Source organism: Trifolium pratense, linkage group LG4 (genome assembly GCF_020283565.1).
Source record: "Trifolium pratense cultivar HEN17-A07 linkage group LG4, ARS_RC_1.1, whole genome shotgun sequence".
Lineage (NCBI taxonomy): Eukaryota > Viridiplantae > Streptophyta > Magnoliopsida > Fabales > Fabaceae > Trifolium > Trifolium pratense.
Window position 1 is genome coordinate 29,878,680 of NC_060062.1, and position 123,700 is coordinate 30,002,379.

At 34.4% G+C, this 123,700-nt stretch overlaps 7 protein-coding genes, 4 long non-coding RNA genes and 1 pseudogene across 18 annotated transcripts; 4 read left to right on the forward strand and 8 right to left on the reverse strand.

The window, feature by feature from the left end:
* Window positions 1-661: 661 nt before the first annotated feature.
* Window positions 662-14,745, reverse strand: LOC123881817 (cleavage stimulation factor subunit 50-like). Of its 4 annotated transcripts, XM_045930559.1 has the most exons (10): window positions 13,173-13,314; window positions 13,010-13,096; window positions 12,293-12,363; window positions 12,140-12,207; window positions 11,981-12,048; window positions 11,396-11,496; window positions 11,150-11,304; window positions 1,706-1,814; window positions 1,126-1,182; window positions 662-1,046 (listed from the first exon to the last, which is right to left on the reverse strand). In XM_045930559.1, the coding sequence occupies exons 4-10, from the start codon at window positions 12,181-12,183 to the stop codon at window positions 921-923; spliced, it is 660 nt and encodes a 219-aa protein (XP_045786515.1). In that variant the 5' UTR covers window positions 12,184-12,207; window positions 12,293-12,363; window positions 13,010-13,096; window positions 13,173-13,314; the 3' UTR covers window positions 662-920. The 4 variants fall into 4 exon arrangements, 2 of the variants coding, with proteins under 2 accessions (XP_045786515.1, XP_045786514.1); XM_045930558.1 differs by lacking the exons at window positions 13,010-13,096; window positions 13,173-13,314 and having other exon boundaries at window positions 12,140-12,363; XR_006799617.1 differs by lacking the exons at window positions 662-1,046; window positions 1,126-1,182; window positions 1,706-1,814; ... (3 more) ...; window positions 12,140-12,207; window positions 12,293-12,363 and adding an exon at window positions 12,397-12,886 and having other exon boundaries at window positions 13,173-14,745.
* A 457-nt stretch (window positions 14,746-15,202) lies between these two features.
* Window positions 15,203-23,901, forward strand: LOC123881816 (potassium transporter 7-like). Of its 2 annotated transcripts, XM_045930557.1 has the most exons (10): window positions 15,203-15,690; window positions 16,780-17,008; window positions 17,114-17,362; window positions 17,577-17,627; window positions 18,429-18,689; window positions 20,133-20,185; window positions 20,297-20,411; window positions 20,508-20,762; window positions 22,063-22,585; window positions 22,888-23,901. In XM_045930557.1, the coding sequence occupies exons 1-10, from the start codon at window positions 15,415-15,417 to the stop codon at window positions 23,420-23,422; spliced, it is 2,547 nt and encodes an 848-aa protein (XP_045786513.1). In that variant the 5' UTR covers window positions 15,203-15,414; the 3' UTR covers window positions 23,423-23,901. The 2 variants fall into 2 exon arrangements, with proteins under 2 accessions (XP_045786513.1, XP_045786512.1); XM_045930556.1 differs by having other exon boundaries at window positions 20,133-20,411.
* A 323-nt stretch (window positions 23,902-24,224) lies between these two features.
* LOC123881818 (alternative oxidase 3, mitochondrial-like) lies at window positions 24,225-27,214 on the reverse strand. Its single transcript, XM_045930560.1, has 4 exons — window positions 26,668-27,214; window positions 26,017-26,145; window positions 25,046-25,534; window positions 24,225-24,640 (listed from the first exon to the last, which is right to left on the reverse strand). The coding sequence occupies exons 1-4, from the start codon at window positions 26,956-26,958 to the stop codon at window positions 24,581-24,583; spliced, it is 969 nt and encodes a 322-aa protein (XP_045786516.1). The 5' UTR covers window positions 26,959-27,214; the 3' UTR covers window positions 24,225-24,580.
* A 3,205-nt stretch (window positions 27,215-30,419) lies between these two features.
* Window positions 30,420-33,288, reverse strand: LOC123881820. Its single transcript, XR_006799618.1, has 2 exons — window positions 33,159-33,288; window positions 30,420-30,591 (listed from the first exon to the last, which is right to left on the reverse strand). It is a non-coding gene; the product is annotated as an uncharacterized LOC123881820 (long non-coding RNA).
* Window positions 33,289-36,197: 2,909 nt separating this feature from the next.
* LOC123881821 lies at window positions 36,198-38,392 on the reverse strand. The gene is made up of 2 exons (XR_006799619.1): window positions 38,257-38,392; window positions 36,198-36,380 (listed from the first exon to the last, which is right to left on the reverse strand). It is a non-coding gene; the product is annotated as an uncharacterized LOC123881821 (long non-coding RNA).
* A 1,403-nt stretch (window positions 38,393-39,795) lies between these two features.
* LOC123881822 (elongator complex protein 5) lies at window positions 39,796-45,578 on the forward strand. Of its 3 annotated transcripts, none has more exons than XM_045930562.1 (10): window positions 39,796-39,868; window positions 40,033-40,201; window positions 40,302-40,394; window positions 41,224-41,390; window positions 41,536-41,582; window positions 43,467-43,536; window positions 43,737-43,939; window positions 44,026-44,115; window positions 45,054-45,129; window positions 45,213-45,578. In XM_045930562.1, the coding sequence occupies exons 2-10, from the start codon at window positions 40,047-40,049 to the stop codon at window positions 45,395-45,397; spliced, it is 1,086 nt and encodes a 361-aa protein (XP_045786518.1). In that variant the 5' UTR covers window positions 39,796-39,868; window positions 40,033-40,046; the 3' UTR covers window positions 45,398-45,578. The 3 variants fall into 3 exon arrangements, with proteins under 3 accessions (XP_045786518.1, XP_045786520.1, XP_045786517.1); XM_045930564.1 differs by having other exon boundaries at window positions 39,812-39,871; window positions 40,035-40,201; XM_045930561.1 differs by having other exon boundaries at window positions 39,829-40,201.
* Window positions 45,579-51,859: 6,281 nt separating this feature from the next.
* LOC123881823 (cytochrome P450 CYP736A12-like) lies at window positions 51,860-59,800 on the forward strand. The gene is made up of 4 exons (XM_045930565.1): window positions 51,860-52,579; window positions 53,824-54,649; window positions 58,135-58,718; window positions 58,917-59,800. Exons 1-4 carry the CDS (start codon window positions 51,899-51,901, stop codon window positions 59,757-59,759), a joined length of 2,934 nt encoding a protein of 977 aa, XP_045786521.1. The 5' UTR covers window positions 51,860-51,898; the 3' UTR covers window positions 59,760-59,800.
* Window positions 59,801-64,012: 4,212 nt separating this feature from the next.
* LOC123881825 lies at window positions 64,013-67,181 on the reverse strand (annotated as a pseudogene).
* LOC123881824 (cytochrome P450 CYP736A12-like) lies at window positions 64,013-79,755 on the reverse strand. 2 transcript variants are annotated; one of them, XM_045930567.1, is made up of 3 exons: window positions 78,983-79,755; window positions 77,110-77,906; window positions 64,013-64,289 (listed from the first exon to the last, which is right to left on the reverse strand). In XM_045930567.1, the coding sequence occupies exons 1-3, from the start codon at window positions 79,730-79,732 to the stop codon at window positions 64,247-64,249; spliced, it is 1,590 nt and encodes a 529-aa protein (XP_045786523.1). In that variant the 5' UTR covers window positions 79,733-79,755; the 3' UTR covers window positions 64,013-64,246. The 2 variants fall into 2 exon arrangements, with proteins under 2 accessions (XP_045786523.1, XP_045786522.1); XM_045930566.1 differs by lacking the exon at window positions 64,013-64,289 and having other exon boundaries at window positions 76,916-77,906; window positions 78,983-79,754.
* An 11,786-nt stretch (window positions 79,756-91,541) lies between these two features.
* LOC123881826 lies at window positions 91,542-96,462 on the reverse strand. Its single transcript, XR_006799620.1, has 3 exons — window positions 94,144-96,462; window positions 93,360-93,450; window positions 91,542-91,867 (listed from the first exon to the last, which is right to left on the reverse strand). It is a non-coding gene; the product is annotated as an uncharacterized LOC123881826 (long non-coding RNA).
* A 1,963-nt stretch (window positions 96,463-98,425) lies between these two features.
* Window positions 98,426-99,799, forward strand: LOC123922446 (cytochrome P450 705A5-like). The gene is made up of 2 exons (XM_045975159.1): window positions 98,426-99,049; window positions 99,520-99,799. The coding sequence occupies exons 1-2, from the start codon at window positions 98,478-98,480 to the stop codon at window positions 99,797-99,799; spliced, it is 852 nt and encodes a 283-aa protein (XP_045831115.1). The 5' UTR covers window positions 98,426-98,477.
* A 16,743-nt stretch (window positions 99,800-116,542) lies between these two features.
* LOC123881828 lies at window positions 116,543-117,218 on the reverse strand. Its single transcript, XR_006799621.1, has 3 exons — window positions 117,182-117,218; window positions 116,994-117,086; window positions 116,543-116,601 (listed from the first exon to the last, which is right to left on the reverse strand). It is a non-coding gene; the product is annotated as an uncharacterized LOC123881828 (long non-coding RNA).
* Window positions 117,219-123,700: the final 6,482 nt, after the last annotated feature.

Genomic DNA, 123,700 nt, shown 5'->3' on the forward strand with positions numbered 1-123,700 from the left:
TGATTGACATTTACTGCCAATCATGACTCTTCAGCCATTATTCCGACAACCAACAATAAGGCCGCAACACCTGCCTTCACATTGATAGTCTTGGTCCTGCACCGAGGGCTATATATACCCTTCTCATGTAGAAGGGACAAGTATTCATTCTTATTCTCTTAACCTCTCACTTGACGCAATACTTACATCCTCTCCCCTTTCACAACCATCGTGCAAAGAGGTGTTCACCAGCCACGATCCTTCTAATCAGGTAAGATCAGAAATCATTCCCTTTTTCTGTATATACTTATAGCTCTTTTTTACTTACATTTGCTCCTTTTTACTGATTTTGCTCGGTCGCACTTTGAACCTTTTGTTTTCTTCCGAAGCCATCCAAATAATAATCAGTGTCTTAAGTTTATTGTAACGGTTTCCAAATAGAGATGCGCTAGAAAATGAATTGCATGTTAACATTGAACAATTATCTACCTAATTGAATCCTCTCCTTATCTTATTTTCTCTTTGATTTTTAACATGCGGAAACATCGAACTCATTTTCCACAATTTTATTCGAGCTTACTACGCAGTTTAAACAAGTTCATGTCAAAATTGCCTTCCTGTAGCTCAAGTCGATTCTTGTTCATTTATAAATTTAGTTTAAGGAACTTCAAATAGAAGTATGTGAAAATAAACGACATAAAATTCATATAATCATATCAAAATTAAGCTAAGTTGGTTCAAACAGAGACTGTGAAACAAACAGTTATTAAGAAGTACTTGAAAACTAAGCACCACATCAGCACAAACATAATCCTCCAATTTTATGCGGCAAATGCATTTACTGATTTTGCAGGGAAAAATAGTACCACAAATTGGGCGAGAGAGATTTTAATTAAGGACTGCATGTATATTAAACCTCCTTCCAGAACCGAATTGATCTATCAGTTCCACATGAAATAAAAAGCAGACTCTACTGGTGGTGAGGGTTCAAGCCAGCGTGGTGCACCAACATGATTAGAAGGCCATTTTGCTACTATATCCGTTGTCATCGCATCCCAGATAACAACCTGCAAAGTACACAAGATTCTTCATATAAAATCCGTTGTATAAAGCTAACATCACCAAACAGTAGGCAACTAAATAAACCTCGTTGTTCAGCTCATCTATGGATAGAATAAATTCTTCTGTCGCATTAAAAATAGCCTGCATAGAGAGTACACAGAATGGTAACTATGAGAACATGGATGGAAAATGTGATAACTACTTATTGTTCCCAAAAAGACGAATGCACGGGAATGGAAAGTTTTCACTAAAACTTTTTATTTCCAATTACATTGATTGTTATAGGAATTAAGTAGTTTATTTTAAATAATAGTTATCTTATGTCATTTTACTATTTTAGCCTTGATCATTGTATTTAAAGGCCTTGTGCCTCTTTTGGAATTCAATCAATCAAATATTTTATCAAACACCTGCTCTTGAGATTTGGATTTTATTGGTTCGTCCCTGGAATCTATTTTCCCGTTATATTGACAGACAATAACTGCTTGTGATTGTATAAAGTAGATCAAACAAACAATTTTTAAAACTAATGGTAGGTCAAATTAACTAAGAAAATATGACAAGCACAAACATCTCTCTCATTGCAAGTTAAAGTTCTATGCATCTGCCTCACTAAGACCAAAAGGTTGCCTTATCAATATATAAATTGACCAAATCAAAGTACCTGGCATCTTAGTTGTGTATGTACGGCACCGAGATATTGTTTGACTGATCTTCCAGAACCAGCCTCCCAAAGTTTTATGGTAGAGTCCTTACCACAGGAGAGGACAAACCTAGAAAACTAACAGTTATATTGATACACTGATCTAAGCTTATTTGAAAAATTTAAAGTGTAAATAGTCGGGGCCAAACCAGCATTGGCCATTACATCAAAAGCAATTAACTAATAAAGAATCCAATAACTTTTCTCCTCTTTTTTTTTTTATGCAGGAGAGGGAGAGTTGGTGATTTTGCTAAGCTAGAGCAAAAATTGCATTGATCAAATAAACTACAAGATCTTAATGTGTATTGTAGTAGGGAGTCGACTCAGTTATGAGAGTTAGAGAGAGAGGGAGGAGCGCCGTCCCTAGGGCTCATCTAGGGCGTCCGTTTCGGTCACCGCCTTCACCGGAAGCAAGGCATATACGGGGGGGAGAGTCAGCAGATAGTGGGGAGTGGACTGAGGCGAGTTATCAACGTCGGAAAGGGCTCCGAAAGGCAGATAGAGGGAACAGAAGATTGCAGCAGAACACGTACAATCAAAACAGATCAACCTCCTTGTCTGGTTTCCATTCTTTTCACGATGACAAATCATGTTACAACCACCATGCGTGCGATCATGTTTCTGGTAGGAGAGTCCAATCGCGATGCAACAGAGATCAACGTCATACTCGCCAGCGATCAAGGAGTACCCATCGGCGGCGATCGTGCTCAAGTTTCTCAATTCGCGACCGACGTACAGCGGCGGGCTTGCACTTAGGACAGAGGCAGATCAAGGGCGAACGGAGCAGGAATAAATCTATAGATCAATGGCAGAGGAAGGTCTTAGAGCGCAGGAATGGTGAAAACCAGTTTCGGCATAGCGAGAGGGAGCAGGATGATCGAAATTGGGCTTGTTTAGAGAAGCAGGCTGCTTTCGGCCGTGACAGTGGGAAGGAGCTGGTTGCTTTAGGCCGTGACAGTGGGAAGGAGCAGGTTGCTGCAGGTTGTAAAAGTGGGAAGGAGAAGTATGGGAGAGGAGGTTCCGATAATTTGGGAACGGAGCTCAAACGGTATGTTTCGTTTTATTTCACTAATTTCCCTTACCAATTACCAAACTTTTATCTTCGGAAGGGCTTCGAAGTTTGTGGTATTTTGGAGGATGTTTTTGTCCCTAAAAAGAGAAATAAACGTGGCCAACCGTTCGGCTTTGTTAAATTCTCTAACGTGAGGGACGTCTCTAAGCTGTTAAGTGCTCTTAATAATGTACATTTCGGCCATTTTTGCGTTCGCGCTAGAGTAGCTAGTTTTGACCGTAATGTTAGGACGGTGGGCCAGAGATTGGAGAAGAAGAGGTCTGCTTTGACGAAGGGTAATGATAAGTCAGCCATGTTAAAAAGCACCGTTATTGACCCGCGAACAGCGGCTTCATATGGAAGTGGTGGCAGCCATGAACCAGGAGTTGTTAAGGATAATGTTCTTGTTAAGGGAGGTCCTGGAGACCCGAGAGCTGTTAGGGTGGGTAATATCGAGGTCCCTCTAGGCGCACGTAAGGAAAAGGACCAGCCGAAGGAGGGAGGGCCTAATACTAGCGTTTTGAATATGCCGGAAGCAGCAAGTAAGGAAAAGGACAGTCAATTTTGGTTGCGGAGTTATAGGACTGAGGCTGACGACGTGTTATGGGTGCAAAATGGAATAGTGGCGACTATAATCGATGGTGAGGCGGTCCCAGTTGTGCAGAGTAGAATTATGGACGCAGGTTTTAATGATGTGGTCCTCATTCCTATGGGGGCCGACAAGGTTTTTGTTCGAAGTGTGACAGGAGTTGACGCTATGGTTGTTGTCAACAATGCTAAAGAGTTTTTCCAGCTTATTTTTTCGCACTGGACGAGGTGGGACAATCTTGCACAGCCTTACAGACGAGGTGCTTGGGTTAGATTGTATGGCATCCCGCTGCAAGCCTGGAATGTGAATTTCTTCAAGTTATGCGTCGTTGAATGCGGTAGGTTCTTACGCTTGGACAACTGCTCTGTAGAAAAGGACCGACTTGATTTTGCCCGTATTTTGATAGCTACGCCTGAACTGGAGAGTGTCAATAAAGTTGAGACTGTTTTGGTGGATGGTACTCAAGTCGAAGTTAGAATTGTGGAGGAATGGGGTTATACTCTTGGGGAGGATTCATGCCTGTTCAAGGACGATGGCGAATCGGAGACGTCCCAAACAGATCATGAAGAGCGACAGGATGACCTGGAAGTTCGACACCATGTAGACACTATGGTCGAGAATTTCGCGAAAGGTATGGAGGAAGAAGATGATTCCGGGTCCCACGAGAATTTTAAACTATCCAATATCCGTGTAGATGTGGAGAGTGAGAATAAGGATGTTGGAGTGACAGGTGATAATCCACCTGCTTTGGGTGAGGAGTACCTGGATTGGAATACCGGTCGCGCCTCTAAGATAGGAGTTTCTCCTCTTTCAACGGATAGACAAGGGAGCGTATCTATTTGTTCGCCAGCAGACGGAGGTGTAAGCCATGTTGATGTAGAAGGGCGTGTTAAGCCACCTTTTACTCAAAATCGTGGTAAACGAGGAAATTCCTGCCCACCAGGTGCGAAGGGTTCTATGTTATCGGGGCCTTGGAGTCTGGAATGGTTGAATGATATTAATCAAGGGGATGCCGGGGTGGTTTTCTCTGCTAGGAAGCGATCCCATAAGGGAGATCGTAATGGTGGGAGTCTTAAGAAGAGAGGTCAGGAGGAATCCAGAAGGATAAAAGGAGGAGGTGTCTTTCGGCACACACTTTCTAGCATTAAAAAAGTAGCAAGAATGCCGAGTAATGAACGCACTGAAGTTTTAAAGGTTCTGAAAAAGAATGAGCGACACCATAGAAACGGAGTAGGGACACCCCGAGTTTGCGGTGTGAGTCATCAAGCTTCCTCTACTGTGTCGTCATCGACAGCTTCTGCCAATAATGACTGGAAACATTGGGTGGTTATGCAAGGCAGTGAGAAGGTGGCTGTGGACGATGTCAGAGAGGTAGGGGAAACTATAGGAGTGCAGCTCAAAGGTGCTTCTGAGAACATGTTTAGTGTGCTCGCTCGGAATGGTACAACAAAGCAGGCGGCGTCGGGGCAGACGCAGGGAGGGGGGAGTGTTCGATGAAGGTTGTTTCTTGGAATATTAGGGGTTTGGGGGGGCTAGCTAAGAGGCAGGAGGTTCGTAAGTTGGTGGGGCATCAGCATCCCCTCTTGTTGTGTCTACAGGAGACCAAGTTGCAATCTTGTGACGATATTATTTGCTCGACTCTTTGGGGTAACTCTCCTCACGCGTTTTCCTTCTGTCTCTCGGTGGGCGCGTCGGGGGGTCTGTTAACTTTGTGGGATTCTTCTGAGGTGGAGGTGTGGTCGTCTGAGAGCTATGAGAATGTGTTATGGTGTCATGGCCGGTTTGTTAGGTCTGGTGAGGAGTTTTATTTGGCAAATGTGTATGCGCCTTGCGACTCCGGGGCGAAATAGGTTTTATGGAACTCGATTTCGGTAAAAATTCAGGCGTTGGGGAGGTCTAGGGTGTGCGTTTGTGGGGATTTTAATGCTGTTCGGAGCGTTGATGAACGTCGTTCGGTTAGAGACGGGTATCGCTCCTCGGATCATATTCACTTTAATCGCTTTATTGATGAGAATTCTTTGATTGATTTACCGCTGTGTGGCCGAAAGTTCACTTGGTTCAAAGGGGATGGGCGTTCTATGAGTCGTTTGGATAGATTCTTGTTGTCTGGAGAGTGGAGCTTGACTTGGCCTAATTGTACACAAGTAGCTCGGATGAGAGGGTTATCTGATCATTGCCCCTTAGTTCTGGCAGCGGATGAGGAGGATTGGGGACCCCGTCCCTCGAGGATGCTGAAGTGTTGGAAAGACGTTCCTGGGTACAACCTGTTTGTGCGTGAAAAGTGGAATTCTTTTCAATTTGATGGTTGGGGAGGTTTTGTGCTTAAAGAAAAGCTTAAATGGATTAAGACGGCATTAAAGGAGTGGCATACGGCTCATACTCAGAATTTACCTAGTCGGATTGAGTCTCTTAAGGACCGACTTGCTGTGCTTGATGAAAAAGGGGGAGAGGAGGTTTTAACTGAGTCTGAGCTAGCGGAGTTTTATGGGGTTTCATCGGATATTCATCCGCTTTCCCGGTTGAATGCTAGTATTTGTTGGCAGCAGTCTCGCTCGCGGTGGCTCAAAGAAGGGGATGCCAACACCAAGTATTTTCACTCAGTCCTTGCGAGTAGACGGAGGGGCAACGCTATTTCGACTTTGCAAGTGGACAGTACAGTTGTGGAGGGTGTGGCTCCTATTAGGCACGCGGTTGTTTCTCACTTTGCGTCTCACTTTAAGGCAGTCAATGTGGACCGGCCTGGGTTGGATAATCTTATTTTTAAGCGGTTGCAAGCGACAGAGCCGTGTAGTTTGGTCAAACCTTTCTCTTTGGACGAGGTTAAGGCGGCTGTGTGGGATTGTGATAGTTATAAAAGCCCTGGCCCGGATGGAATTAATTTTGGCTTCATTAAGGATTTTTGGGCCGAAATGCAAGATGACGTTATGCGCTTTATTTTGGAGTTTCACCGTAATGGTAGGCTGACTAAGGGTCTAAATGCCACGTTTATTGCTCTGATTCCTAAAGTTGATAGTCCTCAAAGGTTGAATGACTTCCGGCCTATATCGCTTGTGGGCAGCCTTTATAAAATTTTGGCAAAGGTGTTAGCGAACCGGTTGCGTCTCGTGATGGGCAGTGTGATTTCTGCTTCCCAGACAGCGTTTGTTAAGGGCCGGCAGATTCTTGACGGCATCCTTATTGCGAATGAGGTTGTGGATGAGGCCCGCAAGTCTAAGAAGGAGTTGCTTCTCTTTAAAGTTGATTTTGAGAAGGCTTATGATTCTGTTGATTGGGGTTATTTGGACGCTGTTATGGGGAGAATGGGCTTCCCGACCCTTTGGAGGAAGTGGATAAAAGAGTGTGTGTGTACAGCTACTGCTTCTGTCCTAGTCAATGGTAGTCCAACTGATGAGTTTCCTCTAGAGAGGGGCTTAAGACAAGGGGATCCGTTGTCCCCTTTTCTTTTCCTGATGGCTGCGGAGGGTTTACATGTGTTGATGGAGGCCATGGTGGAGCGTGATTTGTTTACGGGGTATAGTTTCGGTGTCACATCTTCAGTTCGCCGACGATACGTTATTGATGGGGACAAAGTGTTGGGCGAATGTTCGTTCTTTGCGGGCTGTCCTTGTGCTATTCGAATCTATGTCGGGTTTGCGTGTTAACTTTCACAAAAGCCTGCTGGTTGGGGTTAATATCCCTGATTCTTGGTTAGGTGAGGCGGCGTCAGCTCTATGTTGTAAAGTGGGAAAAATTCCTTTCCTTTATTTAGGCCTTCCTATTGGGGGTGATCCGAGGCGCTTAGGTTTTTGGGAACCTGTTTTGGATCGTTTAAGGAATCGTTTAGCGGGATGGATGAGTCGTTTTCTCTCTTTTGGTGGTCGTCTAGTTCTGCTTAAATCTGTGTTGACCTCTCTGCCTGTCTATGCTCTTTCCTTCTTTAAGGCTCCCTCAGGTACTATCTCTTCTATTGAAGCTATTTTGATTAAATTTTTTGGGGGGGGGGGGGGGGGGGGGAAGTGAGGACTTTAGGAAAATACCTTGGATTAGCTGGAAAACTATATGCTTACGTAAGGAGTATGGGGGTTTGGGGGTGAGGCAGCTGAGAGAGTTTAATCTTGCCTTGTTAGGCAAATGGTGTTGGAGGATGCTAGTGGATCGAGAGGGTTTGTGGTTTCGAGTGCTGGCAGGCCGTTATGGAGTTGAGCGAGGCAGGCTGTGTGAGGGTGGAGCGCGTGGGTCTACATGGTGGAGGGAGATGGCGCGTATTCGGGATGGCGGAGGAGAGCTAGGGGGAGGGTGGTTCAGAGAGCATGTTTCGAGAAAGGTGGGGGATGGGTTCGACACTTTTTTCTGGACCGATCCCTGGGTGGATGGAATCTCGTTGCGGGAGCGGTTTGGGCGGTTGTTTGACTTGGCAGAAAACAAATCGGCTTTAGTGGCTGAGATGTTTATGCAGGGTTGGGGGATTGGAGGAGCGGCGTGGGTGTGGCGGCGTCAGTTGAGGGCGTGGGAAGAGGAGTTGCTGGGGGAGTGTCAGTCTTTACTTCTTACCCTCTTTTTGCAGGACCATGTTCCAGATAGGTGGCTGTGGCAGTCTGACCTGGATGACGTTTATACTGTTCGGGGTGCATATCAGCTGTTGACGACACAGGATGCAGTTATTTTGGATGATGCGTCAGGTCTTATTTGGCATCGTCAGGTTCCTTTGAAGGTTTCCATCTGCGCCTGGCGACTCTTGCGGGACAGGCTACCTACCAAAGCAAACCTGGTTACTCGAGGGATTTTATCTGAGGCGGCCCATCATTGTGTTTCTGGATGCGGAGAGGTTGAGACGGCTCAGCACCTGTTCCTTTCTTGCAGTACCTTTGGTGTTCTTTGGTCTCTTGTTAGATCTTGGATTGGCTCTTCTTTGGTGACAGCTCAGACTATTCCCGATCATTTTGTTCAGTTTACATACTCAGCAGGTGGTCTTCGAGCACGACGTTCTTTCATGCAGCTTATATGGCTGGCTTGTGTGTGGGTTATGTGGACCGAAAGAAATTACAGTTTATTCAGAGGCTCAGCAAACACAGTGCATCATATGTTGGACAAGATCAAGACTTTTTCTTTTAGGTGGTTGAAAGCGACGAGTAGTACTTTAGCTTTAAACTGTCATAGTTGGTGGTCTAGTCCTATGCTTTGTTTGGGCTTTGTATAGTTTCTTTTGGTCCTTGTATTTTGACTTTTTTGTAACCTTACTTAGTCTTCCTTGGTACGTGTTGTGCTGAGTAGACTTTTGTTTATATAAAGATCTCATTTTGGCTTGTTCAAAAAAAAAAAAGTGTATTGTAGTAGTAATTAGTAAACATGGTGTTCATTGCAAAAGTGGGGCTCAGAACTCCAAAAGTAGGGCTTTGGCATGAGAGTCCGGGGTGGGTCGAGCTGCATTGCATATATTTTTCTGGCTCACTAAAAAAGTTGAGTCGACTCACTTGTCAGTCAAACTATGTGAACCAAGTTGGCTCATATGCACAGTTAAACCCCATCTGGGGTTGTATCAGTAGCCGTCGGCTCAACCACGGACTACTCTTTTCTTTTACCCGTTTGGGTTCTTCTCTCAACGTTCGTTTTTCGGCATCCGTTGGTTCTACGGTGTTCTGGTTCGTTCGTTTTCTGTCTAGCTTTGGTTATGGTCGCTCTTTAACCTTCATCCCAACAAATCCAGTTTGCAAGCTTTTTGGTTCGGTTAGCCATGGTTTGGTGTTGCTGGATCTGTTGTCTTATGGCTTTTTGGCCGGATCGATTTACACAAGGGCGTTGATTTTTTTTAAACCTATGGTTCGTTCTTCTTCACATGGGTCAGTTGGTTTGATTTCAAGCTTCTGAATCTATTTTTCTCTCTCAGACCTGTGTTAGTACTGCACGTCTTCCTTCCGACGACCGCTTGAGCTACATCACGATTAACTCTCCTCCACCGTCTCTTGTTGGGTCTCGGTTTGCAAGAGTCGTGGTGGGTGGTGGTGGTTCTCTGTTCTTTGGTTAGCGGTGTGTGTGCTGATTCGTTTGGACAGGTTGAAAAGGTCGATTTGGATGGGATCTATGCTATCCCCGTCTTTCTGTTTGACGCGGGTTCCTTTTGGCTCGAAAGGGCCTTTTATGCCTGCTGTGTTATGTCAAAGGGGGTTGTGGTACGTGAATTTGTCCGTGTTGGCGGTCAGTTCATTCGCTGTTTCATACCTCAACTAATGCTCACACATCATTTTTTTGCTATTTGGTTTCGCGCTCGTACGCGGGTTTGCTGGATAGTGCTCGATGTTTCTGTGTTTGTTTTGGTTTTTACCCGTTAGGGTTGGTTTTAAAACCACTTGTAGTTGGAATTAATTGTATTACCTTTAACTACTACATTTTTGTGTGGTTAACTGGGTCAGCTTGATGTCCCCCAAGTTGGTTGTAATATCTTTATTTTATGTTTAATCTATTTGTGATAGGGTAGAGGGTTTCCTCTACTCTCCTTTTGCTTTAAAAAAACAAAAAATCAGCAGTTTAACACCACTTCATTATGTTCAAAATCAAAGGGAGTTACGTTTGTAAAGTGATTTTATAATTGGTATATGGATTATAGTACCCTTCATACTCTATATTAATGTTAATAAACTTTGCTTTATAAAAAAGTCAGTGATGAAGTTTTACATCGGTTAATAATGGGTTGAAAGATTAGTTATGGTGCGGTCTGTCACTTAAGCCCATGGAAAGAGGTCTCCCCTCTTTTGGGTTCTCCCTCATCACTAGGGATGGAACCAGGAATAATTATTATAAGGCGAAGGCTAGCATGGGAAAGGGACCTAGGTCTCCCACCGTGGAAAAGTTCCCTGAACCGTTGGATGAAGAATGATATCATGCACCATCTGTACTTTATATTTTTTTTCTGTCTCTCTCTCTTCCCATCATCTCTCATGTCTCTGCCTTTCTTGTTCTTCTTGTGTATGCTTTCCTTTCTTCTACCTCAAAATCACACCATCTTTATTTTCTTTAAATCAATAAAATAATACACAAACCTCCCAATTTAAACTCTTATTAACTTTATTCAAATTTCAAACCAAGGTATATATAGAGTCCATTATTATATCTATACATCATAAAATACTCATAAGGGAATATAGAAAAATCCAATCAAGCAATTGAAGAACAAAATCAATTTAAGGCCTATTGAATCCAACACAAAATCAACATAAGAACCAAACAGTTTTCCTTGTTTATGAGTTTTTGGTGTGTTGCTTTAAAGACTTATGTTTTGTGTTTGGCATGTTCTTTTGATTTTTTGGTGTTGGCCTTCCTGTTAGCTTTGGAACTAGCTACAGTTCCTGTATTTATTTCCTGTATTTGTCTTAGCATTGATTGGAGATTGAGTCTTGATGCTACTTTTGAAGAATGTGTTTCCCGGTCCCAAGCACACCCTTTTTTTTTTGTTGGAAAAATTGGTCTTAGTATTCATTGCTGAAGGTTGAAGTTTTCATAAGAAATAGCAAATTATAGAAGTAGTAGTTGTGTGGAATTTGTGTTTAATTAAACTATGAACAAAAAGAAATTGAATGGAAAGATGAAGAGATGAAAGAAAATAGAGCCAGAGAGCCTGCAGATGATGGAAAGAGAGAGAGAGAGAGAGAAATGATAGGATAAGAATGGTGCATGATATCATTCTTCATCCAACGGTTCAGGAAACTTTCCCACGATGGGAGACCTAGGTCCCTTTCCCATACTAGCCTCCGCCTTATTATAATGGTCTTTTCTGCTCCAAAATGTAATATACCTTTGATCTCTTGTAAAAATTGCACTCGTAGCCTCTGTTGTTCCATGTGCTGCAGTAATTGAGCGCACACAATCGGTAGTGATGCCATCCCACAACCGAATAGCACCATCCTTCGATGCTGTAACATACATGGCACATGTACAAGAATATCTAACCTACAAACCTGACAAGGAAACAATTTGATCACTGTAGCACCGATGAAAGTAAAATAGTTAATAGTGTGTGAGCAAGAGAAGATTGACATGCCTGGTTTATGGCTCCATTAGGGCTATTATCTGGGACATTTGCGGACAGATAGGACTGAAAGGTATTTATATCATACAAATGCGGAATCGCATGATCAGTGCCTGTTAGAAATTGATATTTATCATCTTTGATGTTTTGAGAAAATCAAGGAAGAAAGCAAAGATGCTGATTAGATGGTAATCTAGAAACAAAGACAGGATCTCCCAGTTGCAGTCGATATCATAAATTTTATAAAGAGGAAATTATTAAAATTGCTGAGTTATTGCCTTAACTCAGAAATATGAGTGGAGTCATTGAAATATAAACCTAAAAGTATTGGCGTATTGATACCAACCAAAAGTAATTCACTGGACCACATGACTTCCTAAGCTCGGTTTCATACAAATAATACTGAATGGTGAAGATGACATGATACAATGAATATAGATCCATGGCCTATATCGGAGCATGATGTTTGTAATTGAAAATTTGCATACTATTAAGAAACACGACAAGAACACATAAATGAAGGCTGAATCCATTTTAGTAATGAAAAAAACATTAGTAGCATATTATTATGCAGAAAGATGTGAAAAACATAAATACCTGCCAACAGAAAGTCCCCGGAGGGGTGAAAAGATACAGTGTGTAACAGAGCGAACATTGTGTGTGTCATGCAAGACAATTGAACACAACTGAAAGTTTATGCTTAAATTCTTAATATTTCTCATTTGTTGCTAGTATATAAATGTCGAATAGCACTACCTGGATAACCCTGTAAGATCTCTTGGCGTTGGTTTTTGAAACATCAAAAAACTTAAATGATATTACACCTGCATGTCAAATTCTAAGAGCAATTCCTAAATATAAAGGACAGACAAGAAACAAATCAAATAATTATACCACAAGAGATCATACTTTATTGTCTGATCTTTGGCTCCAGAGACCAGGATAGTACCTTGTGGTTGAAAATCTAAATCATTTACTGGCTGCACTGCAGTTTTGTTATATATATATATATATATATATATATATATATATATATATATATATATAAGAAAAGCCCGATATATGAGGAAAGTTTCTCTGAATCATTTTATAAGCTTTACATTTCACCACAGAAAAGCATAATAGGATATGTAAAAACACAAACCTGCCAAACCTCGCCAATATTAGAGCAAGTGATACATGTAAAAACAAACTCCACAACAGCACAGACAAATATTATATTTGTGCAATGTAAATTTATCACCACAACGATAATTTTGAACTATGAGCTTCCACAGGTCTGGTGAAATATAGATGAAGAATAAAGCCCACAAAAATTTAGTCATTTGTAAACTGACGCTCCGCTTTTCAGTATGCTAACTAAAAGTCTCTGAATCCAGTAACCATAAAACTTCCGATATTATTAGATTTTAAATGAATACTAACAATATGTAATATTTTCGAACTCAGGAAAATTATCTATTTGACACCTTAGAAATTCAAAGCTATCGTGAAGCCAGGTCACTGTCAACAATAATTGCAGAAGACAATTTTTGGTTAAAAATCATACAGGAACATCAAACTATGCAATAGAGGAAACAATTTCACATGATAAACTCAATAGAACTTGGAAAAGTGCAAATATACTTGTATATGGTCATGATATGTTTTTACAACAGACCGCACAGGACCATCCTTTGCATCTGGGAGCAACATTTGCTTGATTTTTGAAACCTGCCAAATAAATTGAAGCATAAGTTTGAAAGTTGTGTCAAGAAAGAGCAATACATTTATTCTAAATAATAAACACCTCAAATAGCTTTATTGATGTATCTGCACTTCCAGTGGCAACAAACCTTCCATCAGGACTAAACCTACCGCAACAGAATTCTTAACCGTTTTGGATGAACACGCACGCGACAACCTAAATAATTGAAACTGTTTCCCCAATTAACGACATTGCGCAACATGGAACAGAACTACAACAAGTGAAACGCAGCATTTCATTTCTTTTTCCAGCAATGTTTTCGAAATGGAACCCTCTGAAAACACAAAGTCCAGCAGGATGCTTTCTTTTAACCCATGAAAGTCTTCATGTTCTTCACATCTTCATCGGTTTGAGTAAACTTTTGTGGTTTGAACAGCTTCCAAAGTCCAGCAGGATGCTTTCTTTTAATTTCAACCTTACCTGAAAATCTGCCATATATTTTTTCACATTCAGGGTAAGGCTTGACATAAAGGTTATAAAATCTAAGCCTAGTTGGTTTGATAAGGTCCTTCAATCCAACTTCAAACCCAATTGCACCCTTTCCATTCAAATACTCGATCACATTGTATCTAGGAACAATCTGCTTTTCAAAATTCACACCCAAGTATTCAGGAACTTCATGCAAACAATCAATACCATATTGCATTCTATGAACTAAAAACTCAATCTTCTTCTCAATATCCTCCAAATCATAAGTCATCAACCTTGGTTCCTTCCACAATACCTTCAAAGCATCCCTACGAATCAAACCGTGACTGCATAAACAATTGACTCTCAGCTTCACTTCAAAACAAGCCCTAACCAAACCCTCTCCAAAAATCCTCTCTTTAATTGCCTCCCTGCATTTCAAACTCTGCAACAACTTCAAACACCGCGAAAATTCCCCAATTTCCATTCCCAAAATCCTCGGATCCCTAACAACCTCTGCCCTAACTTCACGTCGCAAAAAGCCCAAATCCCTCAACTCATGAATCAATGGCTTCAACCTATTTTCAACTCCAAATCCCAAAACCCTAGGATACAATCTAACAACTCTATCAATTTCATCTCTAGAAACACCAAATTCCACAAGAAAATCAATCACACCAACAATTTCACTTTCGCTCATTACAACCGCACTGGGAAATTCTTCCAAAACCCTAACCACAACATCATCAGAAAACCCTAAACCCCTAAAAACCACAACTTTTTCAGAAATTTCAACAGGATTTAATTGGAACCTTCTAGAGCATCGCAACAAATTGGCAATCATCAACGGAGAAGGATTACAAACTTTGGATTTCAATTGGGGAAAACCTAATTCCCAATTATGTAGAAATTGAGGTTCCAACACAGAAGGGCAATCTTGAACAAGAGAAATTAGGGTTTTCTGCGGAATTTGGAAGGAAAAGAGGGTGGTTAACGATTTGCGAAGCTGGGATGGATCGGAATTGAAGAGGAAGTGGTTTTTGGAGAGGAAATTGTGAAGGGTTGAAGAAGGGAAACCGTAGGTTTGGAAGAGATTAGCAAGTGAAATTTGTTTTCTGTAATGAGATGTGGTGTGATTAGAAATAGTGCTGAAATGAGTTGAACAAGTTCTTAGAATCAAAAACATTCTTCTTCTTATCACTGCCATTGGTGAATATGTCTTATTCAAGAGTGAGATTGAAACATAATCTATACATCTCTAGAGCATAAACCAGATATTCAAATTTGAACTAACCCTCAATTAAGCAACACAAAAAAAAATTATAATAAAAAAACCCAATCTTCACAGTGAATAGACAAACATAAACAACTCTAATCAAAACTAATTCAAGAGCTAATCAAAACTAATTCAAGAGCTAATCAAAATTACAGATGCTTCAACGGCGGCACGAGGACGGCGGAGAGCGACGCTGGGGTGGCCGAAGAGGGGTGACTGAGGCGATCGGCGATGAGAGCAGGAGCATGAACACTGTTGGTTGTATACTGCAACTCTGCAAGGAAATGTTTCTTATATTTTATTTCACTTCTTTTTCAATTTAAAATCTGAACCATTAATTGATTTTGTTTGCCACATGTCATACATCTAAGAAATAAACTGGACAAAGAGTAGCATAAGAAAATGGAGGTGATCTCAACTGAAACAAAAGAGAAAATCAAGTTTATATTTCAGTTGTTGAATTCAGACAGAGAAAAATTCCATTGACAACAATTTCAGTTACAACTACTCAAAACACCATTTTCTTCTAATCCTTTCTATACAACCACAACCAATCATCATCTTCTTCTTCTTCTTCTGCGCTGTTCTCTTGAATTTCCAATGGAAAACCCTAGAAACGGTCATTTAACTTATGACTATGATGATCCAGGGAGTGCATTATCCGCTGACTCAACCGAATCAAGATGGGTTTTCGAGGAAGATGAAGATCTTTCTGAGATCGAGGATTACGATGCTTCTGATATGCGACATCAATCTATGATTGATTCAGAAGAAGAAGATAATGTTGACCAGAAGCTTATTCGTACTGGTCCGCGTGTTGATTCGTTTGATGTTGAAGCTCTTGAGGTTCATGGTGCTCATACACATCACTATGAGGTGATGATTTTTTTTTTAGTAGTTTTTTTAATGCTTGCTTTTTATTTTCATTGATTGATATTGGTTGTTTTTTTAGTAATTGTTAGTGATTTAATTAAATTGTTTCTGTAATAGCATTTGTACCATGTTTGGTTCCATTTTTGGAGGAGACAAACTTGAATCGATTCGGTGTAGAATTGATTTTGACATGTTTTGTTGCTCTTGGGTAGAATTGATTTTAACTTGAAGCTAGAATTTGTAGCTTTTGCCTTCTACAATTGATTTTGTCTCTAGAATTGATTCTAACTTGATGCTACAATTTGTAGCTTTTGGCTTCTACAATTGATTTTGTCTCTAGAATTGATTCTAACTTGATGCTAGAATTTGTAGTTTTTGGCTTCTACAATTGATTCTGCCTCCATAATTGATTCTAACTTGATGCTAGAATTTGTAGCTTTTGGCTTTTACAAGAATGTATCCAAACATAAATCGCTTTGCATTGAATTCACTTTTAGCTGCGATGTGGATTCCATTAGAGTGTATATGGTTTTACTATAGTAGAGAGAGAACCAAAAGTGAATCCAAACACAAGATTGATTTTGACAATATTTGGGTGATGTCGATTGAGATTGATTTTAGCTCTAGAATTGATTCTAACTTGAAGTTATGATATACTCCCTCTGTAACACTATATATGCAAAAATCATTTTTTTAGGTTCATTGTATAATAATGTATTTGGTCTATAATATAGACCAAATACATTTGTTATGCAATGAACCTAGAAAAGTGATTTTTGCTTATATAGTGTTACAGAGGGAGTATATGTTTGGTTTCATGGTGAGTTTGCCAAAATCACAACGAGTCACCGTGAATTTGCAAAGGCTACAAAGTGTACTTTTTGTAAAATAAGATTGGCTACAAAGTGATTTCGGCAAAGCTACTATGATACCAAACATGCACACTTTTGAATCAAAACGTGAATGTATACACGCCAAAACCACTTCACATTCAACTCACTTTTAAATGAAATCAATTATTGTAAATCATTTTTTTTGTCAATTTTAGTATGTTTTTGCATCTGTTTTTTTTATTGTGTTCTGATGTTGTAGGATATGAGCACGGGAAAGAAAATTGTGTTGGCTTTTCAAACTCTCGGTGTTGTCTTTGGTGATGTTGGAACAAGTCCATTATATACCTTTAGTGTTATGTTTAGAAAGGCTCCTATTAATGGCAATGAAGACATTCTTGGGGCATTATCACTTGTCTTGTACACTTTAATCTTGATTCCTTTGCTCAAGTATGTTCTTGTCGTTCTCTGGGCCAATGACGACGGTGAAGGTATGGGGGTGAATTAGAACATTCACTGTTATTTAGCTTATTCTCCATTCTTCCTCTTATATGCTGTCCTCTGGTTTATTTATAGTTGTTTTGGAACCACTGCAGGTGGCACATTTGCATTGTATTCCTTGATTTGTCGTAATGCTAAGGTGAATCTTCTTCCCAATCAATTGCCGTCAGATGCCCGTATATCAGGCTTTAGGCTAAAGGTGCCGTCCCCTGAGCTTGAGAGGTCTTTAAAAATCAAGGAAAGGCTAGAGACTTCACTCACTCTCAAGAAGATTCTACTATTATTAGTTCTCGCTGGTACTTCTATGGTGATAGCTAATGGGGTTGTTACACCAGCAATGTCAGGTTATTTACTGCTCTAGCATAATGTATTTTGTAACTTCTACAGAATTGCTGTTGTCATAATATGTTTGAAATTTGGATTGATACTAATATCATGCTTGTAAATTTTAAATTGTAATGACATCTTGCTGCTTGTGTTCATGGCCAGCTGTTGTGTTCAATAAGCTCTTGTTTACTTCATATTAATTCTTACCTTATAATTTTTTTCTGTTTGCAGTACTATCATCTGTTAATGGCTTGAAAGTTGGGGTAGATGCAATTGAGCAAGGTAATGTGTTAACTTATTAACAAACTCTTGTGCGTTATAGTTATTAATACCTCTTCATTTGATATTACCCACAGACAAACTCTCAGGGGGTGTTTGTTTCAAGGTTAAGAATAATATTCCTGGGAATATATGGGTTGGAATAAATATACCCATGTTTGTTACAAGGTTGACATGAAATTATTCCTGGATATGAAGTTTCCTTGGAATAAAATAACTTCCAATAACTTCTCTTATTCCCATGATTTTATTCCCAAGGAAATGAGTGGGAAAGAAAAGTTCCCATGAAAATGGGAATACATTTTAAATAACTTCCAATAACTTCTCTTTTACCCACTTTTATCAATAATTCCTAGGAATGTAGTTAATATGAACCAAACATGCTTTTTTTAAAATACCTGGGAATAAAGTTCCCATTATTATTTCCTGGGAATATGATTCCTGGGAGTAAAATTAACAACCTTGAAACAAACGCCCCCTCAAAGCATAGCTTCTATCTTTCTCCTTTGAAATAAATAATTTTTGCTTCTCCATTAATTACTAGCTTTCGAGGTATTCTTTTGGTATGTAAAGTTGTCTGAATGAACTATGCTTTGGTCTTATCATTGAGCAAATTTAGTTATGTGGTAGTAGGATGCTTATGCTGTGTATATTAATTTAACCTAACTGGTTACGGTCTGCCGTTCCTATAGTTTAGGCAACTCTGGTGGACACTGGAAAAAATTGGCTAAATATTTCAACTTTGGAATCACTTATGTAGTTGGATTAATTTTTTTTCTTTCTAATTTTTCCTTGATTATGCAGATGAAGTGGTGATGATTTCTGTTGCTTGCCTTGTCGTTTTGTTCAGTGTACAGAAGTATGGAACAAGTAAAGTTGGGCTTCTCGTAGGACCTGCATTGTTTATATGGTTTTGTTCTCTTGCCGGCATGGGTGTATACAATCTTGTCAAATATGACAGCAGTGTCTGGAGGGCTTTTAATCCTATTCACATCTATTATTTCTTTGCAAGGAATTCAACAAAAGCATGGTATTCTCTTGGCGGCTGTCTTCTGTGTGCAACTGGTAAACACATGCAAGATCATTGATATAGTAGAGTAGATGTGATAATGTATCTGTTTTTTTTAGATATAGGTAAATGTTAGTTGTTAGTATATTGTTAGAGGGGAAGGAGAAATGTTAGTAGCTAGGGTTGAAACCCTGGACCTCCTTCTTAAACTCCTTCAACGTCCCAACACCACTGGGCTATACCTTCGGGGACAATTACAATGGCTAATATTGGTTTTTCCATCTACTACCTGAAGTTTAATGATATGCCTACTGGCATCTATCATGATTTTGAGGTTCATCGGAGTTTTGGACCCAAGTCTTTCCTTTCTGTGGTGCATGAGAAAAAGATTCAGGGTTTAAGTGCTTAAGGATTGATAGTACTACTGGTCAACTTGGTTACATGTCTTGCATGGATGATCTAGGAATTAGGTTTTCAAACCATATATTGTCTTTGAAGCAAAACACACACAAGAAATCACCAAACCATACAAAAAAATGTTTGAAAGCTAAAACATCAGCGTGGTTTTTAGCCAGTTTACTTTTTCTTTGAATAAAAAATGTTCATATAGTTAGTATTTATGTTGAGGGTGGGGGCTGGTTTACTATATATAGACTGCATTTTTCTACCGTTGCAGTCATGAGAATGGGAACACCAACTGCTACCCAAAGATGCAATGCAAATGAGAACCATAGTGATGCAATGTGTAGCTACTATAGTGTTGCTATTTTGTGTCATTGATGATTCATAATTCTGAATAAAATGACCTGTGTTGAAGGAATATCGGTGACACGCATCTGGTATAAAAAAGTAGGAGTATTAATTTGTGGGTTGGTTAGATGTTTCTTTGATTATCCGCATGAGAGTTGGCTGACATAGTAGGATTAGATAATGTTGACAAAATGGTAGTTTTGATTCTAGCCAGTGGTGTTCCGTTGATATGGAATTGGGCTTATGGCATGCAGACCTTGTAGCCAGACAAACTCCCCCTAAGGCTGTGTTTTGGATTGTTTGAAATAGGATGAAATATAATGAAATGTTATGGGACATATTGTATTTTATTTCATCCCCTACCTCTATCTTTCTCTGCTCTTCTTGGGCAATGTGTAATTGCAAAAGTGTTATTCATTAAATTTGTTGACACCCTGTCCACTTTTTAAACAATATAATGAAAACTTTACTGCGTTTATCATAAAAAATATCCAGAAAATTGTATGAAAATTTATTTTATTCCACTCCACTCACTCTAATCCATCCTATTCTACCCCATCATTAAAATAAATATCCAAACATAGTCTAAACTTTTGTACACCAAACAAAAAATAATAATTTCTATTACATTATCCTCGCCATTATCTTTATGTTGTGATGCTGTAGATATACAATTTACATTTAACTGTTGTTGGCATGTAGAAATCTCTTCCACTATTAACTAACATTGTTATTGGATCATGTTACAGGCTCTGAAGCCATGTTTGCAGATCTTTGCTACTTCTCTGTTCGATCAGTTCAGGTAATGGATCACGGCTATGTTCTATCTATCATGGCTTCATGTTGGATTTCTTTTACTTCTTTTGTCATTTCCACTTATATATTGATGGTACTAATGGTGGTTTGTTTACAGCTTACATTTGCATTTCTTGTTTTGCCGTGCCTACTACTGGGTTATTTGGGTCAAGCTGCATACCTTATGGAACACCATGCTGATGCTGGTGAAGCCTTTTTTACTTCTGTTCCAAGTAGGTGTCAGTATATTTATAGTGTTTTGCATTCTTTTAATGGCATGTCTTTGTACTTCACATAAACTTTGGTGTAAGACTATTCTTTGTCTGTAGGTGGTGTATTCTGGCCAACTTTTCTCATCGCTAACGTTGCTGCACTAATTGCAAGTCGGACCATGACAACAGCTACATTTTCCTGCATAAAACAGTCAACTGCTCTTGGTTGTTTCCCTCGTCTTAAAATAATCCATACCTCTCGGAAATTTATGGGTCAAATCTATATCCCTGTCATAAACTGGTTCCTGTTGGCTGTTTCTCTGGTGTTTGTCTGCACTATATCCAGCATGGATGAGATTGGAAATGCATATGGTAATTATTTTATTTCAAAATCTTTATTTTATCTCCATGGATTTTCAAAATTTTCAGCCACATATGCATTAAATACTTGTCAATTGTAAGTAATGCCACAAGTTTAGTGTGATTTACTATGTAGAAATAGTTTGCTTCAGAAGCTTATGGTGCTGCAATTAATTGGAAAGGCACCAAACTTTTCTCTTAATATTTCTGTATGGATATTCTTGACCATAGTATAAGAATAGTAATAGTGGTGGTGGAGCCTTGTTTAAGAGGACTCAATTAGAAACAATGAATGAGAAAGCCTTCATTTAGCAGTTTATCAAACACTGGCTGTATGCTCAGAAGACATTGGTGTAAATATAGGTATACAAAGTAGAGATCTTCTCATCTCTTAAAACAAATAGACAACTCCATTATTATGGTTTTGGTATATAAATGTCTAATTAATGTCACTATTTTTAAAATACCAAAATAACATTTTGTCCACCAAACATTGTACAAAACAAGTTATTCAATACCTTAATTGTTTACGTTGTTCTGTCCAGTACTTACTTTCTGCAAATCAAACGGAGTCGTAGTAATGGATGTCTCCTTTTTGGGAAATAGAGAGGATCCTTACTCCTCAAGTATACATGGTTTCATCCCACAATTCTATTCCAAATGGATATGATCAAGCATTGCTCCCTCCCCAATACATGCTTCAGAAAGTGTTATGCACTGATACAAATCAAAACCTATGCATCTCCAATGGTGGGTACCTATTTTTTTAAGAACTGGTACCTAATAGGTGTCCCTATTGGAGCAAAACACAATTGAGTACGTAATAGGTACTGTTACTTAAATAAGCATTGATACCTATAACTTGTGGGACGCATTTATAATGATGTAGAGTTATTGGGGAGATGTAGTGTTGTTGGTGAGACCCATTTAGAACTTTCTAAGAGGTGTTGAGTTGGAGGAATTGCGTGCTTATTAAGTACCGTTATTACAAAATAATAAATAAATGATGTTGTGTACGTGTGGGACCCACTTAAGTACCAAAAATTGGGGAGCTTCATTGCGGATGCTCTGACCTTTTATGTGGATCGGTTCTACTGGTTTAACCAATCCTCATTGGCAAAACATGTTTTATTCAGGCAAAAGCTTTAACCTTGAGGTTTGATCTTGTAAAGTTATTATATAAGTGGATTCTGCAAGCTTAGATAGGTGAAGGGAGTTCTTTCTTTGGTTCTAAGGAACTGAATTTACTTCAATATATTATATAATGTAAAAAGTGTATTTGTTTTCAGCCTGTTCCTTTGTCGTCTTTCAGGCATTGCTGAGCTGGGGGTGATGATGATGACCACCATTTTAGTGACTCTTGTTATGCTTCTTATATGGCAGTTGCATATCCTCATAGTGGCAAGTTTCCTGGTAGTCTTCTTGGGTTTGGAGTTGGTTTTCTTTTCATCGGTTTTGTGGGGCATAACAGATGGAAGTTGGATTATATTGGTCTTTGCTGCAATACTGTTTTTTATAATGTTCGTATGGAACTACGGAAGCAAGCTTAAGTATGAAGCTGAAGTCAAACAAAGGTTGTCACCGGATTTAATGCGAGACTTGGGCTGCAATCTTGGGACAATACGAGCTCCTGGAATTGGTCTACTTTATAATGAGTTGGTCAAAGGAATTCCAGGAATTTTGGGGCATTTTCTAACCACACTTCCAGCAATACACTCAATGATTATACTTGTGAGTATCAAGTATGTTCCAGTTGCTATGGTGCCTCAAAGTGAAAGGTTTCTATTTCGGCGAGTCTGCCAGAGAAGCTATCATTTATTTCGTTGTATTGCCAGGTAACAAGTGCTATAAGTGGAGGCTTGAAATAAATCCTCCAATATAGTTGCATATTACTTTTTAGAAGCATGTTAATAGTGCTATAGCTTCAAATAAATATTTCAAGGGCATAGGTTAGTGATGTGATATAATATTGGGAAAAATATACAAAGATATTAACCACTCTTGAGTTTTGAGTAGTCTTTTAGTTCATGATGAGGCGATATTTTTATTTGAGACTATGTTTTGTGATTTTCCCAATACTAAAATTAAAATGTTTCGTTATCTTACATGTCTGATACTAAAATTTATATCTCAACAGGTATGGTTACAAAGATGTTCGGAAAGAAAATCACCAGACTTTTGAGCAGCTTTTAATGGAGAGCTTAGAGAAGTTTATACGTCGTGAGGCACAGGAGAGATCACTTGAAAGTGATGGGGATGAAGATACTGATTTAGAGGACGAGTACTCTAATTCTAGAGTTCTCATAGCTCCCAATGGCAGTGTTTACCAACTTGGTGTTCCTCTTTTGGCTGATTTTAGTGAAAACTTCATTCCCAGTTTTGAAGCTAGCACATCAGTTAATGCACCACCTGCCTCGCCCAAACCCCCTGTGCTGGATGCAGAGCAGCTTCTGGAAAGAGAGTTGGCTTTTATACGCACGGCTAAAGAATCTGGATTGGTTTATCTTCTCGGTCATGGAGATATAAGGGCAAGGAAAGATTCCTGGTTTGCTAAGAAGCTAGTTATAAACTATTTTTATGCTTTTCTTAGAAAGAACTGCAGAAGGGGGGTCACAAATTTAAGCGTACCGCAATCACATCTGATGCAGGTTGGAATGACTTACATGGTTTGATACTTATACCATCAATTTTGCAACCCCAATAAAACAAGTGTCAGGTTAATCGGAATATTCACATGTTGGAAAGTCTCATTTTCGAACGCGCTTAACTTGATCATCATTACTTGGATCCGCACATTGAACATCTTTCCAGGTCTACCTTTGGAAATTGTTTCAACTTTCCTTATGAGTGCGAGCATGTGCCGCAGATATATGAAATTGGGATAGACTGAGAACAGAAATAGACAGATATATGTAGAATTTGGACAAAAGAAATATATATGTAAAATTATATTATCAAATTAAAGAAAAAATAACCTGCAAATGGCTATGTACACATTTTGTTGGAAGTAGACACCAGTGAAGCGCTAGGCCTAGTTCTGGCCATGAGATGAGTTCAAGATTTACAACTTTATTTTTACTCTCATTTTCGAAACTTTCATGCTGAGTTTGTTAGCAGACAAGTCAATGAGATTGCTCATATTTTTGCAAAAGTTGTCACATCTCTTGCTAGTTTCTATATTTTTATTGATGCTAGTTTCTATGTTTTTCTTGATATTTCGACATGTATTCAATCAATTATTATGAATGAAATGTTATAAGCCTCCTTTAGCAATTAATTTTCTTCTATATTTAGAAACAAACATTAGTAAGTATTTTACAGACTATTCTTTAGAGTTGCAAAACTTTTCTTTCTGCAAAATTATGTATTTTAATGTTTATTAGTAGATATTAAACTAAAACTTTGACAAATGAAAGCAGTAGAAAATGACATTGTAAAATTTTCTCATGTAACCAAATAAATAAATAAATGGCATTGTAAAACAAACTGATATTGAATGTTTATATTTTTAATTAGACACAAGATGTGCCATATCAGTACATCAACACAAATTGATATCTCAACACCAAAACATACCACTTCCCCTATTTCCTTCCATTAATCTATGTCCAAGCCAAACTATTATAAATTCCTGTTAACTCCATTCTACTAAGTATCAACCCTGTTGAGTATTGAATCTATTGATAAACTTTCAGGTTACAAAATGCCCACTGAAAATACATTATTTATCAAACAATTCAGGCACAAATTGAATGTTTAGACAACAAAGGCTAGAAAAAAGAAAAATACTACTATTTGATCAATAAATTTGACAAAAAACAATGCCTCCATCAATGATAACCAACAGGAGCTGGAGCCTCTTTCAATTCTTTTCCTTGATGGTGAATATCCTACAAAAAGAACATAACATTCAGAACAAATGAAGAGGGAAGAAATTAAAATCAAGTGTGTTTGAAACAAATTATAATGACTTAAAAATATTTTTCGCCTTTATAAATATACTAACTTCCGTTTTTAATCCCTATAAAAAATTTCATCAAATTTTCGTCCCATGTGTTTTTAATTACCAATTTTATTCGTCACTTTTTAACAAAACCGATACATATCTAACAGAAGTCCCTATGACTGACATGTATGTACAACCACGCGTCTCAACATATAAAATTTCTGTACAGCCTTTTATTCTCTGAGTGGTACTTACATGACAAAAATTTTATAGAGATTAAAAACGATATTTATAGAGACGAAAAAACATATTTAACACAATTATATATAATTGACAATTTGACACTTACCGAAGCGAAGTGATTGACATCCCTATGATGAGCCTCATCAGCACGAATAACAGTAACAACATCCTTAAGAGTTGCATCCTTAGGAAGTCTCCAATAATCAATTGCAATAGCAGGAGCAGGTACATTTTCAACTTTACCACTTTCAATTGCATTTAAATATTGTGTATATGAAATCACAGCTTCTTCTTCCAAATAACCAACAAACCTGTGTGCTGTTTTTGGTGACAGAATGTAAAAAACAAAGAATGCATTGAAGAAAACACCTTGTGCTGTAATAACTAAAAGCCTCTCATGCCAACTTGGTTTCACAAGCTCAACCATTGTCATCAAATGCATTCTCTCATTCTCTGCTTCTTCAAGTAATGCTTTGATCCAACCACCAGTGTGTTGAAATTTTCTTAGAGATTTTAAGTGTAAAAGCATCCCTCCTACCATTCCTGGGACGGCTGCTATTGTTTCTAGCATCATTGCATGGCATCCATACCGTTCCTGCAATTAGAATTCAAATTATATTACGAAACACCGAAACATACACTAAACACGACATTAATTAACACCGACATATATTCATGAACCCCATGATTAATTTTTCGGGAAATTTCCAACTGACATATATTCATGCCCGCTTTTTACACGGAATACGGCACTGACACTTCAAAAGCACCTTTGTTGAGAAAATGAAATAAATTAATTGAATGTAACGATGTGTGTCAATATTATGCTGGTGTCAAACATTGACACGTGTCAGACACTGAACACGTCTTCAATTAGAAGTGTCGGTCCTACTATCAGTCAACTTTTTTCATATATAATTATAAGCAATACAGACAATTATTAGCAACACATTAGATTTTCATAACTATGAAAACAGTTTTGAAATGTTGGGATTCTAATTGTTACACACTGAACTTAGCTTAATGAAATATGATAACTAATATTTTTCATTATGTAGCAGTAGATAGGCCACAAACCTTGAAATATAGATCAGAGAGAACCCTTAGAAACTTGACAGATCTGAAAGCAAACTTGTCTCCAGATGATTGTGGTACATGATGCTTGGTCACATCTATTGACACGTCTGAGTTATAACTTTCCCATGGCTGCAACAAACATCATATATAGAAAACATGTCATATGAGAGACATCGTCGAAATACAACACCATGCTCAATCAAGTTAATTCCGACTAAATTAATCCGTTTTTTTTTTTTTTGAAGAAGTTAAATTAGCCCACCCAAATTGGCACCAGAGAGAATCGAACCTCAGACCTCAAGAGGAGCACACTCCCAAGTCCCAAGCCAATACCAATGCACCAACCCAAGTGGGTTCTAAATTAATCCGCTTAATAACTCATTATAAATATTAAATCTTATCAATCCAACTCTTATATTATTGCATAATTTTTTAAAATTATTTCAATACTTTATTAAATAAATTCAAATGAACGTATAATATATTTTTTAAATATAAGTATACATGATTACTTTGTTACGAATTTTAAATTTATATGAAATTTGTATATTTGATCAAAAGTTGAATTTGCAAAATTTAATATTTATGACGAGTTATTAAGTAGAATAACTAAATTAGAATAAGTTAACTTAGATACATAAGTATTCTTACCATGAAACAGTTCCATGGCCACTCAGTTCCATCCTCCTTAAGAACCTTGGGCCTAGCAATCCCCCAGTAACTGGAAACGGCTGCGTTGTTGTTCTCGTTCTTGTTCTCCTCTGGCTGGTGATCTTTTTTCTCGGGCAGAGTGGACATCCTCTGCCCGTGGAAGCTTCCATACGCACCGCCACCATGCTGGTGACTCAGCTGAGCGATTGCTGCAGTTGAGAAGTTACGGTGATAGTTCCGGCTACTCCGGAAGAGAGCTTGTGCTGTTGACTTGACTAAAAAATGGTTCATGTTGAATGTTTGCAAATGTCTTTGGATGAAAAAAGTGGCTCAGAATTAGAGACTTATTTATACATACAACTATACAAGTTACAACAACAAGGAGTGCAGTGTGAACTAATAACTTAGTAGCATATTAATAATTAGATTCGTATTCAATTTTGTATTTGTTACAAGGAGTATAAAAGAAGAAAGGTCGTGGAAGGTGTTAGTAACGTGGTTTGTTGGTTTTAGATTATTAGATAGATAGATGCTTAAATTACTTGCCACAAATTTGGAATTGAAAATGTTGTTTAGTCAGCGCTGACGGTCTCTCGTGGGCAGTGGCAGCCACGGAAGCTTTTTGGACTTTTCTCCACCCTTGATTATTAGTATTGTGACTATTTTATTTTTTGACTGGATTTTTACAATTATTATTATGAGTTTGTGGCAACGGCTAACAAACATAAATTATAAGTAATAGTCTATTTTTTTATAATTATTCAATTAATTTGATATATAATATAGATCAAATATATTAGTTATTCAATGATGATGAGATTGCCTTTAATGGAAAGACTATGTATTAGATTAAGATTTCAAATAATTTTAAAAGACTTTTTTATGATAAAAAAAATCTTGTGGTATTCAATCAAGACTTTTACAAAAGTCAGATAAAATACAATACAGAAAAGGAATTTTTCACTACCAAAGCATCAATCAATCAAGAACCAACCTAATTAAAACTAACAACATATTCTTATGAAAATTTGCAATTCAAACATAATTGAAAAAACTTTAATAGCCTTGATGTTCACCCAACTTTTCTCACCCACCAACCAAGAACCCTTTTAAATAAATCTATATAATATAAGAAATTTGATTGTTCCGGTAAACTCTAAATTGCTTTTACTTAAGATGCTGTCATGTGTTCAATCTAAGGGCAATTGATGTCAAAAAATTTGGCAACTAAATTGAAACTACACAAGTACATAATTGATGTCCTTTATTTTGCAAGTTGTCATGACTTATCTTTTAGAGGCAAACTATGATATTCAAATTTCAAATGAAACATATTTTTATATTACTCAATCTCTCACCCAACATCATCACTTACTTCTTATTTCCTCTTCTCTCCTCTTTTACACGGGGTAGATTCTAACTGATATATAAATTTTAACTATCATATACGGGATAAATTATCACTGATAAATTATCACTGATAAATTATCACTGATAAAAATTCAAAATAATTATTTCTATAAAATCTCTAAAATCTAATCTCTAAATTATTTTAGATCAAAATCACTATTTTTTTAATCCGTAACAAATGAATAAGCTAGCTAGTTGAATTTGTAGTGTTTAAAATTGATTTTTTTAAAGTAAGAATCACTAAAATAATCTTTAGATAAAAAAAATCATTTGAAAAAACATTTCTTAAAACTTTAATATTTCTTTTTACGGCCAAAAAAAATTAAAAATATTTTTTTAAAAAAAAAAATTCTTAAAACTTTATTACTCTTTTTTTAATAAATTTTTTTAAGAATTTTTAAAAATAATAAAAAATAATTTTAACAAATAAATTTTAAAAATAATAAACTTATTTTTAAAAATTTATTTTCTATTATTTTTGCAAATTTATAAAACTTAAGTATTAAATTTTTTACAGTAAAAAAAATTATTAAAGAAAACATAAAAATAAAGTTTTAAGAGTTTTTTATAAAAGAAAAATTATTATTTTTTTGAGAGTAAGAAGAGTTATTAAAAAAACATAATAATAAAGTTTTAAGAGTTTTTTTATAAAAAAATTATTACTGTTTTTGACAGTAAAAAAATATATTATAAAATAATAATAATAAATTTTTAAGAATTTTTTAAAAAAATAATAATAATTTTTTTCAATTTTTTTTAGTGATTCTTACATTAAAAAATTCAACTATCATATAGAGGATTAATTGATTATTTTAGTGATTCCTAGTTTTAAGATTATTTTAACTATCATATAAGGATAAATTATCACTGATAAAAAATTCAAAATAATTATCATATGTGAGACAAACACAAAACAAATTATACTTTTCTATAAAATCTCTAAAATTTAATCTCTAAATTATTTTAGATCAAAATCACTATTTTTTTTAATCCGTAACAAACGAATAAGTTAGCCAGTTGAATTTGGGGATTGGTTATTATACATAAGCTATCCTTATGCACCATGCATAAGTTACTTAGTGCACCCCCCAAATTACTTGTGCACCCCCCAAATTACTAGCACACCCCCAAATTTCTCATGCACCCCCAAATTACTTGTGCACCCCCAAATTTCTCATGCACCCCCAAATTTCTCATGCACCCCCAAAATTTCTCGCACACCCCCAATATGACTTTTGCCCCCCAATTTTATTTTTTTGGTCCCCTCCACATTTCTAGCCTAAACCATTTTGTTGTGGGAATGGTTTCAGAGATATGCACTCCAAAACCATTAAGTGTATAAGATGGTTTTAGAGTACAACCCTATAATTAGAATACAAACAATAATTGTGATTTGAAACCATTTAATCAACATAATGGTTTCCAGAATTTTTAAAACCATATAAACACACATAAAACCATTTTACAATACAAATGGTTTCAGTGTATAACTATCTGAAACCATTTAACCAACATAATGGTTTCCAGAATTTTTAAAACCATAAAAACACACATAAAACCATTTTACAATACAAATGGTTTCAGTGTATAACTATATGAAACCATTTAACCAGCATAATGGTTTCCAGAATTTTTGAAACCATAAAAACACACATAAAACCATTTTACAATACAAATGGTTTTAGTGTATAACTATCTGAAACCATTTAACTGGTTTTAAATAATGATTATAATTGTACAAAAAAAAAATAATTATGATTCTAATTATAGGTTGTACTTCAAAACCATCTTATGCACTTAATGGTTTTGGAGTGTATATTTTTGAAACCATTCCCACAGCAAAATGGTTTAGGCTTGAAATATGGGGGGTTAAAAAAAATTGGGCGCACAAGTCATCTGGGGGTGGGTGAAAAATTTTGGGGGGTGCATGAGAAATTTGGGGGTGCGCGAGAAATTGGGGGTGCATGAGAAATTTGGGGGGGTGCACGAGAAATTTGGGGGTTCGCAAGTAATTTGGGGGGTACGTGAGAAATTTGGGGGGTGTGAGATTAGGTGTGAGTGTGTGAGTTGAGATTGGCTAGGATTATTACATGTGGATGCTCAATCTAATGGATGTTATTGACTTATGTACCATGCATAAGGATTACACTTATGTATAATAACTTCCCCCGTTGAATTTGTAGTGTTTAAAATTGAAAATAATGTAACACCCTTAATTTACCCCTTTATTTTATTTTCGAAAAAGTTAATTTCATTTATTTAATAAGGATGTCACACTTACTCCAATTAACTAATTCCTCAAATGATTAAAAATCATGCAGCGGAAAATACAAAAAATAATATAAGTTTCAAAGTCCGAATTGAAAATACTGAATCAAGTGACATAGCTCAATTGTTATAAAAATTTAACAACATAATTAAATAAAAGTTTCTCCCAACAACATCCTAACAGAGCGACTCCAAATAAATAGCTATCCGAACACACAATCTATGATTCGTCTCATACCTGAAAATCTACGGTTGCACACCGTAGGGCCAAGCCAGAATGGGGAATGTAAAGGTGAGTCAAAATACATCAAGAAAGTAACTGAATTAAAACAACACAATAACTAACAACATCATAAACAACAACAAGACCACCTAAGCGGATGGTAGGGGTGCTCAAATCCAAACCCATCCAAATAAAAACCGAAAACCGATCCAAAAAAACCGAAAACCGCAAAAAACCGAAGTTTTTTGGATGTGTTTGGATGTTCTTTTGTGAAAACCGCTGGATCGGATCGGATTTCGGATTGATTTCGTAAAACCGATCCAAACCAAACCAAACCGCATACATATATTTTAATATTTATTTATCTTTTTATTAGTATAAATATATATATTGCATTAACTTTTTTTCATTTTAAATTTTGTTAATACTATAGGTTAGTTTAATTTAATCTATTTTAAATTTTGTTAATACTATATGTTAGTTTAATTTAATCTATTTTTTTTTTTTACTTTTTGTATGTTTCGAATATAATTGGTAATTGTCATTCCAAAATATTAATTTTCAATATATTATATGTTATATTTTACATCAAACTTAATATTTATTTTGTCAAAAATGTCAAACTATTATTTTGTAGCGTTTTTTATAATATTTATATTTATTAAAAAAATTATAATTTATAATTTGGATATCCAAAAACCGATCCAAATTAAACCGCATAATATTGGATCGGATTGAATCAGATTTTTTTTATTTGTCATCCAAAACCAAACCAAACCGCAAATGAATTTATTTTTGGATCGGATGAGTTTTTGCCTCAAAACCGATCCAAACCGACCCGCGAGCACCCCTAGCGGATGGCCACGCACATTCATCAGTCAACCACAATCATCAATCATTAGTTAAATAAAGAGAAATAACAACAAGATTTAAATAAAGAAATATAATTAAAATGCATACAATGCGCCTAGACTCGCTACATGCATGTGGTACCAATAGCAACGTCATTTCTAGTTTTACATCATAGAGAGAGGATCAACATCATTATAAGCAACGTCATTTTCAACTTTATTAGGCAACGTCATTTTCAACATCATTTATACAACTTCAATAAGCAACGTCATTAGACATATGAATGAATGCATGTCATGTTATAATAAGCAACATCAATAGGCAACATCATTTAACAACTTCAATAGACAACTTCATCATCATTATAACAACATCAGTAAACAACGTCGATAAACAACTACAACAACAACGACAATTACAACATCATAATTTCGGCACAACTCCAACATCATTAAACTAGATAATTCAACATCGTTATAACCACGTAGCTCAACATCATTATTCAACAAACCAACAAGTCGACAACACAATTACTATAAACGAACAACGGTTTAAAACAACATCGATACACAACAATTAGTAATAACTCGATTACAACGCCAACTAATAACTCAATTAGTTATCCACTCCTCTCAGGACAACAACTTATTACTCGTCTTAACAGAACCTTTAACCCAATTTAACTCGGTTTAGTTTATCAACGAAAGGTATGAATTTTAAATCAATTTAATTAATAACAATTGTGAAATAAATTCAAATCCTTAATATTATATATAACCAGGGAGAGTGAGATACACCAGAGGGTTCCAAAATATTCAAAATACCGTACATAAAATTTTGGGAAATTTTCACGAAATTATAATATTTTTAATCACCTTTTTACTCCAAATAATTAATTAAAAATAGCTACGAGTGTCCAAAAATTACCAAAGAGGTACCAAAATTTCAAGAAAATTATTTACTATTTTTCCATATAACAAGTTTTAAAAACGGATCATCCCTTCCCTCTCACGCGCCCCCACGCGCCACTACTGCGAGTGGGCATAGCCGGCGCGTTCATCTTCTTCACCCGTTTGACTGCAAAACGGGTTGCTCGACCTGGTTCCTCGACCCGACTCGTTCTCTCTCATTTCTCAACGAAAATTGACGTTCTTTATACCGTTTTGATCGTCATTGAATTTATGAAAGATACCCGATCATATTTCTTAAAATCGGCAACTTAATCGCTTAAATCCGACAAGGTTTATATGTTTCTTTTTTTTTAAATAAAACACCATTAAAGGTTGTTCAAAAGCTTTGATTGTTATTGTTCTTCTACTAAAGAAAATCCCATAAACGTTCCTAAATTGTTTAGGACTCTTAAAGGATCATAAAAACTCAACTTGTGATTAGTTAGACTCAAAAACATCATTTTTAATAAATCTTAGTTTTTCTCAAACTCTTGAACTCACCCCCTCGTTGAACTCATAAGTTCATCTAAAACCAACCTCAATTACGAATTAATTCAGCAACATCACAGACAATACAACATCATTGATCATAAGGATAAAAATCACAACAACACCAACACATCATCATCATCATAGTAAAATCCAAAATTCAAATTCAATTAAATTCAAACAACAACAACAACAACAACATCATATGCATAAGAGCAACAACTTAAGCACACATATATAATAAATACATCAAGTATTCATATTGAATTCAGAATTTCAAGAGTATAAAGCTCCCTTACTTGGATTGCAGTGAAATCTCTAGATTGATGTTAAGCTTTTCCTTCCCTTGCTTCCTTTCACTCTCCTACGAGCTCTCTCTCTTCTCTCACTCACTAGCACTATTTTTTGTGTGTTTGTTTTTGTTATGGATCATCATACTTCTTCTATTAACTAATGTCAATAAACAACTACATTATTATTATTATTAAAATATGACATTATTATTATTATTGAAATGTTTTAATGAGAATTAAAATTATGTTTCTTCTCATTTATCCCTTTCTCTACCATTTTCATATCTACACCCCCTCTAAGCTTCCAACACCTTTTTATTTAACTTTCTACTTCTTTTTCTTCTTTTAATTTTTATTTAGCAATTATTTAATTATTCGCCACAAAATAATTAAATAAACATCGTCAATCAACACTACATAAACATCGTCAATCAACACCACAACAAGAAAATCAACACCACAACAACTAAATAATTAAAATGAATCCTAATTTTTGGGGCGTTACAACTCTCCCCCACTTATAGGATTTTTCGTCCTCGAAAATTGCGTGAAGGAAACAACGCTGGATAGGATTCTTTCATCCGACTCTCTCAACTCCCATGTCGCATTCCACACTGGTAGGTCCTCCCAGTCTACCTTCACTGTAACGATTTTTTTGTTCTTTAGGTGTTTCACCGCTCTATCTTCGACTTTCAACTACACGAATCCCACTGTCAGATACCCTCTCACTTGCACATCTTCAGATTGAATCACGTGCAACAAATCGAAAATACATTCCTTCGGCTGCAACTCTTGAAAAACACCATGAAGATTTGATGGTGGTGGCAATGCAATCTGATAGGCCACGTCCCCTATCCTCTTAAATATATAGTACGATCCAATAAACCGCGGAGCGAGCTTTTTGGACTTCAAAGTTCGTCCAACACATGTCATCACAGTCACTCTCATAAACACATGATGTCCCTCTCGAAACTCTACTGCTATCTTCTTTTGATTGTAATAACTCTTTTGTCGATCCTGGGATGCCTTCATTTTCTACTGAATCCTTTTCATCTTTTCAGTAGTCTGCCTAATCATTTCAGGCCCCAACACTACTCGCTCACTGGATTCGTTCCAACACAAAGGTGTCCTACACCTTCTCCCATACAAGGCTTCAAACGGTTCCATTCCGATGCTAGAAAGGTAGCTATCATTGTAAGTAAACTCTATCAATGGCAAGCAACTATCCCAACTTCCTCTCTGGAATATTCAGCGGCTTCAACAATCCTATTGGCTTCTATTATTCAACTCTGTTCTTGAATCTCATGACCCCATTCTCGGCAAATTCGTGACTCACTTCTTTTACCCAAGTTAATTAATTCTAAACAGGTCGACTAACCTCAAGTCTCACTTCTGACCTTCTCTGGTTTCTTCCAACATAGCACTGGTTAACCCCCACATTCCTAGTTTCACATTTCTTGGCTTCCGTACACATACTAGACTATGGTCTCTAAATCCCTCGATTAGTCTTATCTCTCTTGCCACGAGTGCTAACATATGCAACGTCTTCCTAATCAACGCATCTGCCACTACATTTGCTTCACCAGGGTGGTAGTTCAACTCAGAATCAAAACCTTTAGAAATTTCAACCACCTCATCTGCTTCATGTTCAACTCCTTCTAATCAAATGAGTACTCCAAAATTTTGTGGTCGTTGAATACTTCAAACTTGAGCCATACAGGTAACGTCTCCGAACTTTCAACACGACCGCAGCGGCTGCCAACTCTAATTCGTCAGTCGGGTAGTTCCTCTTGTTAATTTTCAACTTCCTCGAGCATGCACAACTACTTAACCCTTCTGCATCAGAACTCCTCCTAAGATCATCTTTGATGCATCGCAATACACTTCAATGATTCATTTGCATCAGGTAAAATTAACATTGGCGTTGATGTCAATCTTTGCTCACACTCATGAAACTTTCCTCACACGTCCTGTAACGAATGAAGGCTCGTCATATCTGGGTAAACTGCGTCAGGGGTAAAGCTATTCTCGAAAAAAACTCCAAAGAATCTCCGATAGTAACCAGCCAATCCCAATAAGCTTCACATCTCGCTTAATGACTTAGGGGCTTCCCACTGCAACACTGCACTCTCTCTAGACGGGTCAACTGCTATTCCACCACGCTTCTGCTGCGCCTCTCTAATATGAGAATATCCCGATCTCAAGTCATTTTCACATGCTCCAACTAATAGGTCCATCAGATCATCAATTCACGCAAGGGAATATTTGTCCTCGGTGACAACCTTGTTCAACGGACGATAGTCAACACAAAGTCTCTTACTCCCATCTTTCTCCTTCACCAACAACATTGGAGCTTCGCACGATGATACATTTGGTCAAACGAACTTCTTCTCCAACAACTCTTCTAACTGCTTCTTCAATTATCTCAACTCTGCCGCAACATTCTTTAGGGCACCACCGATACTGGTCGAATATCAGGTAGGCCATTGGTAAACTCTGCTTCTCGTTTGGCGTTATATCGCTGATATCCTTTAAGAAATTCCACATCATTGGTAAGTCGATGATTCCAATTCCTCCTTCCACTTCCATTGTAGTGAACGTCGTAAACATCTGAGTGTTCTCCTTCCTTAACTTTTCCACTTGTCGAGTAAACGTCATCTCCAATCTTGCATTCGCTCCAGATTCGGGAAACAACAGTTTTATCCAAAATAATTGGTTGTCTCCCCCACTTATTTTGAACCCATACGAAGCCCTCTGCTGAGAGGTCAGACTTCCTATACTAACCTCCAACTATTTCCTTGGCTCGCAAAGGTACGAAACATCGACAGTGTTTACACACATGTCACCTGCAAAATAAAAGATCGTCATCTTGGTCTGACTGGACCGACCTGCTCTGATACCACTTTGTAACACCCTTAATTTACCCCTTTATTTTATTTTCGAAAAAGTTAATTTCATTTATTTAATAAGGATGTCACACTTACTCCAATTAACTAATTCCTCAAATGATTAAAAATCATGCAGCGGAAAATACAAAAAATAATATAAGTTTCAAAGTCCGAATTGAAAATACTGAATCAAGTGACATAGCTCAATTGTTATAAAAATTTAACAACATAATTAAATAAAAGTTTCTCCCAACAACATCCTAACAGAGCGACTCCAAATAAATAGCAAAGCAATAGCTATCCGAACACACCATCTATGATTCGCCTCCTACCTGAAAATCTACGGTTGCACACCGTATGGCCAAGCCAGAAGGGGGAATGTAAAGGTGAGTCAAAATACATCAAGAAAGTAACTGAATTAAAACAACACAATAATTAACAACATCATAAACAACAACAAGACCACCTAAGCGGATGGCCACGCACAGTCATCAGTCAACCACAATCATCAATCATTAGTTAAATAAAGAGAAATAACAACAAGATTTAAATAAAGAAATATAATTAAAATGCATGCAATGCGCCTAGACTCGCTACATGCATGTGGTACCAATAGCAACGTCATTTCTAGTTTTACATCATAGAGGATCAACATCATTATAAGCAACGTCATTTTCAACTTTATTAGGCAATGTCATTTTCAACATCATTTATACAACTTCAATAAGCAACGTCATTAGACATATGAATGAATGCATGTCATGTTATAATAAGCAACGTCAATAGGCAACATCATTTAACAACTTCAATAGACAACTTCATCATCATTATAACAACATCAGTAAACAACGTCGATAAACAACTACAACAACAACGACAATTACAACATCATAATTTCGGCACAACTCCAACATCATTAAACTAGATAATTCAACATCATTATAACCACGTAGCTCAACATCATTATTCAACAAACCAACAAGTCGACAACACAATTACTATAAACGAACAACGGTTTAAAACAACATCGATACACAACAATTAGTAATAACTCGATTACAACGCCAACTAAAATTTAATAACTCAATTAGTTATCCACTCCTCTCAGGACAACAACTTATTACTCGTTTTAACAGAACCTTTAACCCAATTTAACTCGGTTTAATTTATCAACGAAAGGTGTGAATTTTAAATCAATTTAATTAATAACAATTGTGAAATAAATTCAAATCCTTAATATTATATATAACCAGGGAGAGTGAGATACACCAGAGGGTTCCAAAATATTCAAAATACCGTACATAAATTTTTGGGAAATTTTCACGAAATTATAATATTTTTAATCACATTTTTACTCCAAATAATTAATTAAAAATAGCTACGAGTGTCCAAAAATTACCAAAGAGGTACCACAATTTCAAGAAAATTATTTACTATTTTTCCATATAACAAGTTTTAAAAACAGATCATCCCTTCCCTCTTACACGCCCCCACGCGCCACTACTGCGAGTGGGCATAGCCGGCGCGTCACTGTTCATCTTCTTCACCCGTTTGACTGCAAAACGGGTCGCTCGACCCGGTTCCTCGACCCGACTCGTTCTCTCTCATTTCTCAACGAAAATTGACGTTCTTTATACCGTTTTGATCGTCATTGAATTTATGAAAGATACCTGATCATATTTCTTAAAATCGGCAACTTAATCGCTTAAATCCGACAAGGTTTATATGTTTCTTTTTTTTAAAATAAAACACCATTAAAGGTTGTTCAAAAGCTTTGATTGTTATTGTTCTTCTACTAAAGAAAATCCCATAAATGTTCCTAAATTGTTTAGGACTCTTAAAGGATCATAAAAACTCAACTTGTGATTAGTTAGACTCAAAAACATCATTTTTAATAAATCTTAGTTTTTCTCAAACTCTTGAACTCACCCCCTCGTTGAACTCATAAGTTCATCTAAAACCAACCTCAATTACGAATTAATTCAGCAACATCACAGACAATACAACATCATTGATCATAAGGATAAAAATCACAACAACACCAACACATCATCATCATCATAGTAAAATCCAAAATTCAAATTCAATTAAATTCAAACAACAACAACAACTACAACATCATATGCATAAGAGCAACAACTTAAGCACACATATATAATAAATACATCAAGTATTCATATTGAATTCAGAATTTCAAGAGTATAAAGCTCCCTTACTTGGATTGCAGTGAACTCTCTAGATTGATGTTAAGCTTTTCCTTCCCTTGCTTCCTTTCACTCTCCTACGAGCTCTCTCTCTTCTCTCACTCACTAGCACTATTTTTTGTGTGTTTGTTTTTGTTATGGATCATCATACTTCTTCTATTAACTAATGTCAATAAACAACTACATTATTATTATTATTAAAATATGACATTATTATTATTATTGAAATGTTTTAATGAGAATTAAAATTATGTTTCTTCTCATTTATCCCTTTCTCTACCATTTTCATATCTACACCCCCTCTAAGCTTCCAACACCTTTTTATTTAACTTTCTACTTCTTTTTCTTCTTTTAATTTTTATTTAGCAATTATTTAATTATTCGCCACAAAATAATTAAATAAACATCGTCAATCAACACTACATAAACATCGTCAATCAACACCACAACAAGAAAATCAACACCACAACAACTAAATAATTAAAATGAATCCTAATTTTTGGGGCGTTACAAATAACACAACTGTAGAGATCCATTTAAGGAGTTGACATCTCGTAACTAATGCTTCTCCATACGCATCGAGCGGGAATTGGACTCAGAACCAAATAATTAAGGACCCAAATATTTACCACTTGTGTCACACTATTTTGATAAAATTACATATTTTTTTTTATATATGGGATAAATGTTCCACTCCTCTAAAAAATTATATCGATTTTGTTTAATAAAAAATTTCTTTCAATCATAAAAAGAAAAATTCCTCGGTATAAAAAAGTTAATATATTTTTTTAAAAAAATAATAATAATTTTTTTTTGAAAAAACATTTCTTAAAACTTTAATATTTCTTTTTACTGCCAAAAAAAATTTAATTTTTTTTTTTTTTTAAAAAAAAATTCTTAAAACTTTATTATTCTTTTTTTAATAAATTTTTTTAAGAATTTTTAAAAATAATAAAAAATAATTTTAACAAATAAATTTTAAAAATAATAAACTTATTTTTAAAAATTTATTTTCTATTATTTTTGCAAATTTATAAAACTTAAGTATTAAATTTTTTTACAGTAAAAAAATTATTAAAGAAAACATAATAATAAAGTTTTAAGAGTTTTTTTATAAATGAAAAATTATTATTTTTTTGTTAGTAAGAAGAGTTATTAAAAAAAAGCATAATAATAAAGTTTTAAGAGTTTTTTTATAAAAAAAATTACTACTGTTTTTGACAGTCAAAAAAATTATTATAAAATAATAATAATAAATTTTTAAGAATTTTTTTAAAAAATAATAATAATTTTTTTCAAATTATATTTTTTAAAAAATATTAACTGACTTGGATTTTTAAAAATAAATCTAAATTTAATGTATTACGTGTGCATGTCACGTCAAAAAAATTTCATCTAGGGGGCAAAATGAAAAAATCTTGATATTGCATGAGCGTAAATAGAAAAATATCCGTACAAGAGGATAAACGAAAAAGTCCTGATTTTGTTGGGATTTACCCAAAAATAAAATTTCATTTATAAAAAAAAACTCTTAAATTCATAAAGAAAAAATATAAAGTAAAAAAAATTAAAGAGCAAAAAGGAAAGGGAGGAAGTCTTTTTCATCTCCAAAACAAACGCCCCCCAACTTCAAAAATCAAAACCCAGCCGGCAACCGGCAAAGCAGAGCAGTGAGAAACTATACAAACAAATGCTTTTCTAACATACAATTAATTTCATCGAATCAAATCCTCACTCTTCCTCATTTCTTATACAATTAATTTCTCCAAAATTCCTCAAGATTCTAGAAGCTTCCAATTGTTATGGCGGAATCAATTTGTAGATCTTTAAGAGACGGCGCGTTAGAAGGAGAACTTGCACCTACTCTCACTATCAAAGATTCTCTCGCTTCACCTTTTTCCTTTAACGTTTTCTCTCACATTCTTCTTCAACTCTCTTCGCAAAAATCGCAATCACAGTGAGTTCACTCTTTCTTCCTTCATCATCATCATTAATTAACACTTTACATTATTCTGATTATTATTGTTATTATTCATCAATGTTTCTCTGTTATGCAGTGGTATTGTAATTGTTGCGCTTTCTCGGAGTCCATCGTTTTATGCTGATTTGTTAAAGAATAAAGGAGTGGAACTTTCTTCTTCCAACAAATGGTGATTATTTTGAATTTTGCTTTTTAAATTGTGGTTTTATTTGTTTAGTATGTAAATTGAAAAATTAGGACATGTTTTACTTTCTAATAACATTTTCATGTTTTTGTTTTCAATGTGGAGATTGAAATTATGACATTTAGGCTGTGTTTCTCAAGGCCAATTTTTGAGCTTATAGGAGAGAGAGATAGCTTATAGGTAGTTTATTAAAAAACAACTTATAAAAATACAATTTTTGTAGGTAAAAACTTATGAATTAACATAAGACTTTATTTATTTATTTACATAAGCTATTTTCATAAGCTCAAAAATAAGTCAAATCCACACGGCCCCCATTTTGGTAACAATATTTGAGCTTATACCTGCTTCAAGTTTTTGAGCTTATAAGTTTATATAACTAAAATAGACCTGTTTGTCTAGGCCAATATTTAATAGCTACTTCTTTCAATTTTACCTTTATTATCTTAATTGAAAAAAATTAAATACAGTATTATTTAAAAATAATTTTTTTATGTCATTTCATATTTATTAGATAGTTCAATTGCAAAGTTTATCAAAAACTACAAATTCAATTTGCTAGCTTATCTGCCATCAGCTATAAGTTAGCTTATCCACTATCTGCTATAAGCTTATCAGCTATCTGCTATGTTTTACCAAATAGAGCCTTAATTATGAATTTTCCTTTTTAATTGTGATAGACATAATGCATTTTTTGGAAACGGTAAAAACAATGTTTTGAAATTTTTTCAGAATTTTTAAAAATAATTAGTATGATTTTGAAATTCATTTTCAAAACCTTGTATAATGCCTTCTCTAATGTATTACGTTGCAGGATTCATATTTTGGATTGTTATACAGATCCTCTTGGTTGGAAGGATAAGGCAAGAAAGTCTGGAAATGTTAATGTTGTTTCTGACCAAATTTCACTTGCCACTAGTTCTTATAAATCAGTCAAAGATATGGATAAGTTGTTTTTGGCGATTACTGATCTGGGAAGAGGTATTGTTTTCTGTTAGGTTGTGAATTGTGATATTTTTCGCTCAAGAAACATTTTTGTGTCGCATAATGGTTTTCATGTTTTAAAAATAATTGTTTTTTTTTTTCTCCTTTCTTTTAAATGATTTTTCTCTTCATATACTTTCAGGTCTAGTTGGAGAAAATAAAGTCCGGTTCTGTGTTGCCATAGACTCGGTAAGTAATACCATTGATTTGACACAGCTTTGAATGAAATTGAATTTACTGCGTTGGTCTGTTGTAGTCAATGTTCTTCGTGGCTTTGTAATTTTTTTTTTGACGCTAAAAATACTTCGTGGCTTTGTAATTAAAGATGGTGATTAGTGACTGTATATGCATTTAGCTCAGAATTTTATGGTTATGAAATTTGTAAGAAGAGTTATTTTTTCTTTTATTTTCCAAGCTAATGCAAATAACCTTGATACAATAATCTTTAGGATTTTGCTTTCCTTTCTGAGAATTTTATCTTATCTATGATTAGTAATAGTACAGCCACACAAACTTTAATAGCAGACTCTTTCTCATCATAAGAGTGTATTTTGTGGAGTCTGGGTTTACATTCTAAGATTCATACCGCTTCTATAGTTATGTATTACTCCCTCCGGTCCTATATATAAGAAAACTTCTACTTTTTAGATTCATTGTGAAATGGATGTATCTAGATCTTATTATAGTCTAGATACATCCATTTTACAATGAATCTAAAAAGTAAAAGTTTTCTTATATATAGGACCGGAGGGAGTATATAATATAACATTCGCTTCATGCAAATGTGGTAGAGACATTTGAGTTCTTTGTTGTTGTTCTTTGTTTATTCTTTTCAGTTCACTTCTGATAAGTAATACCACCCTGTTAGTTCTTTACTTAGTTGGAAATGGTTTGGTTGAGTTAGACAGTTAGGATGGGATGCATATAAATAAGAGGGTGTACGGTATGATATCTTGTCTTTGTCAGAGAGTTGAGGCCTTTGGCTAGGGAGGTGCAGATTCTCTAAGTTCTGCAATATCTTTGTAACTGGGGGCCTTTGTCTAAGGAGGTGCAAATCCTCAAAGTTTTGCAATATCTTTGCAACTGGGGAGTTTATCTCTATTTCTTTCTAATAAGAATTCCAATTCCTAAAAACTTAGCATGGTGATAGAAACTCAAGAATGATAAAACCATTGATTTCATCCTTCATTGAGAAAATATTCATATGAAAAACAGAGTGCTGGTGATTCCTTTTTATGTTCTTATTGTCCATAGTAAGAGTTCCAGGTATACAAATGACTTCAAGACTTCAAATGAGCTCAAGTATGTGATCATAGAGAAAATATTTATGCGTTGCATAATAATTACACCCTCTTTTTTGTAATTTCTCACATGTTCACAACCAACTTGAGTACCCTCATCTTCACCAGAGGATTTCATAAATGAAATATCAAGCCATCTTTCCAATATGGCCTTAGGTGTCAGTGGCAGAAACAATACTTTAGTTGATGAAATATCACGGTCATGATCATCCTTGGCAACTTTAAAAAAAGAACAACCCTTGGCCATTAGACTAGAACTAGTGAGTCCTTCCTCTGCCGCTTCTCTTTTTCTTCTCAATATTAGAGGTTCTTCTGATGGATAAGAGCCCACTCCCTAATTTTTTGATGAAAGAAAAAAACCCATTTACACTCACGTGCTTCAAGCGCTTCACCCCGATACCTATATTCATTTTATCACTTAGCAAATCAGTAACCCTGTCTTTTACAATTGGAATAGTGAAGTGAGTCCCTCTGATGCCCACACCATCCGATCTGCTCGCTTCTAGAAATAAATGAGACATGAAGCAGTTATATAGACATCATGTTACAAGTTAATGTTGGGTACTGTTTTTTTGTGTATATCTGTATCTGACTATCTAATCTTTTTGTGCTTGCAAGCTTCTGACTTTCCCTAGAATTCCTGAGCACGAAGATACACAATAACTTTCAATATCATTAATATTGTAATTAAAACTGTTCGGTTTTTTTGTTTCTCTTGTATTATCTGTTTATGTATATATAATCCTAATGGATTCTTTTTGGATATTATCAGCTGAGTAAGCTGTTGAGACATGCATCGTTGCAGTCAGTTGCAGGCCTTTTAAGCAATCTGCGTAGCCATGGTATTTTCTCTTTTACTATTTTGAATAAGGTTTCTTGCATGGTATGTCTAGTTTGTTGTTATTTAACTGAGTATGTATTTTAGAGTACTAGCCCAGAATGTGTGAGATATCATTATTTCAGTAGTTAGTATTTATGGTAAGGGTTGACTTGACGCGCTAACAATATCTTCTATTAATTCATTGCTGTTATATGATTGCAGATCAAATTTCAAGTATATTTGGATTATTGCATTCTGATCTTCATGAGGAGAGGGCTACAGCTGCTCTTGAGTACATGTCCTCCATGGTGGCCAGTGTAGAACCAGATCATCATTCTTCAGAGAACTGCTTATCAGAGAAAAACTTCACCCAAGGAAAATTTAGTGTCAGGTCCAAACGCAGAAATGGACGAGTTAGAGAGACGGTAATCTCTTTATTCTTGAATGTGAACATATTTGGAATTACCAATCTTAAGAACTGGTGCACTGATGTAATATCTCTTGTATTCAGAGTGAAAAGTTTAAAGTTGAAGCTGAAGGAATCAGCTTTGCTTCTATTTCAGCAGAAGATGGAACAACTGTTGCAGGCTTACTGCCAAAGGTCAGTTTCCTGTGAAGTCATGTCTCTTTCCCTAAAAGCAAAGGCCGAAGTCCTAACAGGCTTGTTATTATTAGACATTTGTTAGCTTTCAGATGAAAAGGATCTATAAAAGAGATATTATTTTTGTTAAATACCCCTTTCTAACTGATATCATATCATTCACAAGGTATTTTCTTTTAAGGAAATATATATTTATATGTTAAGTGTGGCTATTTGATGCTTTGGTTGAACTGCCAAGTGCTTCTAACATTAAATTTAGGATTTTAAATTGTGGGCCAATTTGTCTCATCTCACAATCCAATGTTGATGGGAACCCGAAATTCAGAAACAGAAATTAAGTAATGAAAGAGACAAAACAGTAGAAAATAGAATGTGTAACTAACTGATGAAGAAAGGAAATCTGTAAAAGGGAGTGAATCCCAATCTACCCCAGAGCCAAGCTCCTCGGAGATAGTGAAAACCCTCTCTGCCTAACCATAATGGTTCACTCAATATTCTTCCATAACCATCACAATTCACCCACCTCACTATTGATACTACTAAGGCATAACATACCTGCCAACTAAGCAGCCTTCTCCATTTTTTATTTACCATATATCCTTACCACTCTTTATTATAATATATCCATTTTTCCTTATCAGCCCTCACTCGGGTCTCTATCAGATGCAGTTGCATAGAGTGCCACAACCTTGATGATTCTATTTTAGAGTTTTTATGATGAAATCGTTTAATGTCTTGGAGAAACATCTCATGTGCTGATGCCATGCCTACACATGCTAAGCACTTAATATCTAGTCGTATACGCACATGAAGATACTTAGCAGAATTTATATGTATATATATGCACACACACAATCACAAACAGTTGTACAGAGAATGACAGAGACCAAACAAGAAATGGTGCGATACGAAGTTGATTTACTTTATGTTTTTAACAGGTACAATTCAATCTCCAGCTGTCAGAGAAGGAGCAAATTGATAGGGCAAAGGTTGTGCTTCCTTTTGAACACCAAGGTATGAAATAGATTTGCATTTGCCCTAATTGTTAGTGTTTCAATCATATATTTACTCTTAATGCTTAAGCACTTTTCTTTTAGGAAATGGTAAACCGATCCAAATTTATGATGGTAGAAGATCCCTTGAAGAGAGCAGTGGTGAGGGGGCACCTATATCAAGATGTAAAAACGAGGATTCAGCCCTAGGTGAGATTATATATTTTCGCGATTCAGATGATGAGATGCCAGATTCTGATGAAGACCCAGATGATGATTTAGATATATGAAAGTGCACTAGTTAGTGTCTTCTGCATCTCTAGGTTACTTAGATTAGGTTTGTGATCACACAAAATATTATATTAAAAAAAGCAGCCCGATATTGTTTAATTGATGATAAGCGAATATTGTATCACATTCCATCATATTGTATTGTGCAGCTTAAATAGAAATCAGAATTGGTTTCTCCAACTCTTACAACATTTTTGCCTAGTGCCTAGTCTATACAAACCTGTATTATTGCTTGTGACGAAGTTGTTAAAATTTGCGAGTTAATTACAATTCCACAAGTCTATATCAATTATGAGTTGAGTCTGCTTCAAAAAAACGATCCTTGAAATATAAAATGTTATTAAGTTTTTATGTTATCTTAACACTTGAAAATGGGTGCAAATATTCTTCTTCCTACTAACTGATTTAGAAATAGAATGACTTGAAAAAAGATAGTTTGTGGATTCTTTTGTAAATTTTTACCCCAAAGACTAGGGCTAAACATGGACTCGGTAGTCCAGTTTTTTTTTTATTTTTTTTTATTTATAAAAGAGAGTTGAAGCTCAAAAGAAACGAAACTACAAAGTTAGACGGACATTCCTAGGCATGCAAGTCTCGAAAACATCGTCAAAAAGAAGACTTTGGAGCTCCCTAAATGGGGACTCGACAAAATGAACATTGTATTATATATTTGAACTAATCTTCACAACAAGTTATGCTGTTGCAATCTAACATGGTCTGGTCTATACCCTTAAAAATAAAACAAAACTCAAATACAAAAAAAAAAAAAAAGCTCCAAAACGAGGACATGACTTTCACATAATAACTCCAACCCACTCACTAATAAACCAACGAAAAAGACTCAAATACTAAAAATACAATCTATTTTCATTTTCAGAGCAAACAATGCGCAGTAAAAATGGCATTCCTTGCTACTAGGTAAGGGACCTAACAACTAATTGTGGAACCAAAATAAAACCAATAATTAAGTCAAGAGAATAAATATCTAATTTAGCTTATTTTCTTTCGTAAAAAAAAATTAACCTATTTTGTTTAAGTTTAAATTTATGAGTCACATATATAGTAATTTCCATACATGTCAAGTTATCATTTTTTCTTTAGGCTTGTCTAAACTACTCCTATATTGCATGTGAAATAAAAGATGGTTACAAGTTAAAAAATATAATAAAAAAATGACTTAATTGTACATTTGCTTCTTTATCTTTATTTTAGGTTTCAAGTTGGTCCCTTGTCTTTTAAAAGTTTCAAATTGGTCCCTTATATTTTAAGAAATTAAAATAAAATCAAGGGATATTAATGAGTGTAACTTTAAGAAAACTACACTAGTGTAATTTGATCTCTCCCCTATATATATGGTTTTGGTAACGTATATATGCGTCAGGATCAAATGACACCAACTAGTTTGACACTAAATGTTACACCTCTCAATCAATAGCGGAGCTAGGGGTGGCATGGCTGGGCTATGGCCCACCCCAAAAATAGGAAATTACTATAGTACCCATAGTATTTTCATAAAATTACAAGTATATGATATTTATATTTGTGTGCGTATCTATATATATAAATCCTAGATAGTTATGGAATTGTCTATCTAAACCCTAATCCACAAACCAATGAAAATTTTTCATTTAGCCACATCATCCACTTACATCCATTTAATGTGGGGTACTAATTGTAATTATTATTATTATTATTATTATTATTATTATTATTATTATTATTATTGTTGTTGTTGTTGTTTTGAGTTATTATTCATTTTTATTTTTTGTGTTCATTTTATTATTTTGTGTATTTTATTGTTTTTTTTTTTCAAAATAGTTAATGTTTTTGTTAATAATCTTTTGTCCAAATTTTTTGTAAATATAAGGAGTTTGTCAAAATTAGATAAAATAAAATTTACTAATGATTGTTATGCCCTGTATGATTTTTATCATATTTGATATTTGAGTATGAGTTAAGTTGGTTTATCTTTGCTCCAATAAGTTTCAAATTAATATAAATATCAAATTCAATAATGCAGTAATTTTTTGGAAAGTGATAATGAAGACTCCAATAAGTTTTAAATTAATATCTTTGCTCCTATTGTTTCAATTTTAAATTTACTATTTATACAAATAATTTTTTGATGTTATAGTATAAAATAGCGCATAAGACCCGTGCATCGCACGGGTAAGTGTGTAGTATATATATAAATCCTAGATAGTTCTCCTACCACTAATCCTAACCCTAATTGTATCAATCAATCATAGCCTTTAGATCATTTCTTTTTGTGGATAAATCAAGAGTTTGATAATAAGTGAAACAATCACATCTTTTAATGTTTTTTTAGTGCCAAACCTTTTGATTGACATTCTCACTATAATAAAAACGGTTTTGTGAATTAATTATTTTATAATATATATGTCTTATATTCCTCCTCATACATATATGGGCATGTGAAATTTCTATTTGGAAGGGTTATTAGTGTTGTAGAAGAATGATATGTTTCTGAAATCTTATGATTTTATTGTATCTTTCTTTTTCTTTGTATTTAACGAGTGAGACTATATTGTTGATTTTGCAAGTATATATAGATTTTGATGCTCTTTATTCTATTTTAATTTTAACACTTTATCATAGTCATTGTATAACCCTTCTACCCAACCCTCTTTCTCATCCTTATCACAACTATTAATTTTTAATCCGACGGTTATATATTAATAAATTAAAATTTAGCGTTAATTTTTTTTTAGAGTTAATAAATTTTTTGGTTAAAGCTATTTTGAGGGGGGTCTCAAAATTTTGACGCTATTGAGTTAATAAAAATTAATAAATTTGAGGCCCTACGATACTAGTTATATATTTGTAATGTTCATAAAATATGAAATCTTTATCATTAGTTTAGTGGTAACCTCTAATGTTTTTGAGTGTAAGGTCTTTGGTTCAAATCTCTACTATACTCCATCCGTTTTCTTAAAAGTGTCAAGTTATATCATAATTAGCGTTTCTAATGAACTGTCTAGTTTGTGTTTTAAGGATACCATTTGTCAATTATTGTTATACACATGTTGATGGAGGCCATGGTGGAACGTAATTTGTTCATGGGGTACAATGTTGGTAGCATAGTCCCAGTGTCTGTTTTGCACCTCCAGTTTGCTGATGACACGCTCTTGATGGGAACTAAAAGCTGGGCGAATGTTCGTGCTCTGCGGGATGTCCTTGTGCTGTTTGAGACTATGTCGGGTCTCTGCGGCTTGTCCTTGTGCTGTTTGAGACTATGTCGGGTCTGAAAGTTAATTTCAACAAGAGTATGCTGGTTGGGATTAATATACCTGCTACTTGGCTAGGTGAGGCGGCGTCAACTTTGAGCTGTAGAGTGAGAAAAATTCATTTCCTTTATCTGGGTCTTCCTAACAGGGGTGATCCGAGGCGTTTAGGTTTTTGGGAACCAGTTTTGGATCGTTTAAAAAATTGTTCATTTGGATGGAAAAGTCGCTTCCTTTCTTTTGGTGGTCGTCTGGTTCTTCTTAAGTTCGTTTTGACCTCTTTGCCTGTCTATGCTCTTTCCTTCTTCAAAGCTCCCTCGAGTACTATTTCCTCTATTGAATCTATTTTAATTAAATTTTTTTGGGGAGGGAGTGAGGACTTTAGGAAGATTTCTTGGATTAATTGGAAAACTATTTGTTTACGAAAGGAGTATGTGGGTTTGGGGGTTAGGAGGTTGAGGGAGTTTAACTTGGCTTTGTTAGGAAAGTGGTGTTGGAGGATGCTGGTGGATAGAGGTGGTCTGTGGTTTCGAGTGTTGGCAGCTAGATATGGGGTAGAGAGAGGGAGATTGCGAGGGGGTGGGTTGAGAGGGTCCGCATGGTGGAGGGAATTAGAGCGTATCCGGGATGGTGGCGGTGATGGTGGGGGAGGGTGGTTCAAGGAGCAGGTTACGAAGGTGGGGGATGAGTTTGATAATTTCTTTTGGACTGATCCCTGGGTGGTTGAGACCCCTTTGTGTGAGCGTTTTGGGAGGCTGTTTGACTTGTCAAAAAACAAATCGACATCAGAAGCTGAGATGTACTCTTTAGGGTGGGGGGAGGTGGTGAGGCGTGGGTGTGGCGGCGTTAGTTGAGAGTGTGGGAGGAGGAGATGCTAGGGGAGTGTCAGACTTTACTTTTTCATATCTCCTTGCAGGATCATACTCCAGATAGATGGCAGTGACAGTCAGACCTGGATACAGGCTATATAGTCCGTGGTGCTTACCAGTTATTGACGGCTCAGGATGCGGTTACTTTGGATGTTGTGGTAGGTCTTATTTGGCACTCTCAGGTTCCTTTGAAGGTCTCTATTCTCGTGTGGCATCTCTTGCGGGATAGGTTACATACCAAAGCAAACCTGGTATCTCGTGGCATTTTATCTCAGGAGGCTCATTATTGTGTTTCTAGATGTGGAGGGATCGAGACGGCTCAACATGTGTTTCTATCTTGCAGCACTTTTGGTTCTCTTTGGTCTCTTGTCAGCTCGTGGATTGGCTCCCCTTTGGTGTCTGCTCAAGCTATTTCACATCACTTTGTTCAGTTTTCTAGTTCAGCTAAGGGTTCTCGTGCACGGCGCTCTTTATATGGCTTACTTGCGTGTGGGTTGTGTGGACTGAACGAAACCATAGATTGTTTAGAGGCTCGGCAAATTAGATTTTGGACAAGATCAAGTCTTTATCTTATAGGTGGTTGAAAGCGACGAGTATCACTTTAACTTTGAACTGTCATATGTGGTGGTCTAGTCCTATGCTTTGTTTGGGTCTTATATAGATTTATGGTTTTGTTTATTTGTATTTTGCACTCTCTTGGAACTTTCTAGTCTCCCTTGGCACGCCTTGTGCCGAGGAGATTATTTTTTCTATATATGCATATCTCATTTTGGTTTGTTCAAATTTTTATTTTTTTTATATATATTTGAAAAACTAAAGTTTTTTTTTTTTAAAACAAAAAGAAAGTTTGTTCTTTTTTTTTTTTTTTTACGATAGGAAAGTTTATTGCTTCCTTGTTATATTCAGATTTAAACAGAATTTGTTACCTATAATAATGGTTTATTGAAGATTTAAATAAGATGAGTACTAGATGCAAAAAAGTAGGAATTTATTGGTAAATTAAGATGAGCGTATAATAAGAATATAATTAAGATGCAAAAATTCACTTTCTTAATGTAGTGTTATCATTCTAACCGGACACTTTTAAGAAAACGGATGGAGTATCTTTTAGGGCACGATTGGTTCGAGGTAGATGGAGGGGAGGGGGTAATCTTGACAAATTTTTTTTTTTTTTTATTAAATCATTTTTTCAAAAAAAAAAAAACATTTTTTATTCTTGAAAAAAAGAAACAAATAAAACCATCGAGCGGGTGGTCTTCGAGCACGGCATTCTTTTATGCAACTCATCTGGCTTGCTTGTGTGTGGGTTGTGTGGACCGAAAGAAACCATCGTTTATTTAGAGGCTCGGCGAATTCTTTACTTCATATGTTGGACAAGATCAAGACTTTTTCATTCAGGTGGTTGAAAGCAACGAGTAGTACTTTAGCTTTAAACTGTCATAGTTGGTGGTCTAGTCCTATGCTTTGTTTGGGCCTTGTATAGTTTCTTTTGGTTTTACTTTTGATTTTGGTTGTAACTTACTTTAGTCTCTCTTGGTACGTCTTGTGCTGAGAAGACTTTTTGGTATATATATATATATCTCATTTTGATCTTTTCAAAAAAAAAAAAAAAAAGAAAAAAATAAACAAAATTTAAAAACAAATTTTCTTAAAATGTTCCCTCACAATTTAAAATGTTCTATGAATTTAAAATATTTCTTTTGCCAATTTTAAAAGTTTTTTTAACCAATCAAATCTCTCTAATAATTGAGATTTTTTGTTTTTAATTTTTTTTTTTCATGAATTAAAAACGTTTTTTTTTTAAAAAAATTTAATAAACATAATTTTTTTTTGTCAAGATTACCCCTTTCACCTCCCCTCCCCTCCCCTACATCTACATCGAACCAATCGGGCCCTTATCTGCATGATTTTAGTTCTAGTTATTTTAATAATTTTAAATTTTTTAATTTTATTGCGATTTTTATTAATGGTCATTTTTAATATTCGATCAAGACTTTCAAATAGTCAAAACTCCTTGCTTCAGGTAATGTCACGATTGGCAGTTATTGCAACACGTTACTTTTGAAGTAACGTTACAATTTGGTCTTAGCATTTTAGTCTGATTTGTACATAGCACTCATATTAGAAAAGAGATGAAATTTTTCAGTCATAATTCATGTGGCTTTGACCCCCATCCTACACGAGAAACCAACCACAATTGAATAAGAATAGCTTAATTTGGACAAACAAGAATAACTTAATTTGGACAAACAAAGAGGAATACAAATTTGCTTGTCACTACTCACTAATAAACATCTCACCATCCACAAAATGGAGTTATATATTTATATATTCTTTAGCCCTAGTACGATCAAAATTCAAAACCAAACCCTTATTCATTGTAGACATGTCTTCTACATCAATACCAATACTTGTTTTCCTTCTCTTCACTTTAACATATCTTTTATTCAAACACTTCTTACATCCAAAACCAAAAACAAAGCCACCAGGTCCACCGGCGCTACCAATAATCGGAAACCTCCACCTATTAGGTACCCTTCCACATAGAACACTTCAATCACTCTCCAAGAAATATGGTCCAATTATGTCCTTACAATTGGGTCAAGTCCCAGCTATTGTCATTTCATCTTCAAAAGCAGCAGAATCATTCCTCAAAACTCACGACATCAATTTCGCAAGCCGACCAAAAATTCAAGGATCTGAACTCTTATCATATGGCTCTAAAGGGATGGCTTTTTCTGAGTATAGTCCTTATTGGCGGAATGTGAGAAAACTTTGCACCGTAAAACTTCTTAGTGCTTCAAAAGTTGAGATGTTTGGTCCAATTAGGAAGGAGGAGTTGGATGTTTTGGTTAAATCTTTGGAGAAAGCTTCTTTGGTGGGTGAGGTTGTGAATGTTAGTAATGTTGTAGAGAATCTTATTGAAGATATTATGTATAAGATGATATTGGGTAGGAGTAAGTATGAACAATTTGACTTGATGAAGTTGGTTCAAGAAGCAACGATTTTGATTGGAGCTTTTAATCTTGCTGATTATGTTCCTTGGCTAGGTGCATTAGATATTCAGGTATGTGTACAAAATGAAAATATATAAAGGATTAAATATATGGTCTTAATTTCATTTTCGAGTCAAATAATAGTATGAAACCGTTCACACATCATCGTTTAATTGACAAAAAAAATATGAAAATTATTGGGTCGGACGCGGTGATCGGAATTTAAACCACAACTTGAAAAATGACTAAATAAATAAAAAAAAACTCAAAATTTACAAATTTCTTTTGTTGAAATTTAAAAAGAGTGCTCCTTATGTGTGAATTTTCAATTGCGACTGCCATATTGTCTTTATACGTGCGGTAAAAAACATGAAACTATATATTTTGTACCCAAAACGTTTGTGAAATGGCACAATGTTTGTAAAACTTTTTTATATCCATTATGAAAACGGTTTCATGAATTATTATGATTGGTTTTCATTTTTAACTTTTTATCCATTATGATTGGTTGTTTTTTAATTTACTTTAAACCTAAAACGTTTGTGAAATGGCACAATAATTTTTTTGTTTCCAATGGAGCAGATGGTCGAAACTAGAATCTCATGCATTCTACCCAAACTTCTCACCACTAGAGCAAACTCAATTCATAATTTACTATAAAGGACTTATCTCGATCAATCCATATATTTATAATAATATCGTAGATACATGCTAGAACATCAATAAAAATTAAAAACAACAATCTTAATCTTATTGTTTCTAGCATTCACGTATAACATAGTTTATGTTTAGTCCTTGTAATAGTATTATTATAGTTCTAAGTCACTATGTTTGGTCTAGTGGTGAGGAGTTTGGGTAGTACGTTATATGTCCTGGGTTCGATCCCCAGCTCATTGTAAACAAAAAAAAAAGTTCGGATCAATTTTTATATGGCATCAATTGTGGAGAGTAAAATCAATATGATTCACATATGACAAGAGTAAATTCATATTATGAAGATTAACCAAAACAACAAGAACAAAAGTTTACTTAAAAAAGAAAACAAGAACAGAAAAAAATTGTCTTGGAGGAACAAGAAACAAACAAATTTTTTGACATGCATGAATATGAAAGCGACAATTGATATGATTGAATTGCTAAAATAATATTTAACCCAAAAATAAACTCATAATTCCGTGTATGTTTTCAATTTTTGAATGCTTTCATTGTTCTGTTAAATTATAGGTAAATATTCTATTATTTTTCCATTACTAAAAAAAAAATTATATGTAAATATTCTATTAGCAATTGACATTATTAAATTTAACTATGTTAGGGGTTAACACGGTCGTGCAAGAAAACGAGTAAATCACTTGATGAGGTGTTGGAATTGATAATAACAGAGCATGAACAAACTACTAATGTACACAAAACTGATCATGAAGACTTCGTCGACATACTTCTTTCGGTTACGAGTGAAGCCATCAATCCAGAAAATGAACAAAATCTTGTTATTGATCGAACTAACATTAAGGCAATTTTACTAGACATGATTGTGGCAGCAGTTGATACATCCTCTACCGTGATTGAATGGACTTTATCTGAACTTCTAAGCCATCCAAGAGTAATGAAAATTCTTCAAGATGAAATACAAAATGAAGTAGGGAATAATAGAATGGTTGAAGAGAAGGATTTGAAGAAGTTTAATTACTTAGATATGGTGATTGATGAAGCGTTAAGACTATATCCTGTTGCACCTTTATTAGTCCCTCGTGAATGTAGAGAGAGTATTACAATTGATGGTTATTTTATTAAGGAAAAGACACGAGTTATAGTAAATGCATGGGCTATAGGGAGAGATTTGAATGTTTGGTCGGAAAATGCCGAAGAATTTTATCCAGAAAGATTTATTAACAAGAAAATGAATTATCAAGGACAAGATTTTGAATCTATACCATTTGGTTCTGGTCGTAGACGTTGTCCTGGAATTCAATTGGGTTTAGTTACAGTTAAATTGGTTATAGCTCAATTGGTACATTCTTTTAATTGGGAACTTCCCTATAATACCAACCTGTCTGATTTGAACATGGAGGAGAAATTTGGACTCTCTATACCAAGAGCTCAACACTTGCATGCAATTCCGAGTTATCGTTTGTCAAGTGATATCAAGCATGAATAAGTCCAAGAAGAGCAGTGCTATATGTTTTTATTTTCTAAGATGAATAAGTGGAAATGTTTTGGATTCAAAACTCAACTTCTGCATATAAAATGTGATGTCCCTTATACTCATGGAGACGGACAATAATGTGTTTTTATTCGACATATGTTTCTTGATGTTAACTATATTTTGTTTATGAAGAAATGAAATGATGTTAAGTATATTAAGTCCAGAGCTGTCAAAATGGGGTAGCCGAATGGGCCGGCCCGCCAAACCTGATTTTTTCCGGGCTTGGGTCTTGAAAAGATGTTTTCTCTCCCCACCCCCGTGAATCTTTTATACCCCAAATATTCCAATTTTGTCTTTGCAGAAAAATTCTGTTCGCAGAAACTGAATTTTTACTAGTGCAAATTCAGAGTAAATTTCGGTTTTTAAAACCGAAATTTGTTTTCAAGGCAAAAAAAAAACTTCGGTTTCTACAAACCGAAGTTGTTTTCAAGGGCAAAATTGGAAATTCAGGAGGATAAAAGATTCACGGGAGGTGGGGAGAGAAAAATCCCTTGAAAATCCTAGCCCGAATTGTTTTTGGGCTTTCTAGCCCGGCCCGATAAAAGCCTGATTAAAATATTGGCTAGCCTGAATGGGCCACGGGCGGCCCGCAAACCCGAATAAATTATAATAATAAAAATTTAAAATTAAAATAAATAATTTGTTTTCGATAATTTGAATTTAATTGGTATTATAAGAGTTTCTTTTGTCGTCCTATGAGTTTCTCAAATAGCATCCGCTGCTTAAGTAGCGGACAATGTTTTTCTCCTCAAATTTCTCATTTTTACTACTTAAGTAGTGGATGAGTAAAAATAGGGCATCCGAGAAACTCGTAGGTAGCGGATAAGTAAAAATAGGGCGCGCGAAAAACTCATAAGTAGCAGATGAGTAAAAATAGGACGCACGAGAAACTCGTAGGTAGCGGATGAGTAAAAATAGGACACGCGAGAAACTCGTAGGTAGCGGATGAATAAGAATATGGCGCGCAAGAAACTCTTAAGTAGCGGATGAGTAAAAATATGGTGTGCGAGAAACTCTTATATAGCGGATGAGTAAAAATAGGACGCGCGAGAAAGTCGTAGTAGCGGATGAGTAAAAATACGACGGGCGAGAAACTCGTAAGTATAGCGGATGAGTAAAAATAGGGCGTGAGAAACTCGTAGGTAGCAGATGAGTAAAAATAGGGCTTGCGAGAATTATTGATCATATTTATAATGTTGAGTTTGAGCACTAAAAAAAATAAATAAACCGGGCCGACCCGAAAGCCCGACAATCCGTATCAGGCCGGGCTTGAGCACTAATTTTGATAGCCAATTTTTTATCTGGGCTTTTTAGCCCGATCTGACAAAATCCGAAGCTCGATCGGGCCAGACCGAAATGAGAAGGGCCGCCCGTTTTGATAGCTCTAATTAAGTCTAATATGTTTGTATAAAAGTGAGTTAAAAGAAACACCGCCCCTAGTTGGACTGGGATTTGTCCTGATTTCTTTCCATAATTCTACCCCTAACTGATCACTTTACGTCTTTACCCAGTAATTAGCTCTGTAATTGATTTTTTATCGTTAGCATTCTGTCCATGTAATTCTTTGACAGTTAGTTATTATTGTATATGTTGATGCAATATATGAATCACGGACTTCGACGCGAACACCACGACACGGACACCTTTAATGTAAAAAATATAGGATACCAACACTACTATATATTTATAAATTGAGAATCAAAATATATATGTAAATCTAACTTGAGCAAATTATTTCTTAAAAAAAGTTTTAAAACAAGATATGATAGTATTTACCTTATTTATCAATTTACTATCGAAAAACTAAATATATTGTAATCAAATTGTAATGTCTTCAATCTCTCATTGATAAATATTGTTGTTTCGACACATTTTTAATTCTAGTAGATACGTCTGATATGTGCCTAAGGAGAATATAAGAAAAACAAAGTTTTTTAGGACACTTGTTTGACATGTGTCGTACGAGTGTCTTACATGTGTCGGACACCGATCAAAAGAGTGTCAAAGTGAAGAAAAAATTGAGTTTTTTTGAACACCGATCTCAGCTATTCAACACGTGTCGTACGAGTGTCATATGAATGTCGGACACCAATATGTATTGAACACCGTGACGCCTAATCATAAGGTATCCGTGCGATGCAATCATGTTTGCCCATCACTTACGTACCGTGCAATAAATCATACCACTAATAATTGTTTTTTTTTAGCATTTTTCTAATCAAACCACGAATAATTGTTATAATTTATTTTTTCACGAAAGTTAATTTTGTTACAGCACCGCTATTTCACACGACAACCAATTTAACGAAAACAGAGAAATTATACTTGTGCTATATTTTTCTTCATTGGTGTGTAAATATGGCACACATATAATATCTTTGTTTTCGTTAAATTGGTTGTCGTGTAAAATAGCGGTGCTGATATTTATATATCTTAACTTATGTCTTAAGATCATATTTATCTTGATAGATTGTTCAATTAATGTTACAATCGGCACTTATTGCAACAAGCTACATATCGGTTTACAATGTTACTTCTTCCGTACCAAAATATAAGTTATTTTTGGGCTATATTACACAAATTAAGAAATGTATTTAATGTTGTATGAAAAAGAGAAATTACGAGTTAGTTTATAAAATTGTGTCTTCCATTAATATAATATTAGTAAAATAAATTGAAGAATTGAAAAAAGATAAGGTAATAAATAGTCAATAGCATAATAGAAAATAACATTAAATATTTCATTGATATCGTAAAGTGACTTATAATTTGATACAATTATATTTTTAAAGTGAGTTATATTTTGATAGGGTTTTCTTAAAAATTTACCCCCGTATAATTGGGGGGTAATTACCAATGATTGAATATGAACAAGTTATAGCAAGTGAAATAAAAGTCGATTATAAATTATTCGTGAATACTACAAACAAATCTATTTATGTAACTTGTTCTCGTTAGACAAATAATTTCAAATTATTAAGGGGTACAGTAGATGTCACCTCTTAAAATACATATATATATATATATATATATATATATATATATATATATATATATATATATATATATATATATATATATATATATAATGAATTTTTTAGTCGGGCATTGATCCCCACCCACATGAGAAACCAACCACAATTGACAATTCTAGATGAATAATAATGTCATTTGGACAACCAAAGAGAAATACAAATCTCTAAGAGATAGCAGCAGACCAACGTACTAGAGATAATGTTACCAAGTTGGAATTAATTATTTATATTCCTCAGCTTTAATACTTGATCCAAAACAAACATTTCATTGTAGACATGTCTTCTGCATCAATAGCAATACTTGCTTTCCTTCTTTTCATATTCACATATCTTTTATTCAAACTTTTTGTACATCCAAAACAAAAAACCATAAACCATAAAAAACCACCAGGTCCCCAACCATTACCAATAATTGGAAACCTCCATCTATTAGGCACACTTCCACATAGAACACTTCAATCACTCTCCAAAAAATATGGTCCAATCATGTCCTTACAACTTGGTCAAGTTCCAGCTATTATCATTTCATCTTCAAAAGCAGCTGAATCATTCCTCAAAACTCATGACATCAATTTTGCAAGCCGACCAAAGATTAAAGCATCTGAACTCTTGTCTTATGGATCCAAAGGGGTGGCTTTTTCTGAGTATAGTCCTTATTGGCGTAGTGTGAGAAAACTTTGCACTTTGAAACTTCTTAGTACTTCAAAAGTTGAGATGCTTGGTCCTATTAGGAAGGAGGAGTTGGATGTTTTGGTTAAATCTTTGGAGAAATCTGCTTTGGTGGGTGAGGTTGTGAATGTTAGTGAGGTTGTAGAGAATCTTATTGAAGATATTACGTATAAGATGATGTTGGGTAGGAGCAAGTATGAAAAATTTGACTTAAAGAAGTTGGTTCGAGAATCAACAATTTTGGTTGGAGCTTTTAATCTTGCTGATTATGTTCCTTGGCTAGGTGCATTTGATATTCAGGTATGTGGATAAAATAAAATAAATGATTTAATATCGACTTAATTTCATGTTTTAGTCAAATAATTTCATTGTTCGTTTGTAAAAATCAACTAAATTTTTAGCCACCAAGCTACTTGACAATATTTTTTCATGGTTTTCTTAAATTATTAAAAAATATTCAATTAGCAATTGACATTTGTTAATTTAACTCTTTGTTAGGGGTTAACACGATCGTGCAAGAAAACGAGTAAATCACTTGATGAGGTTCTGGAAGTAATAATAAAAGAGCATGAACAAAGATCTAATGTAGATAAAACTCATCATGAAGACTTCGTCGACATACTTCTTATGAACCAAACCATCGATCCAGAAAATGAAAATGAACAAAATCATGTTATTGATCGAAGTAACATTAAGGCAATATTACTAGACATGATTGTGGCAGCAGTTGATACATCTGCTACCGCAATTGAATGGGCCTTATCCGAACTTCTAAGGCATCCAAGAGTGATGAAAAAACTTCAAGATGAGATACAAAATGAAGTTGGAACTAAAAGAATGGTTGAAGAAAAGGATTTGAAGAAGTTGAATTACTTAGATATGGTGATTGATGAAACATTAAGACTATATCCTGTTGCACCCTTACTAGTTCCTCGTGAATGTAGAGAGAGCGTAACAATTGATGGTTATTTTATAAAGAAAAAGACACGAGTTATAGTAAATGCATGGGCTATTGGGAGAGATTCGAATGTTTGGTCAGAAAACGTTGAAGAATTTTATCCAGAGCGATTTGCTAACAAGAAAATGAATTATCAAGGACACGATTTTGAATCTATACCATTTGGTTCTGGTCGAAGACGTTGTCCTGCAATTCAATTGGGTTTAGTTAGTATTAATTTGGTTATAGCTCAATTGGTGCATTGTTTTGATTGGGAACTTCCCTATAATACCAATCCTTCCAATTTAAATATGGAGGAGAAATTTGGACTCTCTATACCAAGAGCTCAACAATTGCATGCAATTCCGAGTTATCGTTTGTCAAGTGATGTCAAGCATGAATGAATAGGTCCAAGAAGACAATACATAACTATGTTTTTATTCAATACTAGTCCCACACCCGTGCGATGCACAAGTATTATGTTGTATTTTATATTATAATGTTGAAAAATTATTCGTATAAATTGTAACAATAAGTGTTGTGAAAATGAAAATAATAATAATAATAATAATAATAATAATAATAATAATAATAAAGTGATGTACTTATCACTTCCTCCAACCAATATATTTTCAACCTTATATGTTGATCCTTCTTCAACCAATTTTTTTATCTTTGAAACCAAATTATTTCCCAAAGTAGCAAGAATCTTATCACACTGGATGATCAAAGTAAAAAAAGGGAAAAAGTCAATAATAAAAAAAAAACATCAATAGAGATTTTGTGAAAATGTGAGAAGTATATCAAGATAGTACATCACCTTTTCATCAACAAACAACATATTCATAGACGTAACCTCAGTTTGGTTTGTATTTGTCTGTTACATTCCACACATGAACAATTCGAACTTTCAACTTTAGATTTGTTTTTCCAGCTACTATAACAGACACGTGAGGGTAGATAGGAGCTATGGTTTGAAAGAGTAATTTTTTTTTTAACTAAAAACTAAACTCAATAGAAATGTAATTAAGTCAATAATGTATACACTCTTCGTATTTTTTTGTGTGACTAAATTATAAACTCTTTGTTGTTTCTATGAAAACGGTTGACATTTAAATGGGATAAATGTTGAAAGAGAATCCAACTATGCTCATCTTCATTGTTACTAAGGAATGTTATAATAATGTAGAAAAGTGTAACATCTTGTGACATCAATTGTCGGATAATTTGAGAGGTATAATTCAATAATAATGTAGAAAACTGTAACATCTTGTGACATCAATTTTTGGATAATTGGAGAAGCATAATTCTTTATTATTTATTATGAGATTGATATAATATAAAAAAAAATAGAGATGAGAATGATATAATATAAGGAAGTGATATGACATTATTATGTGATTTAATTGGATGTAAGTGGGTGATGTGGATTAGGGTTAAGATGGATAGTAGGAGAACTATCTAAGAATTATATATATAGATATGTTTATTAGCAGTAATGATGTTAAGTATATTAATTAAGTCTAGTCATGTCTCTGTATAAAAATAATTAAAATAAGTCAAGTCTAGTAATGATTTTAAAATAAGATCTAGCGGTTTTGTATTGTATTCTGCTACACTATGCACCGGATACAGAATATCCTGATTTATCACTAGCATATATATATTTGGTTAACTGTACTTTTACACTTAATTCATCACTTTACATAATTAATTAGGCCTGCAATTGATATTTGCATAGTTAACACTGTATTCTCTATTTTTCAAGATTTAAGGTGTGTAAATTTTGCCATTAAACTCTTTAGAACAAAAAATATCTTATGCAATTGTTGGAAGGTGGCATACCAATTCAACCTTATCAAAATGTTTGATGGGTTCACTCTCCAAGTGGAACCCACACCAATTAATAAAAGGAAAAAAAAATGTAAAAAAGAAACAAGGTGTGTGTTTGTTTGTTAGTTTTGAGCTCTCACCCATTGCTCATGTCCTTGTCTGCGTGACACAAGAAAGGAAAGGGGTTTCTTAATAGCTAAGAGCATCCATTGAAGAATTGACAATGATTTGAGTTAAAATTTATTGTTTGGGTAATGATTTAAGGGATTTGTTAAATTTCAAGTATTTTGAAAAAGATTTGTTCCTTCCAAAAATGAAGAATTGACAATTCTCTTGTGTTTCAATTTGATTTAAATATAATATATTAAAATTTTGGAAAACATATTGAATTTATAAATGATTTAATAAAATAAAAAAACTTTTAAATGATTTAATAAAATAAAATAAAAAATTGTATTTTAGAAAGAGCCAATGCCGGACCACCACAGTCAATGTCGGAGCTCCAAAATTGGCCAAAAATTCTAAAATCGGTCGAAAAATCAAAAAATCGGCCGAAAAACCTAAAATCGGCTAAAAACCCTAAAATCGACTATAAACCCTAAAATTGGCCGAAAACACAAAAAAACGAACGAATTTTTTTTTTTTTTTGAACAAGCCAAAATGAAATATATTAACATAAAACAGTCCCCTGGCACAAGACGTACTGAGGTAGACTACACAAGTTTACAAAGAGTCAAGTAATCCAAATATAAACAAATTATACAAGGCCTAAACTAAGCAAAGGAGTAGATCACCAACTATGGTAGTTTGAAGCTAACGTAATACTCGTCGACTTCAACCACCTAAAGAGAATAGCTTAATCTTGTCCAACAAAAGATGGGGCGTGTCTGTTGAGCCGTTGTACAATCGATGATTTCTCTCCGTCCAAACAACCCAAACGCACACAAGCCAAATAAGCTGCAAAAAAGATCGGCGCGCTCGAGATCCACTTGCTAAAGATGTAAACTGAACAAAATGATCACGCAATGTAGTGAACTCCACCAAAGGAATATCAATCCACGAACGCACTAAATCCCAAAGAGGAAAAACAAAGCTGCATGAGATGAATAGATGATGAGCCGACTTGGCCTCTCCACATCCAAAAACACAACTGTGAGCTGTAGAAGATAAAGCGCCTCGAGTAACCAGGTTTACTTTTATGGGCAACCTATCACGCAATATAACGCCACGCGAAGATGAAAACCTTCAAAGGAACCTGAGAGTGCCAAATAAGAATTTCTGCAGCATCCATAGTAACCAAAGCGGGAGAAGTCAGTAGCAGATATGCTCCCCTAACAGTATAGCCTGTGTTAGGGTCAGGATACCACTGCCATCTATTAGAAGAATGAACCTGCAAGGAAATGGTAAGAAGCAAAGACTAACACTCCCCAACATCTCCTCCTCCCACGCCCTCAACTGTCTCCGCCACTCCCACACCTCCACATCCACACCCCACCCTAAAGCAAACATCTCTGCCACTGTACGCCATTTGGTCTTCGCCAACTAAAATGGGCGTCCAAACCGCTCACACAAAGAAATCTCATCCACCCAATGATCAGTCTAGAAAAAGGTATCAGACTCATCCCCCACCCTCCTCAAAACATGCTCCCCAAACCAACTGCCTCCAGGCTCACCACCTCTCTCCCTAATACGCGTTATCTCCCTCCACCACGATGACCCTCTCTGACCTCCCTCCCGAAGTCGACCTCCCTCAACCCCATACTGAGCTGCCAACACTAAATCATAACCCCTCTCTGTCCACCAGCGTCCTCCAACACCACTTATCCAAAAGGGCCTGGTTAAACTCCCTTAAACTCCTGACCCGCAAACCTCCACTCTCCTTACGTAAGCAAATAATTTTTCAATTAACCCAAGAAATTTTCCTAGAGTCCTCACAACCCCCCCAAAAAAATTTAATGGAAAGAGATTCAATAGAGGAAATGGTACCTGAGGGAGATTCGAAGAAGGAAAGAGCATAGACAGGTAGAGAGGTCAAGACAGACTGAAACCATACATTGAACCTTAAGCTTTCCCGTCTCCGAGATGAACTATATCACCTTCAACTAGCTCTAGGTTTCAAAGTATTCCTTCTTCAAACACATGTGATAGGAGCATCCAAAAGTCCATGACTCAATACTCCACCGATTCACAACTTCCACTAGCTCCTCTGAATCCTCATAATAACGTTATTTCAGATAGTAAACCTGAGTATTCTTAGCACCGCCTCTCCAGGCTGATGTCGAGTATTATTACCACCGCCTCTCCAGGTTGAACTTCTTCTTCACCATCCCCATTAAATTTTTATCTTTGAGGCACCGGATAACAACACTCTATGTTTTACCCATCATCCCGAACATTAAAATTGTTTCCATCTTCACCTTCAACAATTTCAAATTGCTTTCGAAAAGTCCCTCGATATCCGACTTATAACCCATGGCGCTCGCTTCAAATTGTTCCGATTGCCCCACGGTGGGGGCCAATTGTTGTGAATTCGTCGTAAAAATCTCACCAATGAATAACTTGATGTGTGGAGCAATAGAACGACAACCAATAATTAAGCGGAATAAGCAATAATAATAACAACACCGATAAAGAAGATAATGGAGATGAAAGAACACAATATTTGTTTACCCAGTTCGGTCCAACAATGACTTAGTCTGGGGGAGAGAGTAGCCCCTCCGTTCCACTATATCAAAGAGTAACTTCACAAGAAATTCCCAAAAAATCTCCAAAACAGCAAAAATACAAAAAAAAAAATTCAACAATTACAATTTCTCAACAGATATAGCAATGCTATAGTGCAGCAAAATTTTAACTAACCACACTATTGGTCTGCGATACACACGATTTAGTACAAAACAATGTCAATACAATCAAGAAAGTGAAAGCCCATGGCAGAAACAACGTACACAATTGCATTAACTTCTTTTATACTACAAACATCATTAATAGACCTACTATACTTATCATCTTTACTGCTAATAAACTTCTTGAAAACATCATAGTGTTGTTCTTGGACCTATTCTTGCTTGGGGTCAGCCAAACGATACCTTGGTGTTGCACGCAAGTGTTGAGCTCTTGGTGATCTTCATTTTCGTGATCAATGCTTTGGTGATCAATGACAAGATTTTCTTCATTTTGGTGATCAATGCTTTGGTGCATCATTGAAAGAAGTATGTCTACAAAATCTTCATGACGATTTTTCTGTACATTAGTAGCTTGCTCATGCTCTGTTATTATCACTTCCAACACATCATCAAGTGATTTACCGACTTTCTTGCAAGCTCGTGTTAATCCCTAACAAAGAGATAAACTAATAATATTATCAAATATTAAAAGAATATTTTTAATGAATATATAACAGATCCATAAAACCATATGAAAATTGTGGGTAAAATTGATAAATGATATATTATTAGCTTTATTTGTTAGTTTAGTTTTGGAGGGGAGGTTAAAAGTTACTTTTTTTAAAAAAATTAATTAATAACATTGTAAAATAATTTAAGTGCGATTAAAGTATTATTATAAATTGGGTCATGCTAAACAGTGCCCCTGGGGCACTAGTTAAACATACTAAAAAAGGAAACAAATGATAAAGTTAATAATGAGAGAGAATAACTTTTCACATCATTAAATTATATGTAGAGGTGGAAATAGGCTAGGCCGAGCTAGGCTTTGCCAAGCCTGAGCCTGGCCTGTCAAAAAATCGAATGTATGAACTTGGCATGTGGCCTATCATAGGCTTATCTTTTAAGCATAAGTCTGTCTTTTGAAAGCCTATGTGGCATGTTAGCATGTTTAAAAGTTTATTTCACATTAACATATTTAAATAAATAATAATATTTATTTTTAATTATACTTATGAACTAATAAACCAATGTTCTTTTGATATTTAACATGATATTTTAGAGACTTTGATTATATGTGTCATCATATTTCAATTCTAGTTTATAATAATATATTTATATATGTGAAAATCTAATGTAGATTAATAAACTTAGACTACCGAAAAAGTTAATAAATTTATAATTTAATCAAAGTATAAATTGTAATATATAAATAATAATCGTAATAAAATTATTATTCATATTAACTTAAATAGGTCGGTCTAGTAGACTAAAAGACTTTTTTAATGGTTTGCAGCCTAACCTATTGAACTTAATAAGCTAATAAAAAAACATTGACCTGCTCTATTTAAAGAAATAGGCTGGTCTGGCTGAAACTATGTAGGCTAGGCCTTAAGGCCATGTAGGCCAGCCTGACTTATTCTCACATCTAATTATACGTTCATTTATCATGTTCTTTTTTTAATTAATTTAAAATATTAATTATATAATAAAATATACACTTAGCACTCCAAAATCTTCCAAAACAAACCGATAAATAAAAGGATACAAAAATATTTAATAATTAATTAAAATTTTAGTTTCTAAGTTATCACAACTATTGTTGGGTACGATTGAGCATAGGTCGGTTTCGGTTGATTTGGGCCAAAGATTGCCATACTGTCAAAAACCATAACCACTAAATTTGGACTCAATTCTGACCATCTATATTTTCAGTTTATTCGAGTGTCAGGTCATATACAGATGAATTGAAATTTTATTGCTACAACATTAATTCATAAATTCATATATTCTTCAAATAGTTAACACCTCATACAAATGACAACTAATGATATAAGAACAAAATGAACAAAGAGGGTGAGATAATTACTTTATTTCAAATTTAGAATCCGTTTGTTACAGATTTTGATGTAATTTTGATGTAAAATAATTTTGATGTGTTTGTTTATTATAATAAAAATTATTTTTTTTAAATAAAATGATCTTTAGTTTGTTTGGATACAACTTGTAAAAGTGATTTTTTTAATTACAAATAACTTTCTTTTTTTAACATTTCTTTTCTCTCTCCTCTAAAAAAAATATATTATTTTATAAGCTACTCCTAGTAGCTTCTAATTTTTAGTTGTTTTCTGATTATTTTTATCTTCTGATTATTTTAAAAATCTGTAACAAACAGGTGCAAAACAATTAAAAATAATTATTTTTATAAAAAAATTAATTATTTTCTAAAATAAGCTATAACAAACGGACTAACCATAATTAAACATTGAGTTACACAAAGTTACACACCCTATTTTAAGAGACTTAAAAATATTTCAGACTTTTATTTAAACATAGTAATACAAACATATACCTGAAGATCAAAAACCCCAAGCCAAGGAACATAATCAGCTAGATTAAAAGCTCCAAGCAAAGCAAATCTTTCTTGAATTAACTTCTTCAAGTCAAATTGTTCATACTTACACCTACCAAGTATCATCTTATACACAATATCCTCAATAAGATTCTTTATAACCTCACTAACATTCACAACCTCACCTACCAAAGCAACTTTCTCCAAAGATTTAACCAAAATATTCAACTCGTGTTTCCTGATAGGACCAAACATTTCAACTTTCGAAGTATACTAAGAAGTTTCAAAGTGCAAAATTTCCTAACACTACGCCAATAAGGACCATATTCACAAAAAGCAATCCCCTTAGAACCATAAGACATGAGCTCAGATCCTTGAATCCTTGGTCGACTTGCAAAAACAAGATCATGGGTTTTGAGGAATGATTCTGCAACTTTTGAAGATGAAATGATAATAGTTGGAATTTGACCAAGTTGTAAGAACATAATTGGACCATATTTTTTGGAGAGTGATTGAAGTGTTCGATGTGGAAGTGTGCCTAATTGATGGAGGTTTCCGATTATTGGTAGTGTTGGTGGACCAGGTGGCTTCTTTTGTTTTGGATGTAAGAATAGTATGAATGAAAAGTATGAAATAGTGAAAGTGAAGAGAACGAAAGCAAAGATTGTTGTTGATGCAAAAGACATGTCTATGAATGAATGGTTTGGTTTGGATGAAGAATGTCAAGAACTCCATGTTGGTTTCATATTATCTCTAAACTTGTGGTGTACATCAGCTACATGTGGTTGTTGGATTGAGTCGCGGGTCGATACGCTCTCTTTAAGACATTTCGCGGCACGATCAACCACGAAGTCCCCAGGATAAAACAACACAATTCTAATGATACCGATAAATACTGCACTGTAGATATCGGGCAAGAATTACACCCTCAAATATGATACTTAAACCATTGCGCTATGATTTTAAGTTCATTCTAATACAGTGCTATGACCGTTCTAATATGGTATGGAGACCATTCTTATTATAGGGAATATGGTGTCATGACCATTCTTAAATTTAAAGAAACTGTGATACTAGGATCACTCTTAAAACACAATAATAATACTAATATTAATATTAGTATCTCAAAACAAATGGAATAAACTTCAATATTATTCTCTGATTATTTTCTAAGCTATTAGGAACACAACCTAATACAATTTTTCTAATTAATTTGCATAACCGAATAATGAAATCAATTGATATGAATAATTCATTCATTCTAACTTTAATATGACTCACTTCTAACAAGTCTAGTTAACGGTGAAATATTTCCACTTCAACCGATGTTTTTGTGTTAATTAAAACAAACTGATCACAACAATTATTTCTACTACTACAACAATGTCAAATTGCTAATAATGATGACAAGTGTGTATCGTAGAATCTAAACCATAGAAACAATTGAATTTGTAAAAAAATAAGCAAAGGATTCCAAAGATGTGTTGTTCATGTTGACAAGCTTAGTGCTCTCATTGCCTCTGTATATCACCGTTCTCCTAATTCCAATTATGTTGATCTCTCTATCTCACTTGTCATGAGCTTATAATGTTTCATGTATACCTAGACCATGTAACATCACCTTTTACTGAGTTATGAATCTCAATCTTATAGGAGTATAGTGGGCGGCGGCCCAAAACTAACTATTTTGGAAACGTGAAGTTCAATATATGCAGCCGTACTCCACTTTCAATTGTTCATTAGACTTTTTTTCTATTAGGTTTTTAACACTTAAATAGGAAAGGCTCCTTAATAGGAACACATGTTCTGACTTTTTCTACTACTCTTCCTATTATTTAGTAACTAAAGTAAGTTTCTACAACAAAGTCTACTTTCATTATTTTTATTCTCAAAATACACACTAGTATATAATACATACTAGTATGCTCTAGTACTCGATGCGGGACTCAAACATTTTATTTTCAATTCACATATAACGTGCTCATTGTTCCAATAGTGGTAATGTGGTCACTACAAGAAAATACTCATTTACCGGCGAAATTTACTGGCGGTTTTGGCCCTCAGTAGCTTACTGGCAGCCTAAGCCCCCAATAATTAATCAAAACCGCCACAAACTTATCAAATAATATTTAATTAAGAAAATTTGAACTTATTGGCGGTCCTGGCCGTCAGTAATTGTCTTGGAAATTACCGGCGGTCCAGGCCGCCACTAACTAACCAAGAATATTAAAAAAAAAAAAACTGACGCCTCAGACCTTACTGGCGGCCTCGGCCGCCACAAAGTGTTGGGAATATAAAAAAGTAGCCGTTGGAGGACTTAGTGGCGGTTTTGACCGCCGGTAATATTCTTGAAACTTGCCCAGACATTAATGGCGGCCTGGGCCGCCGCAAAGTTGTTGGAAGTTGAAAAAAATATAACCGTTGGGGCTTAGTGGCGGCTTTGACCGCCAATAAGCTCCAAGAACAGATTTTCACGAATTTAATCCTCCTCTATATATATCTTCCTTCACTTCACAACTCTCATTTCCTACAATCCTTTCTCTATCTAAAATTTCTCCAACATCTCTCTAAAAATTCTTAACTCTAAAAATTCTCCAACTTTTTATCATTTCACTCTTGTTTTTCTTCATTTTGGTAAGTATTTCTCTAATTCTGTCTTATTTTTATATTAAATAAAAAAAGTTTTTTAAAAATAAATATAAATAAAATAATTAAAAATATTAAATTTTATATTTAAATAAATTAAAATGTTTTTTTAAAGCAATTAATATTTTAAAAAAATGTTTTTTTAAAACAAAATAATTAATTATTAAATTTTATATTTAAATAAATTAAAATGTTTTTTTAAAGCAATTAATATTTAAAAAAACGGTTTTTTTAAAACAAAATAATTAATTAAAAACGTTTTTTTAAAAAAAATTTGAAAAGGCTGTAGTGGCGGTCCAAACCGTCGCTAAATGGTCAAAATCTGGGCAAATTTAGTGGCGGTCCTGGCCGCCAGTAGCTCTGTCGCAACCTGCAAAAGGAACTGTCCTTTCTGACACTAAATTTTGCGGCGGTCAAGGCCGCCAGTAACTTCTTTGGTCTTTGAATTGACCGTTGTTACTTAGTGGCGGTCATTCACAGCCATCAGATGATTTTACACATGTAATAATTATAACTGAAGAACTTTCTATTTTTGCTTGCTCAATTTCGGCCACATTTTACATGCGATTCGATCACCGATTTCGAAAACTAATACCGAAAACATTCATAAAATCGAACGACGATCAAAACGGTATAAAGAACGTCGAATTTCGTTGATTATTGAGGGAGAACGAACCGGGTCGACGAACCGGGTCGTCGTGACCCGTTTCTGCAGAAAATGGGTGAGGAAGATGATGAACAGTGACGCGCGTCCACGCCCACTCTCACTGGCGGCGCGTGGGGGCGCGTGCGGTGCCAAGGAGACTCCAAATGTTTTTATTATTTTTACATAAAAATAGTAAATAATTTTCTGAGAATTTTGGGACCAGTTTGGTATTTTTCTGAGACCTGGAACGATTTTTAGTTAATTAAATGAGGTAAATATGATTTTATAAATATAAGATATTAATAAAATTTTCCCAAAATTTTATTTAGGGTATTTTGAATTATTTGGAACGGTTGGGGATACCTCACTCTCTTCGGTTTTATATCGTCTTAAAAATTTAAATTTATTTCACAATTTTTATTAAGGGTTTAATATGTTTTTGGAGAACAACTCTTTGAAACCATTCCACAGCAAAAATGGTTTCATACCGTTATACACTGAAACCATTAGTCTAGTTAAATAGTTTCATGGCGTTATACACCGAAACCATTATTATAGTTAAATGGTTTTATATGAGCATTAGTGTCAAGATGTTATACACTGAAACCATTAGTCTTGTTAATTGGTTTCAAGATGTTATACACGGAAACCATTTGTCTAGTTAAATGGTTTGATACTGTTATACACTGAAACCATTATTATAGTTAAATGGATTTATATGAGCATTAGTGTCAAGATGTTATACATTGAAACCATTAGTCCTTTTAATTGGTTTCAAGATGTTATACACTGAAACCATTTGTCTAGTTAAATGGTTTCATACTGTTATACACCGAAACCATTATTCTAGTTAAATGGTTTCATAGCGTTATACACTGAAACCATTAGTCTTGTTATTTGGTTTCAAGATGTTATACACTGAAACCATTAGTCTAGTTAAATGGTTTCATAACGTTATACACTGAAACCATTATTTTAGTTAAATGGTTTCATATGGGCATTAGTGCCAAGATGTTATACACTGAAACTGTAACGACCCAAATTTATTATTCACTATGTAAGTGTTTAATTATTTGGTGACATGGTTTTTAAGTAAGATAGTAATTAACTTTAAGTTATTTATCGAGAGTTTTACTTAACACGCGAGTTAGTGAGAGTTAACGCGAGTTGGGCCAAGTTAGTGGGCTTGAGGCCCAATGGGCCTTGGCACAAGGAGAGGGGGGCGCTATATGAAGCCCATTAGAGAGAGAAATATCATTATTTCTCTTGTTCTTATGAAGTAGAGAGAAGGAAGAGAAGAGGAGAGCTAGGGCAAGAGCTCGGAGGAGAAATTCGAGGAGCAATCGTCGAGCTTTCGTCGGATTAAGGTAAGAGAGTAGATTTCATATTCGTGGGTGATACGAGGAAGGGGAGAATGTCGATTTCTCCTCACCCGAACTTCCTCCACCCCATTTTCGTTTTAGCTTGGAATGGATTTTCTTGATGGAAATCGTTCCTAAGGTTCTTAACATGTTTAACATGCTTTTAACATGATGTATGAACGAATTTATTGAATAAAAATGAATCTTATGGATGATTAAACTCAAGAACTTTGTGTTCTTGAGTGTTTTGAGTAAAAGTGTAAAATCTCTACTTTTTCGTAGTAAAAATGGTAGATCGGTGAAATGAACCGTCCTTTTGTCTTTAGATATGTTTGTTACACTCGAATACAAACTCATTTGGGGTTTATAACATGAAAAATGGGATTTTTGGGTGATTTGGTGTAGAAAACGCAGGTTTTGAACTATCCTGACAGAAGGCACTCGCTTGGCCTTCGCTCAGCGAACGTGTGTCGAACAGCTCGCCACGAGCAGGTGACCCACTGGTGTGGTTCGCTTTGGCTCGCTGAGCCTTCGCTCAGCGAATAGCTCGCTGATGCTCGCTACTGCTCGCCATGAGTCAGTGTCTTCCTGGCGTTGTTCGCTGAGGCTTGCTAAGCCTTCGCTCAGCGAACAACACTGTGACAGCAACTTTTTGATAATTGTTTTAAGTGCATTTTGGCACTTGTAACATGTGATTAGGGTATTCTAACATACAATTAAGTGTCTATAACCATGATTAATTGTATTGTGATGAATTGTTGATTATATTTGTGTAATATAATTGTTGTTGATGATTGTTGATGATGTTTGTTTAAATATGAAAGCAGCATATTAAAGTGTTAATCAACTTAATAAAGACGAATATTAGAGTATGTTATTCTAATAAAGAAGGATATCGAATTATGTTATTCGATAAAGACGTATATTAAGGTATAGTGTTATCTTAATAAAGATGAAATGTCGGATAGTGTTCCACATTATAAATGACGAGCAAAATGCTAATTGTGTGAGTGTGAATTAATGAATTACATACATGCATTCATGAATTGTTGATTTATATTGGATATTCCAATAAAGACGGATATCGGATTATATTTATCTGATAAAGACGAATATTAGAGGTGAGTTACTCTAATAAAGACGATGGTACCACATGCATTAGATATGTCTAGGGGACATAGCATGAAGATTGTGGCATTAGATTGCATTAGGATATGTGTACATTATTTGATATTTGATATGTGACACATATGTTTGCATTTATGTGATAATTGTTATGTGACACTTATTTTGCTAAGTGTGCTTATTGATATTCGATGAAGTGATGTTTGATTATAATGATCTAGAACTTATAATTGAATGATAGATGACGATGTATATGTATAATGTATAATTATGCATGTTTTATGAAGAAGTGTTTAAGTACCATTTACTTACACTTGTATATTTTGACTATGTTGTCTAACTCTCTTTTATGTGTTATGTGCTGGACCGTTGGGGGTCCAGATTTACAGGTTTTTGTGGTATTCGATGTCGAGTCGTCGGTGAAGCTCTGCTCTGATTATGACACGGGAAAGGGTTGTATTTAGACTATAGAGTCTTTCTGGCTTTCGATATTTATTTGTAAAACTATACATTTTGATAAAGAGGATTACTTTGTATAAACATTGTTTTTACTAATTAATTACATTAGTATTATTTTGATTGAAGAATGTAATACTCGAACCACAACTTTTATAATAACAGACATTACTTTCCGTTGCGTATTTTGAAAAAGATTTTTACTAAAGGTAGAAATATATAAATAATGGGTTTGGGTGTTACAATTGGTATCAGAGCCCCGTTGTCTTCGGATTGTGTGGGTTATGTGTCGATCAGAGCAGGTCTGTGCAGTCAGACCAAGTGAGTGTTGTGTGTCAGTCGTGTTTGTCTAACAATTTTGTTGTGTTTGTTTTGTGAAATCACTTATGTTGTTCATTTAGGAACTATGAGTCATGTGAATTGGATTAGATTATCCATTCTTTTTGTAAGTAGTTGTGTGAGTGTTATACTTCTATGTTTATAAAAGTTGTATATGATTAGAGTTTAACCTTTGTGTAGTTTAAACTTGGTTGGTTGATGCTTATTTGCTAATTGTTGACGATCCGGCATGATATAAAACTGCACGTGACGATCCGGCATGATATAAAACTGCATGTGGTAATGATTTTCAAAGTGTTCAGGTAACAAAAAAAAAAACTAGAAAAATTTTACATACCTGAACACTTTTTTCCAAAGTTTGTAGGTAACAAAATATATTTGGAAAAATTTTACATACCTACACACTTTTTTTCAAAGTGTTCAGGTAAAAAAAAATTTAGAAAAATTTTATATACCTGAACACTTTTTTCCAAAGTGTTCTGGTAACCAAAAAAAAATTTACATATCAGAACATTTTTTTCTTCAGGGTTTTAGTTTTTATATGAGGGTAAATTCGTCTATTTAAAATTAATGTTGGGGTAGAATGACAGTTGTTGGGGTAGAAAAAAAAATTTCAATGTTAAAAGGTCTTTTGTTTTTCTGAAATACTTAATATAGTTTTAAAATTTAAATACACTTTTTTTTAGATTAGTTTTAAATACAATTAAAACCTACTATAACTTATTGTACCAAAAAAAAAAACCTATAACTAATGCATATATACTAGACATCTCGGCCATGCATTCGCAAGGGTCATATAATGTGATATCCATAAATTGTAAATTTGTTAGAGTAAATAGAATATACAACAATGGTGTAAAAATAATTTTACTATTAAATATTATTCAATATTAATAATTTTACTATTATTATTTAGGAAAATACAAATAATAGCATATTCAATCCACTCATAGAATTGACCAACCAAAATTGTGATACCAACATTTCCTAAATCTTGTAATACAATACAAATTTAAATAGTTATAAATAAAAAATAAATGAAATCTGATTATAAATACACATGTGTATGCCCATTTTGGTAATTATACATCCAAAATCGATTTTGATGCAAATTATCCAAACAACATAAAATATTGAGAATCACTTTCACATTAATGTATCCAAACATAAATCAATTTTGTTCAACTCACTTTTAACCAAAATCAATTCTGTCAAAATCAATTCTTCCTGCCGCCAAACCAAACACATACTATGTATCCTTAAAAAAAACGTGGTATACTATGTAATAAGATATTGAAAAATGTTATTTAAACACAAATTTTTAACAAAACTACACTTTTTGTTTTTTTTAATATTTGTTGCACGCTTCGATATCCGTACTATGAGTGGAGAAAAAATGTGTTGTATTTTTGTCCAACTTTTTTGTGTTTATATAACACACCTCTAAAATATTTATTAGAGTCCCTTTTTTGTTTAATAGCAGCGCGACACGACATCGTGTGACAACCATGCATACTGCCAACACTATGTACTACTCAATCATTACTCAATTTTACGAAAGGAAAAAAAAATCTGCACAATTACTTCAATTCATTTGCCTCTAATTTAATGTCTTGAAAGTATATGTTGATTTTGAATACTAACGTAGTGTTTTTTCCGTCAATCATTACATAAGTGTCACTTATCCATAAGGATGTCAATGGGGCGGGTAATGTGTGGAGGAAACTTTTCCGTTACCCGCCCCGAAGTGTATGCTTGGAATTTTTGCCTCCATCTCCGTTTTTATGGGGAATATTTGTCCTCATCCACATCTTCACAGATCCCCACAGTACCCGCAGAGATTCAAGGACATTGAATATTAACAAAGTTTTTATATTTTTCGATCAAAATTAAGACTATAGTATGGCGTTATTTTTTCCTTTTTTATTTAAAAAAAATTTGCTTCCTTCTTTTTAAATAAATAAAAACAACGCATAATACATTCATAACCAAACAACAATGAAAAAATATTTGGCTACTAATAATCATACAAAACCTAATAGCCAAAATATTCCACATAATGTATGGCAAAATATGCATAATCATACAAAAATTCATAACCAAAATATCTCAAAACTGTTGGTAATTGGTAAATATAGTTAAGTATATATGGACAGATTCAGGGAATCCGCGGGGACAGATACGCCTTCCCCGATCCCCACCCCGAAGTATCCGTGGGGGAATTTTTGCCTCCATCCCCACATGGTAAAATTTCGTGTTTTCGGAGCTCCAAACGAGACATTCCCCGCGGGGATCTGCTCTGACGGATGCAAATTGACATCCCTACTTCTCAACCAAAAAAACTACAGAATTACTTCATTCGTTTGCATCTTAGAAGCTCAGATAATAATACTAAATAATAATTCACCCCACTTTCTTGACATGACATGACAAAATGTTGATTATTTATTGAACGATCGTGTAAAACTATTTTACACCGTCAGTGCATATCAATTAAATTCTTAAAAAAAAAGCGCATTAAATTCTATTTTATACAATGTGGAAAGCCAAAGAGGAACAAGTATTTTCATCTTTTATATAGTGTAGTTAAATTGTCATGTGTGATATATCTTGAGTTAACAAAGCTTTAGAATCTATTTTATACAATGTGGAAAGCCAAAGAGGAACAAGTATTTTCATCTTTTTATATAGTGCAGTTAAATTGTCATGTGTGATATATCTTAAGTTAACAAAGCTTTAGATTTTTGTGGTATACCTCATTTCTAAAATTCCTATGTCCCGTACCAATTTTAAAGTCGATATATTAATAATACAGAATTGAAATAAAAACTTTGAGTAAAAGACAGAGAGGGGGCATTATCTTTGAGTAAGGAGATTTGTACCATTATCTTGGTTTTTTTTTTGTTTTATTTATTTATTTATTTTAAGCAAAAGGATAAAATATATTAAATAAAATTAAAAAATACAAAAATCGGGGGACATTAAACCTGACCCAGTTACCATCCATATGGGAATACATCGTTATCAAACAAAATCAGGTCGAACAACCCTAATCAATCATAACAATACAAACACTGATCACGAGCGCGCAACCTAGCGAACCTACGTATGGGCGTGAAACAAAGTTACAAAAAAAGATGAAGAGTGAGAGCATCACCAAGATAAAAAGGGTTTAAAACTTAGCGAATGGATCAACCGCCAACACGAAACCTGATCCACGTGCCAACAATCCCCTGAACAAGCAGCAGGCAAAAAAGCTCTTTCGAGCAGAACAGTCCGCGAACAGTCACAAGGACATAGACGAATAAGAAACCGGTACTGGAGTAGAGGCAGTCCTGACACCTTGAGACCTGCAGATCTCAACAGATCTAGAACATCAGAGAATCAAAAAGACAGAAACACCAACACAACTAGTTTCACAAGACAACGAATTTGAACCTAGATCGTGTGATGAGTCCAACACATTAGTAACGAAACAACCCTTTCGAGTTAAAAGCACCAGACCCTTTCGGGTTAACAAACCATAAACCACCCAATCTATGTACCAAAACAGAACCGAAAATAAACAATACAGTGCAAACACAAAACAAACTGAAGGCAAACAGTAGCAACGAATAACAGCCGACGAGCAAATGAACAATACGAACACAAAACACACAACAGAACTAACTCACCGGAGGCGAACAAACGAGTCAACAGAAAATGGTGCTGGGAGAAAAGGAGAATGCAGAGATCCGGAAAGAACATCGGAAAAGATCTGCGAGAACCCAAAACCACCTGAACAAACGAATCTTAGTTTTATTTAAAAGATAATTAACTTTTTAGATTTATTGCATAATTAATATATTTATACTATAATATAAAATATATTTATCAATTATTTAAGGAATCTAAAAAATGAATTGTCCTTTATAAATAATAATAGATAAAGATTTCGACATTAATATATATAAATAAAGAGCAAACATACATTATTAATTTATTTTATACAAATATCATTAATAAAAGACCTACTATACGTAGTATCTTTACTGTAATAAACTTATTGTAGTATATTGCTCATGGATTTATTCATGCTTGACAACAGCCAAACGATAACTTGGTATTGCTTGCAAGTGTTGAGCTCTTGGTATAGTGAGTCCAAATTTCTCTTCCATATTCAAATTGGAAGGACTGATATTATATGGAAGTTGCCAATTAAAGCAATGCACCAATTGAGCTATTACGAACTTAACAGTAATTAAACCCAATTGAATCCCAGGACAACGTCTACGACCAGATCCAAATGGTATAGATTCAAATTCTTGTCCTTGATAATTCATTTTCTTGTCAATAAATCTCTCAGGATAAAATTCTTCCGCATTTTCTGACCAAACATTAGGATCTCTTCCTATTGCCCATGCATTTACTATAAGTCGTGTCTTTTCTTTTATAAAATAATCATCAATTGTTATACGCTCTCTACATTCACGAGGGACTAGTAAGGGTGCAACTGGATATAGTCTTAGCGTTTCATCAATCACCATATCTAAGTAATTAAACTTCTTCAAATCCTTTTCTTCAACCATTTTCTTATTTCCTACTTCATTTTGTATTTCATCTTGAAGAATTTTCATCACCCTTGGATGTCTTAAAAGTTCAGATAAAATCCACTCAATCGAGGTAGCAGATGTATCAATTGCTGCAACTATCATGTCAAGCAAAATAGCCTTGACGTTCGTTCGATCAATGACAAGATTTTGTTCGTTTTCGTGATCTATGCTTTGGTGCATAATTGAAACAAGTATGTCTACGAAATCTTCATGTCGATTTTTGTGTACATTAGTAGCTTGTTCATGCTCTGTTATTATCAATTCCAACAACTCATCAAGTGATTTACTGACTTTCTTGCAAGCTCGTGTTAATCCCTAACAAAGAGATAAACTAATAATATTAGTTATTTGAGTATAATTTAAAAATGATATATTGACTTTGTTTGTGGGCATGAGACGACTTACTTTTTAAAAATAAAAATAAATAACACAATAAAATATTTTTAAAATGATCTTAGTGTGATTAAAATATTATATATGTTCTTCTTTTAATTATTTTAAAATATTATTAACTATATGTCAAATATAGACTTGACCCTCGATCCAAAACCTTGAAAAACATACCAACTGATCACAAATATAAAAGGACGTCACAGAAAATATTTATAATCCATTCAAATTTTAGTTTCTAAGTTAGCACAACTTTAATGTTTTTCTATTGTACAACAAATTGTTTGTCTGGTATTTCCCAATTCTCACCTTCTTTTTTTTTATAAAAATTGTAATGTTAGATTAGTGAAAAGTTAAAACATAACAAGATAAATTTATTGTGAGTAGGTATTAAACTTAGTCATGGGGTTTAAAGATAATACTAATTACTAATTAATATTAAAGTCGAATTATTATTTTGATGGGGGCTTGAGTCCCCAGAGCCTTACACCTGGATCCGTCATTGATTAGAAGGTACTCCCTCCGTCCCAAAATATAAGCAAAAAGTGGTCAACTAAAGTGGATGTATTTAGTTAAAAATTTAGTCCAAATACATCCACTTTAGTTGACAACTTTTTGCTTATATTTTGGGACGGAGTAGTATCTTTCAATACTATATATCATACCGAGATAAGTCTCCCGAAATTATATTTTTTAGGGTAAGCAATGCGGGGACGAAGAAAACCATCATTTGATATTGAGCGACCAAATTTGAACAAAAACTACTCCCTCCAGTTCTATATAAAAAAAACATTTCACTTTTTAGATTCATGCTAAAATTTATGTATGTAGACTATTGTCTAGATACATCAATTTCACAATAAATCTAAAAAGTGACATGTTTTTTATATATAGGACCGGATGAAGTATATTTAAGAGACTTAAAAATACAATTTAATTCATTTCAATCTTTAATTTCATTAATTTCTTAATTCTTAAACATAGTAGTAACACAAACATACCTGAAGATCAAAAACACCCAACCAAGGAACATAATCAGCCAAATTAAAAGCTCCAATCAAAATCAATCCTTCTTGAACCAACTTCTTCAAGTCAAATTGTTCATACTTACTCCGACCCAATATCATCTTATACACAATATCTTCAATAAGATTCTCTACAACCTCACTAACATTCACAACCTCACCCACCAAAGAAGCTTTCTCCAAAGATTTAACCAAAACATCCAACTCCTCCTTCCTAATAGGACCAAACATCTCAACTTTCGAAGTACTAAAAAGTTTCAAAGTGCAAAATTTCCTTACACTGCGCCAATAAGGACCATATTCACAAAAAGCAATCCCCTTAGAACCATAAGACATGAGCTCAGATCCTTGAATCCTTGGTCGGCTTGCAAAATTGATGTCATGGGTTTTGAGGAATGATTCTGCTGCTTTTGAAGATGAAATGACAATAGCTGGAACTTGACCAAGTTGTAAGGACATGATTGGACCATATTTTTTGGAGAGTGATTGAAGTGTTCTATGTGGAAGTGTGCCTAATTGATGGAGGTTTCCGATGATTGGCAGTGTTGGTGGACCAGGTGGCTTCTTTTGGTTTGTAGTTTTTTGTTTCGGATGTAAGAGGAGTTTGAATGAAAAGTATGAAAAAGTGAAAGTGAAGAGAAGGAAAGCAAATATTGTTGATGCAAAAGACATGTTTACAAGTTTACATATGTATGGTTTGGTTTGGATGAAGTAGCAAGGTCTCATTTTATATCTAAACTTAGCGGTGAACATTATCTACATGTTTTTTTTATGGATTTGTAGGAAAGGATTAGAGGTGGAAATAGGATACGTCGAGTTAGGCTTTGTCAAGCCTGAGTCTGGCCTGTCAAAAAATCGAAGGCTTGAATCTGGCCTATGATCTATTATAAGTTTATCTTTTAGGTCTGAACTTGGCCTTTTGAAAATTTAATATGACATATTAATCTGTTTAAAAATTTATTTCACATTGGTTAAAAAAAATTTATTTGACATGAATATATTTAAATAAATAATTATATTTATTTTTAAATATACTTATGAACTAATAAATTACTATTTACCTCCATGAATATTCATATCCATCATCTACGTGTTAGTCAAAAAAAAAAAATTTATTACAACCCTTTTTTTTTCAAATTAGCAGAGCGACACGACATCGTATGACACCATCCACATGTACTCCCTCAATCATATGTCACTTTTTCAACAAAAAAAATCTACACATGTACTTCATTGTTTGCGTGATTGCGTCTATTTTTCAAAGTCTTGAATTATGAGTTATTTTCAATTAGGCACAATCTTAAATGATTTTATTTACAAACAAATACAAAAAAAAATTTAAAAATAAAAATTAATAGAAAAGATGATTATTCGATATTAAATAATATGATTAAATTATAGTTTATATTTAAATATCTTTTGAATTGGTGAAAGTGTGTTCAAATAATTTTTATTTGAAATTGAAATAATATGATTAAAGTGATGTGAATCGATGTAACAATTTTATTGTTGTTTTAATTTTTTTATTTATGTATGCATGTCTAAATTTTATGCTCAAATATTTGTGCCTAAACAATACAATATATTTAAAAGTTACTCTTGAATTATACTCCCACAATTTTCATTATTACCATAGTGTCTCCCTCAATTATTACATAAGTGTCACTTTCTCATAAAGAAAGTCTACACAACTACTATATTTGTTGTATGGAACTCACGAATACAATCAATATCTACTAGAGGGACAGCAATGAAAGCGATAATAAATACAGAAGTTGCGGTCAATAAGGTAGGGATCATCAAAACACCAAACCATCCAATATAAAGACTGTTTTCAGTGCTGGTTATCCAGTTACAGAAGCGACTCCATAGGTTTTCGCTATCGCGTCTCTCTAAAATTGTATAGTCATGGTAAAATCTTGGGTTTATTTAAATTTAATTATCAGGGACTCCCAAGCACACGAATTCTCTATTCCTATAGAATTAAGGGCTTGTTATAAAACAGTATAACATGACTTATATACCGGTGTCAACCAATAGCAATATTCCAGATTCGATCAATACTTTAAAATTGTTCAATTTTATCATGTCAAATATTGTATCTGATATTGATATGTGTTCGACATTTTTCGATACGTACTGAGAAAGTATCGGGTAATTAAATTTTTATTTTTTTTAAAAAAAATATGATTGATGCGTTTGGGATACGGCTAAATGATACAAATACGGTACATGATACGACTGAATGACACAGATACCGCGAACTCCAATTTTTTTATTTTCCAGAATTTAAAAAGAGTGGACTAGAGTAAGCTTTTGTTCTTACATATGATAAGAGCAGTGTTTTAAACACCGGACCGGATCGGCCGGTCGAACCGGAAATCGGATGGTATCTGGTCCGGTTCATACATTGAGTCGGGTAAGCAGTTAGACCGATGGGAATCGGAAAAAAATGGAAAAACCGGTGAACCGACAGTTTTCTCGAACCGCCAGTTTGATTACACGCGTTTTTTTTTTCTTTTTCGCCCAAATTGTAAAAAACACGTCACTCTTTCTTCTTCCCTTTTTGTTCTGTTTCTCTGTTTCTATTTTGGTGTTTGTTGGTTTAAAATGGTGTTTGATGTTTGGTTTAAAATCTGCGAAGCCCTGATACTCCAAAAATGATAAAGTATTGTGTCAAATATGTACTCGATACCGATACTCGTCTGATACTTTTCGATACACGTATCGGAGAAGTATCGTATTAGAGAAGTATCGGCAATTAATATTATTATTTTAAAATAAAATATAACCAATACTTGTTGGATATTTATCTGATACGTATCAGACAATTAATGTTTTTTGACGATGGAAACGTAGGAGAAACGTAGGAGAGAAGACTGATACAATTCGTATTTTCTCTTAAGTATTGAATGTTAAAGCATGATGTTACCAACTATGTCGATTTTCTCTTAAGTGCTTCCCTTTTTGGGGAGCACTTAACTTAATATATGTAATTGTCACTTGTTTTCTTATTTTCCTGTATCACTGTATCGGTGTCGTATCGTATCACGTATCAAGGCTTCATAGTTTAAAATTGTACATAGATCTTGGTATATTTTGCACTTTGAACCCCCTAAAATTTTACTTTTGCACCTATCCAAGAGAATAAGAGAACACAGAAGAAACGAAACAGAGAAGATGCATGATGCTGGCAAAAAATACTCAAGAAAAGATGGATAAACAAGGACCTGGAAGTTATAGGAAGTGAGAGCGGCTGCACACAGTGAAAGAGTTTGGAGAAGATGATAGTGTTTTTAGGATTTTTCTAATTCATTTGGGTTTTTATTATGTGGCCCACTTGTTATACTGTTTTTTTTTTTGGGTTTGTTTTTAGCTTTTTTTTCTTACATGTTTGTGTTTTTTTATTTTTTTTTTTATCAAATTTGTGTGTTTACTTTGTATTTAAACAAACATATAAAAAGAAAAATTGCATCAATACTAAAACTTAGTATTTTATACCAAAACAAAAATTAGCATTGTTTTTATTGTTGGCTTAATGTAGTATTAGTCGTATCAAAGGCATACCAACATTTAAAAAATTCATGGAACAAATAATATAAATGATTCATTTCAAATCATCGACATCGCATCAAAGGCATCAGACAACTTTTACATTATGAGTAAAATGTGCATAATGTTTTTTTACGATCAATGAGGCTTTCAAATAATAGCAACACTTTATAGAACGAATAATATTCATTGATTCCGTTCGGGTCATCGCAGCGTACAGTCTCAAAATTTAGGCTCATATTTTCATTGATTCCTTTCGGGTCATCAAGGCATCCAATCCATCCCTTGTATTATGAATGAATGAAATTCAATTCATATCGATATCCCATCAAAGGCATCAGACAACTTTTACATTATGAGTAAAGTGTTCATAATGTTTTTTATGGTCAATGTGGCTTCCAAATAATAACAACACTTTATAGAACAAATAATATCCATCGATTCCTTTCGGGTAATCAAGGCAACGTAAAGTCTGAAAATTAGGCTCATATTTATATTCATTGATTCCTTTCGGGTCATTGAGGCATCCAATCCACCCCTTATATTATGAATGAATGAAATTCAATTCAGATCGATATCGCATTAAAGGCATCAGACAACTTTTACATCATGAGTAAAGTGTTCATATTGTTTTTTAAGGTCAATAAGGCTTCCAAATACTAGAAACAGTTTATAAAATAAATAATATTCATTGATTCCTTTCGGGTCATGAAGGCAGCGTATAGTCTCAAAATTTAGGCTCATATTTATATTCATTGATTCCTTTCGGGTCATTGAGGCATCCAATCCATCCCTTATTATGAATGAATGAAATTCAATTCACATCGATATCGCATCAAAGGTATCAGACAACATTTACATTATGAGTAAAGCGTTCATAATGTTTTTTACTGTCAATAAGGATTCCAAGTACTAGCAACAGTTTATAGAACAAATAATATTCATCGATTCCTTTCGGGTCATGAAGGCAGCGTATAGTCTCAATATTTAGGCTCATATTTATATTCATTGAGTCCTTTCGGGTCATTGAGGCATCCAATCCATCCATCCCTCATATTATGAATGAATGAAATTCAATTCACATCGATATCGCATCAAAGACATCATACAACATTTACATTATGAGTAAAGCGTTCATAATGTTTTTTACGGTCAATAAGTCTTCCAAATACTAGCAACAGTTTATAGAACAAATAATAATCATTGATTCCTTTCGGGTCATGAAGGCAGCGTATTGTCTCAAAATTTAGGCTCATATTTATATTCATTGATTCCTTTCGGGTCATTGAGGCATCCAATCCATCCCTTATATTATGAATGAATGAAATTCAATTCACATCGATATCGCATCAAAGGTATCAGACAAAATTTACATTATGAGTAAAGCGTTCATAATGTTTTTTACTGTCAATAAGGCTTCCAAGTACTAGCAACAGTTTATAGAACAAATAATATTCATCGATTCCTTTCGGGTCATGAAGGCAGCGTATAGTCTCAATATTTAGGCTCATATTTATATTCATTGAGTCATTTCGGGTCATTGAGGCATCCAATCCATCGATCCCTTATATTATGAATGAATGAAATTCAATTCACATCGATATCGCATCAAAGACATCAGACAACATTTACATTATGAGTAAAGTGTTCATAATGTTTTTTACGGTCAATAAGGCTTCCAAATACTAGCAACAGTTTATAGAACAAATAATATTCATCGATTCCTTTCGGGTCATGAAGGCAGCGTATAGTCTCAAAATTTAGGCTCATATTTATATTCATTGATTCCTTTCGGGTCATCCATGCATCCAATCCACCCCTTATATTATGAATGAATCAAATTCAATTCATATCGATATGGCATCAAAGGCATCGGACAACTTTTACATTCATAAATGCATTCAAGTCAAAAAAAGCTCAATAGATACCAACCTTATATTGTGAATACAAATTCACATTCATAAATGCATTTAAAGCATTATAAATTTGTACATTATAAATAAAGTGTGCATCATGTACTTTTCTTTAAAATCACTTAGGCATCCCAACAATTACAAAATTCATCGATTCCTACCATCAAACTTGGGGGTTATATCATCCTTTTTCAAATTGCAAACAGAGATTTCAAATCACATGGACAATTCACAGTAAAGAATTTTATTCGGTACATAAAAAAAATCATCCAACTTGTGCATTGTAAATATAGGCTCGTATAGTGTAGAAAAAATATTTCTTTTTATGTGTTTCACAACATTACAGGATTTTTCAGCAATAACAAAAAATCTCATAGATTTGTATACCCCAGTTAAATTTTTCACTCACAAAATAGTAAGTTCTTTATTATAAAAAAGCAGAAGATTGAAGCATCTTGAATCAAGAATGAAAAAATTGGTAGCCAACAGCAGAAGATTGAAACATGTACCAACTATAAATCGAAGGGGCAAATCTTTTGAAAAGGAATTCGAACATTACAATTAAAAGATCGAAATTACATTTACCTGAGCCAATGAATAAATTGATCATATATGGTTTTATCTCCTTGACAAAGTTTCTTGCATCTGTTATTCTTCCCCCAATTCTTATCCTGCAACCGAAACATCAGTTTTCCCTCCACAGTCCACAGTCTCTTCAAAATTCAGGGCCAGTTGACAAACTACTATGAATGTAAATCCTATGTCAATGTTATCACTGTTGGAATATTTTATAATATTCCAATAATATTATGTGTGCAAATATCTTTATACAATTATATTAGCTATTTATCAATTAGGAGCCTTAATTGATTAAGTGATCAAATAAAGTAAAAGGCTAATTAGATTTCTATTTAGAATTAATTGATTAATTAATTGGATATGGGCTCAATATGAGTGGATGTCAGGATGACCCATTTCGGAATAATGGGAACCCTAATTGGTCATCACACTATATATAGGCTATGGTCCCCAATATACCGGACACACCGCATATTGACTCTTCTCCCCATCTGAAGAGTCCTAAAGGCATAAGGAGTCCTGGTTGAGGAAGAACCACAAGCCAACGGATGCTCGTCGTCCGTCTCTCTCTTTGTGTTTCAGGATTACAACGGTTAGTTCATCTAATGGATTCGTCATCCAGGTATTCCTAACACTAATCTTTGATAAATCAACATGTCGCAGATCCTGTTTTATATACATGCTCATATGTTTATTTGGCTTCCGCACTAAAGTAAGATTATGGTTTTAATCTTTGTTATGAGAGCATGTATATTGTTAATATTAGATTAATTCCAACAAGTGGTATCAGAGCGGGTCTTCATGGTTGATTTATTGGGATATGCTGAACTTAATTTGTTGTTGTTCACGATTTGATTTTTCGGTTCTTCCTAAATTGAATTTTGTTTGCTTTTGGTAACCGAGTGAATTTCTGATTTGGTCGGAACCTGCTTGTGAGTGTTTATAAATTTGGTTTTTTAACTTGTAAACATATAAGACTTATGAGTTTAGGTGAATTTTTCCTTCGGAGGTATTAACCATAAATCATTCAAGTTGGGAGTTATATTATATATATACTTTTTGGTCAATTGGTAGTAACCACATATTTTGCTGGAGATTGTAACTTACCGTTTTCTTCAAACTGTACGAGATATATATATTCAAGAGAATCATCCTATATTATTTTAATTATCAATATATATGTATCTCAAATGTGAAGATTTTCAGAAACAATTAAGTGATGAATCCAAATCATGTGGAACCGATTTGATTCATAATTATTATTTTTTTTTTTTTTTTGGATCGTATAATGTGTTATACTCTTTATTTTGGATCCAGCTTGCGGCAATTGAGTGGTCACTCTTAAAGGAATAAAATTATAATTGTGATTAAGGAAGATTTCACAATTTTTTTTTCCGTGCTTATCCGATATATTTGACTATTAAAGAATTTTGTGGCAAATTCTGTTTGTTACCATAAAATTTAGGGCATCAAATTTTGGATTAGGCGTTTATTTGTTACTGACCGTGTGCTAAACATGTGCATAGATGAGAGTATGACTTGAGTTTTTCATTCATGCTTATAAGGGATCACTATCTTAACAGTCGCCAATACTGTATTTTTGTTTATGTTCTATTTGTTGGCTAAGCATAAGGATTTAAATTTAATTTTGGTTATTCAGTTTTTCAAATCAAATCAAATATTTACAGTTTGTAGCTTAAATAGGGATTTATTGATTTGAAATTATAAATTGATTCACATTAAATTTTGTACTTAAGGTTTATTTTGAGAAATAAGGTATATGGAGATTTGGTATACATATTTGATTATTATATTTTTGTATAAGACTAATTGCAGTCAAATAGCAATTAATAAGGATTCTCAAAATATTTTGATCCAATTTGTTATGTACAGAAAATAAAGTGTTTGATTCTTTAAATTTTGGGAAAATATAGATTCTATAATCATTTGTTTATTTATAGAATATAAAGTTTTGTTTCCCTCTATTTTGGAAAATATCATTCTAGAATTATTTGTCTATTTGTTTAAAGAATCATTGAGTATATGAATCAATTGTGGCATGAATATTTTTTGGTATATATAAAGATTTAATTTTTATTTAAAATTAAATATTTGGTTTATAGCATGATTATGATGTTTGAGTTTATTGTTATTCAGTTTCTACAATAATTTTCTTTTATCATGCTCTTCGGACATATTTCATGTCAATTTCAGTTTGCTTGTGAGTTTGTTCTCACATTAAGGGATGCCGAATAATCTTATGATTATCATGCGGTGTCATAAAGGAATACAGCCTACTTTTTTGTGGGTAGTGCCTTGTAAATTTAAGACTTTCCCATTTGATTTAATAAATTGTCAGGTGATTTTGAATGAGTTGGTTGAAACAACAAGTTGCAAAAGTAACCTCTGTTGCGTAGATTTGATTCAATTAGAATCACATAAGGATGTATAAAATTATTCATACAAACTATTTTGGTCTACCAAAAGGTAGACACAGTTCGGCCGAATAATTACATGCATATATATTCAATTTATTAAATTGTCTAGTAATTTTGATTGAGTTTGTCGAAACAAAAAGTTGCATAAAGCAACCTCCGGTGCGTAGACTATATTCAATTGAAATTATAAAAGATGTAGTATGAGATTATTCATGCGAGCTGTTACAGTCGGCCAAAAGGAAGACGTGCAGTTTGGCCGAATAATATACATACTTGTGATGGTAAATGTGTAGTAATTATTAAGTTTATCCATGTGGGTAATGGTTGGTGTCAAAGGCGCACATTATCTGACAGGACTTATTACCAACATTTGATCATTACGTTGAGAGTACCGCTTGCAGTTAATTCTTACAATCAAAGATTGGGGATTGATGGTGCGTTTGGTATCTTGTTTGTCTTATAATTTACAAATAAAGTTGAGCATGTCTCTATCATAATTTATTGATGTGCCTAATAAAGACGTGTTAGTGTAAATCCATATAAGTATTTAGTGGATTGCATTCACACTTATAACGGTAAACATGTGACGATTATAAGGATTTATTATTTTTTAATATTGATCGTCAATGTTTGATCATTGTCATGAAATACCACTAGCAATTGATGTTATTTTTAAGGGCTTGACATCAATGGTGCATTAGGTATTTTGGTGAGTAATTTTTTAGTTCTGTATAAACTAATATAGTTTATGTATCTGCAAAATTATTTTAGAATTTTAAATTCTTAAAATTCTAGCGCTTAGAAATAAAGGAAGAACATTGTGTTCTTGGATCTAAATTTATGTCAAGATGGAAAAACTCAAATTCTCTCACTATTCGGTAACTTTAAAGTGAGACTCAAGTATAAAAGGCAAGTATACTCCGAATGACATAGGTCATGATCATAAAGTTTTGAATTCCAGAAATATTTGAGGTGTTATTTGAGATGACATAATTTTTGTCATGTTTTTCTTTGCTTAAATTAAAGTGCTTCTAAAGCAATAAGGTGAAAGGTAATCTCTCATTGGAGAGATACTATTTCATTCAGATTATTAAGCAGACAAAATATTAGGAGCACATTATGTAAATTAATCTTGCTAAAGCGTTGTGGTTTCGACAATCAGGTAACTTGGTTGAAAATTTAGCATTTAGTGTTTTATTTGCACAATTAGTCTTATAACTATTAAAGTTAGAGATGATTCTTTAATAGAATTATTTCATAAAGTGTGCAATAAAGAAACAGTTGAAGCAAGAGAAAATAAAATAGTGCTCATTATGTAAATACCTCAAAGGATAAAGGCAAATAAAGAATAATAAGAAAATTTGATCTAAACTGACAAATTTCCAATGATGTTGAAAGACACATCAATCTGGCGGGGAAATAAGTCGGTGAAGATTGATGGTTTTTTCAACTATTTGTTAGTTTTTTGTTATTAAGTTATATTTGTATTTAAGAGACAATTTGGTGAATCATCATGTGAATTAAGTTTTGTTTTAATGTTATAAATTCTTTATTATTATTTTAAACTAGAGATTCAATTTGTTTTTTTAAATACAAATATTATTATAGTCAATTTAGTTATGACTTGTGACAATCTAAAATTGTTGAAAATTTTGAGAAATATAAACTTTGGTCCCATGTTAATGAACATTATGAGACGGAAATTGCAAAATCTCTTGAAGATATTGAGTTTGGGGGAGAGATATGGTAAAAGAACAAAATTGAGTGAGGAAGAATTGATTCTAAATCAATTCATATAGTTACTATTTATATAGTAAATTTGGGTTCTCATAAGGATATTAGTGTTCTTTCTCTCAATTAAGTTAAGAGATTAATTCATGAAGATCAAACTCAATACCTTCAAGAATTAAAGTATGAAGTGTTATAAAAGTATTGACTGCAAAGAGAATTCATGTTCGTTTTGTTTTGAAAACTCTATTAAGACAGTCACGACACTTGTTACTTATTATAGTTTTTGGAACTAAATAAGATGGATATCAAGATAGTGTTTCTTAATGACAACATTAAGAAACACAATAAAGTGCAATCAGATGAAACTTTATGTCAATAGACACAAAGTAGATAATGTGCAAACAAAAGAAATCCATTAATTTGTTAAGAAAGTTGTCTCATTATTGATACCACAAAAGTCTCATAAGGTGATTGTCTCATTTGGTTTTTGAGATGTATATTATGGAGAGTTGTGGATTATACAGGTTCAGTGGGAGTATGTTTATATTCCAAATTTAATGTGTTGAATTTATTTTATTTAGTCAACAGTGATATATGATTGTTGTGCAAAATCAAGAAATCACTAACAAAAGTTTAGTGACAAAAGATCTTGGGCACATCTCTTTTGTATTGGGCATTTTGATACTTAGAATTCTCAATGTATCATTCGGTTATCACAAAAGAGTTATATCAATAAAGTTGAAAATAAATTCGACATGAAAGTCAATAAACTAAGGAATTGCCTTAATCATTAAGGGAGACTATTTAGTCTCAATTATTGATCAAAAGAAAATCTGGAAATTTAGAAAATAAAGTATTTTTTCATTCGGAAATAGTGTATATAATAAGATCATTTGGCAGATACTTGAGCAATTCTAAATTTGAATTGTTGAAATGTGGCAACCATAAGGATTATTATAGAGAACGATAATTTGTGCTCACATATCGGAGATCTAACAATTTGGAGATCATTAGGATGTTTGACTCCAATCCTTTTAGAATGTCTATATTTAATGGACATTCTACCTCAAGAAATGACTATTGGTATTTATGTCACTTGGTTGCATAAAGTAAAAGGTTTTGAAAGACAAATTAAGTTATATGGTGACATAAATTAGTCGGATAATGTTGTTGTTGAATGATAGAACATACAAAGATAAAATTTATGCTAGCTGACTCACTAATCAAAGACGTGACACCTAAGGTCTTTCATATTATTTTTGTCACTAAGGATGTCTTGGATTAGTGGGAGTCTTTAATTTGTTGTGTTCTAACTTTGGTTTTGATATTGATACAGATTTTGTTAAGGTTTTCTGCAGAAATAAAGTTTAAGGTTATTATTATTATAACCGGTTCTGTATCTTTTGTGCAAATATTGAATTTGCAAACTTCAATTTGATCTCACTAAAGTTTTCAGTTGGACCAGTTGGAAATAGGCATGATATAGAGATCACATTGCATGAAATTTCCATGCCACTCATCCATATCAGATCTATGTCGTCAAGTACATTGATGTGGTGGTCGTCGGGGTTCCGTCACGTTATACGTCAGTGACGACAGCCGCGGTGGTCCCATTATTGGTGTATGAGATGGACCAGATTGTAAGGTTGAAATCTAAAGATAAATAGCATTCGGATGCGCGCCTAAGGAATAATGATATAATTATTACGATATGTAGCCCAAGTGGGAGATTGTTGGAATATTTTATAATATTCCAATAATATTATGTGGGCAAATATCTTTATACAATTATATTAGCTATTTATCAATTAGGAGCCTTAATTGATTAAGTGATCAAATAAAGTAAAAGGCTAATTAGATTTCTATTTAGAATTAATTGATTAATTAATTGGATATGGGCTCAATATGAGTGGATGTCAGGATGACCCATTTCGGAATAATGGGAACCCTAATTGGTCATCACACTATATATAGGCTATGGTCCCCAATATACCGGACACACCGCATATTGACTCTTCTCCCCATCTGAAGAGTCCTAAAGGCATAAGGAGTCCTGGTTGAGGAAGAACCACAAGCCAACGGATGCTCGTCGTCCGTCTCTCTCTTTGTGTTTCAGGATTACAACGGTTAGTTCATCTAATGGATTCGTCATCCAGGTATTCCTAACACTAATCTTTGATAAATCAACATGTCGCAGATCCTGTTTTATATACATGCTCATATGTTTATTTGGCTTCCGCACTAAAGTAAGATTATGGTTTTAATCTTTGTTATGAGAGCATGTATATTGTTAATATTAGATTAATTCCAACAATCACTTGTAGACTCAACAAGAACTTTCTTTTCAATCATTGGCAGAAAAGATTAAACTTATTTAGATCATACATTCAACAATTAGGGCAGAAAAGATTAAACTTATTGAATACCCCCGACATGGAAAGTGAGAGTATGATATTTTCTTACTTACAAATTCATATTTTGTTGCTTTGGGGCAGAAAGGCTAGCAACCTTTTTCAGTGTTATCCTCCTTATTGTCCTCATTTTCCCGGGACGATTATCTACGTAGTAGTTGAGATCCTCAACCTCTAAGCCATCATAGTTATGAGAATTTCCTCCATTTATCTCCAACATGCAGATTAGGCATCCTTCTACAACATGAGTATATCAGTTCAGAGGCTAATCCAACACCACTAACATTATATTTGCACGATCACTTTAAATAGTAGTTGCATTTAGATACTAAGACTAATAACACAGTATATCATTCTTAATACATACAAAACTCAAGAAGTAAAACATATCCATTGATTCATGCAATCAAACTCAGGGTTATTAGGCTGATATATACCACCCCTTTTTAATATTATGGAATATGTGTTGGAACAAAATTGATTTAAAAATGTTTGCCCCTAAATCTATTAAGGTTTTGATGATAACAAAGTATTAATAAACAATTGGAAGGACTAAAAATTTAATTTAAGTGTGCAGATATTAGCGTCAGATAAGCTCTGAGTGAAGCTCAGAAGATATGCATTCAGAAGTTTACAAGCGCTCAGAAGATGTTGAACTTCAGAAGTTACAACTTTCAGATGATGAAGTCGTCAGAACTTCTTAAGTGTCCAAAGCTTCATCACCCTCTGAAGATCTTCTTGAAGTCTGTGAAGATTCTCTTTTGCGAGTCAACTCTTCTACCAATGAAGAAAAGGACCTTTCAAGCTTGATCAGAACAGCTACTCTCATTTTGTCTGTCCACTCTTGAGAACGTGGGTCATCAGACTTGTTAGCTGAATATGGAAAGTCTTCTCTGCACATGGTCAAAGTATCTGAAACTCTTACTCAGTTTTAGAAACAATCAAACTGCATCAAGACAAGTTGCTTGAAGACAAAAGGCTATCTACTTCAACGGTCATTTCTGCAACGACTCTTTTCTAGCTGTATATATATATACTAGAAGGATCAGTTGTATAATATATCAATCAAGATTATCAAGGATTTAACACGCGCTGAACAAACTCTGAATTCTGTGTATACAAGCTCTGAACCTCTAATCTAGTGTTTTTGCACTTGTAGTTCAAATACTTTGTATTCATTGTATTTGCTCTGTTAGGTTCTTCTAAGAGCAGTTGTATTCTTTCAACTATTTACTATCTCTTGTACTTGAGGAAACTTAAGCTTGTGTGCTTAAGTGAGAAGTCTTAAGCTTGTGTGCTTAAGTGAGAAGTCTTAAGCTTGTGTGCTTAAGCATTGTTGTGAAGTCTCTTGCTTGTGTGCTTGAGCATTTGTAATCTTGTGTGATTATAGTGAACTCCCTTGGAAGTGCAAGGGGACTGGACTACTCTCGTTTTGTGAGAGGAACCAGTATAAATTGCTTGTGTGCTTTCTCTCTCTCTTTATCTTGTTATTATTTGTGTTATTTATCCGCTGCTAACGTAGTTAAGTTAAGAACTTTGAAAAAGTTTTAACTTAGCTAAAACACAATTCAACCCCCCCCTTCTTGTGTTTTCACACCTTCAATATGATCCCATCTCATAGTGGCAAGTCACAGTCAAGAATTGTGTTTAGAATCATAAAAGCTTACAATAGATATTATCCTCCATACAGTATGAATAAAAATTCATATCAAGTAATCATCTGACTCACGATGCTTCTTTTAGAGGGTCGTCTACGCAACCGACACTTGCAAAATTAATTGAAACACTAATGCTTGGATTCCTTCCCAGTCATCGAATAGCTATAAAATGGAGCAAATTATGTTTCTCAGTGGTCATTCACATTATAATATTGAATTCAAACTTATAAAAGCACAATATGATATCAACTGCTTATATTATAAATACAAATTCATAAAGATTATGGAAAATTGAGGAGTTCAGTAAAGATTTCATAAAACTAGTGTTTGCCCTTTTCCATTTTGTCAAAGTATATACTGATACCGTACTAGTCAAAGAAAAATGTGACTTTTAAGAAATTATTTGAATACTCAAATCTCAATGTATTCCAAAAATTAAAATATCAGAAGACGATAAGAAAAAAAGGCAAATCTAAACATTTTTTAGTATAGTTTAAAAATTAGAAAAAAAGAAAGACCCGGCCCCGGGTATTGAGGTTGGGTAAAGCGTTTCCTATACATAATTTGCTTGACACTACTTTTTTACAGGGAAACGATTTTAAGGAAATAAATATGTATCATAAAGTAACAAAAGAAAAATTGGAGAGTTCAAAAATAGATATTGCTCATCTTCTATATCATCTCTGCAATAATTATGCAAAAGGTTATCAAATTCAACTAGAATATTAAGGAAAAATAAGAACTATAACACATATCATCTATGTCCAAGATACCAAATATTAATTTGTTCATCACAGAAAATTAGAACTGGAAACAACCATTAAGAAAATAAAAGAAATGGAAGTAGAATCATACCTCAGTTCTTCTAATTTCTTTTCCTGTCTTTTCTTTAAGTATTATTTTTAGTCCCTCTAAAGTTTTAGAAATTCGTTCTTAGTCCTTGAAAAATAAAATCGCAATTTCATTCATATCCTGAACTGCACTTCAATTGGTTCCACACCATACATGAAAAAAAGTGGTAGAAACCTTGATATACGGTTGAAGTATGTTCATCTTTCGGTTGAAAGTTCAATGGCTGCTACTAACAAAACTGTTATATAATGGCAGATAGTGACAGAATGAGACAAAACATTAAGATTGTTTATCACTTTTTATTTCTTTCATGGACAAAATTGGTGGTTTTACTAAAATTGTAGCTCATGAAACATAACTTTTACATTATGAGTAAAGTGTTAATAATGTTTTTTACGGTCAATATGGCTTCCAAATACTAGCAACAGTTTATAGAACAAATAATATTCATCGATTCCGTTGGGGTCATCAAGGCAGCATACAGTCTCAATCTTTAGGCTCGTATTTATATTCATTGATGATTCCTTTCGGGTCATTGAGGCATCCAATCCAACCCTTATATTATGAATGAATGAAATTCAATTCATATCGATATCGCATCAAAGGCATCAGACAACTTTTACATTATGAGTAAAGTGTTCATATTGTTTTTTACGGTCAATAAGGCTTCCAAATACTGGCAACAATTTATAGAACAAATAATATTCATCGATTCCTTTCGGGTCATGAAGGCAGCATATAGTCTCAAAATTGAGGCTCATATTTATATTCATTGATTCCTTTCGGATCATTGAGGCATCCAATCCATCCCTTATATTATGAATGAATGAATGAAATTCAATTCACATCGATATCGCATCAAAGGCATCAGACAACTTTTACATTATGAGTAAAGTGTTCATAATGTTTTTACGGTCAATAAGGCTTCCAAATACTAGCAACAGTTTATAGAAGAAATAATATTCATCGATTCCTTTCGGGTCATGAAGGCAGCATATTGTCTCAAAATTTAGGCTCATATTTATATTCATTGATTCCTTTCGGGTCATTGAGGCATCCAATCCATCCCTTATATTATGAATGAATGAAATTCAATTCACATCGATATCGCATCAAAGGCATCAGATGATCAGACAACTTTTACATTATGAGTAAAGTGTTCCTAATGTTTTTTTACGGTCAATAAGGCTTCCAAATACTAGCAACAGTTTATAGAACAAATAATATTCATCGATTCCTTTCGGGTCATGAAGGCAGCATATAGTCTCAAAATTTAGGCTCATATTTATATTCATTGATTCCTTTCAGGTCATCGATGCATCCAATCCATCCCTTATATTATGAATGAATCAAATTCAATTCATATCGATATCGCATCAAAGGCATCGGACAACTTTTACATTCATAAATGCATTCAAGTCAAAAAAAGCTCAATAGATAACCAACCTTATATTGTGAATACAAATTCACATTCATAAATGCATTTAAAGCATTATAAATTTGTACATTACAAATAAAGTGTGCATCATGTAGTTTTCTTTAAAATCACTCAGGCATCCCAACAATTACAAAATTCATCGATTCCTAACATCAAACTTGGGGTTGGGGGTTATATCATCCTTTTTCAAATTGCAAACAGAGATTTCAAATCACATGGACAATTCACAGTAAAGAATTTCATTCGGTACATAAAAAATATCATCCAACTTGTGCATTGTAAATATAGGCTCCTATAGTTTAGAAAAAATATTTCTTTTTATCGTGTTTCACAACATTACAGGATTTTCCAGCAAAAACAAAAAATCTCATAGATTTGTATACCCCAGTTAAATTTTTCACTCACAAAATAGTAAGTTCTTTATTACAAAAAAAGCAGAAGATTGAAGCATCTTGAATCAAGAATGAAACATGTACCAACTATATAAATCGAAGGGGCAAATCTTTTGAAAAGAAATTCGAACATTACAATTAAAAGATCGAAATTGCATTTACCTGAGCCAATGAATAAATTGATTTTCGAAACTTAGCGAACGTTGCAACCCTATCTTGAAGAAAACAAGATTTCGTCAACGAAACAAACCGCGCTGCAATATTCGAAGAGAAACGCAAATTTGTGAAGAATTTGAAGATGCCACACAAGATGATTTAGGGTTTGAAGATGATCGAGAGATACTCAAATCTTGATTTTTAGGGTTTCACTTCAGAACGCGTCTTTACTTTAACCTTTTCTTTTCCAAAAATTGTAATTTTGGTAGCTCTAAGAAGCAACACGGAATGAATTTTTAGGGTCTACTACTGTGCTATTTATCGGAAAACTTATCCCCTTATCCCAACATTTTATTAAAAAAATTCAAAAATTTCACTTCTGCCCCCTTATTTTTAACATTTCTGTTTACAAATTTTCACCCCAACCCAATTTTCTAGTAAAGTTTTTGTTTTTAAATGAGGGTAAAATAGGTATTTCCTATCAAATGTTGGGGTACAAGGGAAATTTTTTGATTCATAGATTTTATTGGGATTTTTTTATTTTAACGGAATGGTTTCGTGATGAAATATCGTCTTTTTTTTGTTTAAGTTGAAGAGGTAAATCACTGAAATTAAATTCACACATAACTTTAAAATTTCGGGTTCGAATTCGGATCATGGTATTCTACCTTACAATTTCGTCATTTTTATTAGTTGAGTCAAGACTTATGAACGAGTTCAAATATAGTTTAATCCACTTATTTCTTAGAATAAATTTACAAGAATTAAATACTTATACTAAGAAATTTTAAAACCACCAAACAAACTTCCGAGTCGAGAGTATATATAATAGGCTCCTTTTTCTCTCTCCAAATTTCTCTCATTTTTCTTGTTTTGTGGGTGTGAAAAGAGAGAACTTTTTTTTGAAACAGCAAATTTTATTAGAAAACCTTAAACAAGGCATGAAATATGCCAAGCGAGAGAACATGATACATAAGGGACAAAATAAAAAACAAGGAGCTAGAACCAAACCTCCTGAAACACAACCAAAAGAAACCACGACAAGCCACCTAAACGAGGTCCATAGCTAGAGGGCACTCCACAGTCTCCAGACCACCAAAGACAACATTAAGACGACCTATGAAAATGCTACTAGACTCTAACTCCCGATCTCGAATCAAAAGTGATCGGCCCATCGGAGTCCAAGATGCAGCTAGAGAACTTAAAAATAAAAAAAAAAACAAGTGATGATGGGGGAGAATAAATGATGAGACGGAAAGACACGCAAAAGAAAAAAGGAGAGAGAATTGGAGAGAAAAAAAAAAAAAGAAGAGTAGAGTTTGAATTTTAGACTGCCTGTTTATTTATTTAAAGATGAAATTTTAGCCATTAAACAATTAAAAAATAAATAAATATACATATTATAAATCATTGTATCCATAAATATTAGGAATAATATCAATTGTACCAATCTTTTTTTAGATAGATGAAATGACAAGTTATTGAAAATTCAGACACACAAAGTAGATGATTGGGATTTAAACCTCGTTCATGATGTTCAACTTAACAACTTTGACATTTTTACCGGTTAAATTATAAACCCAACTTCACACAGCAGAACAATCCCAACCCTTAATTTAAAATCAAACGACTCAGATCAATTACTACATAATACGTATATGATTTGACAATAAAACCATCTGATATAATATTTTGGGATTTTGGTCAAGCAAGATAGCTAGCATATTAACCCTCTGATTCCTAGGGGAAAAAGACTCTAGTAGTCCAGAATTGAGTCGCGAGGTAAGTAAAGTCTGACCAAGATATTGTTTTATCCAGGAATCGAGCTCAAGTTCTCCTGAAATCCGTCCTTTTGGTGAAACTCGTTAACCACTTGAACTCAATAACTTAGTTTATTAATTTAGGCTATGTGATTAGACAGATGTAGAACTTAATTAGGCAACTATAATTTAGGTCATGTGATTAGTTTGTATCTCTACTCCCTCCGTCTCACAATGAGTGACCCATTTTGACTATATGCACTATTCATATATCTTGCTTTGACCATATTTTTCTACTAATAAATAAAAATAAATATTAGCATATAAGATATTGGTAGATTCGTCTCGATGAGTATTTTCAAAATATTACATTTTTATAATTTTTACTATTATTATACAATTAAAAATATTATTCGTCAAAGTAATGCGTTGGGATGCGTAAAACAGCCAATTGAATCACTCATTGTGGAACAGAGGTAGTATATAATTGGCAATAGCCTAATGGAATAATCACCTGATTTCTCACTTAGTAGAAACTTGTTACTGCGTGCTTTTTGAAGAAAATCCACTTCGGTCTTGTATTCCACTATAATGGCAGAGACCCTCTTGTTTTTGCTACTCATCCTCTCATTCTTCATCATAGCTTACATAATAATCTTCTTCACCACCATCGTTCTCCACCTTCCACCAAGTCCACCAACGATCCATCTAATAGGCCACCTCCACCTCCTCACTCCATCCCTTTACAAATCCTTCCACTCCATCTCCATCAAACATGGCCCTCTCCTCCACCTCCGTCTCGGCCCCTCACGCAGCCTCCTCCTCGTCTCATGTGCCTCGTCCTCCGCCTCCATCTTCAAAACAAATGACCTTTCCTTCTCTTCTCGACCGGCATTTACATTCGCAGACAAGCTTCCTTATGGCACATCTGGCTTTATCACCGCTCCTTATGGCCCTTACTGGCGTTTCATGAAGAAGTTATGCATGACAGAGCTGTTGAGTGGCCGACAACTGGAGAGGTCGATGAGTATAAGAAGAGATGAGATTGAGCGTTCGGTAAAAAGGGTGTTGGAGAATGTTGGTGTTGCTACTGCTGTTGATTTGGGTGCTGAGCTCATGAAGTTCACCAACAATGTTACTTGTAGAATGGCCATGAGCACCAGGTACCTGAGTTATAACTAGTCAATGGTGATTTATTGTTGCATACTCTTTTGTGGGAGCCAAAAGTGAGAAACTTATAAGGGGGAAATTTGGTAAAGTATAACCCAGGAATTGAACTCATATTTAGGGGGAATTCGTTAATCACTTGAAGTCCATCATTTGTTTTTATTTATTTTTCTTCAATTGAAGAATTTGGAAGTTCAAAGTTAAAATTGATTTTGGTATATTTAGAGGTTCGTGATTATAATGGATTTTGCTTCTAAAATTGATGAAATAAAATCATCCCAATGAAAGGTTCAGAGCTGGTTTTGAGGTTGATTCTGTACAAGTTACCAATCAAAGTCTATTCAAGAGGGGTGTATTAGAAATAGATCCTAAGAGGGGTGCATTTTTCATATATATATATATATATATATTTCTCTTACACTTATATCTTGATTTTATATGATTTATTGTCATTTTGTGGAACAAGGTGTTCAGAGAAATGTGAGGATGCTGAGAAGATTAGGAAGTTAGTGAAGGAGTCCTTTGAGCTAGCTGCCAAGTTGTGCTTTGGGGATGTGTTGGGTCCTTTCAAAGAGTTGACATTTTGGATTTATGAGAAACGAGCTATGGATGTTAGTAAAAAGTATGATGAATTGTTGGAGAAGGTGCTGAAGAAGCATGAAGACAAAAGATCATCATCACATAGAAATGGTGATGACAATGAAAGGGATATAATGGACATTCCGTTGGATGTTTTGTTGGAATAAAATTGATTTAAAAATGTTTGTCCCTAAATCTATTAAGGTTTTGATGATAACAAAGTATTAATAAACAATTGGAAGGACTAAAAATTTAATTTAAGTGTGCCGAACTTAGCTTCAGATAAGCTCTGAATAAAGCTCAGTAGATAAGTAATTCAGAAGTTCGCAAGTTCTCAGAAGTTACAACCTTCAGAAGATGAAGACATCAGAACTTCTTAAGTGTCTAAGCTTCATCAAACTCTGAAGATCTTCTTGAAGTTGGTGAAGATTCTCCTTTGTTAGTCAACTCTTCTACCAATGAAGAAAATGAGCTTTCAAGCTTGATCAGAACAGCTACCCTCATTTTGTTCGTCCACTCTTGAGAACGTGGGACATCAGACTCTTTAGCTGAATAAGGAAAGTCTTCTCTGCACATGGTCAAAGTGTCTGAACCTCTTACTCAGTTTTAGAAACAACCAAACTGCATCAAGACAAGCTGCTTGAAGACAAAAGGTTATCTACTTCAACGGTCATCTGTGCAACAACTCTTTTCTAGCTATATATATATACTAGAAGAATCAGTTGTAAATATAATATCAATTAATCAAGGATTACACACGCGCTTGAACAAACTCTGAATTACGAATACAAGCTCTGAACCTCTGAACTAGTGTTTTTGCACTCTTAGTCCAAATACTTTGTATTCATTGTATTTGCTTTTTAAGGTTCTCTTAAGAGCAGTTGTATTCTTTCAACTATTTTATTATCTCTGGTACTTGAGAAATCTTAAGCTTGTGTGCTTAAGTGAGAAGTCTTAAGCTTGTGTGCTTGAGCATTGTTGTGAAGTCTCTTGCTTGTGTGCTTGAGCATTTGTAATCTTGTGTGATTATAGTGAAATCCCTTGGAAGTGCAAGGGGACTGGACTACTCTCGTTTTGTGAGAGGAACCAGTATAAATTGCTTGTGTGATCTCTCTCTCTCCTTATCTTGTTTTATTGTGTTACTTATCCGCTGCTAACTTAGTTAAGTTAAGAACTTGGGAAAAGTTTTAACTTGGCTAAAACACAATTCAACCCCCCCCCCCTTCTTGTGTTTTCACACCTTCAATTGGTATCTAGAGCACTGGTCTGTTACTTTCACCTAACAGTGAGACAGTAAAGATCTTGTGAGAACACTATGTCTGGAGGAGACGATAGTAGTACTAGAACAACCGGTGAAGCCGGTGATGCTAGTGGTGCTGGTGGTGGTCCTAGAAATGCTTTTGGTTTTGACTACTTAAGTAATGAATCACATGAACATAGTGGCAATAGAAAAACCCCTATATTCAATGGTGATGCATCATTATTTGAGTGGTGGAAGGAAAGACTGTATAGCAATATTACTGCTATTGATCATGAATTGTGGGATTTAGTTGAGCTCGGAGTAACTTTTGAAAACTTAAATGAACATGGAAGATTGTCCATTGAGCACAGAAAGTTACTCTCACCAGCTAACTTAAAAATCTACATTAAGCATCACAGAGTAAAGGACATTGTTGTTGGTGCTATAAGACATGAAGATTATGTCAGAATAGAAAACAAGTCCACTGCTAAATCTATCTTTGACTCTATGTGTGCTACCTATGATGGTAATGAAAAGGTTCAAGAGGCTAAGGTTAGTCTCTTGATAAGGCAATATGAACTATTCACTATGCAACAAGATGAAAGCATTGAGACTATGTTTACAAGGTTTCAAATCCTTGTATCTGGTCTTAAAGCTCTTAAGAGGAGTTATTCCACCTATGACCATGTTCAGAAGATTCTGAGGAGTCTTCCTATTGCTTGGAGACCTAAGGTCACTGCAATAGAAGAAGCTCAAAATCTCAAGACTCTTAAGACTCAGCTTCTTGACATTGAAGAGGAATCTTCTGCAGATGGTCAAGAGGAGGAAATGGGTGAAGATGAGTTTGCTTTATTCACCAAGTTTCAGCAATGGAACAGGTTTAACAAAAGAAATTTCAGAGGAAACAGCTCCAGAAATTTTGTCAGCAAAAAGGATGATCAGAAGAACTGCTTCAACTGTAAGAAGCCAAGACACTTTATTGCTGACTGTCCAGAAATGTCTGCCAAAGACAAAAGCAAAAGATACAGCTCAAAGAAGCAACAATTTAAGAGCAAATTGAAAAAGAGTCTGATGGCTACTTTTGAAGAGCTATCATCTGAGGAAGAAGTTGAGGAAGAGGAAGAGGCAAATCTAGCCCTAATGGCTTCAACTGACTCAGATGCAGACTCAGAGGATGAATCAGAATCAGATTCAGAAGTTACAGATGAGGTATTTTCTGACTGTTCTAAATCTCAACTTATAACTGCACTTAACAAGGTCATTGAGAAACATCTCAGAGTGTTAAGTAAACAAAAAGCTTTACAAGAAAAGCTTAACACTCTGACTGAACAGACAGATCATTTTCAAGGTCTATATCAAGAAACTCTGAACAGAGTGAATGATTTTGAAAAGGGTTGTGCTGTGTGTCACAAACCTATTGATGAGCAGGAAATAGCTCTTCAACAGTTTGTGCATCTCAACCTTGGGAAGAGCAAAGCTGCAAATAGGATTTATAATGTTTTGAGACATAGAGGAGAAGGACTTGGCTATGAATATGGTATTTGTTCTTCTTATAGAGAGCTAGTTGGTGTACATCAGTTACACCTTGCTTACCATATACTATAATTTTATTAAGCTTTTTATTTATGATGGTTATGTGTATGTTGTATTAAAGTATGGCTGCAACTTACTTTTGAGATTGAACAAGTTTGAACATAGTTCAATTGACATCAATTTGCTAACTGTGCATTATGACTTTTTGTGCTGGATTTCATGTGTTATTCCTATATTGTCGTATTAGATGCAATAATGGTTATTAGGTGTATTTTTTTTATAAATTTTAAAAAATAATTATGCAGTATAGCGTCGGCTTGATCCGACTCTACGAAATTTGTTGACTTTTCATATGTTGACTTTAGAGTCGGCCAGACCGAGGCTACATGATTTTGTTGACTTTTCAGAAATGGATAAAATAAGCGTCGGATGCTAATAGAGTCGAGCTTTGAATCGGCTAGGCCGACTCTAATATAGAGTCGGATGGCAGTTGACCGACGCTAAAATTTAGCTTCAAGCGTTTTAGCCTCAACCCCGACACCGACGCTAATCCGACTCTAATTGAGTGTTAGCGTCGGTTTTTAGCCCTTTAGAGTGGAGTTTCATCCGACGCTAAAAACAGCTTTTCTAGTAGTGCGTCTATTGTTATATCCAACATCAGTTTCGTTATCAAGTCCATGGTGTATTCTGAAACAAGACATTCAGACTTGATACCCAAAAGTCTAATACACACCGTTAACTTTGAGTCTCGAGAGCCTTCACACAACGGTGTATTTGTCTCTTTCAAAAGATCAAAAAATCGTTGGGCTTCCTCATTTGGTCTCTCGACGTTAACATCAGCGTCATATTCATCATCAGCAGGGTCGCCGACATCATTTGGCACATAAATCGGCGTATTAAACCCAAGGGCATTAGTTATCATATTGTCCATCTCATTAAACGGATCATAATGCTGATGATAATATTCGGGAACAACAACGGGCTGAAAAACACTGCTTGAAGCACGATTTTGATTCACGGGAACAGTCGTGGAACATCCCTCGCCATGACTTGACCAAACCCAATAATTAGGTTGGAATCCCTTTTTATATAAATGAGACCTAATTTCATCTTCGCTCCGTATTCTTGTACATCGACAAAGTACACACGTGTTGGAACAAAATTGATTTAAAAATGTTTGCCCCTAAATCTATAAAGGTTTTGATGATAACAAAGTATTAATAAACAATTGGAAGGACTAAAAATTTATTTTAAGTGCGCAGATATAAGCTCTGAGTGAAGTTCAGAGGATGTGAATTCAGAAGTTCATAAGCGCTCAGAAGATGTTAGACTTCAGAAGTTACAACGTTCAGAGGATGAAGTCTTCAGAACTTCTTGACTGACTTCTAGCTTCATCAAAGTCTGAAGATCTCTTTGAAAGCTGTGAAGATTCCCTCTGCTAGTCAACTCTTCTACCAATGAAGAAAAGGACCTTTCAAGCCTGATCAGTCCAGCTACTCTTGTTTTGTCTGTCCTCTTTTGAGAACGTGGGTCTTCAGTTTTGTTAGCTGAATAAGGAAAGTCCACTCTGCAGTAGTCAAAGTAACTGAAACTCTTTCTTAGTTTTGGATACAACCAAACTGCATCAAGACAGACTGCTTGAAGACAAAAGATTATCAACTCCAACGGTTCCTTTTGCAACGACTCTTTTCTAGTGGTATATATACTAGAAGAATCAGCTACAACAAATATCAAGAATTATCAAGAATTGAACGTGCGCTGAACAAACTCTGAACTCTGCGATATACAAGCTCTGAACCGCTGTTAAGTGTTTTTGCACTTTAGTCTAATACTCTGTAATCTTTGTATTGGCTCTCATTAGGTTCTGTTAAGAGCATTTGTATATTGTTATATACTTTACTATTACTTGAGGAAACTTAAGCTTGTGTGCTTAAGTGTGAAACTTAAGCTTGTGTGCTTAAGTGTGAAGTCTTAAGCTTGTGTGCTTGAGCATTGTTGAGAAGTCTCTTGCTTGTGTGCTTGAGCAGGTGTAATCTTGTGTGATTATAGTGAACTCCCTTGGAAGTGCAAGGGGACTGGACTACTCTCGTTTTGTGAGAGGAACCAGTATAAACTGCTTGTGTGATTTTTCTCTCTCTCTCTCTCTCGTGTTGTTGTTTGTGTTATTTATCCGCTGCTAACGTAGTTGAGTTAAGAACTTGAAAAAGTTTTAACTTAGCTAAAACACAATTCAACCCCCCCCCCCTTCTTGTGTTTTCACACCTTCAATTGGTATCAGAGCACCTGGTCTGTTACCTTCACTTAACCGTGAGACAGTAAAGATCTTGTGAGAACACTATGTCTGGAGGAGATGATAGTAGTACTAGAACAACCGGTGAAGCCGGTGAGGCCAGTGGTGTTGGTGGTGGTCCTAGAAATGCTTTTGGTTTTGACTACTTAAGTAATGAATCACATGAACATAGTGGCAACAGAAAAGCCCCTATATTCAATGGTGATGCTTCATTATTTGAGTGGTGGAAAGAGAGATTGTATAGCAATATTACTGCTATTGATCATGAGTTGTGGGATTTGGTTGAGTTGGGAGTAACTTTTGAAAACTTAAATGAACATGGAAGATTGTCCATTGAGCATAGAAAGTTACTCACACCAGCTAACTTAAAAATCTACACTAAGCATCATAGAGTAAAGGACATTGTTGTTGGTGCTATTAGACATGAGGATTATGTCAGAATAGAGAACAAGTCTACTGCTAAATCTATCTTTGATTCTATGTGTGCTACCTATGATGGTAATGAAAAGGTTCAAGAGGCTAAAGCTAGTCTTTTGATAAGGCAATATGAGCTATTCACTATGCAACAAGATGAAAACATTGAGACTATGTTTACAAGGTTTCAGATCCTTGTATCTGGTCTTAAAGCTCTTAAGAGAAGTTATTCCACCTATGACCATGTTCAGAAGCTTCTGAGAAGTCTTCCTATTGCTTGGAGACCCAAGGTCACTGCAATAGAGGAAGCTCAAAATCTCAAGACTCTGAGTCTTGAAGCTCTGATAAGCAATCTCAGAAGCCATGAGATGGTTCTGGATGCTGACTCAGAAACTAAGAAGAAGTCCAAGTCAGTGGCTTTACAGTCAACTAGGACTACTTCTAAGGCTCTTAAGACTCAGCTTCTTGATATTGAAGAAGAATCTTCTGCTGATGGTCAAGAGGATGAGATGAATGAGGATGAGTTTGCTTTATTCACCAAGTTTCAGCAATGGAACAGATTTAACAAAAGAAATTTCAGAGGTAACAGCTCCAGAAATTTTGTCAGCAAAAAGGATGATCAGAAGAACTGCTTCAACTGTAAGAAGCCAGGACACTTTATTGCTGATTGTCCAGAAATGTCTGCTAAAGACAAAAGCAAAAGATACAGCTCAAAGAAGCAACAATTCAAGAGCAAATTGAAAAAGAGTCTGATGGCTACTTTTGAAGAGCTATCATCTGAGGAAGAAGTTGAGGAAGAAGAAGAGGCAAATCTAGCCCTGATGGCTTCAGCTGACTCAGATGCAGACTCAGACGATGAATCAGAATCAGAATCAGATTCTGAAGTAACTGATGAGGTATTTTCTGACTGCTCTAAATCTCAACTTATAACTGCACTTAACAAGGTCATTGAGAAACAATCAGAGTGTTAAGTAAACAAAAAGTTTTACAAGAAAAGCTTAACACTCTGACTGAACAAGCAGAACACTTTCAAGGTCTGTATCAAGAAACTCTGAATAGAGTAAATGACTTTGAAAAGGGTTGTGCTGTTTGTCACAAACCTATTGATGAGCAGGAAATAGCTCTTCAACAGTTTGTGCATCTCAACCTTGGTAAGAGCAAAGCTGCTAATCTTGTTTATAATGTCATGAGACATAGAGGAGAGGGACTCGGCTATGAATATGGTAGAACATATTCAAAGCTGAAGACCTCTGCCAAAAAGGTTGGAAAATCTTGGGTTTATTATGTTGTTCCGCAAAGTGAAGAGGGAAAGAATCCTGGTAGTGTTGAAAATGACAAAGATGATCTGAGTGATTTAGAAGCTGACAGCTCAGAGGAACCCAGTTCCTCAGGATCTGGAAGAAGATGTTCAGAAGATAGAAGTTGTTCAGAACCTGAGAACATTAGTTCAGAAGTTCTGAAAGCTTCAACATCTGAAACTTCAAAATCTGGATCCAAAGGAACTTCAGTACCTGAAGCTAGTCAATCTAAAGGATCAGAAGTTCTTAAAAGAAAAAATTCTAAATCTCAGATGGAGTACAGGACTCAGATTATTTATGATTCTAGAGTCAGTAGATATAATCAATCAGAACATGGGATTGGTGATAGATACAAACCCTGGAATCATAAACAATCCAAATCCTGGAATAATAACAGATTTCAAAAGAAAAGGTTTCAAAAAGGTCATTATTCCAAACCAAGATCTTTCTCCAACACTAGACAACATAATAAGCATTTGTGGACTAACAAGCGTGGACCCAGAAGATGGGTACCAAAAGCTGAAATTATGTACCATTCAGATTTACCAACTAGGAAAGGATATGTCCTACCTAGTGTGTGGAAACAAGTCTTATGCAAGGGAAGAAGGGCTTATGTCCTAGACCAATGGCTGACAAGTTCTCAAGTTAACAATCAGAACTTGATAAATGAAGAGGAAGAATACTGGGATGACTTTATCATTAACTGTGATGAAGAATTCTACTGCAATGATTAAAGTTGTTTCTCATACAGCCTACCACTCAAGGAAGTATCATGAATCATTCATGGTATCTGGATAGTGGATGTTCAAGGCATATGACTGGTGACAAACAACTATTTTCTAAGTTGACTCTGAAAGAGGGAGGATCTGTTGGCTTTGGAGGTAACCAAAAAGGAAAGATAATAGGTACAGGTACAGTAGGTAATTCTTCCCTCTCTATTAATGATGTTTGGTTAGTTGATGGACTCAAACATAACCTATTGAGCATAAGTCAATTTTGCGACAATGGTTATGTAGTTGTCTTTAATAAGGAATCATGTACTGTAACTAAACAATCTGATAACTCCATTGTATTCAAAGGTCTGAGAAAGAACAATGTTTATAAAATAAATCTTTCTGATTTGAATGAACAAAAAGTTGTGTCTCTTCTGACCTTAAGTGAAGAAAAATGGATCTGACATAAGAGGTTAGGCCATGCTAACTGGAGGTTAATCTCTAAGCTTAGTAAGCTTGACCTTGTCAGAGGTTTACCTAAAATCAAATACCACTCAAACACACTTTGTGGTTCATGTCAAAAAGGAAAGATTACAAAATCATCTTTTAAACCTAAGAACATTGTCTCTACCTCAAGACCATTGGAACTTCTTCACATTGATCTTTTTGGGCCAGTTCACACTGCCTCTATCAATGGAAAGAAGTATGGATTAGTAATTGTTGATGATTACAGTAGATGGACTTGGGTAAAATTCCTAAGAACAAAAGATGAAGCTTATGATGAGTTTAGCATCTTCTGCAAACAAATTCAAAATGAAAAAGGCTACACTATTTTAAAAGTTAGAAGTGATCATGGTGGAGAATTTGAAAATGAACCTTTTGAAAACTTTTGTGAAAAATATGGCATTCTGCATGAATTCTCCTCTCCTAGAACTCCTCAACAAAATGGGGTTGTAGAAAGGAAGAATAGAACTCTGCAAGAAATGGCCAGAACCATGATGCATGAAACAAATGTAGCAAAGTTTTTATGGGCAGAAGCTGTAAACACAGCATGTTATGTTCAGAATAGAATCTATATCAGATCTAAGCTGAACAAAACTGCTTATGAATTGTTCAAAGGAAGAAAGCCTGATATTTCTTATTTTCATCAGTTTGGGTGTACTTGTTACATCTTAAACAACAAAGTCCATCTAAAGAAATTTGATGCTAGAGGTTACAAGGGTATCTTTATAGGATACTCTGAACGCTCAAAAGCATACAGACTGTATATTTCTGAAACACACACTGTGGAAGAAACTATGCATGTCAAATTTGATGACAAAGAGCCTGACCAAGTGTCAGAGCTTGTGGAAGGTTTGTCTAGATTTCAGGTATCAGAGGATCAATATTCAGATATTCCAAACTACTCAGAACATCCATTCTCTGAAGAACCTCTGAATACAACAGTTCCTACAGACTCTGAACAACAAAGAACTGAAGCAACTGCTGAACCTGATGTTGATGAGTCTGAAGATGATGAGCCCCCAAGAAATACTTTCAAATACAAATCATCACATCCAGAGGAACTGATATTAGGCAACAAGGATAGTCCAAGGAAGACAAGATCTCAACTGAGAAATGAGGAATCTTTAGTTGGTCTTATCTCAATGATGGAACCTTCAAAGATTGATGAAGCTCTGAAAGATGATGCTTGGATTGTAGCAATGCAAGAAGAGCTGAATCAATTTCAAAGGAATGATGTGTGGACTCTAGTGCCTAAACCTTCACACAAGAACATTATTGGAACAAAATGGGTATTCAGAAACAAGCTGAATGAACAAGGTGAAGTGGTAAGAAACAAGGCTAGATTGGTTGCACAAGGTTATAGTCAACAAGAAGGGATTGACTATACTGAAACCTTTGCACCAGTTGCTAGACTTGAAGCAATCAGGTTACTTCTATCTTATGCTGTTAATCATGGAATAACCTTGTATCAGATGGATGTTAAGAGTGCCTTCTTAAATGGCTTTATTTCTGAAGAAGTGTATGTTAAACAACCTCCTGGTTTTGAAGATGTCTCAAACCCAGAACATGTTTTTAAACTGAAGAAATCACTGTATGGTCTGAAACAAGCTCCAAGAGCTTGGTATGATAGACTCAGTAATTTCCTTCTTGAAAAGGGTTTTGAAAAAGGAAAGGTTGACTGCACACTCTTTAGAAAAACAACCAAAGAAGACATTTTAATCATTCAAATTTATGTTGATGATATTATCTTTGGTTCAACTAATGCTGCTTTGTGCAAGAATTTTTCTAAGATAATGCAGGATGAATTTGAAATGAGCATGATGGGAGAATTGAAATTCTTTCTTGGAATTCAAATTAATCAGAAGAAGGAAGGAACTTATGTTCATCAATCAAAGTACACCAAGGAACTTCTGAAGAAATTCAATCTAGATGACTGCAAGATAATGAACACTCCTATGCATTCAACTACCAACATGAGCAAGTCAGATGATGAAGGAAAAGTAGATCAAAAGGTCTACAGAGGTATGATTGGTTCCTTACTCTATCTGACAGCCTCTAGACCAGATATTTTATTCAGTGTATGCTTATGTGCAAGATTCCAGTCAGATCCTAGAGAATCTCATCTTACAGCTGTAAAGAGAATCTTCAGGTATCTGAAAGGAACAACTAATCTTGGACTTCTCTATAAGAAATCTAATGATTATGTGCTAAATGGATTCTGTGATGCTGACTATGCTGGAGATAAAATTGAAAGAAAATCCACAAGTGGCAATTGTCAATTTGTTGGTGAAAACCTTATCTCCTGGGCTAGTAAGAGACAAACTACTATAGCTTTGTCTACAGCAGAAGCAGAATACATTTCAGCAGCTAAGTGTTGTACACGACTACTCTGGTTAAAATATCAGTTAGAAGATTATCAGGTAAGCAGTAACAATATTCCTTTATATTGTGATAATACTGCAGCCATTCATTTATCTAAAAATCCTATCCTACACTCTAGAGCCAAACATATTGAAATCAAACACCATTTTATCAGAGATTATGTTCAGAGAGGCATTATAGATATTAAGTTTGTTGATACTGAAAATCAATGGGCTGATATATTTACTAAAACTTTATCTGTTGAAAGATTTGATTTTATAAAGAAACATCTGAACATGTTTTCAATCTCTGAATGAAAATTTTTTTTTGGCAATTAAAGTGTAAGAGGTTATGTATATCAGAACTTATGATTCAGAACATCTGAAACACAAGCTCTGAAGTACTTAACTCTGATAGAGAATTTTAAATATCTCAGAGGCTCTGAACTATTTAAGTGGGAAACGTTTAGTATTCACTGTTGAACAGTTGTCCATTAAAATAGCAGTTACCGAGTAAATTTCTGCACGTGGTCTACGTGTGTCAGGTAGTGGGTGGTTAATGATGATTTTTGGTATTCAACTTTCTGTCAATTAGCGTAACTTCCCAAATTTGCCATTTTTGTGTTAACTGTGTGCATTTAAATAAACTTACACAATACACTTGCACACTATTCACTTTCACAACCTACACTTTCATATTCTCTCTAAACCTCCAACACACTTTCTTTCTCTCTCGTTAGTTTCCAAACCCTACCCTAATCTCCAACAATGGCTGGACCTTCGTCATCTTCTTCAACAAAGATTCCACCGTTCATGTTCAAAAATCTTCAAACCGTTCATGTTCATATTTCTTTCTGAAAAGATGATCGACTTTGACAGTATTAAGGCAAATGGGTTTGATGTGAAACATTACTTCTCCGCTCAAGGTTGGGATAAGTACTTCAGCATGCTAAATGGTCCTATTTACCCAGATCTCTTGAAGAAATTCTGGATGAAAGCTAAGGTCTTTGACAAGCATGAAGCTAAGGAAGAAGAACTTGCTGCTATTGAGAGAAATCCTAATTTAAAAGGTAAATCTAGGAAAGAAATGGGTTTATTGGAATTCACTGGGAAACAAATTAGGTCTAACATCTGTGGTATGAACCTAGCTTTCTCACCTATTCATTTTAATGCGTTGCTTGGTCTAGATAACTCTGGGATAGAGTTGGATGTTTTTGAGAAGGACACAAGGTACAGAGATGATCTTCTGGCTCTGATGTGTACAGATTTGAAACTGAAGGGTAAAGTCAAGGGTTTGACTGACGTCTGCAGAGTGCTATTCAAGATTATACTAGCTGCTATCAGTCCAAGAGTTGGTGGTACTGATACAATTTCCTGGACTCATCGTCATCTGATCTACTTTCTTCTGAAAGAAATGAAGGTGAATCTGGGAGAATACTTCTTTGAGAGGATTTGTGAGGCAATCTTCTTAAGCAAATCTCAGAGGAAGACAGCTATAGCCTATCCAAGATTACTCTCAGACCTTCTATATCAAGGTCATGTTGTTGAGAATCTGAAGAAGTTCCATCCAGAACTTGTTGAAAAGAAATTCACTCCTGAGATTCTGAATGCCAGCTTTCTCACCAAGATGCGTCTCATCTCATCCAAAGTGGTTCCACCTCCACAAGAGTTTACAGCTAGTCTTGAAGATCGTCTGTATGTGGATGGATATCCAGTAATTTCTGAAATGGATGCTGAGCACATCATCCAAGACTATCTGGAAGTTCTGAGAAAAGAAGGATATACTGTTGATAGGAGTATGGTCCCTCCAGCTCCTGTAAACATGTATAATCCAAAAAGGAAACCTAAGAGGAAAGCTGAACAAGATAAACCAGATCTTCTGGCTCAGAAGAAGGTTAAGGTAGAAGAAGCTGTTGCTGAGCAAAGAACAAAGAGGAAACATGAAGCTTTGACTGGAAAAGCTGCTGCAACATCATCAAAGGAGCCTATCATTGTTGATGATAAAGAAGAAAGTGAAGAGAGTGAATCCTCTGAATCCGAAACTGGTTCAGAAGATGAGACTGAATCTGATGAAGAGACTCTGGCTGCACGTTTGAGGAAAAGACCTGCTCCTACTCCTAAAGGTAAAGGTAAGTCTACTAAGTTCATCTTTAATGAAAATGAGATTGGAATAGGTTACACTAAACCTCTCAGAACTGTTTTACCAACCTCTGATATTCCAACCTCTGATAACCCTTTGTCTGAACTCGAGAAACATATTAGTCCAGACCCTCTGAATAATCAAACCTTCACCCAGAAACCTTCATCACCACCTAAACCTAAATCACCTCAACCTCCACCCCAAAAAGAAACACCTATCATATCACCATCTGAACCTGAATCACTTATTCCTAACCCTGAACAAGCTTCAACCACAAAACAACCATCTCCAATTAAACCTGCTGAACCATCATTCCAACAGCCTAACCCTGAACAACCTAACCCTGAACCAACAGCTGAACACAAATCTCCTGAACCATCCCCTGAACACATTTATCCAGAATCAACCTCTGACATCTCATCATCTGAATCAACCCCTGAACCTCAACCTCAACCAAATGCTGAACACGCTTCTCCTGAGCGTATTCATACTTGTGCCCCCAAGCCTTCAGAGGCAGAAGTTGTTATTATTGACAACCCTGCTACTGTAACACCTAACCTCTCTACCATTCCCTCATCATCTAACCCTTTTTGTAATCTATCCACTCAATTTCATGATGACTTGGTTAGATTATCTCTGTTAAAGGACAGGTTTTTAATTTGTCCTTCTGATGTGGATTTGGAAGTTTCAAGCATTAAGGCAAGGATTTGCAATGCTTTGGATGGTGCTGCTGAGAAAATTAAGGCTGTAGTTGGAAGAAGAGACTTGGATGTGATAAGCTTCATGAGGAAAAGTCTGGCTAGGGCTGAGTTGAAGAGGATTACAACTTTCAATCATGCTGAGTCTGAACGTGCTAAGCTGGAAGCTCTTGCTGCTGCTGAACAACGTCTGAACGCTTTCAAAGTCATCTGGATAGACTCCAAGCTGTTTCAAAGTCTTGAAGCTCAGAGGTCTGAGTCTGAAAGGTTAGAAGAAGCTGCTGCAAGAGTTGCCCAGTTGGCAAATGAGTTGCAACCAGAGGACATTTCAGAGGATGATGTGCTGGCTTCTCAGAATCAAGAGGATGTGCTGATGATTGACTATCCAGAGGAAGGTGAACCCTCTGATAAAGGCAAGGCACCTTTGGTTGAAGAACAAGCGCCTTTGGTTCAAGCTCAAGCTCCTGTGGTAGTTAATCAGTTGCAGATCTTTCAAGAAGCCCTAAGGGAACAACAAGAAGGTCTGGAAAGGCAAAGAGCTGCTCACCAAACATTGGAAACCAAGGTGGATGGTTTAGTTTCCAATGTGGGATCTTTGAACGACAAATTTGACCAACTCTTAGCCTTCCTTAAGAAACCCTAGGATTCTATGCACGTGTTTTAAGTTTTTTTATTATCTTCTGAACAATTTTCTTTTATGCTATGTTTGTTTTTCTTGATTATGTGGTTTGTTATATTTTGTTATATTTCTTGTTTGTTTGCTTGTGATAATTTTCTTTGATAAATAAGAACATAAGAACACCAGATGCTTTTAAACGAAAATTTTTATTAATGCTCTAACAATGTTGAGTACATTGGTAAACAGAAAAAGAAAAAAGACAACCTAATCCTAATCAGATGGATAAAACTCAGAAGAAATCTCTGATTTCTCCTCAGCATCATCTGATGATATTTCTATGGGATCTGGGTTTTGCTCTTCTTCTTCTTCTTCTTGTTCCTCTTCTGGAACATAGCTAGCCAAGAACTCAACATAGTCAGCATCATCTTCATTCTCTTCAGCTTCAGAATCTGATGAGATGATTATTATCTCAGCATCTTGTGGTTTCTTGATGTCTTCTTTATCTTTCTCATCTTTTTCGCGTTGTTCGTCTTCTTTCTTTCTCCTAAACTCTGCAATGCGTGAACTAAACCTTCTCATTCTTCCTAATCTCTCTTGATTTACTCGTTTTCTCTTGTTTTTACTTGAAGAAGGCATGTTAACTCGTTCACCTTTTATAAACTGTTAAGCGCGTTGTTTTCTGTCTTTGAAATAAATTCACCTTTGTAACAACCACTCTTCTTCTTTGACTGTCTTGGTTATATAAATTTTTTTTTACTTTTTGATAATGACAAAAGGGGGAGTAGTTACGCATTAATTGATAAGTGATAAGCTTCAAAACTGAAACCACGCCTTTTATCTCGCTTTTATCCGTTAAATTAAAAGTTGTTACTTTTAAGTTGTTTTACGTATTTCAATGCGGAGACTAAGTTAGTTGAAACTAAAATAAATTTCATAAGTAAGGATAAGTTAAGAGTGCAATTTTAACTTAGCCTTATGAGACTTAGGGGGAGAGCTTGCAAACCTCTCACTCTGAAGAAAGATATGAAACTTGTTTTATTTCAAACCATCTTAATCTTATACTAAATTAAAATATCATGGATAAAACATAAAGTTCAGACTTTATGGAGTATCAATCTTAGGGGGAGCTTGCAAACCTCATAAACCTAAGAGAAACGTGATAAGTTAATTTAACAACAATTGTCAATTAATACTGATGTTTGTCATCATCAAAAAGGGGGAGATTGTTGGAACAAAATTGATTTAAAAATGTTTGCCCCTAAATCTATAAAGGTTTTGATGATAACAAAGTATTAATAAACAATTGGAAGGACTAAAAATTTATTTTAAGTGCGCAGATATAAGCTCTGAGTGAAGTTCAGAGGATGTGAATTCAGAAGTTCATAAGCGCTCAGAAGATGTTAGACTTCAGAAGTTACAACGTTCAGAGGATGAAGTCTTCAGAACTTCTTGACTGACTTCTAGCTTCATCAAAGTCTGAAGATCTCTTTGAAAGCTGTGAAGATTCCCTCTGCTAGTCAACTCTTCTACCAATGAAGAAAAGGACCTTTCAAGCCTGATCAGTCCAGCTACTCTTGTTTTGTCTGTCCTCTTTTGAGAACGTGGGTCTTCAGTTTTGTTAGCTGAATAAGGAAAGTCCACTCTGCAGTAGTCAAAGTAACTGAAACTCTTTCTTAGTTTTGGATACAACCAAACTGCATCAAGACAGACTGCTTGAAGACAAAAGATTATCAACTCCAACGGTTCCTTTTGCAACGACTCTTTTCTAGTGGTATATATACTAGAAGAATCAGCTACAACAAATATCAAGAATTATCAAGAATTGAACGTGCGCTGAACAAACTCTGAACTCTGCGATATACAAGCTCTGAACCGCTGTTAAGTGTTTTTGCACTTTAGTCTAATACTCTGTAATCTTTGTATTGGCTCTCATTAGGTTCTGTTAAGAGCATTTGTATATTGTTATATACTTTACTATTACTTGAGGAAACTTAAGCTTGTGTGCTTAAGTGTGAAACTTAAGCTTGTGTGCTTAAGTGTGAAGTCTTAAGCTTGTGTGCTTGAGCATTGTTGAGAAGTCTCTTGCTTGTGTGCTTGAGCAGGTGTAATCTTGTGTGATTATAGTGAACTCCCTTGGAAGTGCAAGGGGACTGGACTACTCTCGTTTTGTGAGAGGAACCAGTATAAACTGCTTGTGTGATTTTTCTCTCTCTCTCTCTCTCTCTCGTGTTGTTGTTTGTGTTATTTATCCGCTGCTAACGTAGTTGAGTTAAGAACTTGAAAAAGTTTTAACTTAGCTAAAACACAATTCAACCCCCCCCCCCCCTTCTTGTGTTTTCACACCTTCAACACGGACATCTAATTCCCCCTTCACGTATCACAATGTCATTATATTTTACTGTATTGATAAACATTTCGACCCCTATTTTAAATTCCTCTTTAACCCGGCCCCTCTTTCCAGGATTATGTCTATCGTACATCCAATTACGATTGGTAAAATCCATATCTGCGTAGTATAATTAATATATAATTAGATCAATGTATTAAATTTATTACTTATTTTTCAAAAGTATTTTGGACATATATATATGTCTACTCAACAATAACATATATTTATCGTTGTGTTTTATGATTTCAAAGAATACTAACATTTTATTTTTAAAGTTTATGGTTTATTAAATCTAAAATACTAAGTTTTTTAATATTTTAAAATACTAAGTTTATGGTTTATTTTTAATATTTTAAAATACTAAGATTTTTAGTTGACAAAACTACCGACTTTTAACATATATATTATCTTTTTTTAAATTTAATATTTTTCTTTTATGGATTATTATTTCACAAAATACTATTTTTTTGAAAAAAATAAATAATTTTTTTTTAAATAAATATTTACTGTTTTCGAAATTTTCAAATTTAAATATACTTTTTTTTTTACAAAAACAATGATTTTTATACATAGTAATAATAAAATGTTAGTAACAAATTACCAAGTACTAATTAATAACTATTACTAAGTATACGATAAAAAAAACTATCACTAAGTATTATAAATTAAAATTACATTACTTACTTGGGTGCCGGGTAGAGTCTTACTTGGCGCGCTCCTAACCACAAACTCCGCTCCTAACCCACGACCTCCGATGACCACGAGAATTTGCTAATAAAAATGGTAAACAACAAATATTAGAACATATACATTTAAATAACAAAGAAAAAATTTTAACTTTTTCTTTTTAAAAATACACAAACTGTTAAAATTTATCTTTTTAAAAAAGAATTTTTTAGAAATTTCGGTATTAAAAAAAAGAATATTAATACACTGCTTTTTTTTAGAAAAAAAAAACTTTTTTTAATTTTTTTTTTACTTTTTTCGAAAAAATCAAATTTAAATATATTTGTTTTATTTTTTTTTCAAAAACAATAATTTTTATACATAGTGATAAGAAAATATTAGTAACAAATTAAAAAATACTAATTAATAACTATTACTAAGCATACGGTAAAAAAAAACTATCACTAAGTATTATAAATAAAAATTACGTTACTTACTTGGGTGCCGAGTAGATTCTTACTTGGCGCGCTCCTAGCCCACGAACTCCGCTCCTAACCCACAACCTCCGACGACCACGAGAATAAGACTTGCTATTAAAAATGGTAAACAACAAATATTAGAACATATACATTTAAATAACAAAGCAAAAATTTTAAATTCGTAAAAGTAAAACACAAACACTTACCACTTTTTGTATGGAGATTAAGTTGAAAGTATGAAATTTAAGAGAGAAGTTAGAGAAAATTTAGAGAGAGAATGGAAATGTAAAAATGAAGTGAAGGTGTAATAGATTTGTTGAAGAGGAAAATATATAGGAGTAGTCATATACAAGACCGTTGGAATTTAAATTTTAAATGTGCATTATTGGCGGCCTTGGGCCGTCATAAATGCATAACGTCTTTTAATTACTGACGGCCTGGCACCGTCGTAATGCCTGTCTGCATTACTGACGGCGCAGGACCGTCACAAACGCCTAACGTTCACTTTATTTACTGACGGCCTGACACCGTCGTAATTGATGGTGCATTACTGACGGCCTGACACCGTCACTAATGCTTAATATTACCGTTTTGAATTTTTTCGTTCCTCAAGAAGCATTACTGACGGCTGGGAGCCTTCAATAACCCACAAATGCATTACTGAGGGCTAAAAGCCCTCAATAAGTTTGGTCAGTAATATTATGTTTTCTTGTAGTGTGTATTTTCTAAAATAGGAGGAAACCAAAAAAAACTTTATATATCTGTGATTAAACAAATTATTATGGAATCTATATTTTCCCAAAATTTAAAGAATCAAACTTTAATTTCTGTACATACCAAATTTAATCAAAGTATTTTGAGAATCTTTATTAATTTCTACAATAACCAAATATATATTTACCAAAAAAAACTTTATATATCTGTGATTAAAAAAATTATTATGGAATCTATATTTTCCCAAAATTTAAAGAATCAAACTTTAATTTCTGTACATACCAAATTTAATCAAAGTATTTTGAGAATCTTTATTAATTTCTACAATAACCAAATATATATTTACCAAATATAATATATGATAAATCTCATACGTAAATAATAAAACTACTATTGCAAAAGAATTATATTTAATTTTTTATAAAATTTAAATTAATATCCCTATTTGTCAATTTTTTAATAATCATTTTACTTTAAAATATTGTAATTTTAGTAAAATTTTGATTTTTTAGAATATTTAAATTACAAAATTACCCCTGTGAGAAAATCACATGTATATTTAAAAATTAATTATTTTATTATTTATATTTTATTAATTTTATTTTATGTATTTTAAAATATATTATATAAAATAAATCGGTAATTTTTTTTCCTCTTATCCTATTCTGCTGGTAACCTAGCTCAAATTCAGGATAAGAATTATAACTAGAGAGACAAGATAAGATAAGCTTCACGATTAACTTATCATATCATGTTGTATCACCAAACACACTGGAATATTGCGACAGGATATGATACAGTTATCCTATCGTGTCTCTTATCCTATGCACCAAACGGACCCTAAGTACTTCTGTGAGACCATTCTTCCAATGGTCTCTGACATTGGGACTGCAAGATTTGGCAGAGATAATAATTGTGCCAACTGTGATGAGTTGTTTATGATGATATAGCCGTTGTAAAGTTCTTGTTCATGTGTGGAAATATTCTTAAGACAACTTATAATTCAATTGCAACATATGTGCAAAAATTTGGGAGACCATTCTACTTGATAGATTTCCATAAAACGTGTTTGGTTTTTTCTTATGAGTGAAACATAATGAATTTAATCCATTGCATCTGTCTTATATTAAATCACTCAAAAATCACTTGTTAGATCATAAAATGATCATAATCAAATTAAAATTTAATTAAGAATATTTGTTATCTTTAAAACATTAAAATAGGATTTTGTCTACACAACCTTGACTCTACCAAAATGAGCATGTGGAACCGGCTAACCCACATTAACACCAACAATTTTAGTCATTGCTACACCATATTGTCATTAGTTACATATTATAAGTGGAGCCCAAAATTTCAATCTTTGAGATGAGATGTTGTGGAATCATATCACACCATATATGGGTAATGAAAAATATGAAGTATTGGAATCCACCTCTTACTTCCTTACTTTATTACTTGAACGATTTTGTACTTTATTACTTGAACGATTTTGTACACTTGTAAAGTAGTTATTAGATACTCGAACCCATTCATCATGAGAGAAAGAATTCACCATCCCACCTAAAGTTCTCCGAAAAAACTCTACAATCACTACACCAAAAAAGAGTTGTAATAGCACTTATTTTGGTCTTTAATAGCACTTAAAAGCGCTATTAATGTTGGCGCTATTATAGGTATGTACTTATAATAACACTTTAAAAAGTGCTATCATATACTACTTCAGCGCTGTTACAACAGGCTTTTTAAACAAGTTTTAATGGCCCCATTTAAGAAAGCGCTATTATAGGGCTGGTATTTAATAGCGCCCGAACATAAAGCGCTGTAGTATCTTTCGAAATAAACAAGATTTAATAGCGCCCGCATCGAAAAGCGCTATTATAGGTCAGATCTTTAATAGCTGTCTTTAGAAAGGCGCTATTATAAGTCTTAAATTGTATTTTGTTTTTTATAATTCTGCTAACGTAAACATACATTCAGAGATGGACAAAAAAGGTTGGAAAATCTTGGGTTTATTATGTTGTTCCACCAAGTGAAGAGGGAAAGAAATCTGGTACTCTGGAAAATGAGGATGATGATCTGAGAAAATTAGAAGCTGACAGCTCAGAGGAACCAAGTTCCTTAGGATCTGGGAAGAAAAGTTCAAAAGATAGAAGTTATTCAGAACCTGAGAATATTAGTTCAGATGTTCTGACAACTTCAAAATCTGAGACTTCAAATTCTGGAACCAAAGGAACTTCAGTACCTGAGGCAAGTCAATCTAAAGACTCAGAAGTTTTTAAAAGAAAAAATTCAAACTCCAAACCTCAGATGCAATACAGGACTCAGATTATTTATGATTCTAGAGTCAGTAGATATAACCAATCAGAACAAAGGATTGGTGATAAATACAAACCCTGGAATCATAAACAATCCAAATCCTGGAATAATAACAAATCTCAAACAAAGAAAAAGTTTCAAAAAGGTTATTATTCTAAACCAAGATCTTTCTCTAACACTCAACAACATAGTAAGCATTTGTGGACTAACAAGCGTGGACCCAGAAGATGGGTACCAAAAGCTGAAATAATGTACCATTCAGATTTACCAACTAGGAAAGGATATGTCCTACCTAGAGCATGGAAACAAGTCCAATGCAAAGGAAGAAGGGCTTATGTCCTAGACAAATGGCTGACAGGTTCTCAAGTTAACAATCAGAACTTGAGAAGTGAAGAGGAAGAATACTGGGATGACTTTATCATTAACTGTGATGAAGAATTCTACTGCAATGATTAAAGTTGTTTCTCATACAGCCTACCACTCAAGGAAGTATCATGAATCATTCATGGTATCTGGATAGTGGATGTTCAAGGCATATGACTGGTGACAAACAACTATTTTCTAAGTTGACTCTGAAAGAGGGAGGATCTGTTGGCTTTGGAGGTAACCAAAAAGGAAAGATAATAGGTACAGGTACAGTAGGTAATTCTTCCCTCTCTATTAATGATGTTTGGTTAGTTGATGGACTCAAACATAACCTATTGAGCATAAGTCAATTTTGCGACAATGGTTATGTAGTTGTCTTTAATAAGGAATCATGTACTGTAACTAAACAATCTGATAACTCCATTGTATTCAAAGGTCTGAGAAAGAACAATGTTTATAAAATAAATCTTTCTGATTTGAATGAACAAAAAGTTGTGTCTCTTCTGACCTTAAGTGAAGAAAAATGGATCTGACATAAGAGGTTAGGCCATGCTAACTGGAGGTTAATCTCTAAGCTTAGCAAGCTTGACCTTGTCAGAGGTTTACCAAAAATTAAATATCACTCAAACACACTTTGTGGTTCTTGTCAAAAAGGAAAGATTACAAAATCCTCTTTTAAACCTAAAAACATTGTTTCTACCTCAAGACCATTGGAACTTCTTCACATTGATTTGTTTGGGCCAGTTAACACTGCCTCTATCAATGGAAAGAAGTATGGACTAGTAATTGTTGATGATTACAGTAGATGGACTTAGGTAAAATTCCTAAGAACAAAAGATGAAGCTTATGATGAGTTTAGCATCTTCTGCAAACAAATTCAAAATGAAAAAGGCTACACTATTTTAAAAGTTAGAAGTGATCATGGTGGAGAATTTGAAAATGAACCTTTTGAAAATTTCTGTGAAAAATATGGCATTCTGCATGAATTCTCTTCTCCTAGAACTCCTCAACAAAATGGGGTTGTAGAAAGGAAGAATAGAACTCTGCAAGAAATGACCAGAACCATGATGCATGAAACTAATGTAGCAAAATTTTTATGGGCAGAAGCTGTAAACACAACATGTTATGTTCAAAATAGAATCTATATCAGATCTAAGTTGAACAAAACTGCTTATGAATTGTTCAAAGGAAGAAAACCTGACATTTCTTATTTTCATCAGTTTGGATGTACTTGTTACATTTTAAACAACAAAGTCCATCTAAAGAAATTTGATGCTAGAGGTTATAAGGGTATCTTTATAGGATACTCTGAACGCTCAAAAGCATACAGACTGTATATTTCTGAAACACACACTGTGGAAGAAACTATGCATGTCAAGTTTGATGACAAAGAGCCTGACCAAGTGTCAGAGCTTGTGGAAGGTTTGTCTAGATTTCAGGTATCAGAGGATCAGTATTCAGATATTCCAAACTACTCAGAACATCCATTCTCTGAAGAACCTCTGAACATGACAGTTCCTACAGACTCTGAACATCAAAGGAATGAAGCAGCTGCTGAACCTGCTGTTGATGAGTCTGAAGATGATGATGAACCCCCTAGAAACACTTTCAAATACAAATCATCACATCCAGAGGAACTGATCTTAGGCATTAAGGATAGTCCAAGAAAGACAAGATCTCAACTGAGAAATGAGGAATCTTTAGTTGGTCTTATTTCAATGATGGAACCTTCAAAGGTTGATGAAGCTCTGAAAGATGATGCTTGGATAGTAGCAATGCAAGAAGAGCTGAATCAATTTCAAAGGAATGATGTATGGACTCTAGTGCCCAAACCTTCACACAAGAACATTATTGGAACAAAATGGGTATTCAGAAACAAGCTGAATGAACAAGGTGAAGTGGTAAGAAACAAGGCTAGATTGGTTGCACAAGGTTATAGTCAGCAAGAGGGGATTGACTATACTGAAACCTTTGCACCAGTGGCTAGACTTGAGGCTATCAGGTTACTTCTATCTTATGCTGTTAATCATGGAATAACCTTGTATCAGATGGATGTTAAAAGTGCCTTCTTAAATGGTTTTATTTCTGAAGAAGTGTATGTTAAACAACCTCCTGGTTTTGAAGATGTCTCAAACCCAGAACATGTTTTCAGATTGAAGAAATCACTGTATGGTCTGAAACAAGCTCCAAGAGCTTGGTATGATAGACTTAGTAATTTCCTTCTTGAAAAGGGTTTTGAGAAAGGGAAGGTTGACTGCACACTCTTTAGAAAAACAACCAAAGAAGACATTTTAATCATTCAAATTTATGTTGATGATATTATTTTTGGTTCAACTAATGCTTCCTTGTGCAAGAATTTCTCTAAGATAATGCAGGATGAATTTGAAATGAGCATGATGGGAGAATTGAAGTTCTTCCTTGGAATTCAAATTAATCAGAAGAAGGAAGGAACTTATGTTCATCAATCAAAATACACCAAAGAACTTCTGGAGAAATTCAACCTAGATGATTGCAAGATAATGAACACTCCCATGCATTCAACTACCAACATGAGTAAGACAGAAGATGAAGGAAAAGTAGACCAAAAGGTCTACAGAGGTATGATTGGTTCCTTACTCTATCTGACAGCCTCTAGGCCAGATATTTTATTCAGTGTTTGCTTATGTGCAAGATTCCAGTCAGATCCTAGAGAATCTCATCTTACTGCTGTAAAGAGAATCTTTAGGTATCTGAAAGGAACAACTAATCTTGGACTTCTTTATAAGAAATCCAATGATTATGTGCTAAATGGATTCTGTGATGCTGACTATGCTGGAGATAAAATTGAAAGAAAATCCACAAGTGGCAATTGTCAATTTGTTGGTGAAAACCTTATCTCCTGGGCTAGTAAGAGACAAACTACTATAGCTTTGTCTACAGCAGAAGCAGAATACATTTCAGCAGCTAAGTGTTGCACACAACTACTCTGGCTAAAATATCAGCTAGAAGATTATCAGGTAAGCAGTCACAATATTCCTTTATATTGTGATAACACTGCAGCCATCCATTTATCTAAAAATCCTATCCTTCACTCTAGAGCCAAACATATTGAAATTAAACATCATTTCATCAGAGATTATGTTCAGAGAGGCATTATAGATATTAAGTTTGTTGATACTGAAAATCAATGGGCTGACATATTTACTAAAGCCTTACCTGTTGAAAGATTTGATTTTATAAAGAAACATCTGAACATGTTTTCAATCTCTGAATAAAAATTTTTTTGGCAATTAAAGTGTAAGAGGTTATGTATGTCAGAACTTATGGTTCAGAACATCTGAAACACA

Bases quoted from the DNA above. Each gene is read 5' to 3' on its own strand.
- LOC123881817 (XM_045930559.1), bottom strand. From the start codon at position 12,183: ATGTTTCAAAAACCAACGCCAAGAGATCTTACAGGGTTATCCAG. The intron at 11,497-11,980 runs GTATTTATGTTT...AATTTCTAACAG, and splicing joins CGGGGACTTTCTGTTGGCAG to GCACTGATCATGCGATTCCG. The intron at 1,047-1,125 runs GTTTATTTAGTT...TGTACTTTGCAG, and splicing joins TAGATGAGCTGAACAACGAG to GTTGTTATCTGGGATGCGAT.
- LOC123881816 (XM_045930556.1), top strand. From the start codon at position 15,415: ATGGAAAACCCTAGAAACGGTCATTTAACTTATGACTATGATGATCCA. The intron at 18,690-20,132 runs GTAAACACATGC...ATCATGTTACAG, and splicing joins CTGTCTTCTGTGTGCAACTG to GCTCTGAAGCCATGTTTGCA. The intron at 20,412-20,507 runs GTAGGTGTCAGT...CTTTGTCTGTAG, and splicing joins CTTTTTTACTTCTGTTCCAA to GTGGTGTATTCTGGCCAACT.
- LOC123881818 (XM_045930560.1), bottom strand. From the start codon at position 26,958: ATGAACCATTTTTTAGTCAAGTCAACAGCACAAGCTCTCTTCCGGAGT. The intron at 25,535-26,016 runs GTTTGTGGCCTA...TTCTAATTGCAG, and splicing joins TCTCTGATCTATATTTCAAG to GAACGGTATGGATGCCATGC. The intron at 24,641-25,045 runs GTAAGTGTCAAA...TTCTTTTTGTAG, and splicing joins ATGTCAATCACTTCGCTTCG to GATATTCACCATCAAGGAAA.
- LOC123881822 (XM_045930562.1), top strand. From the start codon at position 40,047: ATGGCGGAATCAATTTGTAGATCTTTAAGAGACGGCGCGTTAGAAGGA. The intron at 40,202-40,301 runs GTGAGTTCACTC...TCTGTTATGCAG, and splicing joins TCGCAAAAATCGCAATCACA to TGGTATTGTAATTGTTGCGC. The intron at 40,395-41,223 runs GTGATTATTTTG...ATTACGTTGCAG, and splicing joins CTTTCTTCTTCCAACAAATG to GATTCATATTTTGGATTGTT.
- LOC123881823 (XM_045930565.1), top strand. From the start codon at position 51,899: ATGTCTTCTACATCAATACCAATACTTGTTTTCCTTCTCTTCACTTTA. The intron at 54,650-58,134 runs ATATCAAGCATG...ACCATAAAAAAC, and splicing joins GAGTTATCGTTTGTCAAGTG to CACCAGGTCCCCAACCATTA. The intron at 58,719-58,916 runs GTATGTGGATAA...ACTCTTTGTTAG, and splicing joins TAGGTGCATTTGATATTCAG to GGGTTAACACGATCGTGCAA.
- LOC123881824 (XM_045930567.1), bottom strand. From the start codon at position 79,732: ATGAGACCTTGCTACTTCATCCAAACCAAACCATACATATGTAAACTT. The intron at 77,907-78,982 runs GTATGTTTGTGT...TCTCTTTGTTAG, and splicing joins TGGGTGTTTTTGATCTTCAG to GGATTAACACGAGCTTGCAA. The intron at 64,290-77,109 runs AGCAATACCAAG...TCAACACTTGCG, and splicing joins CCAAGAGCTCAACACTTGCA to TGCAACACCAAGGTATCGTT.
- LOC123922446 (XM_045975159.1), top strand. From the start codon at position 98,478: ATGGCAGAGACCCTCTTGTTTTTGCTACTCATCCTCTCATTCTTCATC. The intron at 99,050-99,519 runs GTACCTGAGTTA...TTGTGGAACAAG, and splicing joins AGAATGGCCATGAGCACCAG to GTGTTCAGAGAAATGTGAGG.